The 110737-nt window shown below is 48.8% G+C and overlaps 2 protein-coding genes and 1 long non-coding RNA gene across 5 annotated transcripts; 1 reads left to right on the top strand and 2 right to left on the bottom strand.

Annotated features, from left to right (window-relative positions):
* Positions 1–28033: 28033 nt before the first annotated feature.
* Positions 28034–56685, bottom strand: LOC139159740 (class I histocompatibility antigen, F10 alpha chain-like). 2 transcript variants are annotated; one of them, XM_070737105.1, is made up of 8 exons: positions 56554–56685; positions 45602–45877; positions 43923–44198; positions 35340–35621; positions 33561–33662; positions 33007–33039; positions 31704–31737; positions 28034–30016 (listed from the first exon to the last, which is right to left on the bottom strand). In XM_070737105.1, exons 1-7 carry the CDS (start codon positions 56621–56623, stop codon positions 31718–31720), a joined length of 1059 nt encoding a protein of 352 aa, XP_070593206.1. In that variant the 5' UTR covers positions 56624–56685; the 3' UTR covers positions 28034–30016; positions 31704–31717. The 2 variants fall into 2 exon arrangements, with proteins under 2 accessions (XP_070593206.1, XP_070593207.1); XM_070737106.1 differs by lacking the exon at positions 28034–30016 and adding an exon at positions 30826–31271.
* Positions 56686–60096: 3411 nt separating this feature from the next.
* On the top strand, positions 60097–67319 carry LOC139158322 (uncharacterized). Its single transcript, XR_011557679.1, has 3 exons — positions 60097–60245; positions 61502–61646; positions 67102–67319. It is a non-coding gene; the product is annotated as an uncharacterized lncRNA (long non-coding RNA).
* A 13626-nt stretch (positions 67320–80945) lies between these two features.
* Positions 80946–107356, bottom strand: LOC139159721 (major histocompatibility complex class I-related gene protein-like). Of its 2 annotated transcripts, none has more exons than XR_011557823.1 (10): positions 107063–107356; positions 99830–100105; positions 96978–97259; positions 92437–92547; positions 91893–91925; positions 89661–90075; positions 86473–86505; positions 84795–84827; positions 81988–82025; positions 80946–81737 (listed from the first exon to the last, which is right to left on the bottom strand). XR_011557823.1 is itself a non-coding variant. In XM_070737075.1 (10 exons), exons 1-9 carry the CDS (start codon positions 107184–107186, stop codon positions 82006–82008), a joined length of 945 nt encoding a protein of 314 aa, XP_070593176.1. In that variant the 5' UTR covers positions 107187–107355; the 3' UTR covers positions 80946–81737; positions 81988–82005. The 2 variants fall into 2 exon arrangements, 1 of the variants encoding a protein (XP_070593176.1); XM_070737075.1 differs by having other exon boundaries at positions 89661–89693; positions 107063–107355.
* Between the last annotated feature and the right edge of the window lie 3381 nt (positions 107357–110737).

Here is a 110737-nt window from a genome sequence, read left to right as displayed (position 1 = left end):
GGGAGGTTGGGGGCAGAGAGGTTGAGAGGGCAGAGAGGTTGGGGGGGCAGAGAGGTTGGGGGGCAGAGAGGTTGGGGGGCAGAGAGATTGAGGGGGCAGAGAGATTGAGGGGGCAGAGAGGTTGGGGGCAGAGAGATTGAGGGGGCAGAGAGGTTGGGGGGCAGAGAGATTGAGGGGGCAGAGAGGTTGAGGGGGCAGAGAGATTGAGGGGGCAGAGAGGTTGGGGGCAGAGAGGTTGGGGGGCAGAGAGGTTGGGGGGCAGAGAGGTTGAGGGGGCAGAGATTGAGGGGGCAGAGAGATTGAGGGGGCAGAGAGGTTGGGGGGCAGAGAGGTTGGGGGGCAGAGAGGTTGGGGGGCAGAGAGGTTGAGGGGGCAGAGAGGTTGAGGGGGCAGAGAGATTGAGGGGGCAGAGAGGTTGGGGGCAGAGAGGTTGAGGGGGAGAGAGATTGAGGGGGCAGAGAGGTTGGGGGGCAGAGAGGTTGGGGGGCAGAGAGGTTGGGAGGCAGAGAGGTTGAGGGGCAGAGAGGTTGAGGGGGCAGAGAGGTTGAGGGGGCAGAGAGGTTGGAGCAGAGAGGTTGGGGGGCAGAGAGGTTGAGAGGGCAGAGAGGTTGGGAAGGCAGAGAGGTTGGGGGGCAGAGAGGTTGGGGGGGCAAAGAGGTGGGGGGCAGAGAGGTTGGGGGGGGCAGAGAGGTTGGGGGGACAAAGAGGTGGGGGGGCAGGGAGGTTGGGGGCAGAGAGGTTGAGAGGGCAGAGAGGTTGGGGGGGCAGAGAGGTTGGGGGGCAGAGAGGTTGGGGGGCAGAGAGGTTGGTGGGCAGAGAGATTGAGGGGGCAGAGAGATTGAGGGGGCAGAGAGATTGAGGGGGCAGAGAGGTTGGGGGCAGAGAGGTTGGGGGGCAGAGAGGTTGAGGGGCAGAGATTGAGGGGGCAGAGAGATTGAGGGGGCAGAGAGGTTGGGGGGCAGAGAGATTGAGGGGGCAGAGAGGTTGGGGGGCAGAGAGATTGAGGGGGCAGAGAGGTTGAGGGGGCAGAGAGATTGAGGGGGCAGAGAGGTTGGGGGCAGAGAGGTTGGGGGGCAGAGAGGTTGGGGGGCAGAGAGGTTGAGGGGGCAGAGATTGAGGGGGCAGAGAGATTGAGGGGGCAGAGAGGTTGGGGGGCAGAGAGGTTGGGGGGCAGAGAGGTTGGGGGGCAGAGAGGTTGAGGGGGCAGAGAGGTTGAGGGGGCAGAGAGATTGAGGGGGCAGAGAGGTTGGGGGCAGAGAGGTTGAGGGGGAGAGAGATTGAGGGGGCAGAGAGGTTGGGGGGCAGAGAGGTTGGGGGGCAGAGAGGTTGGGAGGCAGAGAGGTTGAGGGGGCAGAGAGGTTGAGGGGCAGAGAGGTTGAGGGGGCAGAGAGGTTGGAGCAGAGAGGTTGGGGGGCAGAGAGGTTGAGAGGGCAGAGAGGTTGGAAGGCAGAGAGGTTGGGGGGGCAGAGAGGTTGGGGGGGCAAAGAGGTGGGGGGCAGAGAGGTTGGGGGGGCAGAGAGGTTGGGGGGACAAAGAGGTGGGGGGGCAGGGAGGTTGGGGGCAGAGAGGTTGAGAGGGCAGAGAGGTTGGGGGGGCAGAGAGGTTGGGGGGCAGAGAGGTTGGGGGGCAGAGAGGTTGGTGGGCAGAGAGATTGAGGGGGCAGAGAGATTGAGGGGGCAGAGAGGTTGGGGGGCAGAGAGATTGAGGGGGCATAGAGGTTGGGGGCAGAGAGATTGAGGGGGCAGAGAGGTTGGGGGGCAGAGAGGTTGGGGGGCAGAGAGGTTGGGGGGCAGAGAGGTTGCGGGGCAGAGAGGTTGAGGGGGCAGAGAGGTTGAGGGGGCAGAGAGGATTGAGGGGGCAGAGAGGTTGGGGGGCAGAGAGGTTGGGGGGCAGAGAGGTTGGGGGGCAGAGAGGTTGGGGGGCAGAGAGGTTGAGGGGGCAGAGAGGTTGAGGGGGCAGAGAGATTGAGGGGGCAGAGAGGTTGGGGGGCAGAGAGGTTGAGGGGGTAGAGAGATTGAGGGGGCAGAGAGGTTGGGGGGCAGAGAGGTTGGGAGGCAGAGAGGTTGGGAGGCAGAGAGGTTGAGGGGGCAGAGAGATTGAGGGGGCAGAGAGGTTGGGGGGCAGAGAGGTTGGGGGGCAGAGAGATTGGGGGGCAGAGAGGTTGAGGGGGCAGAGAGGTTGGAGCAGAGAGGTTGGGGGGCAGAGAGATTGAGGGAGCAGAGAGGTGGGGGGCAGAGAGATTGAGGGGGCAGAGAGGTTGGGGGGTAGAGAGGTTTGGGGGCAGAGAGATTGAGGGGGCAGAGAGGTTGGGGGCAGAGAGGTTGAGGGGGCAGAGAGATTGAGGGGCAGAGAGGTTGGGGGGCAGAGAGGTTGGGGGGCAGAGAGGTTGAGGGGGCAGAGAGGTTGAGGGGGCAGAGAGATTGAGGGGGCAGAGAGGTTGGGGGGCAGAGAGATTGGGGAGCAGAGAGGTTGGGGGGCAGAGAGGTTGGGGGGCAGAGAGGTTGAGGGGGCAGAGAGGTTGGAGCAGAGAGGTTGGGGGGCAGAGAGATTGAGGGGGCAGAGAGGTGGGGGGCAGAGAGGTTGGGGGGGCAGAGAGGTTTGGGGGCAGAGAGGTTGAGGGGGCAGAGAGATTGAGGGGGCAGAGAGGTTTGGGGGGCAGATAGGTTGGGGGCAGAGAGGTTGGGGGCAGAGAGGCTGGGGGGCAGAGAGGTTGGGGCAGAGAGGTTGGGGGGCAGAGAGGTTGGGGGGGTAGAGAGGTTGCGGGGTCAGAGAGGTTGGGGGGGCAGAGACGTTGAGGGGCAGAGAGGCGGGGGCAGAGAGGTTGGGGCAGAGAGGTTGGGGGGCAAAGAGGTTGGGGGGGCAGAGAGGTTGAGAGGGCAGAGAGGTTGGGGGGGCAGAGAGGTTGGGGGGCAGAGAGGTTGGGGGGCAGAGAGGTTGGGGGGCAGAGAGATTGAGGGGGCAGAGAGATTGAGGGGGCAGAGAGGTTGGGGGGCAGAGAGATTGGGGGGCAGAGAGGTTGGGGGGCAGAGAGATTGAGGGGGCAGAGAGGTTGAGGGGGCAGAGAGATTGAGGGGGCAGAGAGGTTGGGGGGCAGAGAGGTTGGGGGGCAGAGAGGTTGGGGGGCAGAGAGGTTGAGGGGGCAGAGAGATTGAGGGGGCAGAGAGATTGAGGGGCAGAGAGGTTGGGGGGCAGAGAGGTTGGGGGGCAGAGAGGTTGAGGGGGCAGAGAGGTTGAGGGGGCAGAGAGATTGAGGGGGCAGAGAGGTTGGGGGGCAGAGAGGTTGAGGGGGAGAGAGATTGAGGGGGCAGAGAGGTTGGGGGCAGAGAGGTTGGGGGGCAGAGAGGTTGGGAGGCAGAGAGGTTGAGGGGCAGAGAGGTTGAGGGGGCAGAGAGATTGAGGGGGCAGAGAGGTTGGGGGCAGAGAGATTGGGGGGGCAGAGAGGTTGAGGGGGCAGAGAGGTTGGAGCAGAGAGGTTGGGGGGCAGAGAGGTTGAGAGGGCAGAGAGGTTGGGAAGGCAGAGAGGTTGGAGGGCAGAGAGGTTGGGGGGGCAAAGAGGTGGGGGGCAGAGAGGTTGGGGGGGCAGAGAGGTTGGGGGGACAAAGAGGTGGGGGGGCAGGGAGGTTGGGGGCAGAGAGGTTGAGAGGGCAGAGAGGTTGAGAGGGCAGAGAGGTTGGGGGGGCAGAGAGGTTGGGGGGCAGAGAGATTGAGGGGCAGAGAGATTGAGGGGGCAGAGAGGTTGGGGGGCAGAGAGATTGAGGGGGCAGAGAGGTTGGGGCAGAGAGATTGAGGGGGCAGAGAGGTTGAGGGGGAGAGAGATTGAGGGGGCAGAGAGGTTGGGGGGCAGAGAGGTTGGGGGGCAGAGAGGTTGCGGGGCAGAGAGGTTGAGGGGGCAGAGAGGTTGAGGGGGCAGAGAGATTGAGGGGGCAGAGAGGTTGGGGGGCAGAGAGGTTGGGGGGCAGAGAGGTTGGGGGGCAGAGAGGTTGAGGGGGCAGAGAGGTTGAGGGGGCAGAGAGATTGAGGGGGCAGAGAGGTTGGGGGGCAGAGAGGTTGAGGGGGTAGAGAGATTGAGGGGGCAGAGAGGTTGGGGGGCAGAGAGGTTGGGAGGCAGAGAGGTTGGGAGGCAGAGAGGTTGAGGGGGCAGAGAGATTGAGGGGGGAAAGAGGTTGGGGGGCAGAGAGGTTGGGGGGCAGAGAGATTGGGGGGCAGAGAGGTTGAGGGGGCAGAGAGGTTGGAGCAGAGAGGTTGGGGGGCAGAGAGATTGAGGGAGCAGAGAGGTGGGGGGGCAGAGAGATTGAGGGGGCAGAGAGGTTGGGGGGTAGAGAGGTTGGGGGCAGAGAGATTGAGGGGGCAGAGAGGTTGGGGGCAGAGAGGTTGAGGGGGCAGAGAGATTGAGGGGCAGAGAGGTTGGGGGGGCAGAGAGGTTGGGGGGCAGAGAGGTTGAGGGGGCAGAGAGGTTGAGGGGGCAGAGGGATTGAGGGGGCAGAGAGGTTGGGGGGCAGAGAGATTGGGAGCAGAGAGGTTGGGGGGCAGAGAGGTTGGGGGGCAGAGAGGTTGAGGGGGCAGAGAGGTTGGAGCAGAGAGGTTGGGGGGCAGAGAGATTGAGGGGGCAGAGAGGTGGGGGGCAGAGAGGTTGGGGGGGCAGAGAGGTTTGGGGGCAGAGAGGTTGAGGGGGCAGAGAGATTGAGGGGGCAGAGAGGTTTGGGGGGCAGATAGGTTGGGGGCAGAGAGGTTGGGGGGCAGAGAGGCTGGGGGGGCAGAGAGGTTGGGGCAGAGAGGTTGGGGGGCAGAGAGGTTGGGGGGTAGAGAGGTTGCGGGGTCAGAGAGGTTGGGGGGGGGGCAGAGACGTTGAGGGGGCAGAGAGGCGGGGGCAGAGAGGTTGGGGGGCAGAGAGGTTGGGGGGCAGAGAGGTTGGGGGGGCAGAGAGGTTGGGGGGCTGAGAGGTTGGGGGGCAGAGAGGTTGAGGGGGACAGAGCGGTTGAGGGGGCAGAGAGGTTGGGGGGCAGAGAGGTTGGGGGGGGTAGAGAGGTTGGGGGCAGAGAGGTTGAGGGGGCAGAGAGGCGGGGGGCAGAGAGGTTGGGGGGCAAAGAGGTTGGGGGGGCAGAGAGGTTGGGGGCTGAGAGGTTGGGGGGGCAGAGAGGTTGAGGGGGCAGAGAGGTTGGGGGGGCAGAGAGGTTCAGGGGGGCAGAGCGGTTGAGGGGGCAGAGAGGTGGGGGGCAGGGAGGTTCGGGGCAGAGAGATTGAGAGGGCAGGGAGGTGGGGGGGCAGAGAGTTGGGGGGCAGAGAGATTGAGCGGGCAGAGGGGTTGGGCGGCAGAGAGGTTGGAGGGGCAGAGAGATTGAGAGGCAGGGAGGTGGGGGGGCAGAGCGATTGAGGGGGCAGAGAGGTTTGGGGGTAGAGAGGTTGAGGGGGCAGAGAGATTGAGGGGGCAGAGAGGTTGGGGGGGCAGATAGGTTGGGGGCAGAGAGGTTGGGGGGGCAGAGAGGCTGGGGGGGGAGAGAGGCTGGGGGGGCAGAGAGGTTGGGGGCAGAGAGGTTGGGGGCAGAGAGGTTGGGGGGGCAGAGAGGTTGGGGGGACAAAGAGGTGGGGGGGCAGGGAGGTTGGGGCAGAGAGGTTGAGAGGGCAGGGAGGTGGGGGGGCAGAGAGGTTGGGGGGCAGAGAGGTTGGGGGGCAGAGAGATTGGAGGGCAGAGAGGTTGAGGGGGCAGAGAGATTGAGGGAGCAGAGAGATTGAGGGGGCAGAGAGGTTGGGGGCAGAGAGATTGAGGGGGCAGAGATGTTGGGGGGCAGAGAGGTTGGGGGCAGAGAGGTTGAGGGGGCAGAGAGATTGAGGGGGCATAGAGGTTGGGGGGCATAGAGGTTGGGGGGCAGAGAGGTTGGGGGGCAGAGAGATTGAGGGGGCAGAGAGGTTGGGGGGGCAGAGAGGTTTGGGGGCAGAGAGGTTGAGGGGGCAGAGAGATTGAGGGGGCAGAGAGGTTGGGAGGCAGAGAGGTTGGGGGGGCAGAGAGATTGAGGGGCAGAGAGGTGGGGGGGCAGAGAGGTTGGGGGGCAGAGAGGTTTGGGGGGCAGAGAGGTTGAGGGGGCAGAGAGATTGAGGGGGCAGAGAGGTTGGGGGGGCAGATAGGTTGGGGGCAGAGAGGTTGGGGGGCAGAGAGGCTGGGGGGGCAGAGAGGCTGGGGGGGCAGAGAGGTTGGGGGCAGAGAGGTTGGGGGTAGAGAGGTTGCGGGGTCAGAGAGGTTGGGGGCAGAGAGGTTGAGGGGGCAGAGAGGCGGGGGGCAGAGAGGTTGGGGGGCAGAGAGGTTGGGGGGCAAAGAGGTTGGGGGGCTGAGAGGTTGGGGGGGCAGAGAGGTTGAGGGGGCAGAGAGGTTGGGGGGGCAGAGAGGTTCAGGGGGGAGAGCGGTTGAGGGGGCAGAGCAGTTGGGGGGCAGAGAGGTTGGGGGGCAGAGGTGGGGGGGCAGGAGGTTGGGGCAGAGAGGTTGAGAGGGCAGGGAGGTGGCGGGGCAGAGAGGTTGGGGGGCAGAGAGGTTGGGGGCAGAGAGGTGGGGGGGCAAAGAGGTGGGGGGCAGAGAGGTTGGGGGGTAGAGAGGTTGGGGGGACAAAGAGGGTGGGGGGGCAGGAGGTTGGGGGCAGAGAGGTTGAGAGGGCAGAGAGGTTGGGGGGCAGAGAGGTTGGGGGGACAAAGAGGTGGGGGGGCAGGGAGGTTGGGGGGCAGAGAGGTTGGGGGGGCAGAGAGGTTGAGGGGGCAGAGAGGTTGAGGGGGCAGAGAGGTTGGGGGGAGAGAGGTTGGGGGGCAGAGAGGAAAGGAAGGAAAAGGAGAGGCAGAGAGAGCAGGACCCCCAAACCTTTTCTGCTCCCCTCCAATTGTTCCCCCCTTCCAGCAAGGCCTCCCTCCACCCCCTCCCCCTTCTGCATTGCTCAGTCTCTGCCCCAAGGAGGCTGCAGGGGCCCCACAGGATGAAGGGGGGCTCCATCCCCCTCTGGTCCCTCCAAGAGAAAGAAAAAAACATTCTGACTTCACTGAGGCCCAACATGGATTGTGAATAGATGCAGATTTGAGGGGGGATTTTATAAAATAGGGGAGGGGGAGGGGGGAATTGGGGTGAGACCAGAGGCCGTGGGATCCTTACAGGAAACCCAAACTCTTTGCCTATGAGTTATGGGGAGGCAAAGGGGGGAGCGACAGGAGCATTTTCCCCCTCACCACCACCCGACTGGGAAATTCCCCCTCCCGTCCCAGAGTTCAGGCATCCGAACAGGACTTGGCTTTGAACCCAGGACTCAGTGGGGCTCAACCCCACACCTTCAGCCACGGAGGCCCAGTGGTTAGAATGCAGCATTGCAGGCTAATTCTGCCCATAGCCGGGAGTTCAATCCTGACCTGCTCAAGGTCGATTCCTTCCGGTAAAATGAGGACTCAGATTGTTGGGGCCAAAGGCTGAAATTTTGAAGAGCTTTGAGTGGGCTTAGAAACACTATGAAGTGGACTACAGGTCGTCCTCTACTTCCCAAAGTTCATTTAGTGACTGTTTAACGTTATGACATCAGTGAAAGAACTAACTGATGGTGATTTTCACACTTACGACCACTGTAGCCTCCCCATGTTCTTCACATGATCAATTATATTTATCACGGTCACAGTGTCCTGGGGATCATGTGATCTCCTTTTGCAACTTCTGACAACCACTCAATGGAGAAGCAGATTCACTTAAAAACCATGTTACTAGTTTAACAACTACAATGATTTCCTTAACAAATCTCATAAATTGAGGCAAAACGCACAAATTTCTCACTAAGCAACATAAATTCTGGGGTCAGTTATGGTTGCAAGTCGGGGACTAGATATATAAATCTAAGTGTTGGTGCTCTTGCTGTGCCACAGAAAACATGTGATGATCCCAAGAGAGAATAAATGAAGAATTCCAGCCACCCAATTAGGGTCTGAAGCCATAATTCCCAGGTGCAAGAAAGGCACCAGATTTATTCTGAATCTCAATTTCTCTGACACTTTTCCTCTTTTCAAGCTGATCCTGAACTTTGTCAGCCAACTTGGGAGGACGGTGTGTATAGGAATAAGAATAAAATAGGATATAAAATGGAACAGAATAGAATTCTTTATTGGACACACAAGGAATTTGTCTCTGGTGCAGAAGCTGTTGGTGATCTCAATTATCCACCAGGGACTTTCAAGTCTTAACTGAGAGTTTCTCTACCTCAGCCACTTGGGCTTCAGTGTGGACTACAACTCCCAGAATCCCCCTCACCCCAGAAACACCTGGGAAATCTCCAAGGCCCCTTTGTTGGTGTCTATTCTGAAAGCTCTTCAGAGCAAAAATTCTTCCAGAGCACCAAAGATTTTAAAGATCACTTTCAGGATCATTCACGGGACATATTTGGGTAGAACACAGGAAAAGGAAAGACTTGAGCCACCCAAAGTAATGAACAGTCCCTCTGCCCATTCCCTCCAGTAGGGTCTCCCAGTCCTTCCCAGTTCAAGGCAAAGGCCTGGGCCTCCTCCTTCCTGCTCCTCCCCACAATCCCAGGGGCTGCTCAGAGCTTTTGGGGATCCCCAGATCCACTTCCTGCTCTGGGGAGATTTCAGAATCCAAATGGATCAGACTGGACCCTCCGTGATCCAGAACCCGCTTCTTCCCCTTGTGGGGCTGAGCAATGAGCAAGGCTGAAGTCTGCCTGAGAGGAGAAACGTGTGAATGTAACTCACAATCCTGAATCCTCCTCAAGTCAGAAATGACAGGTGTGACTGTAACACAGGTTTGCATAGGTTTGGCATCCTCACAATCGTGAATGTGCCTCCAGTCAGGAACGGCCGGTGAGTTTGGGCCTGTCTGTGTCCAACCAAGCGGCTCATTTCATGGAAACTCTTGGGGGGCAAATCTCTGCCCCATCCCAAAAAAAGCTCTGTGGTATTGGGGTTCATTTAGGACCAAGTGATGGTGGGGATCAGGAGAAAGTAACAATCAGGAAGGAGGGATCTTGAGGAAGATTATTAAGAAGCCCTTCTCTCCAGACTCTTGTATTCACAGGACAACTTTAGCCCGGACTGATCCACTACACCAGCATCTGCCAAGACACGGATCCGATTAGAGAAACATCCGGGTTCTTCCAGCACTAGAATCCCCAAAGAGCCCCAAAGCCCCTCCCAAGGCAGGAAAGGGGACCCAGGCGGAGGGCTTGGGCGAAGGCAGCCAGGAAGTTCTTCATCTGACCTGATCACCTGCAAACGCCGCTTTCCGACAACCTTCACATTGGGGGAGGGAAAGAACTGCGCTTGGGGCGCCCAGATAGACTTGACTGACACCCGGGGGGTTGACCCTTGTCCTGTCCCCAGAGGGGCTCTCCTGGGGGAGGGGCAGCAGAGTCCCATCAACGCTGTGGGACCTAATCAAACAGTGGCCGGAGGGAGAGGGGGAGCGGACTCGAAAGAGCACCGAATCGGGTTTCTACTTCTGGGATTAAACTTTCTGTGGACGAGCGAGAGAGGAAGATTCCCTGGAAGGAAAAGGGACCGGAGCCCCCCAAAGGACTCACCAAGGCAGCTCCCCCGTAGCAGAGACACCGCCACCATCACCGGGAGCCAGAGGGGCGCAGGGCGCAGAGCCATCCTGGCCGCCACCCTCAAGCGCCGCTTCGCTCTCCTGAAGTCGCAGGTGGAGGAAGAGGCGCCCCCCCCCCCGTGATCAACGGCGCAACAATACAGGAAAAGAGGAGGGGAGGGGAGGGGAGGGGAAGGAAGAAGTGGAGAGGAGAACTAGAGAGGAGGAGGGGGAGAGGAAGAGTGGAGACAAAAGGAGTAGAGAGGAAGAGGGGATGGAGGGGAGATTATTTACGGGACCATCTTCTGCCTCACACATCCCAGCGACTCATTAGATTGCACAGAGTCGGCCTTCTCCAGGTCCTGGCAGCCGAGCAATGTCCAAGGACTGCAGGGAAGGGCCTTCTCGGTGACCACCCTGTTCCTCTGGAATCAACTCTCCCCAGAGATTTGCACTGCCCCCATCCTCCTGGCCTTTCAAAAGGCTTTAAAAACTTGGCTTTGCCCATTTAAACTTTGTACTTGGTTTTATTGTTGTAACCTGCCTTGAGTCCATCAGAAGAGGGTGGCTTATAAATCGAAATAAATAAACAAACAAACAAATGGAGGAGAAGACAGGGAGAGGAGAGGAGAAGCTGAGAGGAGAAGGAAGACTAGAGTGGAGGAGGAGAGGAGCAGAGAAGGGGAGGAGGGGAGAGGAGAGGGGGAGGGGAGGAGGAGTGAAGAAGGCAAAGGGGAGGAGGGGAGAGGAGGAAAGAAAATGAGGGGAGGAGAGGAGTAAGACAGGAGAAGGAAAATGGATGGAGAGGAGGAGAGATGCACTGAGGGGAGAGGAGGAGAAGAGAAGGGGTAGAAGGGAGAAGGGAGAAGGAAGAGGTATGGAGAGGGGGAGAGAGATGGAGGGAGTGGGGAAGAGGAGAAGAGAAGGGGAGGGAGGGGAAAGGAAAGGAGGAGGAGGAGGACTAGAGAGGAAGAAAGAAGGGGAAGGAGTGGGAGAAGAGGGGGAAGGAGAGAGAGGAAAAAGAGGAGGAGTGGAGAGTGGAGGAGCAGAGAGAAGAGGAGGAGGGAAAGAGAAGAGGGGAGGGGAGGACCTGGAGGAGGGGAGAGCATAGCTATTGTAACAGAAAATAAAAAATTACAATGGGTTGTTAGGTCTCAATTTGGAAAAGGGAACTAATCTGGTAGGGCAGAGTGACCAAAAGTGTGGCCCCCACACAGCCCATGGATTCATCCCTTATGGGTTCTAGAGAGACGGGGTGAGTTTTAGGAGGGGGGAGGGTTACAGGCCTGTTTAGAAGGAGAAGAGGGCTTGTCCAACTGCTTCCTGTTTTGGGAAGTTGGAAATAACAAGAGATTTCACCGTCCTTGTTGCTCAGAGACTCCAATTTCTCTGAGAATCTCCAGGGACATTTAGGAGGTGTGGACTTCAGCTCCCAGAATTCCCCACTAACCATCCAGTCACCAGCAACTCAAACTCTCCATTAAATGGAGAGAGTGGAGGTAATATTGACAGCTGTGGAGGAAGAGAAATTCTTTCTCTCTTCTGCATTACTTTTATCTATAGATGCTGGGGATGCCACAATGGTCGTAGTGTGAAAAAATGGTCACAAATCACTTTTTTCAGTGCCATTGTAAGTTTGAATGGTCACTAAGTGAACTGTTGTAAGTCAAGGACTTCCTGTACAAGAAGAAAGTGCTTCAAAACAAGAATGTGTGGCTGCCTTCGACACTTGTGGCTGCCAGTGCCTTCCTCTTGAATACAGGCAGTCCTCCACTTACGGCCACCATTGAGCCCAAAATTTCCACTGCTAAGTGAGACATTTGTTAAGAGAATTTTGTCCCATTTTATGACCTTTCTGGGCACCGCAGTTAAGTGAATCACTCCAACCATTAAATTAGTAGCATGGTCGTTAAGCAAATTTGGCTTCCCCATTGACTGCGTGCCAGAAGGTCGCAAGAGGTGACCACGTGATCCCAGGATTCTGCAACCGTCATAAATATGAACCATTTACCAAGAAAGTCTGAATTTTGCTTGTGCGTCCATGTGGATGCTGCAACAGTCATAAGTGTGAAAAATGGTCATAAGCCATTTTTTCAGTGCGGTTGTAATATTAGTCACTAAAAAATGTTTCCAAATCATGGACTACCAGTAAATGTCACCTTTGCTTCAAGCACAGGCACTCCTCTACTTACAACAGTTCACTTAATGACCATTCAAAGTTACAATGGCCCTGAAAAAAATGACATGACCATTTTTCACCATTATGACTGTTGCTTATGACTGTTTCACCCTAATGACCATTGTTGCCGCATCCCCATGATCAGAGTATCAAAATTCATAGGACTCGTATTTATGATGACTGCAGTGTCCTGGGATCACGTGATCTGCTCTTGTGACCACCTGACAAGCAAAGTCCAGGGGAGCCGGGGTGGCACAGTGGTTAGAGTGCTGCACTACAGGCTACTTCAACTAACTGATTCTGCTAACTGCTAGCTGTAGTTCAGCGGTTCAAATCTCACCACCGGCTCAAGGTTGACTCAGCCTTCCATCCTTTTCAGGTGGGTAAAATGAGGACCCAGATTGTTGGGGGCAAGAGGCTGATTCTGGAAACCGCTTAGAGTGGGCTGTAAAAGCAAAGTGAAGCCGGTATATAAGTCTAAATGCTATTGCTATTCGCCTTACAACTGGGTTACTGACTTAACAACTGCAATGATTCATTTAACAACTCTGACAAAAAAAGTTGTAAAATGGCACAACCTCATTTAACAACTATCAACAACATCAATATTGGGCTCAATTGTGTTCATAATTCGAGGACTACCTGGTAATGAACCGTCTGCAGGAAAGCCACCAGGCTCAGAGAGCGACCAAGGACCCCACAGCTGTGACCCTGCTTAGCATCCAGAGGGCCCCAATAAAGGAGAATACGGGTCGTCCTGGAGAGTGGATGTTTTTCAGAATTCACATTCCTCACCCTCACGTCCATTACACCCACACCCGGGTCCTATCTCCACATATGTGCCTTCCTCTGACACACACACACACACACCCACACACACACACACACACCCCAGCCTCATCCGTACACACGGTCCATCCATCAACAAATGCACGGAGATCCTTGTGAGGAAATTAAATTTGTCATTCAAACAGAACTTTTAAGTCTTGCCCTAGAGCTTGGTGGTCAAAACTGAGTAGCCAGCTGTATTCCTCCCTTTGCAGATGCTCTCGTGTCTTAAAGTTGCTGCTCCTTCCTTTTCCTCCCACAGGAGGGGATGAGGCGGGACTTGAACTCACTCCTGGTTTCTAGCCCGGTACAAATAATCCTCGACTTACGATCCGAATTAAGATGAACATTTCTGTTAAGTGTAATTTTTGTTCAGTGAGTTTTGCCCCATTTTACGACTTTTCTTGCCATCGTTGTTAAGTGAATCACTGAGATTGTTAAGTTAGTAACACAGTTGTTAAGTGAAGCTGGCTTCCCCATTGTCTACACTCGTCCAAAGGACACAGTAGAATCTGCTTTAAACTTAACCAATGAGATTGAAAAAAATGGCAAAGTGGCTGGCTTAAAAATTAACAAGGCCAAAACAAAGACAATAACCCAAAATATGACTCCCAATCAAAGTGCTAGTTTAGAAATGTAATTAGGTCTTAGAATATTTAAAATAGTAAAATATCTAGGAATTACAATTTCCACAAGAAGTAATTCTCTTAAAAAGGACAATTATAATATTCAAATCCAGGAAATAGCTACGGATCTAGAATTATGATCCAGACTCCAGCTTTCTCTGATGGGCAGAGTAGCTGTCGTAAAAATAAATATTCTTCCAAAAATATTATTTCTTTTTCAGACTCTTCCAATCAAATTAAATACAATTTTCTTCATTGACTTAAACAGAATAATACACAAGTTCTCTGGCTGAAAAGGAAAGCAAGAATAAAATTAAAATTAATGCAAGACCACAGTGTGAGAGGTGGACTGGGACGTCCTCACTGGGAAATATATTACAAAGCAGCAGCTCCAACCTAGTTGAGGGAATGGATCCTTCTTAGAGACAGAAGAATTTTAACTCTCGAAGGCTCGGATCTACACATGGGCTGGCATGCTTTCCTTTTCAGGGATAAAGATAAAAAGTACTCACATTTCAAACAACACTACTTTAGAAAAACTTTACTAGAATAAGGACCCAAATAAGAAAGTACCATTACATTCAAATGCCCAAATGGTTCGCTCCAACATATTTCATCCAAACACCTTAGTTCCAACCAAAATTATTACATATGACCTATTAATGGATGAAAAAGACCAATTAATTTCAAAAGAAATACTTCAAGAAAAAGCTATAAATTTGGACTGGTATCACTATTTTCAGATTCAATCGAGATATAATAAAGATAAGGTAAAATATGGTTTGCAAAAAACAAGTACACAACTAGACAAACCTGTAATGGGTGCAGATAAACAAATAATATTGAAATGATATAATTTTTTACTACAATAAGAACTTCTGGATGAAGAAGTTAAAGGCAACATGATTGTTTGGGCCCAAAATTTTGGTCACTCAGTAAGCTTAACAGAATGGGGGGAAATTTGTGTAATGTCCTAGGGCAGGGTAGGCAAAGTTGGCTCTTCTATGACATGTGGACTTCAACTTCCAGAATTCCTGAGCTAGCATGATTAGCTCAGGAATTCTGGGAGTTGAAGTCCACAAGTCATAGAAGAGCCAACTTTGCCTACCCCTGTCCTAGAGTGTGAATAATTAGCCAACCTCAGCTCTCATTTGCTAGCCACACCCTTGACTGAACACGATTGGCTACCTCATTTAGTATAGATGCCTATAGAGCATCATCGTGGTTTGTTGCATGCTTCTTACTTGTATTGTAATAAACTTGTGTTCCTTTTAGCACAGCTGGTGAATTACTTCCAGAACATAACACTGGCGACAATGGGGCCCAAGGGAATCCTGCCTGCCTCAACCAACATAAAGGCGGCACTTGGACATCCATTTCAATAACCACCGATACACTTGGCATCCCTGAATCTGTCTAATCCTGCCTTGAAACTATCCAGGCTGACAGCTGTCACGACCTCTTCTGGAAGTGAATTCCATAAACCAAGGACCCTCTGGGTGAAGAAATATTTCCCTTTATTTGTCCTCACTTCCTTACCTATGAGCTTTAGGGAGGGCCCCCTCGTCCTAGTATTGCGTGATAGAGAAAATATTTTTTCTCTATCCACCTTTTCTATCCCATGCATGATTTTATACACTTCGATCAAGTCACCCCTTAAACACCACCTTTCAAGGCTGAAGAGACCAAGGCGTTTTAACCTGGTTTCTTGAGGGAGGTGCTCCATTTCCTTGATCATTCTTGTTGCCCTTTTTCAGTACCATTATATCCGTCTTGAGGTGCGGTGACCAGAACTGTACACAGTACTCCAATTGTGGTCTCACCATTGATTTGTACAGAGGCAACACAACACTTGCTGACCTATTTGCTATTCCCTTCCTAATCATGCCAAGAATGGAATTTGTTTTTTTTTTACTGCTGCTGTGCATTGGTTTGACATCTTCATCGAGCTGTCCACCAAAACCCCAAGATCCCTGTCTTGGGTTGTCTCAGAAAGCTTGGCATTGCTTCCATAGCCAAGAGGGAATATTATCTCCCTCCCCATGTTTATCATTTCAGCTAAGAAGACACCTTCCACCTTCCAAAGACTTAATTTAAGATAAGTGTTTTCCCTCTTCTGAGTTTTCACTTTGGAGGCAACATAAATAGAGAACCGTGGGAACACAACGAAACTCAACATGCTGAATTTCTCCTTTTATGAGCCGAGGAGCAGCAAATGCACATCTTTATGGCACTCCTTTTATTCCAAGGTCCGTTTCTCTCTAGACTCTGACCCTGCAGCATTCACACTGCAACCTCCAAGCCTGCAAAGAACACGCGAGTGTTCCGGGACACGGGTCGGGTCCTCCCAGCGCCAGAAGCCAGGGGGGAGAAAAAAACCAGAAAGTCCCTCCACCCCCACCCCCAAAAGGCAGGAAAGACGACCCAGGCGGAGGGGTTGGGCGAAGGCAGCCAGGGGTGTGTGAATCGACCTGATCTCCTGCAAACGCTGCTTTCCGGCAGCCTCCACTTTGAAAGAGGGAAAGAACTGCGCGTGGGGTCGCCCAGGTAGACTTGACTGCCCCTTGGAGGGGCGACCCTTGCCCTGTTCCCAGGGGCGCTGTGCTTGGGGGTGGGGGGCAACAGAGTCCAATCAGCCTTTAAGGCCAGTTCTGAGGTCGGAAAAGGGAACGGACTAGAAAGAGGACCGAATCAAGATTCCCTGTAATCCTTCGGGGAGGGGGAGAAAAAGAGATTGAGCAGGAGAAGGGGGCGGAATCCCCGACGCCCACCAAAGAGACTCACCACAGCTGCTCCCCGGGAACGCCACCGCTACCCACACCAGGAGCAGGAGGGGCGCGGGGCGCGGAGCCATCCTGACGGCGATCCACCACCTGCGCCCAGGATTGCGGAAGTGGCACAGAAAGAGGAAAAGGCAGTTGATAACAATCCAGAACCGGCTGGCGATTGGCCAAGCTCAACCAATAGAAAAAAGGTATTCCCGTCTCGTTATATTTGCTTGGCAAGTGTCCAGGTGTGCAACAGGTGGGGGAGAAAGCGAAGGTACATCAGGGATTCCGCCTATGGGGGGCTGAGGGGGCAGAACTGCGGGGCTGGGAAAAGCGGCAGGATTATTTGGCGCTGTGAGTGGCGGGGGGGGGGAGGCGCAATGAAGCGACCCTGAAAACCATTTATTTATTTATTTATTTATTTATTATTATTATTATTATTATTATTAATTAAATTTGTATGCCGCCCCTCTCCCTAGACATTTAGTTAGTTAGTTAGTTAGTTAGTTAGTTAGTTAGTTAGTCCAATACACAATAACACACAATGAAGGTTATAGAGGATATAGTAGAGAAGAAATATGAGATATAGGAGAGACTATAGGACAGGGGACGGAAGGCACTCTAGTGCGCTCATGTACGCCCCTTACTGACCTCTTAGGAATCCAGAGAGGTCAACCGTGGATAGTCTAAGGGTAAAATGTTGGGGATTAGGAGATGATACTATAGAGTTTGGTAATGAGTTCCACGCTTCAACAACCCGATTACTAAAGTCATATTTTTTGCAGTCAAGTTTGGAGCAGTTAATATTAAGCTTGAATCTGTTGTGTGCTCTTGTGTTGTTTTGGTTGAATCTGAAGTAGTCTTTGACAGGCATATGATCTTGTGGGCAATAATTAGATCATGTTTAAGGTGTCTTAGTTCTAAGCTTTCAAGACCCAGGATTGTAAGTCTAGTTTCGTAGGGTATTCTGTTTTGAGTGGAGGAAAGAAGGGCTCTTCTTGTGAAGTATCTTTGAACATTTTCAAGGGTCTGAGATGCGATATGGGTTCCAAACAGATGAGCTGTATTCGAGGATGGGTCTGGCGAAAGTTTTGTAAGCTCTGGTAAGTAGTGTGAGATTTCCAGAGCAGAAGCTACATTGGATTAGACTAACAACTCTTGAGGCCTTCTTAGCGATATTGTTGCAGTGGGCTTTGGCACTTAGATCTTTAGTTATTAGTATCCCAAGGTCCTTGACCGAGTGGGGGTTATCTGTGATGACCCATGGAATAGCTTCCTTCCTGGAGCTGGTTGGTGCTTCATCACCGGAGATGTTCAAAAATGGACTAGACAACCATTTGATTGGGGTGGTATAAGGTCTCTCCTTCCTTGAGCCGACAGTTAGACTAGAAAACCTTCCAGCCAGTGATGGGCTGCCAAAAATTTTACTGCCACACTGTGGGCGTGGCTTATGCATTGGGTACTCTGGGGTGGAGCTTCGTTTTCACTACCCCACGGCATTCTCCCCCATAGGGGCAGTAGCCCACCCCTGATTAACTACTTTATATTGTATGTACACACATACACACACAGTTTTTCTAAAATTATACACATTTAAACTCTTTTACTGGAATAGGAATAACATACCCAGAGCCCAGAAGGGAAAAAAAGAAAAAATCAAAATTTTGCTACTGGTACTGCATACCTGACCATATCCGTAGGAGCCCATCACTGCTTCCAGCCCAAGGATTCTATGTTCCAGGTCAGAAACCCCAAATGAGCTTCGCTCTTGTGGAATCTTCTTGTGTGAAAAGGCTCTTGTGGAATCTTCAAAATGAAGGTGTATCTTCTTTTTTTTGGGGGGGGGGGGTTAAGCTTAGCAAATATAAGACATTAATTCCCTACTATCTGTTATTCTCTTAAAACAATAATAATTATAATTATAACAACAACAGCAGCAACGACAAAGCGTTGGAAGGGACCTTGGAGGTCTTCTAGTCCAACCCCCTTCTTGGGCAGGAAACCCTACACTACTTCAGACAGATGGTTATCCAAAAATCTTCTTTAAAACTTCCAGTGTTGGAAGCAAGTTCTGGAAGCAAGTTATTCCACTGATTAATTGTTCGAACTCTCAGGAAATTTCTCCTTAGCTCTAAATTGCTTCTCTCCTTGTTTAGTTTCCACCCATTGGTTCTTGTTCTACCCTCAGGTGCTTTGGAGAATAGGTTGATTTCTTCTTAGTTGTGGCAACCCCTGAGATATTGGAACACTGCTATCATGTCTCCCCTGGTCCTTTTTTTCATTAAACTAAATATATCCAGTTTCTGCAGCTGTTCTTCATATGTTTTAGCCTCCAGTCCTCTCATCATCTTTGTTGCTCTTCTCTGTACTTTTTCTGGAGCCTCAACATCCTTTTTGCATTGTGGCAACCAAAACTGAACGCAGTATCCCAAGTGTGGCCTTACCAACGCATTATAAAGTGGTATTAACACTTCACATGATCTTGATTCTATCCCTCTGTTAATGCAGGCTAGAACTGTGTTGGCTTTTTTAGCAGTTGCTACACACTGCTGGCTCATATTTAAATGGTTGTCCACTAGGACTCCAAGATCCCTCTCACAATTACTACTACTGAGCACGCTACCACATATACTGTACCTGTGCATTTTGTTTTTCTTGCCTAAATATAGAACCTTACTTTTTTCACCATTGAATTTTATTTTGTTTGATAGCGCCCAATGTTCAAGTCTGTCAAGATCCTTCTGTATCTTGAGGCTATCTTCTGGAGTGTTGGCTACTCCTGCCAGTCTGATATTGAAGAATACTGGACCTAAAACATGGGGCATCCCACAGCTGACCTCCCTCCATGTCAATGTAGTTCCACAGAAAACTACACATTATGTTAATTTTATTTTCAGCTAATAGAAATGTCCCCAGCAATGCCAGCCAAAGCAAAGCTTTGCATGCAAAACCTGTTTTGCAAACATAGAAACATAGAAGACCGATGGCAGAAAAAGACCTCATGATCCATCTAGTCTGCCTTTATACTATACAAAACCTTACAAGAATCATGGTCCAAGGGCCAGCTTAAGATTGTTAAAGTAAAAGAAGACAATTATATAAAACTAGTAAATCAAACCAAAGTAGAATTAGGAAAATGAAGTAACCTACAATTGTCATTGATGGGAAGAATAGCATCAATTAAAATGAGCATACTTCTGAAATTTCTATACCTATTTCAAACCATACCAATAAAATTGAACTCTAAATTTTTTACAGAATTAAATAAAATAATATCCAAATTCATATGGCAAGGTAAAAAATCGAGAATAAAGATAGTAGATTTACAAGACATAAAAAACAGAGGGGGATTCGGAATGCCAGATTGGAAAATGTATTATAAAGCAGCTTCATTGATGTGGATAAAAGAATGGATCAATCTTGATAATAAACGAATTTTACAATTGGAAGGCCATGATTTGGAGAAAGGTTGGCATGCCTACTTATGGGACATAGGAGATAAAATACCAAAATATTTTAATAGACATCTAATCAGACAATCTTTACTTAAAACATAGAAAGAGATAAGACATAAACATTATATAAAAATACCAAATTGGCTATCCACAATGGAAGCTCTAATATACCCAAATACAATAGAAATGACAAAAAAAATCAAATATAAAGAAATATTAGATATGAACTGTAAACTCAAAAGCAGGGAATAATTAATAATACAAAACATACATATAGATTGGTGGACATATCTACAAATCAAATCTAGATATAAAAAGGATATGGAACAATCAGGTATAGAAAGAACTACCCAACCACTAGACAAACTATTGACAGGCCTGGAAGAAAAAGCAATATCTAAATATATATAAATATCTAATGGAATATGAAAGACCAGAGGAGATAGTCAAAGGTACAATGATTGCCTGGGTGAAAAACGTTGGCCACAATATATATATAGAGAGAGGAATGGGAACAGATTTGGAAGAGAAATATCAAATTAACAAAATCCACAATATATAAAGAAAACCAATATAAAATGCTATACCGTTGGCATCTTCCACCCAAAAGACTAGCCAAAATGCACAAAAATTACAGTCCAATGTGTTGGAAATGTAATAACACTCAAGGCACCTTCTTTCGCCTATGGTGGTTATGTCCAGAGACAAGAAAATATTGGAAAAAAATAAATAATTGGTTGTGTCAAATAACAAATACAAAAATAGAATATACGCCAGAATTTTTTTCTACTGGGTATTATGAGAGGTACCTATTCTAAAAATGTAAAATATTTAAGCTTGCATATTACAACAGCTGCAAGCATTGTATTTGCACAGAACTGGAAAAATCCGCAAATACCTGAAGACAATGAGATCATGAAGAAAATATACGACTGTGCAGAGATGGACAGATTGACAATGGAGCTTAATAATCGAAAAGAATCGGACTACTGTATTATGAAACCTGGACAAAATGGTACCAATGGACAAAAAAAAGAAACTTAAAAGAAGCATTGAAATAAAATATTAATTTAAAAACAATTAAAAGATAATATCGATAGGAATACATAGAAACATAGAAGACTGACGGCAGAAAAAGACCTCATGGTCCATCTGGTCTGCCCTTATACTATTTTTTGTATTTTATCTTAGGATAGATATATGTTTATCCCAGGCATGTTTAAATTCAGTTACTGTGGATTTACCAACCACATCTGCTGGAAGTTTGTTCCAAGGATCTACTACTGTTTCAGTGAAATAATATTTTCTCATGTTGCTTTTGATCTTTCCCCCAACTAACTTCAGATTGTGTCCCCTTGTTCTTGTGTTCACTTTCCTATTAAAAACACTACCCTCCTGGACCTTATTTAACCCTTTGACATATTTAAATGTTTCGATCATGTCCCCCCTTTTCCTTCTGTCCTCCAGACTATACAGATTGAGTTCATGAAGTCTTTCCTGATACGTTTTATGCTTAAGACCTTCCACCATTCTTGTAGCCCGTCTTTGGACCCGTTCAATTTTGTCAATATCTTTTTGTAGGTGAGGTCTCCAGAACTGAACACAGTACTCCAAATGTGGTCTCACCAGCGCTCTATATAAGGGGATCACAATCTCCCTCTTCCTGCTTGTTATACCTCTAACTATGCAGCCAAGCATCCTACTTGCTTTTCCTACCGCCCGACCACACTGCTCACCCATTTTGAGACTGTCAGAAATCACTACCCCTAAATCCTTCTCTTCTGAAGTTTTTGCTAACACAGAACTGCCAATGCAATACTCAGATTGAGGATTCCTTTTCCCCAAGTGCATTATTTTACATTTGGAAACATTAAACTGCAGTTTCCATTGCTTTGACCATTTATCTAGTAAAGCTAAATCATTTACCATATTACAGACCCCTCCAGGAATATCAACCCTATTGCACACTTTAGAGTCATCGGCAAATAGGCAAACCTTCCCTACCAAACCTTCCCCTATGTCACTCACAAACATATTAAAAAGAATAGGACCCAGAACAGACCCTTGTGGCACACCGCTTGTAACCTGTCTCTGCTCAGAATACTCACCATTAACAATAACTCTCTGATGTCTACGCTTCAACCAGCTTGAAATCCACGGAACTATCCAGGGATTAAGTCCAATCTTCACTAATTTATCTATCAGCTCTTTATATGGAACCGTATCAAAGGCTTCGCTGAAGTCCAGATAGGCAATATCCACGGCACCACCTTGATCCAACACCTTTGTGACATAGTCAAAGAAATCAGTGAGATTAGTCTGACATGATTTGCCTTCAGTAAAGCCACACTGGTTTGGGTCCAATAAGTTATTGTTTTTTAGGTGCTGATTTATCATCTTTTTGAGTAGAGTCTCCATCATTTTAACTATAACTGATGTCAAGCTAACTGGCTTGTAGTTACCAGCTTCTATGATGTAGATTCATCTGTAAATATGATAATGTATTTTTTTTTAAATGGAAAAATTTAATAAATATATATTGGGGGAAAAAAGATTGTTATCAAGAGTCTAAGGTTCAAGACTGAAATTATACAGTATAAATACCTGAGCCAAATACTGCTTCCCGCAAAAAGAATACTCTTGTGTAGGCTGCAGCCAACTGTCACTCATCAGAACATTTACTCTGTTGCTAGCCAATGACCAATAGCATCTTTTTTAAAAAAAATCAAGTTTTTTTATTTTGTATAGTTTATACCTATCATCCTGTGAATGGTGTGGTATTGGAGTATCGTACAATTCAATACAAATAAATATATTCATACTTATATTCCATTTTTCTTATTCCATATTATTTTCCCATAACTTTTACTACTACCCTTCCATTCTTTTTGTGTACAAAATTACACCAAAGCTGGAAAGTCACAAATAGCAGTCATGTGACAGCAGGAAAACTATTATAGGTGTGTAACAATTGCCAAGCACTTGAATCACAATGGTATGACAGTGGGGACTTGGTAATGGTTGTAGGTGTGAGGACCAGTCAGTGTTTTCAGTGCTGCCATAATCTGGAACAGTTGTCAAACAAATGATAGTGAATTGAGCCTTGCCTGAAGTTCCCTCCCTTTACAACGTGAAGTGTTAATACTACTTTATAAGGCCTTGGTAACGCCACACTTGCAATACTGCATCCAGATTTGGTTGCCACAATGCCAAAATGATGTTGTGACTCTAGAAAGAATGCAGAGAAGAGCAACAAAGATGATTAGGGGACTGGAGGCTAAAACATATGAAGAACAGTTGCAGGAACTGGGTATGAGCCTTGGTGGTGCAGTGGTTAGAGTGCAGTACTACAAGCTACTTCTGCTGATAACCATCTGCCAGCAGTTTGGCAGATCAAATCTCAGTAGACTCAAGGTTGACTCAGCCTTCCATCCTTCCAAGGTCAGTAAAATGAGGACCCAGATTGTTGGGGGAAATATTCTTATGCCCTGTAAACTGCTTAGAGAGGGCTGTAAAGCACTGTGAAGTGGTATATAAGTCTTGTGTAACTGAAACCTGGCTGGTTTCAGTTTGCCCAGACGGGTTTCACATATGGCATCAGCCCCGACCCCAGGGAAGTGGGGGAGGAGTGGCTATTATAGCCAGGGAGAGCCTTGGCCTGCGTAGACTCATTGCTCCAGAGATTGCGGGTTGCGAGTCCCTCCTTGTGAAGTTCGACTTAGGGGTTCAAGTGGGCCTGTTTCTCACGTACCTGCCTCCCAGCTGCGTGTCACAGGCCCTGCCTGTGCTACTCAAGGAGGTAGCCGGGTTGGCGGTGGAGTTCCCCAGACTTATTGTCTTGGGGGACTTCAACATGCCATCACTCGGCGAAACCTCTGGACTGGCACAGTAGTTCATGGCCACCATGACAGCCATGGACCTGACTCAAGTAATACAGGGTCCGACTCACGAGGGAGGGCACGCACCCTGTTAGATATTTGCCTGGGTGACCTACCCAGACAGGGTAAAAGTCAAAAGTTCAGATTTGTTTATTGCATGTTGATTGGTTGCCTTCTTTTGGTGCTTAAAATGTATCTTTGTAAAACTGCCCTGTTGCTGGCCTAGATTGTATAAATAGGAGAACTGTCATTGTATAGAGCTCTCAATACTCCATTGCTTCTTCACTGAATTGACTTCCTTGTCCTGTTAATGAAATAAACCTTGTTTGATTCAACGTTGCTTTGAGAGTTATTACATTGGCGACGAGGAAACCGACCCTCCGTGTGCTATCATGGCTACTCCATCGGTAGTCCAGCCACCTGAATTCTTTGACCCAGAAAGAATGACCTGGACAGCCTACATGGCGAAGTTTGAAATATTTTTGGAAGCGGCCGGCATGAAAGACGCTGACAGCGGCCGCAAGCGTGCCCTTTTCCGCAATTACTGTGGCACACAGATTTTTGAGCTGGCAGAAACCCCCACTGACCCTGAACCGGCGAACTCAGTTTCCTGGGACACTCTCTCATCCAAGCTAGCCGCTCACTTCAAGCCTATGAAGCCAGCTAGAGTTTTTTGCCATCAATTCTCCCGGATGTCACAAGCAGAGGGGGAAACGATCAATCAGTTTGCGACTCGCCTCAGAACTGTTCTCTCGAAATGCCAATTCGATAATCCAGAGGCTCGTCTCACTGATGCCTTAATCTTTGGCATGCGTAACATTACGATCCGGAACAAGCTCCTCTCTGAGGAGGAATCCTCGCTACAGGATGTCATTAAAGCCGCACAAACTATTGAAGTTGCCCAAGCCGCAGCTGCGGAGCTTAAGAGCAATGACAAGCATGCCACCGTTTTCCACATTGCAGAAGCCTCTTCTCAGATCTCTGTTCCTGCCGATGCCCATGACACCGCAACTGACTCCTATGATGACTACTGTTGCCAGATCAGGTCCCCTCCACCAAGACCTGCCAGATCACAATTCGCCGCCTTCTACTGTGCTGGCTGCTGAGGCAATCATCCCCGTTCCCACTGCCCCTTCCAAGATGTCTTCTGCCGCCGCCGCGACTGAAGAGGGCACATCGTGGAAGCCTGTCGAGCTCGCCTCCCTGACGATCTTCCCATGACTTCGCCATCCCAGCGACAACAGCCACTGCCACCCCTGCTGACAGACAACCGCCTACCGTGCCAGCCGACCAGAGGGAACCGCCGTGCTTCGGGAAATTTCTCCTGCGACTGGAACCGAGGTAATCCGAACCCCGGCGCAGCTGCCAGTTCCAGCCCGACCACCACAAAGCTTGTGGTGCCCTTGCTTCTCAACCATAGACCTTGCCAAATGGAACTGGACACGGGATCAAAATATTCCCTTATGCCGTGGCATAAATTAAAACTGTATATGCCTTCCATGACTGTAGCTCAACTTGAGCCCATGGCCACGGCCATTAAGGACTTCCAGGGTAATCCTATTCGGGTTCTGGGCAAGGCACGGGTGCCAATTATATTTAAAGGGGTAAATCACATCCTTCCCCTACTTGTGGTTCAAGGACTAACCATTCTCTTTTAGGATTGGAGTGGATGAGCCCCCTAGGACTGGCTGTCACAGGCATTCATAAGTTAACCAGCTGTACCATGCCTAACTTTGTCCATGAGTTTCCTGGGGTATTTGATTCTGCGTTGGGCACATACAAGGGGCCACCCATTTCTTTCTCCCTAGATCCTAAGGTTCCCCCCATACGATTGAAGCCCCGCAGGGTGCCCTTGCCCATTCTCCTCAAATTGGACCTCCAATTAGATAAACTTATTGCTCAAGGGATATTAGTACCAGTAGACCATGCCCCATGGGAAATGCCTATAGTAACCCCAATGAAGCCTGATGGGTCCTTGAGAGTTTGTGCTGATTACAAATCTACACTAAACAAGGCCCTGCAGCACAACTCATACCCCATTCCAGTAGTTCAGCAACTACTGCTGGGACAAGGCAAACTATTTGCAAAGCTCGATTTAGCCCAGGCTTATCAACAGCTCCCCGTTGATGAGGCCACTGCCCTCTCATAGACTATAGTCACCCATAGGGGTGCCTTCAAGTGCACCAGGCTGCAGTTTGGAGTAAGTGTCGCCCCGGGTCTTTTTCAACGCCTCATGGAACGCCTATTAGTTGGAATAGAAGGCGTGGTGCCATATTTTGATGACATCTTGATACCTGGGGAGGATTATGACCAATTGAACTGCAGAATCAGGGAAGTCCTTTCTAGACTACAGGACTAGGGCCTTAAGTTAAAGGCAGACAAGTGTGTCTGGGGCACTACCAGTGTTGACTTTTTGGGCTTCAAAATAGATGGTGAGGGAATCCACCCCACCCAGGACAAGTTTAGGGCAATTAAAGAAGCCCCAGAGCCCTCAAACAAAGCGGGGCTGCAAGCCTTCCTGGTCCTATTAAATTTTTATTCTGTTTTTTTGAAACAGAAGGCCTCTGCAGCTGAGCCGTTACAGGTCCAAGTGACCACCCTCGGGATGAAAAGGCTCAAAAGCTCTTGTGGCCAGTCAGAGGGGTATCTAATAAATAGAACATTTCTCATTGTTTTATTCAGAAGAAGGGGCTCAAATACAGATTGAATTCTCACCAAATGCTTTAAAGCCTCTCCAACCTGTTGGCTTCCTTGGGCAGCATTGAATGAAAAGGAATTGTCTTGGGCTGCCTATGAATCATATATAGTTAATGTACACTTTTATTTTTTTATATTATTTATTATAAGATTAAAGGTTTTGTGGGACTGCATTATTAGCTGGCCAAAGCTGAATGTGGCTCTCGTGTTGCAGGTTGGAGGCGTCCGCTTTAAATCTCCCACTTTTTATGCTGTGAAGCCCAAAAGGAATTGGGGTAAAAGACCCCCCCACCCCCTTTTCACCCATCCTTGAACAGAAAGCATTCACTTTTCAGGTAGTCCTCGATTTACAACAGTTCATTTAGTGACCATGAAAAGCTACAACAGCACTGAAAAAAAAGACACATGACAATTTTTCACAATTATGACCCTTTCAGCTTCCTCATGCTCAGGTGATTTATATTTGGGTGCTTGGCAACTGACTCATATTTATGACCTTTGCAGAGTTTAGCGGTCAAGGGGTCTCTTTTGCAACCTTCTGACCAGCAATGTAGAGGGGAAAACCAGATTCACTTAACAACTGTGTTACTGATTTAACAACTGCAGTGAACCACTTAACAGCTGTGGCATGAATGCTCGTAAAATGGGGCAAAACTCTGTTAACACATTTTTCATTTAGCAACCTAAAATTGTCGTAAGTCGCGGACTATCTGTAATATGGGGGACATCTTTCCCAGCAATCAGGGGTCTCCCCACTCTTGGGCCACTGCATCAGATTGGGCAGCTGAGGAGCCCAGAGAGGATCTCTCAGAAGCAGGAGAAGCTGCCCTTCTGCAAGGGGACCAGGACGGCTCTGGCCGGGCCTTGAACTCCTGCCTCCCAAAGGGCCCCTGGATGAGGCTCAGAGACCAGGAGGATTTGAGGGAAAAGCAGCCTCTGTTCCTGCCATCAATAAGCCAAGACCAAAAGCAGCCATTTTACAGACGATCAGCTGGTGATGCTGGAGAAACAGACACAGAAACAAAATGGCCGCCTCCTCCCCAAAGGAGCAGACAGGAGTTCCCCTCCCCCACCCAGTTTTTGCCTTGGTTCCAACTCTTCTCCCCCCTCAGAGTGAAATGGAGTCTCTGAGCAACAGAAGGGAAAATCCTTGTTATTCCCAACTTCCAATAAGACTCAGCAGCTCAGGTGAGTAGAAATGGGGGGAAAAACACATTTATTTTCAGCAAACAACTTTGGTCTTCTTACAGTGTGTGTGAAATGGTTATTGGGGAAGCAGCCAGGCCCAACTCTGGATCTCCTGCTCCATTTTTCTTAGAATTAACCTTTTTACTTTATTTCAAAGATTAAAATCCCAAATAAAAAATAAAAAGATTAAACAGAGACAGAACAAAACTAAACAAAAACATTGAAAAAACAATTTTAAAGAGAGAAAATGACATATTATGCCTCCCAGTTGAACCCTGAGTAATCTGTTGCAACAATAGTAGCTTCCTCCTTTGCAAAAGAGGCCCAGAATTTATAATCTTGTACATCTATTTGCAACCTGACCTGGCATAGATTACATATGGGAAAGAAAAAAATAGTTAATAGATTGAAAAACATCAAAGTTAAAATTTAAGGCACTCTGCTAATAGTCTTTTATAATTTATTCATAGAAAGTCTACACAATTTCTTATTGGCCACAAATCACTTTGATCATTAAATCTGAATGCAGGTCAAATAATCTGTGTCTAATTTTAAATAGTAAAACCTTCCCTTAGGTTTTCAGTTAAGAACTTTATCAACAATTATATCTCATTTCCAAAGTTCAGAAGTCTCTGTTCTAAATATCTTATTCATGTTGAATAATCTCAGAGTTCTTGTCAATTTTTTCTGAAAAACCAAATACTTGTTCACATCTGAGAGTGACAAATGGAATTCCAATTCCTCACACTGGAAATCAGGTACAACTTATTTCCTGCTTTTGGATACCACATTGATTTTGCAAACCCTTTCTTGACCTATCTTTTCTTTATATTGTCACATAAAACTGTAAATTGGAGAGCATTCTTCTTTCTTTTTTTAAAAAAACTAATTTTTATTTGATTTTTTAAAACCATACAAACACATAAAAGACATTAACAAATCATTCAAATAACTTCATTTAGATTTCTGTAGCATCAGCGTATCAATTTCACTACATTATTATCCAACTATCTTATCAATAATCTTTTCCATTTAATATTTACCTTTTATATTAGTTATTTATTTTGTGTTAGTATTTACAAGTACTGATTATTAATTACTGGTTATATATACACGTATATATTATTATTCTTTTCAAGCCATATATACAATTATTCCCACATGGTATAGAATTCTTTCCTTTGATCATTCTACAATTCTATAGTAAGCCTGCTCATTTCTGCACAGTCCAACATTGTCTTTATTATTATTATCTCTGTTAAGTGGGGGAGGGGTTCATCCTTCCATGTTTGTGCAAGTGCTAATCTGGCAGCCGTTAATATATATATTATAAAATAATAATTCATTTTTGTACATTGCCCTCTCATGATCCCCAGAAGACAGGTTTCTGGCTTTAATTCTAATTCATATTTTGTCATTTCCTTTATCCAATTACTGATCATATTCCAAAATTTCCTAATAACTGTACACGTCCAACATAAGTGGCAAAATGTTCCATGATCAGTTTTACACTTCATTTTGGATTTACGTTCAGATAGATTTTGGCTAATCTTGCCGGGGCATAATGCCACTGGTAGAACAATTTCTTTATACGCCACTAATAAAGTCAATTTATAATGTTCCTTTCATATTTTTTCCCAATCTTCTAATTGGATCATGCAGCCAAAATTTTTCATCCAGGCTAACAGATTCTCTTTCACTATTTCTTCAATGTTATCATAATATAAAAGATAATTATACATTTTTGTAAAAAATTAATATCTGGTTCAATCAATATTTTATCTATTAAATTATATTTCTTAGCTATACCAAATTTTACCAGGCCTGGTAAAATATATTTCTATATCTATCTACTTTGTATTTGATAATATGTTATCCAATTCATACTTTTCCCTTCCTCTTCTAATTTTTGACTGATCTTTAAGCGTCCAGTTGAGTCTAACAAATCATCATATTTTATCTTTTTTTGTTATATCTACCGTGTTGGGATGTCAACGTCTCAATTGTTGAAAGCCACCTGGGTATCTCTACATAATGTTTACTCCTTATTTTTCTTCATATGTATAATATTGTTGCTCTTTAGCATGTGATTGAAATTGTGTGTGTTTTCTATCCTTTCCCCCCCCCATAAATGGGCATTCTTCTTTCAATGATCTCCCAAAATAAATTATGTTCTTTCAAAGACATGAAAAACACTCTTAGTTTTCTCTTCAAAGGTAAGAGAAGCAGATAAGCAACAGCTTCCACAGGGAAATTTTCTTTTTACTCCTGTGGTAGAATTAAATAAGGGGGGGGGGGATTTTCCCATAAAAAAATTAAGGGAGAAATATTGAGGGTCTTTTTAAAAAAAGGTTAGAAAGAGCCAGATTACAATATAATACTGTGTAAAGGTAAATGTAACATCCACCACAAATTCCTTACAGTTAAAAATAATAATTTTGAATTTAATGAGCAAAAAAATGTTGTAAAAGTCAAATAGAAGCATTGTAAAATAGGTCAAAAGTCAAATAATTATGAATCGGGTGATTGTAAAAGTTCAAGAAGTGCAGTTAAAACCCAGATGTGCTTAAGAAAACTGAGCAGCTGAAGGCAAAGGATGGCAAGAGATTAGACCTTCTGATCACTCAATAATAAAAATTGCAGGCATCCAGCCCCCTCTCTTCTCTGTCTGTGCATGATTGTCCGAAGATCATCTTGGGTCATTTCTAGTCTCCCCTTTAAAAAAAGGGAGCAAAACCACCAAATAACCAGCTTTTGTGTCAAAATCAGCAGTTCGTGGGCAGCAGGAAAAAACGATCTCTGTTCAGCACTTGATGATGGAGGAAGGTTCGTGTTCCATTTTTCTAAACTCTGAAAAATATAAATGGCACTTACACACAAAAAAATAAGGGACAGAAAAAAACCCCTCCCCTTTCAATCCAAGCAACTCTGATGAAGATTAACATCTCATCACTCTCCCTTAAAGTAAAACCAGCTACTCTTCATCCTGTTCCTCACCCCAATTCACTATGAACCCTTCTCTAAAACCTGTCAATCAGCAGAAGCCTGTTACTGATCAGAAATTACAGCACAAGTCTAGAAGCTATATTAAAAATGCTATTACGAGCCATGCAAAGCAGTTTGGGCCACTCTAGGAGGTCAGGCCAGAACTCAGGACCTTCTGTGGCCGTGGCTTGGTGGGCATAGAAAGGGAAGGATACTGCAAAATCTCCATTCTCACCTGACTCTGAGACCAGCCAGGGATGGTATTTGCAGATTCTCTATACAGTGTTCCCTCAATTTTCATGGGGGATGCGTTCCGAGACCGCCCGCAAAAGTTGAATTTCCGCGAAGTAGAGATGCGGAAGTAGATACACTATTTTGGCTATGAACAGTATCACAAGCCTTCCCTTAACACTTTAAACCCCTAAGCTGCAATTTCTCATTCCCTTAGCAACCATTTAGATTATTACTCACCAGGTTTATTTATTAAAGTTTATTAAAAAACTATATTTATTAGAGGTGGATGAAAGTTTGGGGATGACATATGATGTCATTGGGCGGAAAAAAACGTGGTATAAAGGAAAAAACCACGAAGTATTTTTTTAATTAATATTTTTGAAAAAACGTGGTATAGACTTTTTGCGAAGTTTGAACCCTTGAAAATCGAGGGAACACTGTACTACTCAAAATTTCTGCTACCGGTTCTCCAGAACCTGTCAGCACCTGCTGAATTTCCTCCCTGGCCCATAACTCTGGAAGCAAGCAGAGGTCCTCCCAGAGTCTGAAAACTGCCAGGCGGGAGTAAAGCCAGTGGAAGGAGGTGCCCTTACTCACTGGGGGGAGCAGTGGAGTCCCCCCAAACCCTTTCTGGTCCAAAAACAGCCAGGTGGGGCGGGAGTCTTGCTAGGAGGCTCCTTTTACGCCAGGACCCAGCAGAGCCGAATGGAATTTCTGCATGGGAAATGGGGAAACCTGGGATGCTGTAGCTGGAGGGTCAGGATGGGCTGCTCTGTGGAAGACTTGCTGGATGCCTGGGACGGAAGGAGACTGCCTGTCCAGGTGGGCATGAAGATTGCATGGAGAGTGGACTGTGCTGAAGAACGAAGCTGGAAAACCAACTAGGCTAAATAAAGGTATTTAAAAGAAAAGGGAAATATATATATAAATAGGAATGCTGGGGGGTTTGTTTGTTTGTTTGTCTCTCTTCCTCTCTGTCACTTGTGAACCGAACCAGATGGATATTTCTCCCAACACCCTGAGGACACTCAAATCTCCTCTTTGCAGGTCTCTGAGACTCCTGATCCCAGACAGTCTGAGCCTGAGAGGGGCCCCAGTCTGGCCTTGCAGAATAAGAATTTGGGGGCAGGCAGGCCTCTCCCCAGAGCCCATTTGAATCTCCCTCAAATTCCTCACTTTGTAACCTCTGAGTAGATTAGAAGAGAACAAGGATTTTCCAAAGTATCTTCACCATTAGTTTTTCCTGGGACCTCAAAGCCCTCAATCTCCATTCCTTCCTCTCCCCCAACTCCATACAGCCCCCATTGGGGTCACTCACCTGCGAGGGGGCTGCTAAATGGCCTGGTTCCTCCCTGCATTGGAGAGAGACACAGAGTGAGATGACAGAAAGGGAATGGACACATGAACAGGAATGCTTTGTCCTGATCCTCTTCTCTCTCTTCACCATTAAACCTCTGCAGCCTCATGAATCTCTCAGAGGAGACCAGCCTGTTCATTTATTTCATGATTTAACTTCTATGACATCCATCTCTCCAAAGTGACTCCAGGAAGCTTGCAATAAAATTCAACAAATGCCATATAAAATATTTTAAACATTACATTACAACCTAGATTCCTCCACCAGATCACATTGCCATTGCTCCGACAACAAGATCATATCTGGTGTGTGACCACTGTCTTGAGTTGGGCCCAAGATGATCTGGAAAAGGTCCATGTCCACCATGGTGAACATGAACTTCTGGGCGGCTTCTGAGACCAAACCCAGGGATGGCAGATTGACGACTCCCAGGACCAAAATGCTGGGGCAATTCCATGCCAACCTTGAGATGGTCTCCAGCACTCAGGAAGGGAGGTGGCCATGCATCAAGGAGGCTGGTACAGTATTAACAAGCCCAACTGATCTCTTGAGCTTAGATTCAGAAACAGGGAATCACAACCAGAAACCTGGGGATCAAGGCCCTTAAAGGCCAAAAGAGACTCAGAGGACCACTGCCATCCCATCTGCCCTTGGCCCTGGAGACTGGCTGGTGCCAAACCCTCAACCCAGCTGGACGCATCTCTAAGAAGAGAATCTCCCCACTTCCAGAATCAGCCAGGTCTCAGCTATGCCACCTGAAGAGTCTCTAACCATTGGGGATCACGGCATTGCCAGTGGTTTTCCTATTTCCCACCAAGGAATGAAGGGCTCTTTCCCTGAAAGGGGCCCAGGCTCCACCATGCAGACTGTGGGCTGCCTTCCCTGCCTGGATGAAAGTGCCTGGAAATCCAACAGGGAGAGTTCCCCTTCTCCTCCGCAGGAACAAACCAGTGCAAGGAAAGTGGATTCTGCAAGTTCCTCCTACTTGGAAACCAGAGCAGCTTCTCCCTCAGAGCAAACTTTTCACCCAGGTGGATCTTCTCATCCTCTGGGGGGTTTCTTGTCCTGGATCTTCACTCCCAATATCAGCCTGGCCCTTATGGAAAGGGGGCCTCCTTCCCCAGCTTAGTTCTTAGGAGGAAATAGCAGAACTATGCAGCTTCATGAGTTGCTTTTGTCCTTAAACACACACACACACACACAATCCTCAAGTGATGGTGCCTGTGAAGTTGGAGATTACATGGAAGGAGGAATATTTACTCACTTGGGACTGCATTGTAGTCTTCTTGAGGTCTGTCTGCAAGGAGAAAAATCAGTGAAAGCTCAAAAAAAGTCCCAACAGAGATCAGCCAATCTCTCCCTCAGTAAGAGGAGGAACCCCAGGAGGTATTTCACAGTCGCCTTGTCCCATCAATAAAGACAGAAAGATCTTCAAAATACAAATGTGTCTCCTGATTTGCCCCAAGAGAGACCTGCTGCCTCTGAGATGGGTGGAGGGGAATTGGGGGAAGCAGCTGGGAGGGGAGGGAGGTTCCCATGGAAATCCTTCTCTGCTGCTCTTTGATCAAAGCCTTTGAGGGGGACAAAGGAACTGGGAGGCCTCTTCCCCACTCAGAAGAACCTCAGACTGCCTGAATCTCAGACTCAGCTGAACCGAGACTGGAGTCCCAGCAAGAGGCTGAGATCTCAGATGCTGCCCAAGAGGGCTGGGACAACAGGACAGAAGGAGGCCCAGAAGGAGCTCCCCAAAGGGAAAGACAGGGGGAATCTCCCCTTCTTCCTTCCATCACCCCACCACCACCACCAAAAAATACTTACTGATGATGAATACCACAATCCCAGCAATCACACCCACCACAACCTGAGCAGCCACAACAAAGCCGATGATGAGCCAAAGGTTGGATTTTGAATCGGTGGGTTCTGAATTGGGAGAAAGAGCAATTAAATTTGATTATTTCCTGTATCATGGTGACAATCATCTATAAAAAAAATTGAATTTTAATTTTGAAATTTTGGAAATCTGGTGTACGATAGGGAAACTTCTGAGCATGTGCAGAGTTCTTTGAGAGGGGGATTTTTTCCTTGGGTTTTATGCTGAGCCTCAGGAATCCACATATCGTATCATAAAACAATGTGCAACTTCTTTCTTAGAGAAGCAACACAGAGTTTTTATATTATTATTATTGTTGTTGTTATTATTATTATTATTATTAATTAGATTTGTATGCCGCTCCTCTCCGTAGACTCGGGGCGGCTCACAACAATAATAAAAACAGTGTACAATAACAAATCTAATATTTAAAAATATCTAAAAACGCATTACCGGTATTTAAAAAACATACACACAAGCATACCATACATAAAACTATATAGGTCTGGGGAGATGTTTTATGCTGAGCCTGAGGAATTCACATATCGTATTATAAAATAATGTGCAAGTTCTTTCTCAGAGAAGCAACACAGAGTGACCTTTTGACCTTTAAAGCAGGAAACCCTGTTAGTCTCTGATGGGAAAAAGCTCAGACTTGGGAGCCTCTTTTCTGACTCCTGATGTCCATCAGTCCAGCCAAAATTTGCCTTCAGAAAAGGGGCTACCAGATTCCTCCTGATTCTTCCACTTTCTTTCTTTCTTTATGTATTAGATTTATGCCGCCCCTCTCCATAGACTCGGGGCGGCTAACAATAGTAGTAAACAGCATATAACAAATCTAATGTTTAAAATAATTAAAAAAACCTTATTTAAAACCAAACATACACACAAACATACCATGCATAAATTGTATAGGCCTAGGGGGAAAAGGGTAGATCAGTTCCCCCAAGCCTGACGGCAGAGGTGGGTTTTAAGGAGCTTACGAAAGGCAAGGAGGGTGGGGGCAATTCTGATCTCCGGTGGGAGCTGGTTCCAGAGGGTCAGGGCCACCACAGAGAAGGCTCTTCCCCTGGGTCCCGCCAGACGACATTAGTCGACGGGACCTGGAGAAGACCGACTCCGTGGGACCTAACCGGTCGCTGGGATTCATGCGGCAGAAGGCAGTCCTGGATGTGTTCTGGTCCGATGCAATGAAGGGCTTTATAGGTCATAACCAACACTTTGAATTGTGACCGGAAACTGATCGGCAACCAATGCAGACTGCGGAGTGTTGGAGTAACATGGGCATGTTTAGGAAAGCCCATAATTGCTCTCGCAGCTGCATTCTGCACGATCTGAAGTTTCCGAACACTTTTCAAAGGTAGCCCCATGTAGAAAGCATTACAGTAGTCGAGCCTCGAGGTGATGAGGGCAATTGTAAACAAAAGCAAATCTATTTCTGATTCTCAGTGTAACTGCTGCTTTTCTGCTGGGAGGAAGAACCAGGGGAGGCCTAAAAGAGGATGTAAGGGCATTTCATCAGGATCGGACAAGTATTGTGATGGGATTCTGTAGTTTCCTTTCTATCACCTGAAGTCAGTTCTAGGGTCTGATGCCTGCAGCTTCACCAAACCAATGGATAAAAGCTCAGGTATGTTCACTTCTGGACACATCTAGGGCCCGATTTCTCTCCCGCCACCCTCCAGGCTGCCCAAGAGCCCGGCCTTTCCCTCCCTGCAGCCTCTCACCCTTCAGCTCCAAGTCCAGAGGATCCTGCAGGCCGTCGTGCTCCACGCGGCACCGATAGCGGCCCCTCTCTTTGGGGTCGACCCGGATGCTGATCCAGTAGTGGTAGGTCCCATCCGCATTGGGGGTCAGAAACCCATGGAAGGTGTCCTGCAGCCAGACCTCCCCGTCCCTCGTCCAGGAGGCATCGATCTCCCTGGGGTAGAAGCCGTGGACCCGGCAGACGTGCGTCTCCATCCCATCCTCCACCTCCGTCCTGCTGCTCATCATCACCACTGGAGGCTCTGCGGAAACACCGGAATTGATTCTGAGCCCCTCCAGAGACTGAAAGGTGGGTGAGAAAATCAGGGGCAGGAAACTCTCCCCCTATTTCCCCCTCCACACCTGAAGCATCTCAAGGGGTTTGGGGAAATGCTCCGAATCTGGAAAACGTTCAACCACAAGAACTCCTGATTTTGAGTCCTTCCCAGGGACTCAGCCTGAAAAACCTCCGGCAGCAAATTGAGGGTCCAAGGAAATTCCTCTCTGTCTGCTTTGAACTCTGGCTGATCTTGGGCTGCTCCCTTCAGGGGAGGGAGAGTGGAAATGGTCTCTTAGGTTCCCTCTTAAAACAGGAACTACACAGAAGATTCTCTCTACTTTCTGCATCCTCTTCTGCTCCCCTGAATCTGAGGCTGCTCCAGGCCTCTTTCCAAGGGACAAAACCACTGCCTTGTGTAAGTTGCGCGCGCGCACTAGCGCACACCCCAAAATACCCCCCCGCACACCCTTTTCCAAGGGTGCGCAAGGAACTGGGCGTTGGAGTTGGGGGCGGGGAGCGACAAAAGTGTTGAGGCGCCGTGCGCGCTGCCCATCCCCCTGCCAGCTTGCAGTGGACATTGGTGTAAGGAAAGGGAGCCGCGGCCGCCCCCGCCTCCCCATGGTGCCTCTCTCCCCCTCACGCCCCTGGCCTCTCCCCGCTGCCCCCTGCCCACCTGATCCGCCCCCTCTCCGGCTTTCTCCGCCTGCTGCATTGGGGCACGACTTCTCCCGCGGCGGCTGCGACTTCTCCTCCTCATCCGCGCTCCCAGCCAGGGGGCTGCAAGAGGGTTTTCTCCGCGCGCTTTGGGAATGCCCGCCCCGCTCCTCTCGCAGCCCCTTCGCTGGGAGCGCTTTCGTCCCGAACTTTCAGCAAGGGGGCTGCAGTAGAGGTAGGGCAGGCATTCCCGAAGCACTTGGAGAAAGTGCTCTCGCAGCCCCCTCTCTGACAGACAGAGAGAGGGAGAGAGAGCAACAGACAGAGCAAGATGGAAAGAGAGAGGGCGAGAGAAAGTAAGTGAGAAAGAGAGAGAGAGCGAAAGAGAGGGGGAGAGAGAGATAGCAGGAGAAAGAACAAGAGAGAGAAAGCAAGCAAGAGAGATAGAAAGAAAGAGGGAGAGAAAGAAAGCAAGAGAGAAAGAAAACAACAGAGAGTGAGAGAGAGCAACAGACAGAGCAAGATGGAAAGAGAGAGGGCGAGAGAAAGTAAGTGAGAAAGAGAGAGAGAGCGAAAGAGAGGGGGAGAGAGAGAGATAGCAGGAGAAAGAACAAGAGAGAGAAAGCAAGCAAGAGAGATAGAAAGAAAGAGGGAGAGAAAGAAAGCAAGAGAGAGAGAAAGAAAACAACAGAGTGAGAAAGAGCAACAGACAGAGCGACATAGGAAGAGGGAGAGACAAAGTGAGAAAAAGAGAGAGAGAGCAAGAGGGGGAGAGAGAAAGAGAGAGAAATGACTCTTGATTTAAAGCATATGGTAAAAAACAGCCAAATAATAACAGAGGGAAAAAAACAGCCGTGTGTGTGTTTGTGTGTGTGTGTGAACTCTTGAACCATTTCCAATAACTGTTATTAGAAATGGTCCAAGAGTTCACATACACACACACACACACAAGGGGGGAGGAGACAGGGATGGAAAAAGAGGAGAAGATAGTAATAATAGTAATAGATTTTGCTTTTGTTTTATTATTAATTTCTTTTAATAAAAAAGGGAAATTTTTTGTTTGTTTATTTATTTATTTATTTATTTATTTATTTATACATACATACATACATACATACATACATACTTCTATACCGTCCAGTCCCAAAAGGACAGCCGCTCAGACACTGTACTTTTCCAGCCACACCGAAAAAAAATTAGAGGGAACATGGGACACAACCCCAACTTTAAGGGGAAGAGAGATGAAACGGAATCTCACACTTATCAATTTGGAAAAGAGATTTTGTCTCTGAAAAAAGGGGGGGGCAGAGAGAGAATGATGTCAATGGGAAGAGAGAGGGGGTCCTCTTCCCCAAGCAGGTAGGGGCTGTTGGTGATGATAAGTGGGGGGGGATTCCCCTATTGATCCTAATCTCATGAAGCTAATCCTGGAGGGATCAAGGGCCCCAGGGGGGAAGGGAGAGACCGAGGGGGGAGGGGTGTTCTAGATCAGGGGTCAGGAACCTTTTTGGCTAAGAGAGCCGTAAACGCCACATATTTTGAAATATAATTCCGCGAGAGCCGTACAATATGTTTAAAGGGCCATTGACAGATCAATCGCTCCAATGTTCACTTAGTACAGCAAGGAATGCTCCTCCCTGCTGTATAAAGCCACAACTGGACTGAAACAATGGTAATTAGCAGTAAAAAAATTAAATAAATAACTTACATTGTGAGCTTGCGATGCATGACATCAGTCCAGCAGTCTGGCTTCTTCTTTTTCCTGCGCATGACTGGAAGCTGGCATTCTTCCCACCTGATGTTGAGAGAATGCCAGCTTTGAGGCATTCGCAGAAGAAAGAAGCTGGAATGTTGGACATGTCACACAACGCATTGTAAGTTATGTCAATTATCTATTTTATTATTTTACAGCGAATTATTGTTTAGGTCCAGCGGTGGCTTAGTGCAGCAGAGAGGAACACTCCTTTGTGTACTAAGTGACCGCTGGAGCAATTGTATCTGTCAGTGGCCCTTTTAAAAGTGTTGGTCTTACAGAAAATGAACAAAAAAGAGAGGCTCAGACCCATAGGGAACTAAAGCATTTACTACTTAAAGTGGTACATACAAGCAGGCACACCCAGCGTAATAAATAATTGAACTTTATTAAATAGTCTCACTGTACATAAAGTGCACACATTGACTTGTATTTAATTTTAAAGAACAACAAATCTCCAAACTCTTTTTTTTATAACATAATAACGTTTTAATGCTGTTGCTAACCAACGATGAATAGAATACTTCCTACCATTAATGTGACTTCTGGTGCTGAATGGATTTGCTGATGGCTTTGTAATCTGGTTCATACGTGGTGAGGTTTAGCTTCATGCAGGCGTTGAGACTTCCATCCGTTAAACGTGAACGTATGTTAGTCTTGATGTGCTTTAGATGTGAGAAAGACTGCTCGCATGCATAGGTAGAGCCAAACATTGTCAGTACAGCAATACCCACACGCTGCAGTGTTTGGTATGTGACAGGAAGTGCATTCCAAGTTTTGACAATCAGCTGGTCTGCATGTTGGAGTTGTTTCATTTCTCTCCACTTGTGTTTGCTTGCCAACTCTGCTTGCTGTCGTGCAAGTTTTTCCAAATCTTCATTAAGTGATTTAAACTTATTCACCCACATGTCTGAAGCCTTCAGGTCAGCAGCTTGTAGCTCAAAATCTCTGATGGAGACACCAGGGATATAACTCAGGTCAGTGCTGTCCAGTGCACACTCATGTGGATGAGTGATGAACTTAAAAAGACGAGTGTGCTCACAAAATTCTCCAAAGCGCGCTTTGAATGATTGCAGGAGATTGGATGTAAAGCCTGCTAGCTGCTGAATATCAAGATGTTGTGCAGGGTCATTTGCTGTGCATGCATCTTTAAACTCTCCCAGTTTTTCAAAGTGTATTAAATGACCTGTTTCAATGTCTGCGATAAACAGTTCCAGCTTATTTTCAAATGCAAACACAGCTTGTTGAAGCGATAAAACTGTATTACCAACGCCTTGCATTTTCACATTGAGCTGGTTCAGATGTTCAGTCATATCTACAAGATAGAAGAACTTCAGGAGCCACTCAGTGTTGGACAACTCAGGATGGTCAACGTTTTTCATTTCAAGAAAAGTTCGTATTTCACTCAGACAAGCTGCGAAACGGCTGAGCACCTTCCCTCTTGACAGCCAGTGCACGTTGCTGTGCAGAAGCAGACCAGGATAATTATTCCCAACTTCATCCAGGAGTGTTTTAAACTGGCGATCATTTAAAGCACGGGCAACAATAAAGTTGACCACCTGAATGACAGGTGACATCACCTCACCAAGCTGCTCACCAAACATCTGAGCACAAAGTGCCTCCTGATGTAGGATGCAGTGAAAACTAAGGATAGGTATTTTTTCATGTTCACGAAGAAGCGCTACAAATCCTTTGTTTTTTCCTACCATGCATGGAGCACCATCAGTACACACTGAAATAAGTTTATGCATTGGTAGATTTTTTTCTTTAGTGAACTCAGTGAATGACTTGAACAAATCATCCCCTCTTGTTGTCCCTTTCAGAGGCAAAACAGCAAGACTTTCCTCATGTAACGTGTCACCGACAGCATACCTTGCAATGATGCTGAACTGAGATATATGGCTTACGTCAGTTGATTCATCCAAAGCAAGAGAAAAGAACAGAGCTGTATTTATGTCCTTCACTTGGGATGCCTCAATCTGATTTGCCATCATGATGGCACGGTCATGAACTGTTCTTGCTGACAGAGGCATGTTTTTTATCCGTTTGATAATCTTGGCTTTATCCGGAAAATCATCAAAAAGTTCATTGGCAACATCAAGCATAAATGTTTTGGCATACTCCCCATCTGTGAATGGTTTTCCGTTTCTGACAATTGCCAAAGCACCAACAAAGCTAGCCGAATTTAAGTCACCTTGTTGGGTCCAAACTCGAAGTTGCTGCTGACTAGCTTGCACTTTGCACAGCAGCTCTTGACAGGCTTTCTTCCTGCTGTCCCCTGCAGGATATTTCGATGCAAATGAAGCATGGCGTGTGTCAAAGTGGCGCTTTATATTTGACCGCTTCATGGATGCAATTTTATCATTGCATATAAGACAAACTGGTGAACCTGCTCTCTCCACAAAGGCAAATTCGTCTGTCCACTCCTGCTGAAAAGTACGATACTCCTCATCCTTCTTTCTTTTAGCCATCTTCTTCAATAAAGGGCAGTACTGTGGGGGTGAATAGAAGGCTCTGAGTCATTATTTCTTTAATTTGTGGATTTGTCTGCAAGCAAGGCCAACTCCAGGTTTCTTTTGGTCCTTGTGCTATAGAACTTTAGTAGACCTCTAGAAGAGCTGTCTTCTTTTCGTCACGGGTTAGTCGGGTGCTGACGCCGGCCGTGTTCAGCTGTCACTTTCAATACCCCAGCATGTCCCACCATATGGGTAAGATGTCAGCTGTAGGGATACCTACTACACCCCAGTAGCCCCCCCCCATCCAGTGACTACAGGTGGTGTGCCCTTACCCATACCTATTACACCCAGTGACTACAAGCAACATCACCCACCCCTGCTCACGTACCTATTACATTCAAAACATCATAATTTTATCTAATAAAGCCCCATTTGTGTTTAGATATTTTCTTACCTCAAATTTTATCCTTGGGGGGAGTCTGCAATTTGATTGAAGGTCGCTTCTTCTCAACTTGGTGTTCTTCACCAATATGGCGCAGATAGCTTCACAACTTCCAGTCTTTCCGAGGAAAAAACAGTCACTGAGCAAAGAAGAGACACTGTGACAGGAACAGTCAAAACTCCTCTTCTGGGACATAAATCTGAGGTCAGAACAATAGGTAAGTATAAAGGGGCTTTATTAGCTAAAAGGAGCAAGTACTTCAGCAGTGAATGTAGCTCATTGCTGAACTAATAACTCTGTTTTTGTATCAAAGTGACATTCATTTTAATTTAACACAGCTTATCTTGATCACTTTATTGAGAGTTTGTCACACAAGCTTATTGTTTCTCACATTTTCCCATATATAGAATAACCCACATTCACACAGAGTAATACAGCACAGAAAATTGCACTCCTCAGTGCTGCCTGCGTGAGGCTAGCTAGAAGCACAAGGGCTGTGTATACTGCCCAATTTCAGTCCAGAAATGCTGCAGCATTCCTCCTGCCACTGAGCTCCTATTGACATAAAGACCCTGACAATAAATGTTGCAGGTCTGCGCTGACCTCCTGTTATGCTCAAGAGGAGCTCAATGGGAGCCCACAGGACTCGCAGAAGCATTTCTGCACTCAAATTGGGCAGTATACACAGCCCATGTTCATCGCGCCAACACTGAAGAATGAAGTACAATTTTCAGTGCTTCATTCCTCAGTGTGAATAGGAGCCTAAGTGTGCCAAAAATCTAGTTTCTCTGAGAATAAGACAGTCTTATATTACTGTCACCCAAAAACGTGGGGTGTCTTAGAAAACACCTGGTGGAAGCGGTGGGCTTCTAACAGTAGAGGACCACCACTGATGTCACAGTCCCATCACTGCTATCCGCTGCCTGTATACCGCTGCCTCGAATAGTGGAGGCTGCAGCGCTGGCTGTGATAGGATTGTGCAAGATGTCACATCCTATCACCTCCACCACAATCCTGGAAAGCACAGGGGTGTCACTGCCTTAAGTGCTGTATACAGGCATCAGTTAGCAATGATTGGCCTGTGACACTATTAGGCTGCTTTCACACTGCAGATTTTTTTAAAAAATATGCGCTGATTTTATCTGCTATCCATAGAAGTCTATGGAGACTTGCGGATTCTGCATCCATGCCACAGTTGCAGAATCTGCTGCGATTCAACCTATTGCAGTGTCCTATATTTGGCGGAACTCCCATAGACTTCTACGGGGCTGCAGATTGCATTCCCGTAAATATAAATAAGCATCAGCATAATGCAGTGAAATCTGCATAGAGAAAATTTTGATTACGGCAGATGTTATCTGCCGCTGATTCAGCGACAGATAAAATCTGTTCTACAGTGTGAACATAGCCATTTCCCCAAATAAAACCTCTCCCTCAGGACTCCCCTGGAATTAAAGGACTTCTGCCACCCATATTTCATGCTTGGAGGCTTTTAAATCATCTCTTGGGGGTATAAGAAACTGATTTAAAGCCCCCCAAGAGTGAACTAGCAGCGATCGGTACCTGCCGAATATGTAGTTATATTTGCTGCGCTCTGCAGCTCCGACTACCGGGTTGATCCCTGCATCTTACGTCACGCTGCTCCCTCTCTCTCCATAGAGGTAAATGGAATCTGCTGGCAGCGTATGCGCACCAGTGGCAGCACGACGTAAGATGCACGGTTCAACGCGGAAGTAAGAGCTGCGGAGCACAACGAATATAAATGGAGGGGGTTATGAAGCTCATGTCTCCTCGGTTCAGCAAGGCAGAGCCGGCGGCGCATGCGTGCTAGAGTGAAAGTATATGCAGCGATCCCACACAGATACGTCATCGGGTGGAATCGCTGCATTATGGGAGAAGGTAAAAACAGGGGCTAGCGCCCCAATAACATATAGCACGGGCGCCGTTCCTGAGCGCTTTATTACAGCTCTGGAGGTCTCCCAGAGCTGTAATAAAGCGCTCAGAACAGATTTTTGCACTGATAGTGGTCCTTTAAATCAGTTTCTTATGCCCACAAGAGATTAATTTAAAGCCTCCAAGAGTGTAATATGGGTGGCAGATGTCCTTTAAGGCCATTTTTTTTTGGGGGGGGGGGGGGCTATATAATGGATTATGTGGGATTATTTTCAGGGGTGAAGTGGGAAGGGGGGGTTGGTGGGACACACTGTATTACACAGCCCCTTTATTGATGCAGCTCACTGCTGCTGACCATGAGGCTGTGTAACAATTTCCATGTTATAATGTTCACCTTCAAAGAAGCAGCACAGCCAGGGGTTTCTGGAACGTCCAAGGGAGACACAAGGGAGGAGGCAGATGCCCCTTCACTAGGGGACGCAGGTGCGTGCTTGCAGACGGCGCGGCTGTGCAGGGAATTATGGGAAATGTAGTCCATGCTCCCTGCCGCTCACCACTGCCGCCAATGCTTATCAGGCCATCAAAGAACTACCAATATCAGCGTGCACCGCGGCCTGATGGAGTGCGGTGCACGGGCTGATGGAGCGCGGTGCATGCATCCTTCCCATAGACAGGTAGGAGCCCTGTCTGCGAGCCAGATACGGCCATCAAAAGAGCCATATCTGGCTCGCGAGCCATAGGTTCCCGACCCCTGTTCTAGATGGTAAATTAATAAAAAGTCCTAGGGAAAGATTATAATGTGAGTCCTCCTGTGGGGGGGAGGGGGTGTTCCTGAAGGTGGGGAGGGGGTTAAGAGGAAAGGCTGACTGACAGCCACTGTTTGAGGCTGCATTTCCTGGTCCACTGAATGGCTGCCTGGTAGTGAGAACCAATCAGGGCTTCCCGTGTCCTGGAGAGGCTGGAAGGGGGAGGGGGGATTCCCACCAGGGAGAAAACAGGCTGTAGACCAGGGACTCAAAGGGGCTGAATGTGTCCAAGAGATCCGGCCACAAAGGAGGAAAGTCCAGTCTCCATTCAGATGCTCACCTGTCCTCAGCAGCGTCTCATTCCCATAGGACAGGTACTTCTCCAGCCACTCAATGCATTCCTCCTCCAGGTAGGCCTTATATCTCCGATTCATTGCTGTAATAGCATCCCATTTCCTCTGGGTGATCTGGGCCTGGGGGTCGGGAGCCACCCAAGTGAGGATCTCCTTGTCAAAGGTGATGTAGGTCCTTCCATCATAGCCATACTGCCAAAACCTTCCTTTGCTACGTTCTCTCTGGAACTCACAGCCATACATCAGCTGCCATGTGTGAAGGCCTAAAAGACAAGAGAGGAGGATGGTTTCCGTAGTCCTGAAGATAGACAGAGCTGCCCCCCTTCCTGCAGGGACTTTGACAGAGGCAGTGACACCCCCATTTCCTCCCTAGAGTCCAAGGGAAAGGAAGCCCCCATCACTAACCTCCCTTCCCCCCTCCCTCCCCCTCCCTCCCTGCATTCCCCTCCCCCCAGGACGGAGTCCCTGAACCTTCCCAGGAAAAGGGAATCTGGAAAAGGCAGCAGAGGATCCCAAGGGAGACGGAGAGAAGGAGGAGTGGAAAAGAAACAGAGGGACGGAGATCCTTCCATCTTTCTCTCTGCTGTTCCTCTGGGGGGAAAGGAAGGGATCCCAGAGAGGGAACAGGAGCCTGGATCTGCGGCTGCAAAGAGGGACTGAGAATCTGGTGGTCTCAAAGAGGATCTGATTGATCTACAGCAAAGCTTCCAGGGATCCCTGTGACCATAGATCTTGGTCTATGTTCATAAATAGTCACAAGGGCTGGTTCCCACTTTGGGCTAAGTAGAAACAAACATGGTTTAGTGCAATGTGGGAATGAAGCCTTGAAGGGCCACAAAGGAATATTTTCCTCAGCAACAGCAGCAAGTGGCCCAGTCTGATCTGGACACTTGAAGGGCTATTGGCCTTTGAAATGAGCTTGAAGTCCACAGTCTTTGCAAGGCCCTGGAGAAGATATTTAGATTTCAAGTGACCAGATTCGTGGATTTAAAAGAAAACTGAATGTTTGAAAAAACCAAAAGGAAATCCTGAAATGTTTCCACTCCCTGGCCCTGTGCCCCCCCCAAGAGCCCCCACCCCATTTGGATCTTCCTGGCCCCTCCTTCCAACTGGAGGGTGAGCAGAAGCTCCCGGAATTTGGGGGGCCCTTGTCCCTCCAAATAGGGGGTGAAGGAAAGGGATCTGGTCATCCCAGGTGGATCTGCACTTGATCCCTTATTTCTCAGGGGTGGAAACAGAGAAGGACGTGGACCTGCTTGCCCCAGAATTTAATTAGGATCCACTGCCTTTCTTCGGTGGGGGAGACCTGTGATTCCCTTCCTCCCCCACAGCAGGAGATCCACCAAGGTCAGACCCTCCAACTTTCATGGGGGGGGGGGAGATTTCGGTCTCTTTTTATCTCGGTTTATATCAATATCAACATTCAGAAAGAAAGATGTATAAATTTAAACTAGTTTTCATTTACTGCTATTGGCAGAAAATGCCAGCTATGGAGAGAAGGACAATCTTATATGGATTTTAGAAAAATAATAAATATATTTAAAAAGACTATTTTAAAGGTGTGGAATCAGCCTCTCCCTTTGAAGGGACCCCCCCTTTGTCCCCCCCCTCTGGCTTCTGGGGAGGGGAATATGGGGCCGGAGGACCCACCCAACCCATCACTCACCTTCGCTCTGATTGTAGCGACTCCTCAGAATCTCCAGGTTTCCTCTGAATGTCTCCTCAGAGGCACGAGCACTCTGGGTTTGACTGTCCCAGTATTGGGGGTCCCCCTTCCCCACCTTCTCCATCCAGGAGACTCGAGGCTTCATCCTCCGGCTGTGGCTGTCGTAGTGAACAAAGACCTGACTGTCCACAAACCCCATTTCGACAAAGTGGGGCTGCCCCTGACTGGGCTCCGAGATGGAGGTGAAGAAATACTTCATGGAGTGGGAGGAGGCGCCTGGAAGGGACCCAGAGGGGCAGAATTAGGGGGCTTCAGTCAAGGACCCTGATGCTCTATGGGGCACAGAAGGCTCCATTCCCAGGGTTGGAAAGAAGGAGGAAGAAGAAGAAGAGAAAATGAAGGGGGAGGTGATGGGAGAGAAAGAAAAGTGGTGGAAAGAGGGAGCAACTGAGAGAAAAGGAGCATCTTCTGGAGGGTCTGAAGGGTTGGGGGGCAGAGAGGTTAGGGGGAAGTGAGGAAAGGAAGGGAAAGCAGAGACAGAGAGAGAGCAGGACCCCCAAACTTTTTGTGCTCCCCTCCAATTTCCCCCCTTCCAGCAGGGCCTCCCTCCCCCCCTCCCCCTCTGTGTTGCTCAGTCTCTGCCCCAAGGAGGCTGCAGGGGCCCCACAGGAAGAAGGGGGGGCTCCATCCCCAGAAGCTCAAAACACAACAGGAACCCCCATCTGGTCCCCCCAAGAGAAACAAACAACATTCTGACTTCACTGAGGCCCAACATGGATTGTGAATAGGTGCAGATTTAAGGGGGGATTTTATAAAATGGGGAGGGGGGAATTGGGGTCAGACAGGAGGCCGTGGGATCCTTACAGGAAACCCAAACTGCTTCCCTGGGAGTTATGGGGAGGCAAAGGGGGGAGTGAATGGGGGCAGTAATGATGCAATGTAGCCCCCCCGAATCTTCCCCCTCCCCCCCACTGGGAAATTCCCCCTCCCATCCCAGAGTTCAGGCATCCGAACAGGACTTGGCTTTGAACCCAGGACTCAGTGGGTCTCAACCCCATATCTTGAGCCATAGAGACCCAGTGGATAGAATGCAGCATTGCAGGCTAATTCTGCCCACAGCCGGGAGTTCAATCCTGACCTCAAGGTCTTCCGAGATTGGTAAAATAAGGACCCAGATTTTCAACTGCTTTGAGTGGGGTGAAAAAAGTAACATGATCATTTTTCACACTTGAGACCATTGAGCATCCCCATGTTCTTCACATGATCAAAATTCAAACACTTGTGACGACTGCAGGGTCCTGGGGTCATGTGACCCCCTTTTGCAACCTTCTGACAAGGAAACTCAATGGGGAAACAGATTCACTTTAAAACCATGTCACGTTAACAACTGCAGTCATTTGCTTTTAAAAATTGGCAAGAAAAGTCGTAAATTGAGGCAAAACTCACACATTTCCCACATAGCAACATAAATTCTGGGCTCAATTGTGGTCACAAGTCGGGGACTAGATATATAAGTCTAAGCGCTGGTGCTCTTGCTGTGCCACAGAAAACCTGTGATTATCCCAAGAGAGAATAAATGAAGAATCCCAGCCACTCAATTAGGGTCTGAAGCCATAATTCCCAGGTGCTAGAAAGGCACCAGATTTATTTTGAATCTCACTTTCTCTGACACTTTTCCTCTTTTGAAGTTGACCCAACATGTTGAGAGCACAAAGAAAGGCAGAAATGCCCCTCAGTCAATTTGGGAGAACGATGAGACTAGGAATAAAAATAATATATATTATATAGAATGAAATAGAATAGAATTCTTTATTGTCTCCAGTGCAGAAGCTCTCAGTGACCTCAACTATCTATCAGTGACTCTCAAGGCTTAACTCGGAGTTACTCTAATTCACTTGGACTTCAGTGTGGACTTCAACTCCCAGAATTCCCTTCACCCCAGAAACCCCTGTAGACTCTCCACCCTGGCCCCACCCCCTGGCCCTCACTGAGGCTGCTTGGGAGTTCCTGCTGGGACTCTCCATGGTGTATGGGGATGGGGGGCTCAGCTGGGGTCCTCTCCTTAAATCTCTTCAGCTTCTGTGGGGAGGTTCCTGTCCCCTTAAAGCCTTTTCAGCCCTTTCTTGGAGGAGAGACTAAATTCAGAAGACATAAACTATGGCAACATTTACTAACAATGACCAAAAAGCCCATCACATTGGGTTAAAAGAATGGAAAGAAAACAAAATGCTCCTGGGGAATCTCCAAGGCCCCTTTGTTGGTGTCTATTCTGAAAGCTCTTCAGAGGAAAAATTCTTCCACAGCACCAAAGACTTTTTTTTTTCAATTTTTTAATTAATTTTCATAAAATAGACAGACACACATACAAACAATAAACATAAAGTGGGGGTGTATTTCCCCCGCTTCTTTTGAAAGTATACATTCAAATACAGAAAAAGAATACATAATTGAATATATGTTAAGTATTAAAAAATTTAGTAAATTTGAGTTAAAGTTTTACAGATCTTGAATACGATGTAAATGTTAGATAAGGTTAGTATAACATAATCATCAAGAAATACCTTTAATATAATCTTAATTGCTATGGTAAAATACCATCAGACCTTCAAACCAAACATTTAAGCTAATTTCAACTATTCTACATCAAAATTCTTAGTATGTTACTTATACTTATACATAAACTACTATGTCATAATCATCAAAAAATACATTTGAACTAGTATTAATATTGTTATCACCCAGGTAAAAACAAATGCAGAAAATTAACTAGAGATAAATATGTATATCTTATTTTTTCTTATCTATCCATTTATAAACATTGTTCCATGTTTCATAAAATTTAGTATCTTCTTGATCGTTTAATCTTCTTGTCATTATGTCCATTTCAGCGCAATCTAGTATTTTAGCTATAACCTCTTCTTCCTTGGGGATTTCCTCCCCTTTCCAATTTTGTGCATATATTATTCTAGCCGCGGTTAATATGTGTATAATTAAATAAAGAATTTCTTTCTTGTAAGTCTGATTTGTAACACCTAGTAAGTAAAATTCCGGGGTATTATCTATATCTTGCTTTATTATTTCTTTTAATATTTTCTCAATCATCTTCCAATATATTTTAGCTTTACCACATGTCCACCATTGATGGTAATAGGTTCCTATATCCTTCTTACATTTCCAGCATACTGGGGATGTTTTGGGAAACATTTTTGCTATCCTATTTGGTGGGAGGTGCCATCTATAGAACATTTTAATTTGATTTTCTTTTAATGAAACTGATTTGGTCATTTTCCAGTTATTGATCCAAACTTTCTCCCATGTATCTATGTCTATTTCCTTACCAATATTTCTACACCATCTTATCATAGTATCTTTTAAAGTCAACTCTATATTTTTATGAGCAATGAGAAATTTATATATTTTCCCTATCACTTTTATTGAATTAGTGGTAATTAAATTACTTAAGAGATTCTTACTTTTATTAAAAATGTAAAGAGTTTTATCCTTCTGGTATCTAGATCGAATCTGGGCATAATGCCACCAGTCTATTATTATCCCTTCTTCTTGTAATTCAATTCTAGATTTTAACTTCATCTGATCATTTAGTAATTCTTTATATCTATAAGTTATTTTCTTGTCCTTTATAGACTTTGGATGCGTTATTGCTTCTAGAGGAGCTAGCCATTCTGGGATATTTAAAAAGTGGTTTTTCTTTACGTCTTTCCAGACTTCTAGTAGATACTTCCTTAATGTATGCCTTTTAAAGTATGAATGGTTTTTTTCCTTATCATACCATATAAATGCATGCCATCCAAGCATTAAATCGTGTCCTTCTAAGTTTAGTATTCTTTTGTTATCTAGGATTATCCACTCTCTAAGCCATGTTAATGCAGCAGCCTGATAGTATAGTTTCCAATTTGGAAGGCCGAATCCTCCTCTTTCTTTAATATCTTCTAAGCAATTCATTTTTATCCTTGCTTTTTTCCCTTGCCATATGAATTTTTTAACTAGGTTTGTTAAAGTTTTTAAAAAGATTCCCCCTGGATTTATTGGTATTACCTGGAAAAGAAATAAAACCTTGGGTAAAATATTCATCTTAATTGTTGCTATTCTTCCTAAAAAGGATATTTTCAGATTGTTCCACATTGCTAAATCTTTTTTAATTTCTGCTAATAATTTTATATAATTATCATTTTTTAATGTTATTGTTTTCGCTGTTAAATTTATTCCTAAGTATTTTACTTTTTTTACAGTCTTTATTCCGGAAATACTTTCTAATTTAGTTTCTTGTGTTTTATTCATATTTTTGGTCAAAAAATGTGTTTTACTTTTATTTATCTTTAAACCTGCTACCTTTCCATATTGTTCAATGGCTTGCAGTAAAGTAGGAGCTGTTGTTATCGGTTCTTCAATTATGAACATTAGATCATCTGCAAAGGCCTGGACTTTATAAGTTTCGTCTCCTACAGTTAAACCTTTTATTTTAGGGTCCGCTCTTATTTTAATTAATAAAGTTTCCAGAGTCATGATAAATAACAATGGTGATATAGGGCAACCTTGACGGACTCCCTTATTTATATCAAGTGTTGGTAATTGATTGTTATTCAATATTATGTTCGTTGTTTGTTTTGAGTATATAGTATCTATTAGGTTAACAAATTTTGGGCCAAATCTCATTTTATTTAATTGCATTTTTATGAATATCCAATTAACGTTATCAAAGGCCTTTTGAGCATCTAGAAACATTAAAGATGCCGTCTTGTCTGAATATTGTTCATAATACTCTAGTGTATTTATTACTGTTCTAAGATTATTTTTAATTTGTCTCCCTGATAGAAACCCATTTTGGTCTTGGTGTATTATTCCATTTATAACTCTTTTGAGTCTCTCTGCATAAATGGCAATAAATATCTTATAGTCTACGTTTAATAATGATATAGGCCTATAGTTTTTAATTTTTTCTGGATCTGTGCCCTGTTTATGTATTAAAGTTGTCAGTGATTCTGACCAAGATTTGGGGATTTTACCCTCTAGTCCTACATAAATTAAAGGTTTCTAACATGTGGTTTCTTATTGTTTCATTTGCTATCTTGTACCATTCTGCGGGTATGGCATCTGGGCCTGTGGCCTTGTTGCTTTTCTGTTTTCTTAATTGTTGTTAGGAGTTCTTCCATTGTTTTGGTCCATCCATGGTGGCCTGTTGGTCTTCTGTTATTTGTGGTAATTTTGAAGCTTTTAAGTAATTAAAAACTTCATCTTCGGTAACATGATCTTTGGCATATAGCTCTTTATAAAAATTATACACAATGTCTGCCTTACCTTCTGTATCGTATTTATTATACCGTCTTTGTCTTCTAATTTTTGGATTAATTTTGATTGACTCTGTTTTCTAAGTTTATATGCTAGCCATCTGCCAGGTTTATTTGCGTGTTCAAAATATTGTTGCTTTGCTCTTTTGATCTTTTCAGTTAATTGGTTTTGTTCTATAATTCTAATTTTAATGTTTAATTACATTTATTTCTGTCTTTAAATCTCTATTCTTAATATGTTGCTGCGATAAGGATTCTAATTGTTTTAATTCATTTATTAATTGTAGATAGTCTGATTTCTTTTCCTTGTTATATTTTGCTGTGTAGGATATTGTTAAGCCTCTTATATAAGCTTTAACTGTGTCCCATAAATTCTGTGGAGTAGTGTCAGAGGTTTTATTAATTTCAAAAAATTTTTTAGTTCCTTTTCAATCCAATCCTTGTATTTCTTATCATTTAATATATATCTATTCATCCGCCAATTGTTCTGTTTATTATTCATTGTCATAGAGACCACTATTGGGTTGTGGTCAGCCCATGTATTAGCATCTATCTCGACCTCTCTTATTTGTTCTGCGACCATTTTTGGTGCCCATAACATGTCAATTCTCGTCCAAATTTTATGAGGGTTGGAGTAGAAGGTATATTGTCTTTTATGAGGGTGTCTTTCCCTCCAAATGTCGCTTAGTAATAATTCTGCTTTCATTTTTTGGAAAGTACTAGGTAGCAAATTCCTTCTTGTTTTTTTGCCTTTTTGCCTTTTTTTATTACCTCCCCCTCCTGAATGGTCTAATTGTCTATTCGCAATAGCATTGAAATCACCTATTATCAATACGTTATCAATAGCTAGATCTATTATTATTTGATGTAAATTTTTATAAAATGTCATTTGGTCTTCATTAGGGGCATAGATAGAAACAACCACTAGAGGTCTAGGTTCAATATCAACTTGTACAATCAATATCCTACCCTCTTTATCCTTATATATTTGTTTGGAATTTATAGAACTCTTAACATACATCACTACACCTCTTTTTTTTTGGTCTGCTAATGCAGCATACATTTTTCCAATTTTGGGATTCAACAGTAATTTTTGGTTATTTTTTTTAATATGAACTTCTTGTAATATTGCAATCTGAACATTTTGATTTCTAATTTTTGAAAAGATTTGTTTCCTTTTCCTTGGTTCATTAAGTCCGTTAACATTTACAGAAAAGATTTTTAGATCTTTGCTTGTTGTCATTTAGTAGGTTTTTTGGTTTCTCGCTGAGGTTGAACTCTTCTAGTACCTTGGTCCTGCTCTATTACTTGAGCAGTAGCCCCCAGATCTTCTTCTTGCTGGGTTGGTAATTTTTCCCCTGGTTGCTGTTGAGCTGGTTGTAGTTGGACCACTTGTTGCTTACTTGTGTGATCAAAGTGGCTGATGCCACTATTTTCAAAAAAATACATAGCTTGTTCTACGTTTTCCAGTTTGTATCTTGTAGAGCGCCATGTCAGAGAAAGTCCTTGTGGAATAAGCCAATGGTAAGTGATGTTTTCTTTGATCAAAATTTTAGTTAAAAAGTGATAATCTCTTCTGCTCTCTCTGACGCTTCTTGGAACTTGTTTTAGTATCTTTATATCTACTCCTTGATGTTGAGGCTGGGAATTTCTTGAATAATGGAGTATGTCATCTCGCAACGCTTTTCTTGTAAACTTAATGTGTATCTCTCTTGGGAGGTTGTGGCGACGGATATAGCTATTCGAGATTCTGTATACTTCATCGATTTCTTTCAGTAAAGCAGTAGGATCCTCTTGGAGTATACCTCCAATAGTTTCCGCCATAGTCATTTTTAAATCTTCATCTTTTTCCTCTTTTATGTTCTGAAATCGAAGTCCGTACGAAGCTCGTTGCATCTCCAGCTGAATGATTGATTCATCATATCTTCTGTATCTTTCATCAGCTCTCCCTTCAAGGTAGTTCATTCTTTTCTCATTTTTGTCAGATTGCTCTTCAACTTTTTTGACTCGTTCATCACTTTCTTGGAGTGTTTGTTGAATCTGCTTTATCTGATCTTTCATCTCACCCATGTCAGCTTTCAATTGGGCCATCTCCACTTTGAATTCTGCCAGGTCGGCTTTTATAGCTTCTCTTTGTTGTGTTGCATCCTCTTTTATGGCCTCTCTTTGTTGGGTGGCGTCTTCTTGTGATTTAAACATAAAGTCCTTCAAAGTATTTAAAGTTTCATGTAAAGTTGCAAAGTTAGACTGCATTATTTTGTCTTTGTCTTTATCCTTGGTAGACATGGTTAACACCTGGTGCGACGGGGAAGAATGCGGTGACACTTGTGGAGAGAGAGTAGTTGGTGTAGTTTGTTTTTTTGCTGTTTTAACAAGGGTTGAGGTACTGGACATTGTCAAATTAGAATCCACTATTTCAAATTTAGATTAGTTTCAATTTATATGTAGTAAAAAAGAAAGGAGTTACTATAAATTCCAAATCTGTTCAGTGTATTCTGTTAAAAAAAAATTCCCTTAAAATATAGCTATACCAATTCAGTACCAATTCAATTAATAACAGAATTCAAAATGTATTATTATTTTTAAAAGTTAAAATATTCAATGCCACACAAAAAAAGAAAAAAAACAAGTATTGACTTTTGAGAATAAGAGAGAAGTAAAAGTTAAAAATAAGTAATGTGATGGGAAGGCAAGAAATAGAGAAGGGAAAAAAAATATCAACTATATATAGAAAATAGAAAGAAAAACATAGGAGGAAAAAATTTGAGAGGAGGGAAGGAAAGGGAGAGGGGAAGAAAGTAAAAGTTATTAAGAAAAGTGAAGGGAGTTGTTCAAAGGGGGAAAAAAAGAAAAGAGGAGGTAATGTTTTAATTCAACTAATTAGAATAGAGCAGGAACCCAAGGCTTGTTAACAATGCATATGCTTCAAGCTAAACTTCTTTTAATAATAACAATACACAAGGAATAGGGAAAAAAAAGAAGGTCAAAGGAAAGTCAGGAAAAGAAAACTAGTTATTCAAAAGACACAATATCAATATTATATACTTGTATTCTTCTTATAGGTCCTGTAGTTTTGCTAGAGAGTAAAGATGAAAGTCCAGGTCTCAGAGGATGAAGTTGTGTTTAATTTCAATTCCAAGTTCAAAGGAAAAGACAAATCAGAAACTTTCTTGTATTCAAAATGAAGTCAGTTTATTTTCCAAGTTCAAGGCAGGAACAAAGAAACAAATCCCAAGATGGAGTCAAGTTAAATTCCGTGCAGCAGGGCAGATGTTAAAAAAATTCTCAACAAATAATCCAAAAGGAGTCAGCAGGAGTCAGCAGATAATCCAAAGAGGCTCAACAAGTAATCCAAATAGGTTAATCCAATAGTAAGTAATCCAAAAAAAGAAGAAAGATTTCAGTCTCTTCTAAATTCCATTTATTTCATAGTTATTGAATTATTTCATGTTGTGTAAAAGAACAGCAAAAGAGAAAAAAAGGCAGCAAGACTGTGTTCCTCCGCTTTCAGGATTTAAGCCCAGAACATTATGATTTTAACAGTCTATCAAAAACAAATTCTAATCATCGCTAGTAATTTCCTTTAGCAGTTTGAATTTTCTAAATAGTCATATCAAATTTAAGTTATTTTATTAAACCATAAAGTCAAGGAGTTATTTTGTAAATTCCAAAGTTCAAGTTCAAAATGGAAAAGTAAAAGTGAAAAAATTAGATCCGGCTGTTGTTTGCGGATGAGTTCAAACAGGGAAAAACTTTCACTTTCGCCCTGAAGAAAAAAAACTTTTACTTAAAGCTTTCACGATCTTCTGCTTTTAAACACGAAACAAAAAGGAAATTTTTTACCTTAGGTCCTTTCTCTGCTGTATTCTTTTTCAATCAAAATAGTTTATACTTTCACTTCTTAGATTTTTTTTCTTCTTCCCGCTGGGTGAGGGGAGAAAGCGCTGGCCGGTCCTCTTATGCAGAGAGGAGCGGTTCTCCCGTCTCCGAAGCTGCGGGGCGAACCGCTGCCTCCGGAGTCCTGGCGATGGGTCCTCGGGCAGAGGGGAGCCCCCTGTTCTTGGATCGGGCCATCCGAGCCCGATCCGATCGCAAATGCGACCTTCGGAGGGGGTAGAAGGGATCGCTTGGCAGAGCCCTGCCAAAGACGTCCCGCCGCGATCTCCTCCAAACCGGAAGTCTATAGCACCAAAGATTTTAAAGATCATTTTCAGGATCATTCATGGGACTTATTTGGGCAGAACACAGGAAAAGGAAAGACGTCCACAGTCCAGAGAAATAAACAGTCCCTCTGCCCATTCCCTCCAGTATGGTCTCCCAGTCCTTCCCAGTTCAAGGCAAAGGCCTGGGCCTCCTCCTTCCTGCTCCTCCCCACAATCCCAGGGGCCGCTCAGAGCTTTTGGGGATCCCCAGACCCACTTCCTGCTCTGGGGAGATTTCAGAATCCAAATGGATCAGATTGGACTCTCCATGATCCAGAACCCGCTTCTTCCCCTTGTGGGGCTGAGCAATGAGCAAGGCTGAAGTCTGCCTGAGAGGAGAAACGTGTGAATGTAACTCAGGTTGGTCGTCCTCACAATCCTGTATCCTCAAGTCAGAAATGACAGGTGTGACTGTAACACAGGTTTGCATAGGTTTGGCATCCTGACAATCGTGAATGTGCCTCCAGTCAGGAAGGGCTGGTGAGTTTGGGCCTGTCTGTGTCCAAGCAAGCGGCTCATTTCATGGTCCCCCACCCAGAGGTGCTTCTCTCCTTTTACCTCCAAGCAGCTTATTTCATCCTTAAATTCATGCCAACCTTTTTTAATGTCTTTTGAAAAGTTGCTATATTGACAATTTCTCAGCGCAAACAGCCAGGAACACCCCACGTTCCCAATGATTAAAGAATAAATAATACATTGTAAACATTTTTTGATTTTGCAAACTGCCCCATGTTGGGAGCTTCTGAAATGGGAGAAGGAAACTCTTGGGAGGCAAATCTCTGCCTGTCCCCCCCCCAAAAGCTCTGGGGATATTGGGGGTCATTTCAGGACCAAGTGATGGGGGGGATCAGGAGAAAGTGACAATCAGGAAGGAGGAAGATTATTAAGAAGCCCTTCTCTCCAGACTCTTATCCTGCTGTATTCACAGGAAGACTTTAACCCGGATCGATCCACTACACCAGCATCTGCCAAGACACGGATCCCATTAGAGAAACCAGCCGGGTCTTCCCAGCACCAGAATCCCCAAAGAGCCCCAAAGCCCCTCCCAAGGCAGGAAAGGGGATCCAGGCGGAGGGATCAGGCGGAGGCTGCCAGGAAGTTCTTCATCTGACCTGATCACCTGCAAACGCCACTTTCCGACAACCTCCACTTTGGGGGAGGGAAAGAACTGCTCTTGGGGCGCCCAGATGGACTTGACTGACCTCTGGAGGGGCCACTTTGTCCTGTTCCCAGAGGGGTCTCCTGGGGGCGGGTGGGGGCGAAGGCAACGGAATCCCCTCGAGGCCTCAACTCTTTGGGACCGAATCTCAAAGTGGCCAGAGGGGGGGAGGGGGAGCGGACTAGAAAGAGGACCGAATCAGGATTCTGTTTCTGGGAATCAACTTTTTTGGGGAGGAGGAGAGAAAAAGGGGCCGGAACCCCCGAAGGCCCCAGAGGGTCTCACCATCGCAGCTGTCCCGGAGGGCGACCGCCAGCAGCACCAGAAGCCAGAAGGGCGCATTGCGCAGAGCCATCCTGCCCCGATCCTCAACCCCCGCTCCGCTCTCCGGAAAAGTCGAAGGCAAACAAAGACTCGCCCCGCGTCACCAGCAACGTAACAATCCAGGAAAAGGCGGCGATTGGGCAAGCTCAGCCAGTAGAAAAAATGTATCCCCATGTCGTCATTGTTGCTAGGCAGACGTCCAGGCGCAACCGGCCAGAGAGGAAAACGAAACTTCTATCTGGAAATCCCCTTCCAGGGGTTCCACCTCTTGGGGGGAGGGGCAGAACGGGAGGGGGGAGGGGCTGGGAAAAGCAAGCAGATTCTCTGGACCTGGGGGAGGGGCGCAGGCGAGGGGAAGGGGAGACCCAACGGTGGGGGATCAGGTGGAGCTGCCAAAAAGCAACGCAGTCTTGGTGTCTACAGAGGAGCATCAACATCAAGAGAACCCGAGAAAGGATCATCCTGGTTTATCCTGCACTAGTGAGGCTCCTCTTTGCCTGCTGGTCCAGTTCTGGTCTCCACGATCCAAAAAAGATGCTGAGACCCTGGAAAGAGTGCAGAGAGGAGCCACAAAGATGATGAAGGAAGGTTGAATGGGATGGAGAACCCTTGAGAGAACTAGGGAGGCCCAGCCTGTCCAACAGAAGAATTGTGGGTGGTGGGTGTATGTGTCATAATAACTGTCTCTCAGCCCTTGAGGGGCTTCCCCAGAGAAGAAGGGATGGACCTCTTCTCCAAAGCACAAGGCAGCAGGACACAAAGCAACGGGTGGAAGTTTGTGAAAGAGAGATCCAACCCAGAAGGAAGGAGAAATTTCCTAACAGTGAGAACAGTCAATCAGTGGAGTAACTGACATCCAGGAATTGTGAGAGCTCCCTCACTGGAAGTTTTCCAAAACAGACTGGAGAACTGTTAGACTGGGATGGTATTAGGTCTCCTGCCTGGATCTGAGGGTTGGACTAGCTGACCTCTGAGGTCCTTTCCAGACCTATGAGTCTGTTATTTACCTCAAAAGATCTTCGCTCTGCATAAAAATGCTCAAGGGGTTTTTTGTGGCATCTTCAAAGAGAAAATATGTCTTTCTATGGAAAAATGTCAGAGGCATCAAATACAGTGTATAAATTCCCTATTTCCTTTTATTTTCTGTTGTAGCCATGAATCTTTAAGAAGCTTCAGACTCTTCTCTTTCCCCACCGTAAACTAAGACGGCTGCTGTGGCCTTTGTCGGTTCTTCTGGAGACTCCTTGGACTAAAAGAATAAATCCCTCTTCCAATTACACTTGTTATTATGATTACCCAATTCAGTTGATTTTACATTTCCTATGCAGTCACCTTTCCACAGAGCATGCAGGAGGGGAGAGCTTAATAGCTCGAGAATATAAAACATAGAACGTAAAAGAATATAATTCTTTGAGGAGAGTTTCAGCAAGGCCCTAAGAATTTCCAGAAACCCGATGAGCTGGAGAATGGCGCCCCCTGCTGGTTTTCAGTTTTGAATTTTCTCCTCTCACTTAGCAAAGAGGGGAAGGAAAAACCATCCCATCAGTCTCAAATACTGTTGAAGCATTAGGCTATCCAGAAATTAATGAAGTTATGTAGAAACAAGCCAGAAACAGCTGGAATGAATCAGATTAGCTACCAGATTGTCTAAGCTCCCCTTTTCATTGCCAGCTTCCTTCTGAGACAGACAGACAGACAGACAAATGACAGACAGGTAATTCCTGACAATGATTTTTTTAAATTTATTTATTTTGTCCAATACACAATGAGGGTTTTAGTGAGTATATATCTATATACACATAGTAAAATGCATGAAGAAGGTTATAGAGGAGATACTCATAGTAAAATATATCTAAGAAATAATAGAAAAGAAGATATAGGAATAGAACATATCAATGAAAGAATAGAAGAAGAGATATAGGAATAGATGAAAGGTATAGGAGATATAGGAGAGCAATAGGACAGGGGACGGAAGGCACTCTAGTGCACTTGTACTCGCCCCTTACTGACCTCTTAGGAATCTGGATAGGTCAACCGTGGATAACCTAAGGCAGGGGTCCCCAAACTTTTTACACAGGGGGCCAGTTTACTGTCCCTCAGACTGTTGGAGGGCCGGACTATAAAAAAAACCCCTATGAACAAATCCCTATGCACACTGCACATATCTTATTTAAAGTAAAAAACAAAATGGGAACAAATACAATATTTAAAATAAGAAGTAATTAAGTAATAAAGTAATTTATACATTTTTATTAACAAGTAAATTTAAACTTAAATCAAGAAACTCCCTCCATTTCTCCTTCCTTCCTTCCTTCCTTCCCTCCCTCCTCTCTACTTCTCTCTTCCCTCTCTTTTCTTCCTTCTCTCATTTGTTTCATTTTCCTCTCCCTCGTTTTCTCTCCATAATTTTCTCATTTTTCTCTTTCTCTTTTTCTCTCTCTCTCTTTCCATCTATCCCCCTTTGTCTCTCCCTCTTTCTCTCTCTGTCCCTCTTTCTCTCTCTTCTCTTTCTTTCTCTGTCTCTTTCACTCACTCTTTCTCTCTCCCTCTTTGTATCTCTCCCTCTTCCTTTCTCTCTCCCTCTTTTGCCCTCTTTCTCTTGCTTTCTCTCCCTCTCCCTATTTCTCTCTCTCCCTCCCTCTCCCTCTTTCTTTCTCACTCTATTTCTATCCCTCTTTCTCCCTCTCTATCTCTCCCTCTTTCTCTCTCTCTCACTTTCTCTCTATCTTGCTTTCTCTCTCCCCCCCTCCTTTTTCTCTCTCTCTCTCTCTCATACACCACGCTGGCAACAGAGAGAGAAAGAGAGAGCGGAGCGCGGCTTGCCAGTCCACGGCCCCCTGGATGAGCAGCTCTGCATGGCCTCAGCACTAGACTTCGCCGTCGCCCCCCGCCGCCTCTCCAGCTAACCCCCTGAATTCACCCGAACGGAGGCGGCGGCGGTTTCAAAGGACCAACATACGTCCACCCCTTCACCCTCCATGGTGCCCGGTGCCCAGCGCCCAGCCCCACGACGCCTCCGCGTAGCATGCTCGAACTCTTCCTGCAGGAACGGGTGGTGGGGTGGAAGTGGTTGGACTTATCTACACGCGCGCTTGCTGATTGGGAAGAGGGGGGAAAAATCTGCACTTCCAAAGAGGGGAGGGGGGGGGAAGAAAGAAAAAAAGAGTTCCAACTTGGCGGAAGGCAGGAGGGGAGAACTGAGCGTGCTGCAGCAAGTTTGCTTGGCTTTCTGGGACTGTGGAGTGGTGGAGGGGGAGGAAAAAAAGCCCCAGAAAGCCAAGCAAACTTGCTGCAGCACGCTCAGTTCTCCCCTCCTGCCTTCCGCCAAGTTGGAGCTCTTTTTTCTTTCTCCCCCCCCCCCCTCTTTGGAACAGGGGCGGAGGCAACGGCGGAGTCCGGCGCTGGGGCCATGCGGAGCCGCTCATCCAGGGGGGCGTGGACCGGCAAGCCGCCCTCCGCTCTCTCTCTTTCTCTCTTTGTTGCCGGCGTGGTATATGAGAGAGAAAGAGAGAGAACGGAGGGCGACTTGCCAGTCCACGCCCCCCTGGATGAGCAGCCCTGCACGTCCCCAGCGCCGGGCTCCGCTGTTGCCTCCGCCCCCGTTCAGCTCTGCAGCTGAGAGGCAGTAGCCACGTTCACTCCTCCACCTCCCGGTAATGCGCCAGAGGAACGGGTGGTGGGGCGGCGCAAAGGGGCAAATGTTTCTGTGTGAGGTGGTCACACATGCAGCTTAGAAGGAACAATGCCGGCGTGGCCACCTCGCCGCTGTCACAGCCCTTCCCGGCAGAGCCCTCCCCAACAGCTCTGGCTGCCAGCGCACAGCTCTGCTCGCCCGAAGCCTGGTGTTGGGGCTGGAGAGGGGGCTTCGGGCTCTCGGCTTCAGCGGCCGCCATTGAGCCGTTGTTTTCGCGGCGGCTGCCCTGCGCTTTTTAAATGCGCCGCTTTCCTGCGCTGCTTTCTCGGGCAGCTGGCTTTACTGGCCAGTGCAGGGTGGCTGCTACGACAACAACAACAACGATGCCATGGCGTCCGCTGATGCCGAGAGCTGTCAAAGAGGCCCTGAAGGGGGACAGGGCGGTCCCCACCGCCTGTGTCAGCGGCGAGGTGTGCTTGCCTTGTGGAGGGGGGGAGGCGATGGAGGTCAGGGGTTTTCAAGCAGCTGCCTCCCCCCCCCCCACTCAATGGACAGTTTTTCAATTGCCATCGCCTTTTCCTGAATTTCGCATCCACTCACCGCGGAGGTGAAGGGGAGGAGGTGGAGAGGCAAGGAGGTGGGGAGGAAAGCGGGCCTGCAATTGGCTAATTTATTTCTCGCCTTTAGGGAGAGGAACTTTTGCTGCTCTGCCATAGGGCAGCAACAGTTTCTCTCCCTAAAGGCGAGAAATAAATTGGCCAATTGCAGGCCCGCTTTACTCCCCGCCTCCTTGCCTCTCCACCTTCTCCTCGCTCAGCAGCCGACCGCAGTGAGTGGACAGGAGATTCGGGAGCTTATTATATTGATCAGTAAAATCTCGTGAGCCGCCCTGGGCCGGTTAAAAGACCTCATCGGGCCGCAGTTTGGGGACCGCTGACCTAAGGGTAAAGTGTTGGGGGTTTGGGGATGACACTACGGAGTCCCACGCTTCGACAACTCGGTTACTGAAGTCATATTTTTTACAGTCAAGTTTGGAGTGGTTAATATTAAGTACAACAAATGTAATCTTGTATGGAAAGAACAAATGTAATTCACAAGGTGTGAACACTAATCCTCTGAAAGAATTCACAGAGATTGCTTGTAAACAACGAACTTTCTGTGTGAATATCTGAGCTGTATTTTTTCACAGCCTGCTAGATTTGGACCTCTGTCCCAAAGGTGAGGATCTCTCTTTCTGCAGAAATAAACAGCTGAAAGTTGCCTCCCTCATTGCAGCCGGACTTCTGGGCCCCCCTTGCAGGGAAAACAGAACCCAACTGAGGCTCCGGCTGAACCAAGGGACCTTCTGCCTCCCTTCCGCCCGTCTGTATCTCTGTCGATGAAGAAGGCCAAGGCCATTAGGGGAACCTTCCAATTCCTGGTGAGTCCCTGGACACTGGCCCTTTGCAGGCTGAGCCTCCCTTCAGATCCTCTCTTTTCTCTCTGGGGTCAAAGTAGGCACAACCTTCATCTGTTTTAACTGACTGGTCAGTTTATGGTGCAGCTTCTCCTTCTGCAAATGGGACCCACACAGGGCCGCCGATAGGCGGGTACTACTGGGAGTGGCGTGAGGGGCCCCGGGCAAATTGAAAAACGAGGGGGGGCCGGTTTTGTCGCCCAGTCTCCTGGCGCCTGCAGTAATTTGTGCGTGGAAGATCCGAATCCGATGTCGCTGTTACTCTTTCCCCCCCCCCTACTTTTAGCAAAAGCAACATCGAGTCTTCCACCAGCCCCTTGTAAACAGGTTCAGACAGCAGGGTGGTGGAAAAGGAGGCGGTGGAGGCAAGAGGCTTGCATGCCCCCCCCCCCCCCGCGGCATAGAGGCCCGCTGACCTCAAGGACGCCCAGGGAAGCAGCAGGCAAAGACAGAGCCGGTCAGGCAGCAGGGGGCCCCTGACGTCAAGACCTGCGACGGCCAGCAATGCTGCTGATAGCAACCACCCGATTGCTAGGAAGGCGTCTCAAAAGCCTCCTCAGAGGGTTTAAAGCAGGAGCTGGAAGATTGCCCCCCCCCCCCCCGGCATTTTGAAAGGGAGAATCCAGCAGTCAAAAGAGATGAGAGCTGATCATTGTGAGTGCTGAGACAACGGGAGGAGTTGTAAAACTTCAGAGAGATGGGTGGGGGTTTGGTAGAGGGAGGACGAAGCTTCGGAGAGGGAGGATGAAAAGGCAGGAGGGGCTGGAGTCGAGTGCCTGGCAGCACGTCTCTTCCCCACCCCGTTTCCCTCCAACACGACCGACCCCCCCCCCCCCCCGCGGTTTTGGAGCCATTGGGATCTGTTCGGGACGATCCTTCCTTTATTTCTTTATTGGCCAAGTATGATTAGATACACAAGGGAGGAGAGATAAACATATGAGAGAGTGAAGGGGAGACAGAGGGAGAGGATGCAGGAATGAGAGAGACCTGGAAGGAGAGAATGAGAGAGAAAGAAAAGAGAGAAATGGAGGGAGGAAGAAGGAAGAATGAAATGAATGGAGGGAAAGAGGGTGGAAGGACCTTTGGGGGATAATTTCTTTCTCTCTCAATATTCAAATAATGCAATGCACCATCTAATTTTCCATGAATAAAATGCTGTATTTTCTTAGTAACTAATATCAATCATCCCAAAAGTTGCAAAAGGTTTTTTTCTAATTTTGTCATCCAGTTACATACCTTTTCTTTTAGTTAAATTCCCTCCTTAATGTTCCTTCAAAAATATTTCTAACTTTTTAACCAGTATGCCAAAGTGCTAAAGTCAATTCCATTTATGCATTAATCCAAATCAGTATCACCTACTGCATATCGTATTATAATCAATACTTCTAACTTTATTAAAACAGATCAGCAATTCCTAAATTCATATATCTAAATAGAAAAATAGAAGTTAAAAAAGAGCAAACAAAACAATACTCTAAGCTTAATGAACCCTTCTCAAACTCTAATTTCTTCAATCTGAGCAGAACTTTGAACCAAACCCTTTTTTAAATTTTTTGTATCCCCTTTTAATCCCCTTTTCCATTTTATTCTTTCTATTCTTCCTTCTAGGAAAAAAGGATTTTGTTAGAAAAATAAAGGGGTTATTGGATCAAACTTTGGACACTTGACAAGTTAGTTATGATGGTGGCCATGTCCCAGGGTTATGTGAACATCTTTTGGGATGTTCAAGCAGCTGCAAGGATTAACTTAACGACTGTGGCAAGAAAGGTGGTAAAGTGCGGCAGAACTCACTTAATAACCGTCTTACTCAGGAGATAGAAACATTGGCCTCATTGGTTCATTTACTGATGGTTCAAAGTCGCAACGGCCCTGAATAAAGTGACATGGCCTTTTTTAACACTTAGCACCTTCGCAGCAGCCTGATGATCGGAGGATCAAAACTTTGCTGCCGTTTCATTTTTATGACCGTTGCTGTGTGTCCTGAGGTCACATCACCCCCTTTTGTTTCTAACCGATCCACGCCCAGGCATGGAAATGTGCCGCTCAGACATTATACTTTTCTGCTCACACCGAAAAAAAGAGGGAACACTGCTTGAAGATATCTGGCTGGGGAATTCTGGGAGTTGAAGTCCAGATATCTTCAGGTTACCAAGGTTGGAAAACACTGGCCTATGGGACCGCCTCACTTGGCATAAAGCGAGAAATGATCCCCAGGGGATGGAGTGGCTCGGCGACTTAAAGTAGTTTTAAAATGGCGGGGGGGCCAGACACTTAGGCTGTATGGGGCCCCAAAATTCCTGATGGCGGCCCTGGATCCACACACAATACACACAAGTCCCAGAAGGGAAAATTCCCCAAGTTTGCATGTAATGCAATGTGTGAAGATTATGCAGTTATATTTGCTGTGTGAATCTGGCCTTTGTGGGTCAGGAGAAACCCTGGCAAATGAGATTTGGGCTGCTTCCTGAGCCAGGATTTTGGAAAGGAGCCAAACACGAGAGGGGCCAAAGCTGGTCAGGGCAGACTTTGCCTGTGGATATGAACTATTTGCCTGGTGAGACCACATTTGGAATACTGTGTTCAGTTCTGGAGACCTCATCTACAAAAAGATATTGATAAAATTGAACGGGTCCAAAGATGGGCTACAAGAATGGTGGAAGGTCTTAAGCATAAAATGTATCAGGAAAGACTTAATGAACTCAATCTGTATAGTCTGGAGGACAGAAGGAAAATGGGGGGACATGATTGAAACATTTAAATATCTTAAAGGGTTAAATAAGGTTCAGGAGAGAAGTGTTTTCAATAGGAAAGTGAACACAAGAACAAGGGGGCACAATCTGAGATTAGTTGGGGGAAAGATTGGAAGCAACGTGAGAAAATATTATTTTACTGAAAGAGTAGTAGATGCTTGGAACAAACTTCCAGCAGACGTAGTCGGTAAATCCACAGTAACTGAATTTAAACATGCCTGGGATAAACATATATCCATCCTAAGATAAAATACAAGGAATAGTATAAGGGCAGACTAGATGGACCGTGACAGCTGGACGACCGTTATAAGTCCGTGACAGTCGTCAAGCACCTGGATCACAATGATGTGACAGCATGGACACTGTGATGGTTGTAAGGGCGAGGACCACTCTCTGTTTTCAGTGCTGCCCTAATCTGGAACGAGTGATGGTAAATTGAACATGGCCTGAATTTCCCTCCCTTTACAAGGAATCCTTGAATTACAGATCATTTCATGCGGCAAAACTGCTGAAAGAAGTGACTGGTCCTTGCACTTATGACCTCTGGCGCATCTTTGAGGCCACGTGACCTTCCCGGGGGACTTCCGGCTTTGACCAGGCCCCCACTATCCCACTCTGTGCGCATTCGAATCGGAGACAAGGGGCACAGGCCTGGCCCACCTCATCCTCGTGTCTACGGATATGCGCACAGGAGGCAAATGGCAAGTGTTGCCTCGTCCATCGCTTGACCCTCAGCCCCACTGCCGCCTCCTCTTCCTCGTGGGTCTGGGGGACACAGCCACTGGTGCTGCCATCATCAGCCTCCTCCTCCCCACAGCCTCCCCCTCCTCACTGCTCCCACTGCGCCCACTGGGTGGGTCCCCCGCCTGTTTTGTGTTCCACGTGGCAGGGAGAGGGAGAGGTGAGATTATTATTATTGTTGTTGTTGTTGTTGTTGTTGTTATTATTATTATTATTATTATTATTATTATTATTTAGATTTGTATGCTGCCCCTCTCCGTAGACTCGTGGCGGCTCACAGCAATAGTAAAAAAAAACAATATACAATAACAAATCTAATAACTAAAATATCTAAAAACCGCTTATTTAGAAGCAAGACATAAACACAAACTACAGTATATACACCAGGGGGAGATGTCTCAATTCCCCCATGCCTGATGGCAGAGGTGGGTTTTAAGGAGCTTACGAAAGGCAAGTAGTGTGGGGGCAATCCTAATCTCTGGGGGGAGCTGGTTCCAGAGGGTCAGGGCTGCCACAGAGAAGGCTCTTCCCTGAGGTTGCTGGGGAGCCCAAAGGCTGTGACTGGAGCCCAGTGTGGGAGCGCAAAAATGGTGCAGCAGTGGCCAGAGGGGTGGACTGGACACCTAAGTGGAGGGCTGGCGTGGTGGGGGCGGCGAGGGGGGGGGATGGCTGCCAGGGAGGCCTAAGTCTGCAGCTGGAGTGGCTGCGCTTGGCCTGGCTGGAGAATGAGGGGCCGGTGGGCTTCAGGCGGCTGTGCGTTCTCCTCCTCCTACACTGTCCCATTCCTGTCAGCTTGCCCACCACAGCAGCGTCCACCAGGCTCCCGCGCGCCACCTTGTCAATCCCAGGGATGGCAGAGACAATAATACTTGTCTTATATACTGCTTCACAGTGCTAAGTGGTTTACAGAGTTGGCCTATCGCCCCCAACAATCTGGCTCCTCATTTTACCCACCTCGGAAGGACGGACGGCTGAGTCAACCTTGAGCCAGATGAGATTTGAACTGGTGAACTGCAGCCAGCAGTCAGCAGAAGCAGCTTGCAGTACCACACTCTAACCACTGCGTCACCAAGGCTCAGCTACAATGCCGATAGCCAGTGGCCAAGTGTCCAGATTTTGATCACATGACCACAGGAATGCTGCAGTGGGCACAAGCGTGAATAACGGTCATAGGTCACTTTTTTCAACCCCACTGTAACTTCAAACGGTCACTAAGCGAACTGTGATAAGTCAAGGACTCCCCATAGACTAAATTGAATGAATTGGTGGCTGGCTGGTTTATTCTTGGTGCTCATTTTTCTTCTTTCATGCAATTACATTTACTGTCTTTTGTTCTTGATTGATAACTTTATTGTGTTGCCTGACCAGAGCCGATTATATGAGCTGGGCAATTATACACTATTCTAATTCATGAATAATTTCCTCAAAATTCTGAATCATGCTGAATTATGCATTGAATTCTTGGAAAATGCTTTCAAGTACACTTTTTAAGCTTTTGAAGATGGCTAGTCCATAGGGAGGACAGACCCCACCCTCTTCACTCCTCCATGCCCCCAAAGCAGCCACTATAGAAACATAGAAGACTGACGGCAGAAAAAGACCTCATGGTCCATCTAGTCTGCCCTTATATTATTTCCTGTGTTTTATCTTAGGATGGCTATATGTTTATCCCAGGCATGTTTAAATTCAGTTACTGTGGATTTACCGACTCCGTCTGCTGGAAGTTTGTTCCAAGCATCTACTACTCTTTCAGTAAAATAATATTTTCTCACGTTGCTTCCAATCTTTCCCCCAACTAACCTCAGATTGTGCCCCCTTGTTCTTGTGTTCACTTTTCTATTAAAAACACTTCCCTCCTGAACTTTATTTAACCCTTTAACATATTTAAATGTTTCGATCGTGTCCCCCCTTTTCCTTCTGTCCTCCAGACTATACAGATTGAGTTCATGAAGTCTTTCCTGATACGTTTTATGCTTAAGACCTTCCACCTGTCAACCACCAGCCCTTGAGGGGCTTCCCCAGAGTAGAAGGGATGGACCTCTTCTCCAAAGCACAAGGCAGCAGGACACGAAGCAACGGGTGGAAGCTTGTAAAAGAGAGATCCAACCTACAAGGAAGGAGGAATTTTCTAACAGTGAGAACAATTAATCAGTGGAATAACTGACATCCAGGAATTGTGAGAGGTCCATCAAAAACAGGCTGGAGATCTGTTAGACTGGGATGGTATTAGGTCTCCTGCCTGGATCTGACGGTTGGACTAGATGACCTCTGAGGTCCTTTCCAGTCCTATGTGTCTGTGTTTTACCTCAAACAGCCCCACAGCCACACGATCAATATTCAGAAATCCCTTGTGTTTATGATGATGGCCGTGTCCTGGGGTCACATGGATCAGCTTTTGCGACCTTCTGACCAGCAAAGTCAAGGGAGAAGCTAGAAGATCACTTAACAACCGGGTTACAAACTTAATAAATGCAACAATTCACTTAACCACTCAGACAAAAAAAAAAAGTCATACGACTTTGAACAAATGCAGAGGGAGCCTTGGGGAGGAGGGGCAGGATCCCTCATGTCAATCTGGGCTACAATATGAAATGAATAGAAACAGAGAACAAGCCCCACTTCCTGCTAGCACTGATGATGTTGCATAGTTGGGTAATGAAACGTCTGTGTGAAAAGAAAGCAATGAGGAGCCCTCCCAGAGGGGTTCCCAGAGGGCTGGGGGGCAGGACGAGGCCCCCCCTGAATGGAAGATGCAGAGGGGGAGTGGGGGCAGAGACTGAGTTTGGGGAAGCAATACAGGAACGAGCAGGTGAGTGAAAGCTCCGGATGCCCCGACAAGCTCTAGGAAGCTCCTGTGCAGAGACAGGATCCCAAGCAGGCATTGTGTGTTGCCTGGCAGTTGTGTCCTGTTTGGTCGCACCAGGTTGGCACGGGCCGAGATATCACCCTGGTGTGGTTCTGCCGGAGTTTATCTGTGATTCTCTGCAGGGCCCGTTGGATCCTCCTTTCAGCTTCCGGCCACTGGACTGGCTGCTCTCACCACAGATCAAAGTCCCATGCAGCCAATCTGCCCCCCACCCCAGCTCCCAAGGGGAAGAGCATCCAACACTTAGGACCCTCCGGGGCAGCATCCTGAGATGCCCAAAGGTCTTTCCCATCCCATGTGCACTAATCCTCCGATTACTCTGAGCTACAATATGAAATGAATATAAACAGAGAGCAAGCCCCACTTCTTACTAGCACTGATGATGTTACCTAGATGGGTAATGAAATGTCTGTGTGAAAATAAAGCAATGAGGAGCCCTCCCAGAGGGGTTCCCAGAGGGCAGGCAGGGCAGGACGAGGCACCCTATGAATCGTTGCAGAGGGCGGCCCCCAGGGTGCATTGGGGGGGGCAGACTGAGTTTGGGGAAGCAATGCAAGAACGAGCAGGATGCCCCAACAAACTCTGGGAAACTTCTGCACAGACAGGATCTCAAGCAGGCATTGCATGTCGCCTGGGAGCTGGGCGCTGCCTGGTCTTGTGGCACCAGGGTGGGATGGGCTGAACATTGCCCTGGTCCACTTCTGCCAGAGTTTATCCATGATCGTCTGCAGGGCCCTTTTGCCCTCCTGTTGGCTCCTCCTTTCAACTTTCGGCCTCTCGCAGCAGATCAAAGTCCCATGTAACCAATCTGCCACCCACTCCAGCTCCCAAGGGGAAGAGCCGGGGGGGCAGCCCATTCCCCACCTGTACGGGGCAGAGTCCGACACCTGGGATGCCCAAGGGTGGCTCCCGTCTCATCTGCACTAATCCTCCGATTTCTGGCCTCTTTCCATTTGTTTCCTCATGACTCAAAGTAACAGAATCATCAAGTTGGAAGGGACCTTAGAGGTCTTCTAGTCCAATCCTGTGGCTGGAGCAGCCAAATGGCTTGAAATTACTCGAAAGTGATTAGTGGAAGTAAGAGTCCGCTTTGGACGGCACACACATGAAACTGAGGAGCGCACGAGGATAATAAGGACGTTTGTTGGCTCTTCTGGATTAATAAAAATAAATTGAATTGGTGGGGGATGAATTTTTAATCGAGCTTTAAGATGTTTGACAAACTGTGAACCTGGAGTAAGAAGGAAAGTATAGAGAAAGGATGAGGTTAGGTGCTCTGACTTTCCCCATCTGTAAAATGGGTATAATCATCACTATTAAGTTATACTTCAGTAAGTCTGAGAACATAATGTCATTCTAAGTGAGGCTTAGCATTGCTGATTATACAAATTTTACAGGTGAGAAATCAGAGAACATGACCTCATTCTAAGTGATGCTTAAAACCTAGTTAAATATTTCTGCTTCTATCTAAAAAAGACAAAGCAATCGAAATTGTTCAGGCTGCAATTAATGAATTGCAAATTAATTTAATTAAGTTGCAATTAATGAATTAATTAAGTTGCAATTAATTAATTACATTGCAATTAATTAATTTGCAATTAATTAATTTGCAATTAATTAATTTGCAATTAATTAAATCAATTTGCCATTAATTAAATTAATTTGCAATTAACTAAATTAATTTGCAATTAACTAATTGCATTGATTTGCAATTAACTAATTGCATTGATTTGCAATAAACTAATTGCAATAAACTTGCAATAAACTAATTGCATTAATTTGCAATAAACTAATTGCATTAATTTGCAGTTAACTAATAGCATTAATTTGCAATTAACTAATTGCATTAATTTGCAATTATTAAACCCATTGATTTGGCAGTAAACCCCACTGAACTCTGGAAGGCTTACTCTGGAAGGAGTAAGTGTGCACAAGCATTGCCTTGCAAAGGACAATTAGGAAAAAAAAAAGCAGCTGCGGTTGGAACGGAAAGAGCCGCAGGAAACACCCAGAACGGCTGCAGGACTCTTGGCCTCGAGCTCGGGGACTTTCCAACTCCTCCCACAGAAAGCACGTGATCCTCGATGGGAGCCAATGGGATCCGCCGATGGGCCGTTGCCTTTTCTGAGAAATCAAGTGATAAAAGAGAACCGTCGTTCTCGCAGTGGCCACGAGAGGCGCTGCCACGCCAGGAAACCCTCCCACAGACAGGGTGGGGTGGAAACTTTAGACTTGCAGCGACGCCGACCGAAGGTTGACTGGTGGGTTGATTGAAGGGTCGTTTGAGGCAGATTTCTTTCCCTTGTTTAGGTGCAAAGAGCTTTGGCAGCTGTTAAGTCTCGGAATTCCCCAGCCGGGGGCTGTGCTGAGAGAGACGAACGGGATCAAAATCTCCCTTCCGATATTTTCCATGCCTAAAGTAGGCCTGAAGCCCGGGGACAAATGGCGGCCTCTCTCTCCCTCTGACGCCGCCCGCCTTCCTCCCTTCCCAGGCACTGGGCGCTTCCTTCGCAACCAGGGAGGGAGCGGCCTCTTGGCGGCCTTCACGCTTTTGCTCTCGGGTGGGACCAGACAGGAGTAACGGCTGACAGGAAGCAAAGGGGGAAGGGAGAACAGATGGGCCAGAGAACGGGCAGGGCTTTACCCGTTGAGCAGCAGCACTGTGCTCCGGCCAGTAGTATGAATGATAAATGGATTAATGTTTTTTTTAATATTAGATTTTTAAACTTTGTACTTGGTTTTATTGTTGTACGTGGCCCTCAGTCCGTCAGGAGGGGGCGGCTTATAAATCTAAATAAATAAACAACTTATTATTTTATTTATTAGATTTGTATGCCGCCCCTCTCCGTAGACTCGGGGCGGCTGACAGCAACATAAAGGGAGGGGATAGGGAGAGGAGATGAAAATCGGAGAGAAGGAAGACTAGAAAGGATGAGACGAGGGGAAGAAGGGAGAGAAGGAAAGGAGGAGGACTAAAGAGGAACAAAGGAGGGGCAGGGGTGGAGAGGAGTGGAGAGAAAAGGAGGAGAGGGGAGAGAAAGGGATGAGGAGGGGAGGGGAAGGAAGGGGTGGAGAGGAGAACTAGAGGGGAGGAGGGGGAGAGGAAGAATGGAGACAAAAGGAGGATGGGGAGAAGAGAGGAGAGATGAGAAGTGAAGGGGAGGAGGGGAGACAAGAGGAGGAGAGATGAGGTGGAGGGGAGGAGGGAATGGAGTGGAGATTATTTACAGGGACGGTCTTCTGCGTCACACATCCCAGCATCACACAATTGGCCTTTTCCAGGTCCTGTCAGCAGAGCAATGTCGACTGGTGAGACTGTAGGGAAGGGCCTTCTTGGTGGCCACTCTGGTCCTCTGGAATCAACTCTCCCTAGAGATTTGCACTGCCCCCATCCTCCTGGCCTTTCAAAAGGCTTTAAAAACTTGGCTTTGCCAGTTGAGCAGCAACACTGTGCTCTGTCCAGTAGTATGAATGATAAATGGATGAATGTTTTTTTTAATATTGGAGTTTTAAACTATGTACAGTGATCCCCCGAGTTTCGCGATCTTGATCTTTGCGAAACGCTATATCGCGATTTTTCCACCCGATGACGTCACTCCCTTCCTTTCTCATCTTTCTTTCTCTCTCTCTCTATCTTGCTTCTTGCTCTCTCACACTCTCTTCCTCCCTCTCATCTCTTTCTTTCCTTCTCTCTCTTTCTCTATCTCTCCCCCTCTTGCTCTCGAGCGGCAAGCGGCCCGGCCGGCCGGGCGGGTGAACGGGCAAGCGAGCAGCCGGGCGGGCGGGTGAACGGGCAAACCGGGCGGGCGAACGGGCAAGCGGGCGGGCGGGTGAACGGGCAAGCGAGCAGCCGGGCGGGCGGGTGAACGGGCAAGCGAGCAGCCGGGCGGGCGGGTGAACGGGCAAACCGGGCGGGCGAACGGGCAAGCGGGCGGGCAGGTGAACGGGCAAGCGAGCAGCCGGGCGGGCGGGTGAACGGGCAAGCGGGGCGAACGGGCAAGCGGAGCGGCCGGGCGAACGGGCAAGCGGAGCGGCCGGGCGGGCGGGTGAACGGGCAAGCAGCAAGCGATCTTGGGGTTTCCCCTTTGCCTGGGCGGCAGGAAGACCCAGGGAAAGTTTCTTCGGCCGCCCAACAGCTGATCTCCGCAGCGCGGCAGCAGTGAGGAGCCGAAGATGGGGTTTCCCCGTTGCCTGGGCAACGGGGAAACCCCATCTTCAGCTCAGCGCTGCTGCAGCGCTGCAAAGCAGATCAGCTGTTGGGCGGCCGAAGGAACCTTCCCTGGGTCTTCCCTGCCGCCCACACGCAAACTCCACCATCTGCGCATGTGCGGCCATGAAAAAAAGGGCGCGCATGCGCAGATGGTGTTTTTACTTCCGCACCGCTATGCAGTGGAACCTCGACATACGAGCAGCTCTACTTACGAGCTACTCGAGATAAGAGCTGGGAGGGGAGCGACATTTTTGTTCACCTCCCGAGTTCACATTTGGGACACGAGCGCCAAGGAGCTGTCTCCTGAAGCCGAACGCTAACTTCCGCGTTCGGCTTCAGGAGACAGCTCCTTGGCGCTCGTATCCCGCGTGTTTTAAAAGGTTGCAGCCGGCCTGGGGGACTCGGGGGGGTCCTGGCAAGCCCCCCAGGCCGGCTGCAACCTTTTAAAACACGCGCGCCGCTTCGCAGCTGTCTCCTGAAGCCGAACGCTAACTTCCGCGTTCGGCGGCAGCGGGTTTTTTTGTTGTTGCACGGATTACGTAATTGACTTTACATTGTTTCCTATGGGAAACAATGTTTCGTCATACGAGCGTTCCGACTTACGAGCCTCCTTCCGGAACCAATTAGTCTCGTAAGTCGGGGTTCTACTGTATCGCGAAAAATCGAGTTTCGCGAGGGGTCTTGGAACGGAACCCTTGCGAAACCCGAGGGATCACTGTACTTGGTTTTATTGTTGTACAAGGCCCTGAGTCAAGAGGGGGCAGCTTATAAATCTAAATAAATAAACATAAATAAATGGGGTAGGGGGTAGGGAGAGGAGATGAAAGTTGGAGAGGAGAAGGAAGACGAGAGGAGGGGAAGAGGGGAGAGAAGGAAAGGAGAGAAGGAAAGGAGGAGTGAAGAGGAGGACGAAAAGAGCAAGGGGAGGAGAGGAGGAAGAGGAGAGAAGGAAGAGGCATGGAAAGGAGAAGAGAAGAGGATGGAGGGGAGAGGGGAAGGAGGAGGAATGGAGAGCAAAGGAAGGAGAAGGAGGGGGAAACAGTGAGGAGGAAGAGGAGCAGGGAGGGGAGAAGGGGAGAGAAAAGGAGGAGGAGGAAAGAGAAGGAAGAAGGGAAGTGGAGAGGAGGAGGAAAATAGAAGAGGGGGAGGAGGAAGAAAAGAAAGAGAGCATAGCTATTCTAGCAGAAAATTTAAAAATAGAATGGGTTTTTAGAGGTCAGTTTGGAAGAGGGAGTTAATCTGATAGGGCAGAGTGACCAAAAGTGTGGCCCACACACAGCCTATGGAATAATCTCTTATGGGCCCTAGAATGAGTTTTAGGAGTGGGGAGGGTTACTGGCCTTTTTAGAAGGAGAAGAGGGCTTGTCCAACTGCTTCTTGTTTTGGGAGATTGGAAATAAGGGATTTTACCCTCCTTGTTGCTCAGAGACTCCAATTTCTCTGAGAATCTCCATGGACATTTAAGAGGTGTGGACTTCAGCTCCCAGAATTCTGCATTTACCATCCAGTCTCTAGCAACTCTATCTTCGTTAAATGGAGGGAGCAGAGGCAATATTGATTACTGTGAAGGAAGAGAAGTTCTCTCTCTCTCTCTCTCTCTCTTTTGCATTACTTTTATCTATAGATGCTGGGGATGCCTTAACAATCGTAGTGTGAAAAACGGTCGCAAGTCACTTTTTTCAGGGCCCTCGTAAACTTTGAACGATCACTAAATGAAACTGTTGTCAGTTATGGTAAATAGTGATTACAGTGATCCCTCGAGTTTCGCGATCTCGATCTTCGCGAAACGCTATATCGCGATTTTTAAAAAAATATTAATTAAAAAAAAACCACTTCCGGGTTTGGCTTCGGGACTCAGTTGGGAAGCCGCGCGGCTGTTTTAAAAGGTCGCCGCCGGCCTGGGGGGCTTGCCAGCACCCCCCCGGACCCCCAACCCGGGTTTGGGGGGCTGCTAGGAAGCCCCCCATGCCGGCGGCGACCTTTTAAAACAGCAGTGCGGCTTCCCAACTGAGTCCTGAAGCCAAACGTCAAAGGCGAACTTCCGCGTTTGGCTTCGGGACTCAGTTGGGAAGCCGCGCAGCTGTTTTAAAAGGTCGCCGCCGGCATGGGGGGCTTCCTAGCACCCCCCCGAACCCGGGTGGCCGGGCGAGCAGCGAGCGAACGGCGGGTGGCCGGGCGAAGGGCGGGCGAGCAGCGAAGGGCGGGCGAGCGGGTGCTGGGGGGGCGGGAGCAGCCGACATCCAAAGCAATCTGTCGGCTTCCGCACTTTCGTCGCTCCCCACCTCCACCATCTGCGCATGCGCGGCCATTTAAAAAAAAGAAAAAAAAGATCGCGCATGCGCAGATGGTGTTTTTACTTCCGGAACCCTACATCGCGAAAAATCAATTATCGCGAGGGGTCCTGGAACGGAACCCTCGCGATAATGGAGGGATCACTGTACACCCATTTTACAGATGGGGGAACATAACATTTTAAGTGATGTTTACTTGTGTAATATTTATACTTCTGTCTAAAAAACCAAAGCAATCAGAATTTATTTATTTATTAATTATTATTATTATTTATTAGATTTGTATGCCGCCCCTCTCCGCAGACTTATTTATTTATTTATTCAGTCAGTCAGTCATTTATGCCCCCACAATCCAGGTCCTCATTTTCCCCACCTCGGAAGGATGAAAGGCTGAGTCAACCTTGAGCCGCTGATGAGATTTGAACTGCTTGACCTGCAGATCTAGCAGTCAGCTTGAGTGGCCTGCAGTACCGCATTCTATCCATTGCGCCAAACGACATTGTCTAGTTGACAGGACCTGGAGAAGGCTGACTCTGTGGGACCTAACTGGATGCTGGGATTCATGCGGTGGGAGGCACTCCCGCAAGTAATCTGGTCTGATGCCATCTAGGGCTTTATAGATCATAACCAACACTTTGAATTGCATCCGGAAACCAATTGGCAGCCAATGCAGTCCGCGGAGTGCTGAAGAAACATGGCCATACCTTGGGAGGCCCATGACTGCTCGCGCAGCTGCATTCTGCACAATTTGTAGTTTCCAAACGCTCTTCAGAGATAGCCCCATGTAGAGAGCATTGGAGTAGTTGAACCTCAAGGTGATAGGGCACGAGTGACTGAGTAGAGACTCCCTGACCTGATAGGGCCGCAACTGTTGCACCAGGTGATCCTGGGCAAATGCCCCCCTCACCACAGCCGAAAGATGATGCTCCAGTGTCAGCTGTGGATTGAGGAGGATGCCCAAGTTGCAGACCTCTGAGGGGGTCAAAAGTCCCCCCCAGGGTAATGGACGGACAGATGGAGGTGTCCTTGGGAAGCAGAACCCACAGCCATTCCGTCTTATCGGGATTGAGTTTGAGCCTCTTAGGAATTGTTCAGTTTGCAATTGTTTACCTATTAATTTGGCAGTAAACACCACTGAACTTTGGAAGGCTTACTCTGGAGTAGACATGCACAAGCATTGCCTTGCAAAGGACAGTTAGAAAAAGAAGAAGCAGCGTTTGGAACAGAAAGAGCCGCAGGAAACACCCATGACGGCTACAGGACTCTTGGACTCGAGCGCAGGGACTTTCCAGCTCCTCCCTCAGATAACATGTTATTCCGCCCTATGAGACTAGCTAAAATGAATAAAAAGAGCTCACCAAAATGTTGGAAATGTAAAGAAGTGCTGGGGTCCTACTATCATGTGGTGGGAATGCCCAAAAGCCCCAATACAGTATTCTGGTAGCTGATAAAACGCTGGCTGGATGAGGTACTAGTGCAAAACATGGAGTTGAATCCAGAGCTTTTCTTATTAGACAGTGCTACAAAGACATGTTGAAAGCCTCCTTCAAGTCCCTTGATATCAAGACTACCTCCTGGGAAACCCTGGCACAAGATCAACCAACATGGTGCATGTTGATCCACCAAGGCTGCCAAACATCTGAGGCCAGAAGAACATTGAGAGCAGAAGAGAAGTGAGCACTCCGCAAAGCCAGGGCTACAAATGCTGCGACAATGGTGCCCATAAATGTCTGCCCAACATGTGGCAGAACATTCCATGCCTGTATAGGCCTTACTAGCCACCTGCAGACTCATAGCATACAGCCCACAACCCATTAGAGGTCCTCCTCAAACAAGATGGAGCTTGTATTTGCGGAAGCTAGTCTGTTTGTGCCCAAGCAGCAAACCAGTCCAGCCAGCCCACCAACCCAACCAGCCAGCCAGCCAGCCAGCCACAGACCAGTAGAAATGGAGTTGAAGTCTTCAATGAAACACAGCAGCAGTAGGAAGTTGTGGAAAAATATATTTACTTCTTTATACTACTACTACTGTCTATACTATACATACAATAAACTAGTATCTTACTAATACCTTGCTACAACTATCTTAGTTCAATACCTCACAGGAACCAACTTGTACAGCATTTCAGCTTCTTCAAAGCATATTTCTCACAAACAGCTACAGCACACAACAGGCAGAGAGAACAAACAGAGAAAAAGAACAGGGAGCTCTTGCCTAGCTATATGTGGACCTCATATACTTAGACTTCAGCAATGCTTTCGACAAAGTTGACCACTATCTCCTAATCAACAAATTAGAAAAAAGTGGAGTAGACTACAACACATGCAGATGGATCAATAGCTGGCTGACCAACCGCACCCAACGAGTTGTCTTCAGCGGTTCCAAATCCACATGGAAGAACGTAGGCAGTGGGGTACCACAGGGTTCAGTCCTGGACCCTGTGCCCTTCAACATTTTCATCAACGACTTGGATGAGGGAATAGAAGGGCAACTGGTCAAATTCGCAGACGACCCCAAGCTGTCGGGGGTAGCCAATACCCTAGAAGACAGGCTCAAATTACAGAAAGACCTAGACAGAATAACACAGTGGGCCCACACCAACAAAATGATATTTAACATCGACAAGAGCAAAGTCCTTCACCTAGGCAGAAAAAACCTTGGACACACATACAATCTGGGAGAAACCCCTCTTAGCAGTAGCGACTGCGAAAGAGACCTCGGAGTCTTGGTGGACAATCAACTAAACATAAGCCAACAATGTGCAGCAGCAGCTAAAAAAGCCAACACAATCCTAAGCTGCATCAACAGGGGAATACACTCCCAAGACCAGGGAAGTCTTAATACCACTCTACTACGCCCTGGTCAGACCACACCTGGAGCATAGTTCCCTCTAAGCTGAGCAGTGAGCAATCGCTCACTTAAAAATCATCATCAACTCAGAGTTTTCCAAACCTGCCCAGAAGCCGAGAAGAAAAGAGTGAGAGGGAAGGAGAGAGGAAGAGAGAGAAACAGATAGAAAAAAGAGAGGAAGGAAAAGAGAAAGAAAAAGAATGGGAGTAAGGAAGAGAGAAAGAAAATCAAAATCTAGTTTGAAACTAGCTCAACTATTTAAGTGGCATTTTGATATTGATAGAGTTGCCCTATTATGAGCTCACTGTTATAGACACACAGTACAGTATTTTATTTTGAAATTCTCTGAGGCAAAACAGGGTGGGTTTTTTGTTTGTTTGTTTATTTATTTATTTATTATTTCTGTGCTGCCCAGTCCCGAAGGGACTGCCGCTCAGACACTATACTTTTCCGCCCACCCCCCAAAAAAATTAGAGGGAACACTGACCTGGAGTACTGTATTCAGTTCTGGTCACAACACTTCAAAAGAGACATTGAAACTCTGGAGAAGGTGCAAAAAAGAGCAACCAAGATGATTAAGGGATTGGAAACCAAGACTTACGAAGAGAGACTGAGGGAACTGGGCACGGATAGCCTAGAGAAAAGGAGGGCCAGATCAGACATGGTAGCAGTCTACAAGTATACGAGGGGATGTCACAGAGAGGAGGGGATCACTTTATTCTTCAGGGCACCAGAGGGCCGGATGAGGAACAACGGCTGGAAGCTGACCAAGGAGAGATTCAACATGGAAATCAGGAGGAACTTCCCGACGGTCAGAGCGATCAACCAATGGAACAACCTACCAGCGGACGTTGTGAACTCCAACACTCTGGACATTTTTAAGAGAAGATTGAACTGCCACTTTACTGGTGTACTATAGGGTTCCTGTTTGGGCAGGGGGTTGAACTCGATGGGCTTTCATGGTCCCTTTCAACTCTAACAATCAATCAATCAATCAATCAATCAATAAATACTTTACAGATAATTACTAGGTTGCTGCATGCTCAACTGCCTCTGAATGACTCAGCATTCTCAACAGAGGCCTCCTTTCTGTATTAAGATATTACCCAGGGATTTTTAGTTCTTCACAGGACAAACAGCCTCATCATGACTGTGCAGCCCCACCCGGTTCCTCCCTTCGGATTATTGCAAAGAAGCAGAGAACAAAGGCAGCTTAAGTCTTTGCTTCAAGGTAGCCCCTCCCAATTCCACCGCCCTCTCTGCCACACACACACCCTTACTACATTGCAGAGAAGAGGAAAGGAATAGAAGCACTTCAATTGTTTGTTTAAAGGCAAAGAAGGGAAGACGAGAGTAAATGTTTTCCAGAATTCATATTCCTCACTCTCATGTCCATTACACCCACACCAGGGTCCTATCTCCACTGTCCCAGCCTCATCTGTACACACGGTCCATCCCTCAACAAATGCACGGAGATCCTTGTGAGGAAATTAAATTGGTCATTCAAACAGGACTTTTAAGTCTTGCCCTAGAGCTTGGTGGTCAAAACCGAGTAGCCAGCTGTCTTCCTCCCTTTTCAGATGCTCTCGTGTCTTAAGGTTGCTGCTCCTTCCTTTTCCTCCCACAGGAGGGGATGAGGCAGGACTTGAACTCACTCCTGGTTTCTAGCATGGTACATCCTTGATTTACGATCTGAATTAAGCTCAACATTTCTCTTAAGTGAAATTTTTATTCAGTGAGTTTTGCCCCATTTTACGACTTTTTTTGTCACGGTTTTTAAGTGAATCACTGAGATTGTTAAGTTAGTAACAGGATTGTTAAGTGAAGCTGGCTCCTTCATGGACTTTGCTCGTCAAAAGGACACAGGAGAGGGTCACATGACACTAGGACACTGCAACCGTCATAAATATGAACCAGTTGCCCAGCAGCCAAAATTTGATCACATGACCACAAAAATGCTGCAACGGGTCTAAGGGTGAAAAACTGTCAGATCAATGAAACACAGCAGCAGTAGGATTTTTCAATCCTGCTGTAAGTTCGAACAGTCACTAAATGAACCGTTGTAATACGAGGACTCCCTGTAGACTAAATTGAATAAATTTGTGGCTGACTGGTTTATCCTTGGTGCTCATTTTTCTTTCATGCATTTTATTTATTGTATTTTATTTATTATTTTATTTATTTATTTATTGGATTTATATGCTACCCAGCAGCAGGCCACCATTCCCGGCGCTACCAGAACGCATGAGCAGAAACCAAATCTCGCGCAGAAGCACCAAACCCACAGAAACTGGCAAGTAAGTAGACAGCCGCCACTCATCCTACTACGCTTCTTGTGGTGCAAGCGGTCTGTCCGCTCCGTTCATCCCATCCACTCTCCCGCTTAACCTCATTGCTCATCCCATCTGGTCACTCGCTTGGCTCCCGTCTGCTCCATTGTGCTGCTGCCCGGCCGCCGGCCTTACCTTGAGTGCACTGCTCTCCTGCTGAGAAGATGGGCCACCATGCAGGGTCCGAGCTCCAGCTGCATGGCCTGTTTTATTCTCCCACAGTGGGACGGGAAAGCAGTAGGCCGGCCACGCAGAAAAACCACGCCGGAATCGCCAGAATGACACCGGTTGCATGTGCACGGTGCATGGATGCCTGGTGGCAATGGAGGGAGGCTACACCTCCATTTCTGCCACTGGAACGGTGGTTCCCGCATTCTGGGGTGTGGCCCATCCCTGATGCCCCCCCTCTCTGAGGATTTTGGTTCTTGTATTGATATTTTTATTGTGTTGGCTGACCAGAGCCTCTTATGTGAGCTGGGCAGTCATATATTCTACTTAAGACATAAATTTCTAACACTTTTGAATCAGTAGAAGAGGCAAAAATTCAGTTCAATTCATTAGATGTGTATGCCACCCTTCTCCGAAAACTCGGGGTGGCTCACAGAATAAGTGCTTTCAAGTTTACCTTTTAAGCTTTCAAAGATGGCTAGTCAAAAGGGAGGGAGAGGGAAGACCTCCACCCTTTTCACTCCTTCATGCCCCCAAAGCATCCCCTGTAATATGGGGGACAACTTTCCCATCAATCAGGGTTCCCCCACCACATCATATTAGGCAGCTGAGGAGCCCAGAGATGACCTCCCAGAAGCAGGAGAAGCTGCCCTTCTGCAAGGGGACCAGGACACCTATGGCTGGTCACTGAACCCCCTGTCTCCTGAAGAGCCCCTGGATGAGACTCAAAGACCAGCCACTTGACCAACAGCCTGAGCCAAGGGTGGATTTGAGGGAAGAGCAGCCTCTATTGTTGCCCCCACAAAGCCAAGAGCAAGCAGCCATTTTACAGATGACCTTGGTGATTGTAGAGAAACATCTAGACACAGGAACAAAATGGCTGCCTCCTCCCCAAAGAAGCACACAGGAGCCCCCCCCCCTCCAAGTTCTCGCTTCTTCCATGTTTTGCCTTAGTTTCTCCCTTTCCTCCCACTTGTGGAATTGGAATCGGGGTCTCTGATCAACAGGAAGGGTAAAATGCTTCCTAATTTCAACCTCCTCAAACATGCAACTCTGGTAAGAGTAGAAGAAATCATTTATTTTCAGAAAACAATTTTGGCAAAATTACAATATATGCGGAGGTAGCAGCCTGACAGTGCAATTGATCTCACGTTCCATTTTTCTAAATCATGAAAATCCATAAATGGCAATCTATAAAAAATAAGTGTCAAACGCTACACTCTGTATACTGATTATTTGTCAAATTTTGTGTTACCCTATAACTCAATTAACTCTGCAATAATCGCTTAAAAGTACATTAATTATTTTAGTGACAAAAATCTCAGAAAGCACACAGCTAGTAATAGTTTCATGGGAGATTAAATTAACCAAATAACACACACAAGGGAAAAAAGAAATAAACCCCCACCTTTATCCCCCACAAGCATAATGAAATTAACAACTTAGAAATCTCTCTTAAAGTAAAACCAAGAAACTCTTCATCCTCTTCCTCACCCCATTCTCTATAAGTGCATCTCTAAAACCTCATCTTTAACCTCTAATCTTTCTCCACTAAGAATAATCAGCAGAAGCCCATTAAGGGGGTTATGCAATCCACAGTATCTATTATAAACTATTATCTACCAAATCCAATTTGAAATATTTTAATCCAACAATTAGTAACATAATATATTCTTTTCTTCTCTGCTCCTCAATCATAAATTTAAAAGGTTACTGATTCAATGATAAAAGCAATGATGAAAGACTCCAAAATCTGTCCTGGTTCCAGCATGCAGGAAGGGTCACCTAAGAGTCTGGTCCAATTCAGGAGAAGGCAGATCCATCTTCCTTCCTCTCTTTATGCTGTCCACTACAAAGAGGAAGGAGAAAGTATCCAAGGGTCAGTTGGATCCAGACAGTCACAGAGCCTGAGAGCTGCCAGAGGATCAGAGTTTGGGGGCAGGGAGACCCCTCCCCAGAGCCCCCTCCCCTAAATCCCTTCCCTTCCAGTGTTTGTGAATAGGAGAGAGAAGAGGGACTTCCAAAGTATCTTCACCCCCACTTGGTCCTTGGACTCCAAAGCCCTTTTCCCCCCCCACGGCCCCCACCACACCACTCACCTGCAAGGGGGGGGGCTGCTAAACGGTCTGGTTGCTCCCTGGATTGGAGAGAAAGACACATAATGAATCAATGTCTTTTCCTGTGAGGAGGACAAATCTCTCTCTTCACCATTAAACCTCTTCAGCTTCACAAACTTCTCAGAGGATGTAAAACTTTTTATTAATTAATTGAGCTTCCACCCCAAATATCCCATTAAGGTGACTCTAGGCAGCTCACAGTAAAATTCAATAAACTGCCATGTAGAACATTTACAGTGATCCCCCGTTTATTGCGTCCCCAACCATTGCGAACAGGGTACTTCGCGATTTTTCAACCCGGAAGTCAAAATACCATCTACGCATGCGTGCCCGTTTTTTCTATGGGCACGCATGCGTAGATGGCAACCGGGAGATCAGCTGCTGGGCGGCTTCCCTGGGTCTTCCCCCTCTTGCTGGCGTCAGCGAGGAGTTTCCCCACCGCCCACGCAAACTCGCTACCGCTCGCCCGCCCTTCGCCTGCCCACGCCGTTCGCTCCCCCTCTTGCTGGTGGGAGGGCGAGAAGCCCTCCCCAGCACCTGCTCGCCCGCCCTTCGCCGCTCGCCCGCCCTTCGCCCTGGCCGCTTCTTCCCAGTGGAGAAATTCCAGCCCCCACCTGGTCCCGCCCGATCCTCCTCCCTGAGGCAGCTCGCCCTCCCATGGCCGCTTCCTCCACCCTCCATTGCAAGCCCTTGCCACCGCAGCCAACGCGCGCTGCGATCTTCAAGCCCGGCTCCTTTCGGCCCAGCATCCCGGGCCAAGCAGCTGCCTTCCGTGACTGAGCCTGGCTCGCCCGGAAGATCGTAGTGCGCGTTGGCTGCAGCGGCGAGCGAAGCCAAGCCGGCAGCAATGTCGCCGCCGCTGCAGCCAACGCGCGCTACGATCTTCCGGGCGAGCCAGGCTCAGTGACGGAAGGCAGCCGCTTGGCCCGGGATGCTGGGCCGAGAGGAGCCGGGCTTGATCCGCTGAGACTGGCTGGCCCGGAAGATCGTAGCGCGCGTTGGCTGCAGCGGCGGCGACATTGCTGCCGGCTTGGCTTCGCTCGCTGCTGCAGCCAACGCGCGCTACGATCTTCCGGGCCAGCCAGGCTCAGCGGATCAAGCCCGGCTCCTCTCGGCCCAGCATCCTGGGCCAAGCAGCTGCCTTCCGTCACTGAGCCTGGCTGGCCCGGAAGATCGTAGCGCGCGTTGGCTGCAGCGGCGAGCGAAGCCAAGCAGGCGCGCCGTTTTCCGCTGACTCCTAAAGGGGGGAAGTTCGCCCGGAGTCAGCGGAGAACGGCGCAACTGTTTTAAAACGATCGGAGCTTTCCAATGAGTCCCGAAGACAAACGGCAAACTTCTGCGTTTGTCTTCGGGACTCATTGGAAAGCCGCGCGGGTGTTTTAAAACATCCCCGCCGACATGGGGGGCTTGCTAGCACCCCCCCAAACCCGGGTTGGGGGTTCGGGTGGGTGCTAGCGAGCCCCCCATGTCGGCGGCGACGTTTTAAAACAGCCGCCCCGCCCCCCAATCTTCGGCTCCTCGCTAGCGCTGCGGAAGTTAAAAACACCATCTGCACATGCGCAGATGGTGTTTTTACTTCCGCAGCGCTACTTCGCGAAAACCCGCTCGTTGCGGGGGGTCCTGGAACGGAACCCTCGCAACGAGCGGGGGATCACTGTAAATCAATAAATAAAAACCAGATTCCCCCATCAGATCATGTTCCCTTTGGTCTGACAACAAGATCATGTCCCGTGTGTGATTGGGGTCTCGAATCAGACCCAGGACGATATGGGAGAGACCCACAGACACCAGGGAGGCCATGAACTCCTGGGCTGCTTCCGAGGCCAAACCCAGGGATGGCCGGTTGAAGTCTCCCAGGAGAACCATAATCCTGGGCAACTCCATGCCAACCCTGAGATGGTCCCCAGCAGCTGAGGCAGGGAGGTGGCCATGCATCAGAGAGGCTGGTACAGTAGCAACAGGCCCAACTGGTCCTGTGAGCCCAAAGTCAGAAACAAAGAGTCACAACCAGAAACCTGGGAAGCAAAACTATAGTCTGGAGGACAGAAGGGAAAGGGGGACATGATCGAAACATTTAAATATGTTAAAGGGTTAAATAAGGTTCAGGTGGGAAGTGTTTTTAATAGGAAAGTGAACACAAGAACAAGGGGGCACAATCTGAGGTTATTTGGAAGAAAGATCAGAAGCAGCGTGAGAAAATATTTTACTGAAAGAGTAGTAGATGCTTGGAACAAACTTCCAGCAGACGTGGTTGGTAAATCCACAGTAACTGAATTTAAACATGCCTGGGATAAACATATATCCATCCTAAGATAAAATACAGGTAATAGTATAAGGGCAGACTAGATGGACCATGAGGTCTTTTTCTGCTGTCAATGTTCTACGTTTCTATGTTTCAAAAGCCCAAGTGCCAAAAGAGATTCTCAGATGACCACTGCACCCCACTTCCTCTGCCCTGGACTCCCAGTTGGGGCCAAACATTAAATCCAGATGAGGACATCTCTGAGAGAAGGACACCCACCCCCTCCAGAGTCAGCCAGGTCTCAGCTCTGCCACCCGAAGAGTCTCTAACCACTAGGGATCGTGGCATTGCCAGTAATTTCCCTATTTCCCCTCAAAGACTTGAGGGCTTTTTCCTCCAATGGGGGTCAAGGCTCCACCATGCAGACTCTGGGCTGCCTGAATTCCCCTGCCTGAATCCAATCCAATCCTGAATCCCCATCCCCCCAAAGTCCTGCAAAGAGACCGAATGGCTGAGGCAGCAGCAGGAGTCGCTCCCTCCCACTTACCCTGCTCTGAACTGCTGGATCCTTTGTCATTTGCTGGAAAAGAAGGAAAGAAAAAGAGGGTGAGAAAGTCTCTCTCTTGGCTTAGAGGTGGAGAAGCTCAGCTCTTTCTGACCCCAGCTCCCTCCCTCCTTCTCCCTCCCCTTCCCTTTCTCCCTCCCTCCTTTTCCCTCTCCCTCCCTTTCTCTCTCCCTCCTTTTCCCTCTCCCTCCCTTTCTCCCTCCCTCCTTTTCCCTCTCCCTCCCTTTCTCTCTCCCTCCTTTTCCCTCTCCCTCCCTTTCTCCCTCCCTCCTTTTCCCTCCCCCTCCCTTTCTCCCTCCCTCCTTTTCCCTCTCCCTCCCTTTCTCCCTCCCTCCTTTTCCCTCTCCCTCCCTTTCTCTCTCCCTCCTTTTCCCTCTCCCTCCCTTTCTCCCTCCCTCCTTTTCCCTCCCCCTCCCTTTCTCCCTCCCTCCTTTTCCCTCCCCTCCCTTTCTCCCTTCCTCCCTTTCTCCTCCCTCCCTTTCTCCCTCCCTCCCTTTCCCTCTCCCTCCCTTTCTCCCTTCCTCCCTTTCTCCTCCCTCCCTTTCTCCCTCCCTCCTTTTCCCTCCCACTCCCTTTCTCCCTTCCTCCCTTTCTCCTCCCTCCCTTTCTCCCTCCCTCCTTTTCCCTCTCCCTCCCTTTCTCCCTCCCTCCTTTTCCCTCCCCCTCCCTTTCTCCCTCCCTCCTTTTCCCTCCCCCTCCCTTTCTCCCTCCCTCCTTTTCCCTCCCCCTCCCTTTCCCCCTCCCTCCCTTTCTCCCTCCCTCCTTTTCCCTCCCCCTCCCTTTCTCCCTCCCTCCTTTTCCCTCCCCCTCCCTTTCTCCCTTCCTCCCTTTCTCCTCCCTCCCTTTCTCCTCCCTCCCTTTCCCTCTCCCTCCCTTTCTCCCTTCCTCCTTTTCCCTCTCCCTCCCTTTCTCCCTCCCTCCTTTTCCCTCTCCCTCCCTTTCTCTCTCCCTCTTTTTCCCTCCCCCTCCCTTTCTCTCTCCCTCCTTTACCCTCTCCCTCCCTTTCTCTCTCTCACACACAATCAAAGACTCACAAATACATGGAGAGAGTTTGGACCAAATTGCTTTGGCTAAAAAGACATCGAAAATAATTCTTACAATTTGTATGTATATCACACTAAACCAGAAGGCAGAACTGACCTAAAAAGATACAGATGTATCCAAAGTTTCTTTGTGTAACCAGTTATGACTTAAGAGAGCCTTTGTGATGGGAGACCAAGAGGAGATCCATAGGAAGAGATCCAGCAAAGCCTCTTTTCTCTCAAAAAGCCTCCTTTTCATGGTCACTTATACAGAGCTTCCTGACTATGCTACGGCCAACCCTTTCCTTTCCACATCTCTGGGAAACTCAGCAGCTTCTCAATCAAAGGGATTGTCTCCATCAGCTGGATCTTCTCACCTTCTTGAAGGTTTCTCACACCAGAGGTTTCTCCATAGGGTCTCCACCTCCAAGAATAACTCAGCTGAAATGAAAACTGGGCCCATCTTCCCCAGCCTGGTTCTTATGAGCGAGTATAGCACAACTCTGCAGCATCATGATTCTTTTGTGTTTAACATACACACACACACACACACACACACACACACACTTCTCAAGTGATGCTTCCTTTGATCCCTGCTATAAGTTGGAGATTACATGGAAAGAGGACAAATCACTCACTTGGTACTGCATTGTAGTCATCTTGAGGTCTCTCTGCAAAGACAAAAAATCAGTGAAAATTCAAAAGAATCCATTAGAGATCATCCAACCTCTCCCTCTGTAGGAGAAAGAACCCCAGGAGATATTTCATAGTTGCTTTGTCCCATTTATAAAGATAGAAATATCTTCTCTGCTGCTCTTCAATCAAAACCTTTGAAAGGGACAAAACTGGGATGCCTCTTCCCAACTCAGGAGAAGACCGGACTGTCCCAATCACAGACTCAGCCAACTCTAAACTGGAGTCCCAGCAAGAGGCTGAGATCTCAGATGCTACCCTCCTCGACCAAGGAAAATCCATTGATGCAATTTATATAGACTTTTGCAAAGCCTTCGACTCAGTGGTCCACGACAAACTACTACTAAAACTCAAATCCTATGGCATCTCAGGACTCCTCCACAACTGGATTACTGCATTCCTGTCAAGCAGGCAACAAATTGTCAAAATTGGTAGCGCCATCTCCACCCCCGCCTCTGTCATAAGTGGCGTTCCCCAGGGAAGCGTACTAGGTCCTACTCTCTTCATTCTCTACAACAATGATCTCTGTGACCATATTGAAAGCAACTGTGTTCTTTTTGCCGACGATGTGAAACTTTTCAACACCACTGATAACACACTCACTCTCCAAAAAGACTTGGACTTTGTCTCAGACTGGTCTAACACCTGGCAAATTCAAATATCAACCAACAAATGCTCTATCCCCCACATTGGCAAAAAGAATTCTAACTGCACATACGAACTGAATAAACAATCTCTCACTGCCAACCCACATTCTGTAAAAGACCTTGGAATACTAATATCGAATGACCTAAGTGCTAAAGCCCATTGCAACAATATCACCAAAAAAGCCTCTAGAGCAGTGTTTCCCAACCTTTTTTGAGCCGCGGCACATTATTCATATTTTCAAAATCCCGGGGAACACTGAAAGGGGGCGGGGCGGGGGGGAGGGCTAAAGAAAAGTTTGGACAAAAAAACCCTCTCTCTTCCTCCCTTTCGCTCTATTTCTCCCTCTTTCTCTTTTCCTTCCCTTCTTTCTCTCTCTCCATCCCTCTTTCTTTCTTCCTCTCTTTTTTGCTCTCTTTCTCTCTCCCTCCTTCCCTTCCTCTATGTCTTTCTCTCTCCTTTGCTCTCTCTCTCTGTCTCTCTTGCTATCTCTTTCTTGCTTTTCTCTCTCTCTTGCTCTCTCTCTCTCTTTCACTGTCTTGCTATATGTCTCTTTCTTTCTCTTTGCCTCTCTTGCTATCTCTCTTTCTTTCTCTTTCTCTCTTTCTCTCTCTCTGTCTCTCTTGCTATGTCTCTCTTTCTTTCTCTTTCTCTCTCTCTCTGTGCCTCTCTTGCTAAGTCTCTCTTTTTCTCTTGCTATGTCTCTCTTTCTTTTTCTCTCTCTGCCTCTCTTGCTATGTCTCTCTTTCTCTGCCTCTCTTTCTTGCTCTGTCTCTCTCTCTCTGCCTCTCTTGCTATGTCTCTCTTTCTCTCTCTCTTTCTCTCTGTCTCTTTCTCTGCCTCTCTTTCTTGCTCTGTCTCTTTCTCTGCCTCTCTTGCTATGTCTCTCTTTCTCTCTCTCTCTGCCTCTCTTATATGTCTCTCTTTCTTTCTCTCTCTCTCTCTCAGCTGACTGCAAGCGGGAGCCCTGACGGCGGCAGCTGGACGTGCTGCTGGACACCGTATATGCCAGGCCCGCAGCGCCAGCATGTACGACGTCTAGCAGCACGTCCAACCGCCACCGTCAGGGCTCCCGCTTGCAGTCAGCTGAGAGAGAGAGAGAGAGCGCTCCCTCTCGCCGCCGCCATCTCCCCACGACTGCCTGCGGCCGCCCCCGCCCCCCGCTCCCATCGCCAGTGCCCTCCCGCCGGGCCACAAAGGAAACTTGCCGTCGACGCAGGAGAAGCTCCAGCTGGGCGGGGCGCTGCCGGTACTTCCGTCTTGGGGGCTCCCGCTCGCAGCTGTCAACCGGCTCCTGCTCGATGCCGCGGTTTTCGGCGCTCTCCTGCTGGGTCCCAAAGAAGGAAGGCGGGGAAAAGGCGCGAAGAATAGAGCTCTCCTTCTTCCTGCCTTCCTTCTTTGGCGCCCAGCAGGAGAGCGCCGAAAACCGCGGCATCGAGCAGGAGGCGGGGGACAGCTGCGAGCGGGAGCCCCAGGACGGAAGTACCGGCAGCGCCCCGCCCAGCTGCAGCTTGGCGGCACACCTGGTCATGTCTCGCGGCACACCAGTGTGCCGCGGCACACCGGTTGGGAAACGCTGCTCTAGAGTTGTCAACCTGATCCTACACAGCTTCTGCTCAGGCAACCTCACCCTACTCACAAGAGCCTACAAAACTTTTGCCAGACCCATCCTAGACTACTGCTCATCTGTCTGGAACCCATACCTCATCTCAGACATCAACACCCTTGAAAATGTCCAAAGATATTTCACCAGAAGAGCCCTTCACTCCTCCACTCGAAACAGAATATCCTACGAAAATAGACTAACAATCCTAGGCCTAGAAAGCCTAGAACTACGGCGCCTAAAACACAATTTGAGTATTGCCCACAAGATCATATGCTGCAACATCCTACTGGTCAATGACTACTTCAGCTTCAACCGCAATAACACAAGAGCACACAACAGATTCAAACTTAGTATTAACCGCAGCAAACTTGACTGTAAAAAATATGATTTCAACAATCGAGTTATCGAAGCTTGGAACTCACTACCGGACTCAATTGCGTCAACCTCTAACCCCCAACACTTCTCCCTTAGACTCTCCACGATTGACCTCTCCAGGTTCCTAAGAGGCCAGTAAGGGGCGTACATAAGTGCACTGGTGTGCCTTTCATCCCCTGTCTAATTGTCTTTCCTTTCTTTCACCTCTCTTATATATTCTCTTCCTTTCATATATCCTCTCCTCTAAGCCCACTTTCACCCTCTTTTTATATTATCACATGTCTATTTTCTTCCTATGTATTTATGTATTGGACAAATGAATAAATAAAATAAATAAATAGAAGGAAGCCCAGAAGGAGTTCCCCAAAAGGAGAGATTTGGGACGAATCTCCCCATTTTCCTACCACACTCAGAAAACATAATAACACACACACAATCCTCAAGTGATAGTCCTTCTGAGGCCAGTTCTAAATTGAAGATTACATGTAAAGAGGATAATTCACTCACTTAATGCTGCTTTAGAGATATCCCGACATCTCCCTGCAAGGACAAAAATCAGTGAAAGCTCAAATGAATCCACCAGAAATCACCCAAACTCTCCCACAGTAGTGGATATTTCACCATCGCTCTGGCCCATCAGTAAAGACAGAAAGATTTTCAAAATACAAACGTATATCTACATCATATAAAGCCAGAAGGCAGAGCTGACGTAAAAGGATACACATGGTCCAGAGGTTTTTTTTGTAATCAGTAGTGTTGGCGAACTGAACTTGCATAGTTCGGGTCCCTGCAGAACTTTGCAGTGTTCGGCATACCAAACCAGAACCCCTCCATCTTTGTGCTCCAATGGTCCGGATTTCCTCCGCCCTTTTTAAAGCCCTTCGGAGGTGGCGCCAAATTGAAGCAGGTGAATGTTGGTACCCTGGAGGGAAGGTTTTCTTTTGTTTTTTCTCCAAAAGGGGAGGAGCAAAGCAGGGAGTGGCCCCGGGGGAGGTGGGGAGGGCTCTGGCTGGCCAGTTGTTCCTTCAGCGCACAAGATGGCCACGACCCCCCACCGCTGCCATTGCCCCCACAGGCGACCTTAGCCCGGCTGCTCTCCCCATCCGCCCATGGCTTTATTTCCTCCCCAACTCCCCCATTTCGGCCCCGTCCAGGAAGGAGTCTCCATGACGTCAAAGCCCCGCCCTGGGAATTCCAGCATGGGCGGCAAGCAAATGGGATTCCCTGCCTCCTTTTGCTTGCAGCGCCATTCCCGAGGCGGGGAAATCCATCAACCCCGGGCAGCCCACCTTCTTTTGGGGGGGGGGCGGGAAATAAAGCCCAAGCAGAGGGCAACCAAGGCGGGAGAGCGGCTGCGTGCACCAGGGCAGGTATTTTGGGCTTGGAGGTGGCGCAGCTCTCTCCCCTGTTGCGCCCATTGCCCAGGGCAGCCTTAGCTCTCCCTGGCACTCTTTGGAAAGGGGAGGGGGGCAAGTGTTGACGTAGGCCCTGCCCTCCCTTCTTCCGCCAAAGCTGCCCGTGGCCACCAGTCTCCTTTTATTTCTTACGAAAAAGGCTCAGCCACCATGGTCATCATCCACCATGGTGGTGTATTGCTTGAGCTGCTCCATCTTCTGCTTTTTCACAGGGGAAACTGACATGATTGCGCACGCGGTGGGGAAAGAAATTAACGGAGGAAGCGCGGCTGCGACGTCCAAGCCTTTTCTATAAGGAGACAGGTGGCCGCGGGCTGCTTTGGCGGAAGAAGGGAGGGCGGGGCCAGAGGTGTTGGGGTTGGGTGAATTTACCCGAACTCCACCGCCAAGTTCGGCCGAAACCGCCTAACCCGAACTTCGATGGGTTCGCCCAACAGTATAGTTCTTACGTAGAGAGCCTTTGGGATGGGAGACCAAGAGGAGATCCAGCTGGCATCCCCCAAAGCTCCTTTTCCCTAAACTTTTGATGCCTAATTTCATGAAGCTTCCGACTCTCTTTTGGCCAAGCCTTTCCCTTCTGCCTACTTGGGGAAAAGAGCATGTTCTCAGTCAGAGGGACCTTCCACCATCTGGATCTTCTCATCCTCTTGAAGGTTCTTCTCCCATATGTTTCTCCTTGAGGACTCCACTCCCAAAAAGAGCCTGACTGTAAGGAAAAGGGGACCCATCTTCCCCAGCCTGGTTCTTAGGAGGAAGAGGAAGATAGGACATACAAGCACACACACACTTTCTCTCTCTCTCTCTCTCTCTCTCACACACACACACACACACACTCAACTGATGGTTTCCCTGCTCTAAGTTGGCGTGTCAGGCCAAAAGTTATTATGTGAAGTCAGAGGTTGGCCTGACATACAATTAGCAGTGATAGAGAGACGGGAGGGGAGAGTGAGTGAGTGAGAGAGAGTGTGTGTGTGTGTGTGTGTGTGTGTGTGTGTGTGTGTTTGAGAGAGAGAGGGAGAGAGAGATTATAATACCACACATTCCTTTACGCAGAGTCCAAGGTTACTGAACTAGGAAGGAAATAGGGGTCCCTGCACTGGATGGGTCCACAGGATTGCACTTGTGGGAGTGGGGATATGATATGAACTTTAACCTGGATGTAATCATAAGGGAATCTTAAGAGTTGCAATGATCAAGCTGAAATCCAGAAATGGCTTTGTTAATAAATCAACCCCTGCGTGAAAGCGCAGGCGTGGAATTTGATTTATTTCTCAGGTGCTATTTGGTTCCCTGACATTACAAGGAAAGAGGACAAATCACTCACTTGTTGCAGCTTTGTAGCCATCCTGACGTTTCTCTGCAAGGACAAAAATCAGTGAAAGCTCAAAAGGATCCACCAGAGATCATCCAAACTCTCCCTCCGTAGATGGAAGAATCCCAGGAGATATTTCACAGTCACTTTGTCCCATCAATAAAGACAGAAAGATCTTCAAAATACAAATGTATCTCCTGATTCGCCCCAAGAGAGACCTGCTGCCTCCAAGATGGAGGGAGGGGAATTGGGGGAAGCAGCTGGGAGGGGAGGGAGGTTCCCATGGAAACCTGCTGCTCTTAAGGATCAAAGCCTTTGAGGGGGACAGAGGAACTGGGAGACCTCTTCCCAACTCAGAAGAACCTCAGACTGCCTGAATCTCAGACTCAGCTGAACCGAGACTGGAGTCCCAGCAAGAGGCTGAGATCTCAGATGCTCCCCAAGAGGGATGGGACAACAGGACAGAAGGAGGCCCAGAAGGAGCTCCCCAAAGGGAAAGACATGGGGGAATCTCCCCATCTTCCTTCCATCATCCCCCCCCAAAAAAGATACTTACTGAAGAACACCAGGAACCCAGCAATCCCAGCAATCACACCCACCACAACCAGAGCAGCCACAACGCAGCCGATAATGATGAGCCAAAGGTTGGATTTTGAATCGGTGGGTTCTGAATTGGGAGAAAGAGCAATTAAATTTGATTATTTCCTGCATCGTGACAATCATCAATTTAAAAAATGGAGTTTCAATGTGAATTTTGAAACTTTGGAAATCTGGTGTAGGTTTGGGACACTTCTGAGCATATGCAGAGTTCTTTGAGAGGGGGCTTTTTCCCTTGGGTGCTGAGCCTCAGGAATTCTCATATCAAAATAATGTGCAAGTTCTTTCTTAGAGAAGCAACACAGGGTTTTAAATTATTGTTGTTGTTGTTGTTATTATTATTATTATTATTATTATTATTATTTATTACACTTGTATGCCGCACTTCTCCCAAGACGGGGCGGCTCACAGAATACAAATAAAAAAATATGTGTACAAATGTAATAGTTAAAAACTATAAACTAAGATCCCATTGCATTAAAAAACTGTCAAAACCATTATTTAAAAAACATACAAGCATACCATACATAAAACTATATTTGGACCACATTTGGAATACTGTGTTTAGTTCTGGAGACCTCACCTACAAAAAGATATTGACAAAATTGAACAGGTCCAAAGACGGGCTACAAGACTGGTGGAAGGTCTTAAGCATAAAACGTATCAGGAAAGACTGAATGAACTCAATCTGTATAGTCTGGAGGACAGAAGGAAAAGGGGGGACATGATCGAAACATTTAAATATGTTAAAGGGTTAAATAAGGTCCAGGAGGGAAGAACAAGGGGACACATTCTGAAGTTAGTTGGGGGAAAGATCAAAAGCAAAATGAGAAAATATTATTTTACTGAAAGAGTAGTAGATCCTTGGAACAAACTTCCAGCAGACGTGGCTGATAAATCCACAGTAACTGAATTTAAACATGCCTGGGATAAACATATATCCATCCTAAGATAAAATACAGAAAATAGGGCAGACTAGATGGATCATGAGGTCTTTTTCTGCCGTCAGTCTTCTATGTTTCTATGTTTCTATATAGGCCTGGGGAGATGTTTTATGCTGAGCCTGAGGAATTCACATATTGTATTATAAAATAATGTGCAAGTTCTTTCTTAGAGAAGCAACACAGAGTGACCTTTTGACCTTTAAAGCAGGAAACCCTGTTAGTCTCTGATGGGAAAAAGCTCAGACTTGGGAGCCTCTTTTCTGACTCCTGATGTCCATCTGTCCAGCCAAAATTTGCCTTCAGAAAAGGGGCTACCAGAGTCCTCCTGATTCTTCCACTTTATTTATTTATTTATTTATTTATTAGATTTGTATGCTGGCCCTCTCCATAAACTCAGGGCAAACAACAGTAGTAAACAGCATATAACAAATCTAATGTTTAAAATAATTTAAAAACCCTTATTTAAAACCAAACATACAAACAAACATACCATGCATAAATTGTATAGGCCTAGGGGGAAAAGGGTAGTTCAGTTCCCCCAAGCCTGATGACAGAGGTGGGTTTTAAGAAGCTTACGAAAGGCAAGGAGGGTGGGGGCAATTCTGATCTCTGGGGAGAGCTGGTTCCAGAGGGTCGGGGCCGCCACAGAGAAGGCTCTTCCCCTGGGTCCCGCCAGATGACATTGTTTAGTCGATGGGACCCGGAGAAGACCGACTCTACGCCGTTGCGACCTCTCCGTGGCGTTAGACCCCGTAGAGCCCCATGATTCAACGAGGAGCTCCGGGAGTTGAAACGCCAGAAGAGACGTCTAGAGAAGCGATGGAGGAAGAGTAAGTCCGAATCCGATCGAACACTTGTAAGAGCACATGTTAAGACTTACAAAGTGGCGCTCAAGGCGGCAAGATGCGCGTATCATTCCGCCTTGATTGCATCAGCGGAATCCCGCCCGGCCGCTCTGTTTAGGGTGACCCACTCCCTTCTTAATCAGAGGGGAGTTGGGGAGCCCTTGCAGAGTAGTGCCGAGGATTTTAACACGATTTTCGCTGATAAAATCGCTCGGATCCGGGTGGACCTCGACTCCAATTGGGAAACAGAGTCGAGTGACAATGAGTCAGTCGAGGTGACTGGGGCTAAACGTCTTTGTCCATCTGTCTGGGCGGAGTTTGACTTGGTGACACCTGATGAAGTGGACAAGGCCATTGGAGCTGTGAATTCCGCCACCTGTTTACTGGATTCGTGTCCCTCTTGGTTGGTTTTGGCCAGTCGAGAGGTGACACTGAGCTGGGTCCAGGAGATTGTCAATGCCTTCTTGGGGAGGGGGTCCTTTCTGGCCCTTTATAAGGAGGCACTCTTGTGCCCCCTCCTCAAGAAGCCTTCTCTGGACCCAGCCGTGCTTAATAACTACCGCCCAGTCTCCAACCTTCCCTTTATGGCGAAGGTTGTTGAGAAGGTGGTGGCACTTCAACTCCAGCAGTCCTTGGAAGAAGCCGATTATCTAGGTCCTCAGCATTCTGGATTCAGGCCCGGCTACAGCAGGGAAACTGCTTTGGTCGCTCTGATGGATGATCTCTGGCGGGCCCGGGACAGGGGTTCATCCTCTGTCCTGGTGCTCCTTGACCTCTCAGTGGCTTTCGATACCATCGACCATGGTATCCTTCTGTGCCGGCTGGAGGGGTTGGGAGTGGGAGGCACTGTTCTTCAGTGGTTCTCCTGCTACCTCTCTGGTCGGTCGCAGTCGGTGTTAGTGGGGGGTCAGAGGTCGACCTCTAGGTTGCTCCCTTGTGGGGTGCCTCAGGGGTCGGTCCTCTCCCCCCTGCAATTTAATATCTACATGAAACCACTGGGTGAGATCATCTAAGGGCATGGGGTGAGGTATCATCAATATGCAGATGATACCCAGCTTTACATCTCCACCCCTTGTCCAGTCAATGAAGCAGTGGAAGTGATGTGCCGGTGTCTGGAGGCTGTTGGGGTCTGGATGGGTGTCAACAGACTCAAACTCAACCCTGATAACCCTGGCTGTGGGTTTTGCCTCCCAAGGACAATTCCATCTGTCCATCCATTATCCTGGGGGGGGAATTACTAACCCCCTCAGAGAGGGTCCGCAACTTGGGCGTCCTCCTCAATCCACAGCTCACATTAGAGAAATATCTTTCAGCTGTGGCGAGGGGGGGCGTTTCCCAGGTTCGCCTGGTGCACCAGTTGCGGCCCTATTTGGACTGGGAGTCACTGCACAAGGTCACTCATGCCCTCATCACCTCGAGGCTCGACTACTGTAACGCTCTCTACATGGGGCTACCTTTGAAAAGTGTTCGGAAACTTCAGATCGTGCAGAATGCAGCTGCGAGAGCAATCATGGGCTTCCCTAAATATGCCCATGTCACACCAACACTCCGCAGTCTGCATTGGTTGCCGATCAGTTTCTGGTCACAATTCAAAGTGATGGTTATGACCTATAAAGCCCTTCATGGCACCGGGCCAGGTTATCTCCGGGACCGCCTTCTGCCGCACGAATCCCAGCGACCAATTAGGTCCCACATAGTTGGCCTTCTCCGGGTCCCGTCAACTAAACAATGTCGTTTGGTGGGACCCAGGGGAAGAGCCTTCTCTGTGGCGGCCCTGGCCCTCTGGAACCAACTCCCCCCAGAGATTAGAATAGCCCCCACCTTTCTTGCCTTTCGAAAGTTGCTTAAAACCCACCTCTGTCGTCAGGCATGGGGGAATTAAGATATTTTTTCCCCCTAGGCTTCCACAATTTATGTATGATACGTTCGTATGTATGATTGGTTTTAAAATAAGGGTTTTTAGCTCCTTTAGTATTGGATTGTCACATGTTGTTTTTACTACTGTTGTTAGCCGCCCCGAGTCTACGGAGAGGGGCGGCATACAAATCCAATAAAATGATAAAAATGATAAAATGATAATGACCTAACCGGTCGTTGGGATTCGTGCGGCAGAAGGCGGTCCCGGATGTATTCTGGTCCGATGCCATGAAGGGCTTTATAGGTCATAACCAACACTTTGAATTGTGACCGGAAACTGAGCGGCAACCAATGCAGACTGCGGAGTGTTGGTGTAACATAGACATACCTGGGAAGCCCATGATAGCTCTCACAGCTGCATTCTGCACGATCTGAAGTTTCCGAACACTTTTCAAAGGTAGCCCCATGTAGAAAGCATTACAGTAGTCGAGCCTTGAGGTGATGTGGGCAGGTGATGAGGGCAATTGTAAACAAAAGCAAATCTATTTCTGGTGCTCAGTGTAACTGCTGCTTTTCTGCTGGGAGGAAGAACCAGGGGAGGCCTAAGAGAGGATCTAAGGGCCTTTCATCAGGATCAGCCAAGTATTGTGATGGGATTCTGTAGTTTCCTTAATATCCGCTGAAGTCAGTTCTAGGGTCTGGTCCCTGCAGCTTCACCAACCTCAAACAATGGAAAAACCAATGGATTAAAGCTCAGGTATGTTCACATCTAGACACATCTGGAGTCATATTTCTCTCCCACCCCCCTCCAGGCTGCCAAAGAGCCCGGCCTTTCCCTCCCTGCAGTCTCTCACCCTTCAGCTCCAAGTCCAGAGGATCCTGCAGGCCGTCGTGCTCCACGTGGCAACGATAGCGGCCCCTCTCTTTGGGGTCGATCTGGATGCTGATCCAGTAGTGGTAGGTCCCATCTGTGTTGGGGGCCAGAAACCCATGGAAGGTGTCCTGCAGCCAGACCTCCCCGTCCCTCATCCAGGAGGCATCGATCTCCCTGGGGTAGAAGCCGTGGACCCGGCAGACGTGCGTCTCCATCCCATCCTCCACCTTCGTCCTGCTGCTCACCGTCACCACTGGAGGCTCTGCGGAAACACCGGAATTGACTCTGAGCCCCTCCAGAGACTGAAAGGTGGGTGAGAAAATCAGGGGCAGGAAACTCTCCCCCTATTTCCCCCTCCACACCTGAAGCATCTCAAGGGGTTTTGGGAAATGCTCCGAATCTGGAAAACGCTCAACCACAAGAACTCCTGATTTTGAGTCCTTCCCAGGGACTCAGCCTGAAAAACCTCCGGCAGCAAATTGAGGGTCCAAGGAAATTCCTCTCTGTCTGCTTTGACCTCTGGCTGATCTTGGGCTGCTCCCTTCAGGGGAGGGAGAGTGGAGATGGTCTCTTAGGTTCCCTCTCAAAACAGCCACAACACAGAAGGTTCTCTCTACTTTCTGCATCCTCTTCTGCTCCCCTGAATCTGAGGCTGCTCCAGGCCTCTTTCCAAGGGACAAAACCACTGTCTTGTGTAAGTAGCGCGCGCACGCTAGCGCACACCCCAAAATACCACACACACACACACACCATTTCCCAAGGGCGCGCAAGGAGCCGGACATTGGAGTTGGTGGCGGGGAGCAACAAAAGTGTGGAGGCGCCGTGCGCGCTCCCCATCCCCCTGCCAGCCCGCAGTAGACATGGGTGGAAGGAAAGGGAGCCGCGGCCGCTCCCACCTCCCCATGGTGCCTCTGGCCCCCTCGCGCCCCTGGCCTCTCCCCGCTGTCCCCCACACGCCCAATTTGCCCCCTCTCCAGCTTTCTCCACCTCCCGCCTTGGGGCGCGACTTCTCCCACGGTGGTGGCGGCTGTGACTTCTCCTCCTCCTCATCCACGCTCCTAGCCAGGGGGCTGCAAGAGGGTTTTCTCCTCACGCTTTGTGAATGCCTGCCCCGCCCCTCTTGCAGCCCCTTCGCTGGGAGTGCTTTCGTCCCGAGCTTTCAGCAAGGGGGCTGCAGTAGAGGCAGGCAGGCGTTCCCGAAGCACTTGGAGAAAGCGCTCTCGCAGCCCCCTCGCTGACAGAGAGACAGAGAGAGAGATAGAGCAACAGACAGAGCAAGATGGAAAGAGAAGGAGAGAGAAAGTAAGTGAGAAAGAGAGAGAGAGAGAAAGAGAGGGGGAGGGAGAGAGATAGCAAGAGAGAGCACAAGAGAGAGAAAGAAAGAAAGAGAGAGAAAGAAAGAGTGAGAGAAAGAAAGCAATAGAGAGAGAGAAAAAGAAAACAAGAGAGAAAGAGTGAGGGAGTGAGTGAGGGAGAGAGAGACAGCAACAGACAGAGCGAGGTAGAGAGAGAGAGAGAGAAAGTGAGAAAAAGAGAAAGAGAGCAAGAGGGGGAGAGAGAAAGAGAGAGAAATGACTCTTGATTTAAAGCATATGGTAAAAAGCACCCAAATAAAACAGAGAAAAAAAAACAGCCGTGTGTGTGTGTGTGTGTGTGTGTGTGAACTCTTGAACCATTTCCAATAGCCTTCAACTGTTATTGGAAATGGTCCAAGAGTTCACATACACACACACACACAGGGGGGGAGGAGACGGGGATGGAAAAAGAGGAGAAGATAGTAATAATAGTAATAGATTTTGCTTTTGTTTTATTATTAATTTCTTTTAATAAAAAAGAAGGGAATTTGTTTGTTTGTTTATTTATTTATTTATTTATACATACATACATACATACATACATACATACATACATACATACATACATACTTCTATGCCGCCCAGTCCCAAAGGGACTGCGGCTCAGAAATTGGACACAAACCCAACTTTAAGGGGAAGAGAGATCAAATGGAATCTCACACTGATCAATTTGGAAAAGAGATTTTGTCTCTGAAAAGGGGGGGGGGGCAGAGAGAGAATGATGTCAATGGGATGAGAGAGGGGGTCCTCTTCCCCAAGCAGGGAGGGGCTGTTGGTGATGATAAGTGGGGGGGATTCCCCCATTGATCCTAATCTCATGCAGCTGATCCTGGAGGGATCAAGGGCCCCAGGGGGGAAGGGAGAGACCTAGGGGGGAGGGGTATTCTAGATGGTAAATTAATAAAAACTCCTAGGGAAAGATTATAATCTGAGTCCCCCTGTGGGGGGAGGGGGGGTTCCTGAAGGGAGTTAAGAGGAAAGGCTGAGTGAGAATTGTGGGAACCTGTTTGAGGCTTAAGAGAAAGATTGACATAAATTTTGCTCCACCCTGAACCCCCCCCCCAGAAAGAAAATAACCCCTCATCCATGGCCCTTTTGCCCAAGTGAGTTAATTGGGATGGGGGGGGATGAAGGCTGCCCACGACTCTCGACTACAGTTTGGCTAAAGGGGGTTTCACTGAATGGCCCCAAATGGTTCCCTCCTTGTGGGCAGTGGACTGGACACCCTCAAGGGCTTTTCCTGCCTGACCCACCCAGACACCTGCCAGGCAGAGGCTGCATTTCCTGGTCCACTGAATGGCTGCCTGGTAGTGAGAACCAATCAGGGCTTCCCGTGTCCTGGAGAGAGGCTGGAAGGGGGGGAGGGGATTCCCACCAGGGAGAAAACAGGCTGCAGACCAGGGACTCAAAGGGACTGAATGTGTCCAAGAGATCCGTCCATAAAGGAGGAAAGTCCAGTCTCCATTCAGATGCTCACCTGTCCTCAGCAGCGTCTCATTCCCATAGGACAGGTACTTCTCCAGCCACTCAATGCAGATTTCCTCCAGGTAGGCCTTCCTTCCCTGATTCAATCCTGGTAAACCATCCCATTTCCTCTGGGTGATCTGGGCCTGGGGGTCGGGAGCCACCCAAGTGAGAGTCTCCTTGTCGAAGGTGATGTAGGTCCTCCCTTCGTAGCCATACTGATAAAAAAACCCTTTGCTCCCGTCTCCCCGGAGCTCACAGCCATACATCAACTGCCATGTGTGCAGGCCTGAAAGACAAGAGAGGAGGATGGTTTCGGGAGTCCTGAAGACAGACAGAGCTGCCCCCCTTCCTGCAGGGACTTTGACAGAGGCACTGACACCCCCATTTCCTCCCCAGAGTCCAAGGGAAAGGAAGCCCCCATCACTAACCTCCCTTCCCCCCTCCCTCCCCCTCCCTCCCTGCATTCCCCTCCCCCCAGGACGGAGTCCCTGAACCTTCCCAGGAAAAGGGAATCTGGAAAAGGCAGCAGAGGATCCCAAGGGAGACGGAGAGAAGGAGGAGGGGAAAAGAAACAGAGGGACGGAGATCATTCCATCTTTCTCTCTGCTGTTCCTCTGGGGGGAAAGGAAGGGATCCCAGAGAGGGAACAGGAGCCTGGATCTGCGGCTGCAAAGAGGGACTGAGAATCTGGTGGTCTCAAAGAGGATCTGGTGGATCTACATAAAAGCTTGCAGGGATCCCTGTGACCATAAATCTTGGTCCATGTTCACAAATAGCATCAAGTCACAAGGGCCGGTTCCCACTTTGGTCTAACCAGAAACAAACCATGGTTTAGTGCAATGTGGGAATGAAGCCTTGAAGGGCCACAAAGGAATATTTTCCTCAGCAACAGCAGCAAGTGGCCCAGTCTGATCTGGACACCTGACCGGTTATTGGCCTTTGAAATGAGCTTGAAGTCCACAGTCTTTGCAAGGCCCTGGAGAAGATACTGAGACTTCAAGTGACCAGATTCGTGGATTTAAAAGAAAACTGAATCTTTGAAAAAAACCACAAGGAAATCCTGAAATGTTTCCACTCCTGTTTGGGCTTGAGAGGGAGGAAGGACGCCAGGATCTCTCAAATCTAAGGGAAAACCCACCTGGAAGGACAGTTGAACTAAACTGACCAGTGTTTTCCCTCCCTTTCCCCACCTAGGAATGTCGGGGGAGGGGATCCTTTCTCTGCATCTTCTGCTCAGCCAGAGATCTTCCCTTTGGAGGAAGAGGGAGATCCCCATGAGCTCCAGCCTGATCCTTCCCTCGAGAGGAGATTCCCTGATCTCCCCATGGGGAAAATGGACTTTTATTTATTTTTCTTTGATTAGTTTCCTTTTCCTCCTTTACTTTATGTTACCTTCTATTAGTTTTTATCTTTTGTTCAAAAGGCTTAATGCAAATTACAGTGATCCCTCGATTATCGCGAGGGTTCCGTTCCAGGACCCCTCGCGATAATCGATTTTTCGCGATGTAGGGTTCCGGAAGTAAAAACATCATCTGCGCATGCGCGCCATTTTTTTTCATGGCCGCACGTGCGCAGATGGTGGGGTTTGCGTGTGGGAGGTGGGGAAGACCCTGGGAAGGTTCCTTCGGCCGCCTAGCAGCTGATCTGCTCGGTAGCGCAGCAGCAGTGAGGAGCCGAAGATTGGAGTTTCCCAGCCGCCCACGCAAAAGGGAAACCCCATCTTCGGCTCCTTGCGCTACCAAGCAGATCAGCTGCTAGGCGGCCGAAGGAACCTTCCCTGGGTCTTCCCCGCGGCCTCGGATCCTCGCTGATGCCCGCCCGCCGTTTGCCGCTCGCCTCGGTCGCCCACCGCTCGCCTCGTTCGCTTGCCTCGTTCGCCGTTCACCCCCCCGCTCGCCTCGTTCGCTCACCTCGTTCGCCTGCCTCGTTCACCCCCCGCTCGCCTCGTTCGCCTGCCTCGTTCACCGCTCGCCTTGTTCACCCCCCGCTCGCCTCGTTCGCTCGCCTCGTTCGCCCGCCTCGTTCGCCCGCCTCGTTCACCCCCGCTCGCCTCGTTCGCCTGCCTCGTTCACCGCTCGCCTCGTTCACCCCCCGCTCGCCTCGTTCACTCGCCTCGTTCGCCCGCCTCGTTCGCGCTCGCCTCGTTCACCCCCCCGCTCGCCTCGTTCGCCCGCCTCGTTCGCCGCTCGCCTCGTTCACCCCCCCGCTCGCCTCGTTCGCCCGCCTCGTTTGCCCGCCTCGTTCGCCACTCGCCTCGTTCACCCCCCGCTCACCTCGTTCGCCCGCCTCGTTCGCCCGCCTCGTTCACCCCCCGCTCGCCTCGTTCGCCCGCCTCGTTCGCCGCTTGCCTCGTTCACCCCCCACTCGCCTCGTTTGCCCGCCTCGTTCGCCACTCGCCTCGTTCACCCCCCGCTCGCCTCGTTCGCTCGCCTCGTTCGCCCGCCTCGTTCACTCGCCCCGTTCACCCGCCGCTCGCCTCGTTCGCCCGCCGCTGTCGGGACACCCCCCCACCCCAGTACTTTGAATCCCGCCGCTTCTGCTGGATACGGGCGATGGGGGGCGAGCTGCCACAGCCCTGGCTTCCGCGCCGCTCGTCCCACCCACCGCCCGTATCCAGCAGAAGCGGCGGGATTCAAAGTGCTGCGGTGGGGGGGGCTGTCGGGACAAGCCGCGCACAAAGGCCGAGGCGAGGCTGAGCAGGAGAAGCCAACCAGCGAGGCGGTGGGCTAGGAGCCGCAGGCGAAAGGAGCTCGGGCATCGGAGCGCGGCGCCAGGCATTGTTCTCCGGACCCCGCCCGCTCAGCCCGGCTGCTGGATTCAAAGTGCTGGGGTGGGGTGGGGCTGTCAGGACAAGGAGCGAGGGGGCTGCGAAGGGGCGCACGCGGCAGAGCTCCGGCAGAGGAGAGGTGGCGGGGAGAAGCTCTCTCTCCCTCCCCCCCCCCCGGAAAAAAGAAAGCAGCCCCAGCCAAAGACGCCCAGCGAGAAAGAGGCCTCCGCGCCGACTTTTCTCGGCAGCTGCCCACGCCCGGCTCTCTTGGCAGGCAGAAGCAACAAGTCCGGCTCGGAGGCCTCTTTCTCGCTGGGCGTCTTTGGCTGGGGCTGCTTTCTTTTTTCCGTGGGTGGGGGAAGAGGGAGAGAGAGGTTCTACCCACCACCTCTCCCCACCGCCTCACGGGGGTCGCGTGAACGTGCTACATACATACTGTATTGCATCCCTGGGCAACGGGGAAACCCCAAGACCATGTAAGCTGAAACCGAGCGGTTTGGACTTCCCATTCCTCCAAGTCACTTCGCCGCTCGTGTCCTGGCTAAACCGGGCGGCAGGATACAGGCTTTGTGTTTTGGCTACGGGGGGAGGGAGGTAGGAAAGTCCTACTTCTCCCCCCGTAGCCAAAACTCAAAGCCTGTATCCTGCCGCCCGGTTTAGCCAGGACACGAGCGGCGAAGTGACTTGGAGGAATGGGAAGTCCGGCTCGGAGGCCTCTTTCTCGCTGGGCGTCACTTCGCCGCTCGTGTCCTGGCTAAACCGGGCGGCAGGATACAGGCTTTGAGTTTTGGCTACGGGGGGAGGGAGGTAGGAAAGTCCTACTTCTCCCCCCGTAGCCAAAACTCAAAGCCTGTATCCTGCCGCCCGGTTTAGCCAGGACACGAGCGGCGAAGTGACTTGGAGGAATGGGAAGTCCGGCTCGGAGGCCTCTTTCTCGCTGGGCGTCACTTCGCCGCTCGTGTCCTGGCTAAACCGGGCGGCAGGATACAGGCTTTGAGTTTTGGCTACGGGGGGAGGGAGGTAGGAAAGTCCTACTTCTCCCCCCGTAGCCAAAACTCAAAGCCTGTATCCTGCCGCCCGGTTTAGCCAGGACACGAGCGGCGAAGTGACTTGGAGGAATGGGAAGTCCGGCTCGGAGGCCTCTTTCTCGCTGGGCGTCACTTCGCCGCTCGTGTCCTGGCTAAACCGGGCGGCAGGATACAGGCTTTGAGTTTTGGCTACGGGGGGAGGGAGGTAGGAAAGTCCTACTTCTCCCCCCGTAGCCAAAACTCAAAGCCTGTATCCTGCCGCCCGGTTTAGCCAGGACACGAGCGGCGAAGTGACTTGGAGGAATGGGAAGTCCGGCTCGGAGGCCTCTTTCTCGCTGGGCGTCACTTCGCCGCTCGTGTCCTGGCTAAACCGGGCGGCAGGATACAGGCTTTGAGTTTTGGCTACGGGGGGAGGGAGGGAGGAAAGTCCTACTTCTCCCCCCGTAGCCAAAACTCAAAGCCTGTATCCTGCCGCCCGGTTTAGCCAGGACACGAGCGGCGAAGTGACTTGGAGGAATGGGAAGTCCGGCTCGGAGGCCTCTTTCTCGCTGGGCGTCACTTCGCCGCTCGTGTCCTGGCTAAACCGGGCGGCAGGATACAGGCTTTGAGTTTTGGCTACGGGGGGAGGGAGGTAGGAAAGTCCTACTTCTCCCCCCGTAGCCAAAACTCAAAGCCTGTATCCTGCCACCCGGTTTAGCCAGGACACGAGCGGCGAAGTGACTTGGAGGAATGGGAAGTCCAAACCGCTCGGTTTCAGCTTACATGGTCTTGGGGTTTCCCCGTTGCCCAGGGATGCAATACAGTATGTATGTAGCACGTTCACGCGACCCCCGTGAGGCGGTGGGGAGAGGTGGTGGGTAGAACCTCTCTCTCCCTCTTCCCCCACCCACGGAAAAAAGAAAGCAGCCCCAGCCAAAGACGCCCAGCGAGAAAGAGGCCTCCGAGCCGGACTTGTTGCTTCTGCCTGCCAAGAGAGCCGGGCGTGGGCAGCTGCCGAGAAAAGTCGGCGCGGAGGCCTCTTTCTCGCTGGGCGTCTTTGGCTGGGGCTGCTTTCTTTTTTCCGGGGGGGGAGGGAGAGAGAGCTTTTCCCCGCCACCTCTCCTCCGCCGGAGCTCTGCCGCGTGCGCCCCTTCGCAGCCCCCTCGCTCCTTGTCCTGACAGCCCCACCCCACCCCAGCACTTTGAATCCAGCAGCCGGGCTGAGCGGGCGGGGTCCGGAGAACAATGCCTGGCGCCGCGCTCCGATGCCCGAGCTCCTTTCGCCTGCGGCTCCTAGCCCACCGCCTCGCTGGTTGGCTTCTCCTGCTCAGCCTCGCCTCGGCCTTTGTGCGCGGCTTGTCCCGACAGCCCCCCCCACCGCAGCACTTTGAATCCCGCCGCTTCTGCTGGATACGGGCGGTGGGTGGGACGAGCGGCGCGGAAGCCAGGGCTGTGGCAGCTCGCCCCCCCATCGCCCGTATCCAGCAGAAGCGGCGGGATTCAAAGTACTGGGGTGGGGGGTTTCCCGACAGCGGCGGGCGAACGAGGCGAGCGGCGGGTGAACGGGGCGAGCGAACGAGGGGGGTGAACGAGGCGAGCGAACGAGGCGAGCGGGGGGGTGAACGAGGCGAGTGGCGAACGAGGCGGGCAAACGAAGCGAGTGGGGGGTGAACGAGGCGAGAGGCGGGCGAACGAGGCGAGCGGGGGGTGAACGAGGCGAGCGGCGAACGAGGCGAGCGGTGGGCGAATGAGGCGAGCGGTGGGCGAATGAGGCGAGCGTCGGGCGAACGAGGGGAGCGTCGGGCGAACGAGGGGAGCGGTGGGCGTACGAGGCGAGCGTCGGGCGAACGAGAGGAGCGGCGGGCGAACGAGGCGAGCGGCGGGCGAACGGGGCAAGCGGCAAACGGCGGGCGGGCATCAGCGGGATCCGAGGCGGCGGGGAAGACCCAGGGAAGGTTCCTTCGGCCGCCTAGCAGCTGATCTGCTCGGCAGCGCAGCACCAGCGAGGAGCCGAAGATCTTCGGCTCCTCGCTGCTGCTGCGCTGCCGAGCAGATCAGCTGCTAGGCGGCCACTCGAGAGCAAGAGGGGGAGAGAAAGAGAGAGAAGGAAAGAGAGATGAGAGAGGGAGGAAGAGAGTGTGAGAGAGGAAGAAGCAACATAGAGAAAGAGAGAGAGAAAGAAAGATGAGAAAGGAAGGAAGAGAGTGACCTCATCTGGTGGGAAAAATCGCGATATAGCCTTCGCGAAGATCGAGATGGTCACAATTGCTGAAAAATCGCGATATAGCGTTTCGCGAAGATCGAGATCGCGAAACTCGAGGGATCACTGTATTTTAAATGTTTAAAATGCAAACAAGGTATCATTAAAATCGTATTGAGAACCCAAGAGAGGCTGATGTCCCAAAGCCTTTACATGAATCAAGGCAGAGCAACCACATCTGGAATACTGGGAGCAGTTGTGGCCCAAAGACCCCCAAAAGGAGAGGAGGGAGCTGGAGAAGGTCCAGAGGAGGCGACTCAGGCGAGGGGAGGGGGGAAGCAGCCCCCCTTTGAGGGAAGGTTGGGACATTTGGGGCTCTTTAGCCTGGAAAGGAGGCTCCCACTAGACCCACAGGTGCTTTCAGCCCCTGCCCCCAAACAAGGTTCCTTGAAGGTGAATCTTGTCCCCCAAAGATGGCAGAAGGGGGGGGGGCTGCTGAAGAAGGCCTCCCCCCCTCCAGGGCAGCCCCACCAAGAGGGCAGGGCAGGGGTTCAGCCTGAGGGACCAAGGATGGGAAGCCACGAAGGCTCTGAGAGACTCTGGAAGGGCCCCAAATGGAGGATCCTCTCTTCTCTGTCTTTCCCTCTCAGGATTGGGAGGATCCTGGCCCTGTGCCCCCCCAAGAGCCCCCACCCCGTTTGGGTCTTCCTGGCCCCTCCTTCCAACTGGAGGGTGAGCAGAAGCTCCTGGCATTTGGGGGCCCCTTGTCCCTCCAAATAGGGGGTGAAGGAAAGAGGGATCTGGTCATTCCGGGTGGATCTGCACTTGATCCCTTATTTCTCTGGGGTGGAAACAGAGAGGAGGATGAGGACCTGCTTGACCCAGAATTTAATTAGGATCCACTGCCTTTTTTTGGGGGGGGGGAGACCTGTGATTCCCTTCCTCCCCCACAGCAGGAGATCCACCAAGGTCTGACCCTCCAAATTTCATGGGGGGGAGGGGAGATTTCGGTCTCTTTTTATCTCAGTTTATATCAATATCAACATTCAGAAAGAAAGATGGATAAATTTAAACAAGTTTTCAATAAGTACAATTGGCAGAAAATGTCAGTTATATGGATTTTTTAAAAAAGAATAAATATATTAAAAAGACTATTTAAAAGGTGTGGAAGCAGCCTCTCCCTTTGAAGGGACCCCCCCTTTCTCCCCCCCCTCTGGTTCCTGGGGAGGGGAATATGGGGCCGGAGGAGCCACCTGACCCATCACTCACCTTCGCTCTGATTGTAGCGATTCCTCAGAATCTCCAGGCCTTCTCTGAACCCCTCCTCAGAGGCACGTAATAGCCCGGTGTTTCTATCCCAGTATTGGGGATCCTCCTTCCCCACCTTCTCCATCCAGGAGACTCGAGCTTGTATTTCCGACTGTTGCTGTCATAGTGAACGAAGACGTGACCGTCCACAAATCCCACATCGACAAAGTGGGGCTGCCCCTGACTGGGCTCTGAGATGCTGGTGTAGAAATACTTCAGGGAGTGGGAGGAGGCGCCTGGAAGGGACCAGAGGGGCAGAGTTAGGGGGCTTCAGCCAAGGACCCTGATGCTCTATGGGGCACAGAAGGCCCCATTCCCAGGTCTGGAAAGAAGGAGGAAGAAGAAGAGAAAATGAAGGTGGAGATGATGGGAGAGAGGTTGAGGGGTCAGAGAGGTTGAGGGAGCAGAGAGGTTGGGGGGCAGAGAGGTTGAGGGATCAGAGAGGTTGAGGGGTCAGAGAGGTTGAGGAGTCAGAGAGGTTGAGGGAGCAGAGAGGTTGGGGGGTCAGAGAGGTTGGGGGGGCAGAGAGGTTGAGGGATCAGAGAGGTTGAGGGGTCAGAGAGGTTGAGGGGTCAGAGAGGTTGAGGGAGCAGAGAGGTTGGGGGGGCAGAGAGGTTGAGGGGTCAGAGAGGTTGAGGGGGTCAGAGAGGTTGAGGGAGCAGAGAGGTTGAAGGGGCAGAGAGGTTGGGGGGGCAGAGAGGTTGAGGGGGCAGAGAGGTTGGGGGGGCAGAGAGGTTGGGGGAGCAGAGAGGTTGAGGGGGCAGAGAGGTTGAGGGGGCAGAGAGGTTGGGGGCAGAGAGGTTGGGGGCAGAGAGGTTGAGGGAGCAGAGAGGTTGGGGGGCAGAGAGGTTGGGGGGCAGAGAGGTAGGGGGGCAGAGAGGTTGGGGGCAGAGAGGTTGAAGGGGCAGAGAGGTTGGGGGAGCAGAGAGGTTGAAGGGGCAGAGAGGTTGGGGGCAGAGAGGTTGAGGGGGAAGAGAGGTTGGGGGGCAGAGAGGTAGGGGGCAGAGAGGTAGGGGGGCAGAGAGGTTGGGGGCAGAGAGGTTGAGGGGGAAGAGAGGTTGGGGGGGCAGAGAGGTTGGGGGCTCAAAGAGGTTGGGGGGCAGAGAGGTAGGGGGGCAGAGAGGTTGGGGGGGCAGAGAGGTTGAGGGGGCAGAGAGGTTGGGGGAGCAGAGAGGTTGAAGGGGCAGAGAGGTTGGGGGAGCAGAGAGGTTGGGGGAGCAGAGAGGTTGGGGGGGCAGAGAGGTTGAGGGGGCAGAGAGGTTGGGGGGGCAGAGAGGTTGGGGGAGCAGAGAGGTTGAGGGGGAAGAGAGGTTGAGGGGGAAGAGAGGTTGAGGGAGCAGAGAGGTTGGGGGGCAGAGAGGTTGGGGGAGCAGAGACGTTGGGGGAGCAGAGAGGTTGGGGGAGCAGAGAGGTTGGGGGGGCAGAGAGGTTGGGGGGGAAGAGAGGTTGGGGGAGCAGAGAGGTTGGGGGAGCAGAGAGGTTGGGGGGGCAGAGAGGTTGGGGGGGCAGAGAGGTTGGGGGCTCAAAGAGGTTGGGGGGCAGAGAGGTTGGGGGGGCAGAGAGGTTGGGGGAGCAGAGAGGTTGGGGGAGCAGAGAGGTTGGGGGAGCAGAGAGGTTGGGGGGGCAGAGACGTTGGGGGAGCAGAGAGGTTGGGGGAGCAGAGAGGTTGGGGGGGCAGAGAGGTTGGGGGGGCAGAGAGGTTGGGGGGGAAGAGAGGTTGGGGGAGCAGAGAGGTTGGGGGAGCAGAGAGGTAGGGGGGCAGAGAGGTAGGGGGGCAGAGAGGTTGAGAGGGCAGAGAGGTTGAGAGGGCAGAGAGGTTGGGGGAGCAGAGAGGTTGAAGGGGCAGAGAGGTTGAGGGGGCAGAGACGTTGGGGGAGCAGAGAGGTTGGGGGGGCAGAGAGGTTGAGGGGCAGAGAGGTTGGGGGGAGCAGAGAGGTTGGGGGGGACAGAGAGGTTGGGGAGCAGAGAGGTTGAGGGGACAGAGAGGTTGAGGGGGCAGAGACGTTGGGGGAGCAGAGAGGTTGGGGGGGAAGAGAGGTTGGGGGAGCAGAGAGGTTGGGGGGCAGAGAGGTTGGGGGGCAGAGACGTTGGGGGAGCAGAGAGGTTGGGGGAGCAGAGAGGTTGGGGGGGGCAGAGACGTTGGGGGGAAGAGAGGTTGGGGGAGCAGAGAGGTTGGGGGGGCAGAGAGGTTGGGGGGGCAGAGAGGTTGGGGGCTCAAAGAGGTTGGGGGGCAGAGAGGTTGGGGGGCAGAGAGGTTGGGGGGAAGAGAGGTTGGGGGAGCAGAGAGGTTGGGGGAGCAGAGAGGTTGGGGGGCAGAGAGGTTGGGGGAGCAGAGAGGTTGGGGGGCAGAGACGTTGGGGGAGCAGAGAGGTTGGGGGAGCAGAGAGGTTGGGGGGGCAGAGAGGTTGGGGGGGCAGAGAGGTTGGGGGCTCAAAGAGGTATGGAGGGCAGAGAGGTTGGGGGGGCAGAGAGGTTGGGGGGAAGAGAGGTTGGGGGAGCAGAGAGGTTGGGGGGGCAGAGAGGTTGGGGGGGCAGAGAGGTTGGGGGCAGAGAGGTTGAGGGGGAAGAGAGGTTGAGGGGGAAGAGAGGTTGGGGGGCAGAGAGGTTGGGGGCTCAAAGAGGTTGGGGGGCAGAGAGGTAGGGGGGCAGAGAGGTTGGGGGCAGAGAGGTTGAAGGGGCAGAGAGGTTGGGGGAGCAGAGAGGTTGAAGGGGCAGAGAGGTTGGGGGCAGAGAGGTTGAGGGGGAAGAGAGGTTGGGGGGCAGAGAGGTAGGGGGGCAGAGAGGTAGGGGGGGCAGAGAGGTTGGGGGCAGAGAGGTTGAGGGGGAAGAGAGGTTGGGGGGCAGAGAGGTTGGGGGCTCAAAGAGGTTGGGGGGCAGAGAGGTAGGGGGGGCAGAGAGGTTGGGGGGGCAGAGAGGTTGAGGGGGCAGAGAGGTTGGGGGACAAGAGAGGTTGAAGGGGCAGAGAGGTTGAGGGGGCAGAGAGGTTGAGGGGGCAGAGAGGTTGGGGGAGCAGAGAGGTTGGGGGAGCAGAGAGGTTGAGGGGGCAGAGAGGTTGAGGGGGCAGAGAGGTTGGGGGGGCAGAGAGGTTGGGGGAGCAGAGAGGTTGAGGGGGCAGAGAGGTTGAGGGGGCAGAGAGGTTGGGGGCAGACAGGTTGGGGGAGCAGAGAGGTTGAGGGGGCAGAGAGGTTGAAGGGCAGAGAGGTTGAGGGGGCAGAGAGGTTGGGGGAGCAGAGAGGTTGAAGGGGCAGAGAGGTTGGGGGCAGAGAGGTTGGGGAGCAGAGAGGTTGGGGGCAGAGAGGTTGGGGGCAGAGAGGTTGGGGGAGCAGAGAGGTTGAGGGGGCAGAGAGGTTGGGGGCAGAGAGGTTGGGGGAGCAGAGAGGTTGAGGGGGCAGAGAGGTTGAAGGGGCAGAGAGGTTGAGGGGGCAGAAAGGTTGGGGGAGCAGAGAGGTTGAAGGGGCAGAGAGGTTGGGGGCAGAGAGGTTGGGGGAGCAGAGAGGTTGAGGGGGCAGAGAGGTTGGGGGGGGCAGAGAGGTTGAGGGGGCAGAGAGGTTGGGGGGGCAGAGAGGTTGGGGGAGCAGAGAGGTTGGGGGAGCAGAGAGGTTGAGGGGGGCAGAGAGGTTGAGGGGGCAGAGAGGT

The sequence above is a fragment of the Erythrolamprus reginae genome, chromosome 2 (genome assembly GCF_031021105.1).
Source record: "Erythrolamprus reginae isolate rEryReg1 chromosome 2, rEryReg1.hap1, whole genome shotgun sequence".
NCBI classification, from domain to species: Eukaryota; Metazoa; Chordata; class Lepidosauria; order Squamata; family Dipsadidae; genus Erythrolamprus; species Erythrolamprus reginae.
This window is presented reverse-complemented; position numbering and strand designations above follow the sequence as displayed.

What these genes read in the sequence shown, in the direction of transcription:
- LOC139159740 (XM_070737105.1), bottom strand. Translation starts at nt 56,623, where the DNA reads ATGGCTCTGCGCAATGCGCCCTTCTGGCTTCTGGTGCTGCTGGCGGTC. An exon ending in CCTCCGGGACAGCTGCGATG is followed by an intron (nt 45,878 to 56,553) that starts GTGAGACCCTCT and finishes GGTCCCTTCCAG; the next exon opens with GCGCCTCCTCCCACTCCATG. An exon ending in TCGCTACAATCAGAGCGAAG is followed by an intron (nt 44,199 to 45,601) that starts GTGAGTGATGGG and finishes CTTGTCTTTTAG; the next exon opens with GCCTTCACACATGGCAGCTG.
- LOC139159721 (XM_070737075.1), bottom strand. Translation starts at nt 107,186, where the DNA reads ATGGAGAAGGTGGGGAAGGAGGATCCCCAATACTGGGATAGAAACACC. An exon ending in TGAGACGCTGCTGAGGACAG is followed by an intron (nt 97,260 to 99,829) that starts GTGAGCATCTGA and finishes GTGTTTCCGCAG; the next exon opens with AGCCTCCAGTGGTGACGGTG. An exon ending in TGGCTACAAAGCTGCAACAA is followed by an intron (nt 89,694 to 91,892) that starts GTGAGTGATTTG and finishes TTGTCCTTGCAG; the next exon opens with GGAGATGTCGGGATATCTCT.